A 144,179-nucleotide genomic window follows, 5' to 3' on the forward strand; every position below is an offset into this window, starting at 1 on the left:
GGGATCCCTGACCATTAGGTCCAGTCGTGGCCGACTCTGGGGTTGTGGCGCTCATCTCGCTTTATTGGCCAAGGGAGCCGGCATACAGCTTCCGGATCATGTGGCCAGAATGATTAAGCCGCTTCTGGCGAACCAGAGCAGCACACGGAAATGCAGTTTACCTTCCCGCCGGAGTGGTACCTATTGATCTACTTGCACTTTGACGTGCTTTCGAACTGCTAGGTTGGCAGGAGCAGGGACCGAGCAACGGGAGCTCACCCCGTCACGGGGATTCGAAGCACCGACCTTCTGATCAGCAAGTCTTAGGCTCTGTGGTTTAACCCACAGCGCCACCCGTGTCCATCGTCAACTTCTTACACCCCAACATTTACACCACTATCCTGACTCTGAAGCCAAGATTTAGGTCACTACTGGAGAATGAATGGCCCTCCAGACTCCAACTCCCATCAGCCCCAGAGATCATGGCCAATAGTGAGGAACGCTGGGAGTTGTGGAGGGCCACAGATCCTTTATTCATGATTTAGGTTTTTTGTGGTCACTGGGAATCTCTGAGCTAGTGCCAAACATGCTACATTTCAGTAAGTCAGCAGTGATCATTTTCCCATGATGATATTTAGGTAGTGAGGCACACAAAAATATATTAATTCTTTTCCTTGTAGAATAATGGATGAAAATCAGGGCAGTATAGCAGACACATATTCAAGCTCTTCCCTTGGATAGTTGAAAATTAATCTAAATTAAGGGACGTTGTTCTCAGAAATGACACGTTCTGCTTCCTCCAGTAATGACCATGTTGTGGAATGAGCTACAATAGCTCGGATATGCTCATGGGAAGAATTCAATTGAGTGACCCTATAATGATCCAAGACAGCACAAACACAATTAAGAGAACCATAGCATTCATTAATGAATGAGAGCATTAGGAAAAGAGGAAGCTGGAGCTCTGTTAATGAATGCTCATGCCATTTAGGAGCTGAAGCTTCAGAGAGTTACTTAACTTGTGTGTTTTGATGCTAGCAAGTGATGTTCTTTGTGGGAATCAGGCATTTATATTGGACACTCTTTTAAAAGTCCCCAAATTCTAATTTCATAGGAGCTAGTATTGCATCATGTAGGGTATGCAGAGCTGTAAACATAATCCTAATAAAAATACAGCTTGCTTTTATGTTCTTAAGCCATTTAAAATTGCCAAAAATGATAAAAGCCCCTCAAATGCATATTTTTATTACAATTGTGCTCACAGACCCTCATGCCATGTATGATACAATGTGATAGCTCTGGTATATTGAGCTAGTAGAATGGGTTATTGCCATCATGCCTTCTTTGTGAGCTTCCTGGAGTCATTTGATTGGCCGTTGTTGGAAAAAAATTCCTGGAGAAGATGGACCTTTGGGTTCATCAAGCAGGACTCGTTCTTGATGAAGCAGGCCAACAAGATGGTGAACCTTGTGTTGTGGGCTATCATATAAATCTCAATGAAAGGGAGGATTCCATTCTTTGTTGTTGTTTAGTCGTATCCGACTCTTCATGACCCCATGGACCAGAGCACGCCAGGCACTCCTGTCTTCCACTGCTTCCCACAGTTTGGTCAAACTCACGTTAGTAGCTTCGAGAACACTGTCCACCCAGCTCGTCCTCTGTCGACCCCTTCTCCTTGTGCCCTCCATCTTTCCCAACATCAGGGTCTTTTTCAGGGAGTCTTCTCTTCTCATGAGGTGGCCAAAGTACTGGCGCCTCAGCTTCAGGATCTGTCGTTCCAGGGAGCACTCAGGGCTGATTTCTTTCACAATGGATAGGTTTGATCTTCTTGCAGTCCATGGGACTCTCAAGAGTCTCCTCCAACACCGTAATTCAAAAGCATCAATTCTTCGGCGATCCATTCCATTCTTAGACATCCTTAATAAAACAACTGGGGGTGACAGGCATGAAATGCATTCCACCCTATAACTGGTGCTCTCAAAGGTTAGCATTTCACTGGATTCAACCTCTTGGGGTTTTTTTTTCTGGGGGAGGATTGTAAACATAAAGCAGTTTAACATAAACCTTTTGAACAATAAATACATAAATAGACTTGCAAAGTTTCTGTATAGTTCACCAAGAACAAGCAAGTCGGAACAGTTGTTCTCAAGTTACAGAACAAAAATTAATAACCACTGGTGATGCCAATTATTTGGAAACGGAAAACATCAATATGAACAACACCCAGGTATCTTATCTAATCTTCCACCTCTCTTTATTTTACTGGCATATTGGGTTCTTTGATCCTGCAAAGAACCCTTAACAACAACACTTGCTGAGTCCCCCCCCCCCCATCTCTACAGGTGGCAAGGCACTGATTAGTTCAGAGGCGATTCTTCATTCCTTCCTTAAATTACAAATCACATCTCACACTGTTGATGCATTCGTTTCCATAAATAAATGGACCTTACTGACTCACAGATGAATGCCTTCATCTGTTCCTCATGCCAGCCTGCTGACAGAACAGATTTATTTGGTACTCCGACACATCATAATTATCCTTTCTAAAAGCGACAACGTTCCTATGGCAACGTTTGCATTTTAGTATTTAAGATCTCACGAACATTCCAAAGTGAGAATATGTGTAAGGAAGAGTACCGGGGGAAAGGAAAATTCTGAGCTGTCACTTAGGAAGGAGGTGGCAGCATAAAAAGCCAGGTGCACTTGTCTATAATGTGAGATGTCCCGGCATATCTGGAGGAACACAACGTATTTCTGGTATGCACTTGCAGGAGAGTGTTTATCAGTTTGTTTTTAATATGTTGGAAGTGATCTGATAAAATGTTATGAGAGCCTAACACTGAGACAAGGCATAGATTCCAATGGGAACCAGATAAGGCTGCACAGGAAGTACCTTCAAGGAATGTACACCTAGAATTAAGAACCTAAAGAAATACCCCACACTGACATTTTGGCCTCAAGTACCGATTTCAAAACTGCCCAGGATTTTTTTGTTTCTTAGAATGCAATGCTGGGTACAAGGCTTCTATTAGCCAGATTAAGATGCTTTGAAGCAGAGTGTTGGTGATTTTTATTAATTTCTTACCTGCCCTTCAGCAGGCTACAACAATTTTAAAAGACAATTTTAAAATCAATTAAAACAAATAATCTGGTGCAGTGCTTGGACTAAGTCCGTTGTCCCCAAAACCTGCTGCATTAAACTTGTTAGCACCTTGTGTGGCGCTGGCCCCCTCCATCCTCTTTCTGCTCAAAGGCAGCACACTGAATTCAAAACATGTGGAGCCCAAAAAGTTCTGCACAAATTACTGTCTCTGTTATCAGCAGCCAATAATTACACTGATCACAGCTTGATATTGCAGCAGTAAACCAACATGTCCCAGGAAGGAAGGAAGCAACTGCCCTTAAGTAGGGAACAATCTTGATCATCCCCCCCCCCCTTTTCATGTGTTCCTTCTCAGCTCGCTGCATACATCTGATAACAGCACGTTGTTGACTTAAGAAAGCTCACTACAGTGTGGACCACTTAGGACTCTAAGATACCAGAATATGTTTGCCTTCTGAGTACTTTTTAGTTAACTGAGAGGCTATACAGTGGTGCCTCGCAAGACGAAAAGAATCCGTTCTGTGATTCTCTTCGTCTAGCGGTTTTTTCGTCTTGCGAAGCAAGCCCATTGACGGATTAGCGGATTAGCTGATAAGCGGCTTAGCGACTTAGAAAAAGGGGGGGGAGGGGAAAAAACCAGCAGGAACTCACAAGACATTGTCGTCTTGCGAAGCAAGCCCATAGGAAATTTGTTTTGCGAAGCACCTCCAAAACGGAAAACTCTTTCGTCTAGCGAGTTTTCCGTCTTGCGAGGCATTCGTCTTGCGGGGCACCACTGTAGTACATATCCGCCATACCATGGCCAGTGCACTGCTGACATGTGGCTCCTGGAAGGTTGCCTGAGAGGGAATATGGTTCTCAGGTCAAAAAAATATTCCCCATCTCTGAGAAAAACAATGCACATTAAAGTACACACCAGAAGAGCCAGACTAGCAGAGAATTTGTTTATTTTATTTGAAATAGTACATAGAGAAGACAACATTACTTCTAGACATTTGAGAGAGAGAAAATGTAGATTTAGAGTTTTATCAACAATGATCTTGGAGTGATAAGTAAAACCTACAAATTATTTGCTGGAATGCATTCAGCACAAGAAGATCAGCTTCTACAACCAAAGAACATAGAAGAATACAAGATGTTCTGAATCCAACAAGCGAAATTCCAAGCATTTAACTGCAAATAATCAAAAGAATCTTACATTTATAGATTAGTTTTCTTCTGAGAGAGATTGATTTTGTCACCGAGACTGAGAGCCATTCCCTGCAAAAGAGATGAGAGATTAATGGGTACATGTCTAAATTAATTATTAACATGCAAAAGAAACAATTTTCTCTCTATTTATATATCCAACCAGAAATAGCTGTCATTTACAGTTCAAAGCAGTGTTTCTAAGGTTAGGTCTGTTTTCTAATAGAATGCTGACATAGCTATATCGCAGGCAACCCTTGATACAGAGGGAAACCTAAATCAGCATTGGCTACTTCAATCTTTCAACAAATTAAACACTGCCAGGACAGCAGCAGCGAGTGTCATAATTAAAGGAGGAATGTGTTACATGGAGAAGCTATACTGGAGGAGAGGGCAAAAGGGGTCTCAAAGGCAAGTTTAGTGGAGAAATACAGTGGTGCCCCGCAAGACGAATGCCTCGCAAGACGAAAAACTCGCTAGACGAAAGAGTTTTCCGTTTTTTTAGTCGTTCTGCAAGACGAATTTCCCTATGGGCTTGCTTTGCAAGACGAAAGGTCTTGCAAGTTTGTTTCCTTTTTCTTAAAGCCGCTAAGCCGTTAATAGCTGCTAAGCCGTTAATAGCCGCTAAGCGCCGCTAAGCCGCTAATAGCCGTGCTTCGCAAGACGAAAAAACCGCAAGACGAAGAGACTCGCGGAACGGATTAATTTCGTCTTGTGAGGCACCACTGTACCCAGTAATGATTCAATTCCTATATTTTGATTGAGAGCAAATACCCACATTTCCATTCCCTTTCAGTAAGGACCATATTATTCAGCAGATTCCCTCCTATATGTCAGGCATTATAACATCATGAAGAGTGAGATGGGCAGAGCTTTGTGATATTGATACAATATTCTATTCTGCTCCTGAAGTGAGAAGGGAAGACAGCCCTTGGCTCTGGAAAAGAGGTTTCCTATCCCATTCTGGCTCGTATTTTGCATACTACAAAAAATTATTGTGGTGGTCATTTTCATCAAGCAGTGTGGGCAGATAGCTTTCCATCACTGCTTTTAATACCACTGTATGCATTAAGGCAGAGATGGGGAAACCGTGTTCCCCAGGAAGACGTGGTCCTTGGAAAAGGAAGAGAGCTTGGTGGAAGAGCATCTGCTTTGAATGCAGAAAACCTCAGTACTGAAGCATCTCCAAGCGGGGCTCAGAGAGACTCCTGCCTCAATCCCTGGGGAGCCACTGCCAATACTGAGCCTAAGTAGAAGGCAGATTTCTATGTTGGACTACTGCTCCCATCGGCTCTGCCCATTGGCCATTCTGCCTGGAACAGACAATGAATTGGTGTCCAGGACCATCTGGAGGGCTAGGGGTTCTCCATCCCTGCAACATGCATGTGAATCCTCCCGCAAACTGCTTTTATCTTTTTTTTCCTGGATTCCTTCCTCATTTTCACAACTCCCCAGCAGAAACCTCTTTTTTTCCCTTTTCTTTTTTTGAGGGGAGGTGGCAGTGGCATGGGGAACTGCAGCGAGGAAACTTTATTGCATAAGTGTCCTTCTGCTTGCCTAAGTTTTGGATGCAATCTTGAGCGTTTCATCTCATTCTGAGATTTCTTAGCAATAAGATGCTCAAACTCAAACTAACCCCCCACAGAACTAAATAGTATGTGCTGGAGGCAAGAAAGTGCCACTTCTGTCTCTGACACTGCTTCTTCCATACATAGTTGAGACATATAGGAACTTTTTTCTTTGGAAAATGCAGTTTCTATCAAAAATAGCTTCTGGTGCAGTGCAAGGAGCCATTGTTAGAAGTGGACTTTGTTGACATTCTAGTATGTCCATGAAGGGACTGGATACATACTAGAATGTCAGCCAAGTCTGGTGCTCCTTGCATTGCACTTCTGAGATCCGCCTCAGTTTCACGAGCACATTTTCCAGTAGACTGTGATGGTATTACAGGTCCAAGAATTTGTCACACACCTGGAAAAGCATCATTTACAACCAACTATTTCAGACACCTTCCTGCTAATTATAGAGATTTATGTCTCAAATGTTTACTTGGAAATTCATCTGTAACTCTATTCCAGGACACAGTTGCCCACTCTACCTAGATAGCCTAACACAGAAAGACATTAACCCAATTACCAATTAGATAATATTAATTTGTAAATTTCAAACTTGCAACATCAGTTTGGGAGTTGACTATTTGAGGAGACATATAAAATATAATTACCTGACTTTTTGCACGAATTCTTATGTGTCCGGTGACTGGAGCATCAGGCCCAAGATGAATGGGCTTTTCAATGCTGACATTTGCAAGGGCATCTTCTCCGAATATGGACCGTGCATACAGATTGGCTGCCATGAAGCCACAGTAACCAGAAAGTGCCTAGAAAGACAATATTTTATACACCTTTTACAAGGGCATTTTATTTCTTTTTTGAAATTAGCTCATCACTACACAGCGTCTTAAACTACATATTTACTCACAGGCGCACACACACACACCCTGCGCCCCATAAGGGATTCAAGGCAGATGGTGATTATTATAATAATTCAATAATAATAAATGCATGGACTCAATGCGGAGCTAAATTGCACTTAAAAAAAACCCTTCAGTTTCTAAACCCAAAAGACAAAGAGAATCATATAATCGCTTGGATCCTAAGTTGCTCTTCCATTTGTGCCAAATGTCCTTTCATTTGTAGCTCTTAGCAACATAACCCAAATGTCTCCCAAACCTCGGAAGAAAATTCTCCAGGGGGTGGGGGATTAGAGAGGGCTGCTGATGGAAAGGGAAAGCCCCACTCCATGAATGTAACCCGATTCACTCACAGAAGGGAAGTTAGGATCCAAGCCAATGTATCTGGGTAACAGAACAGATTTAAATTCAATGAAAGCGGGTTTATTTGTGATTTGAGATCAGAGTTATAATTTATTAGCAAAAGGTATTACCTTTTCTGGAGTAAGGCACTTCATATTAGTTGACTTTAATATATGTTGCAAATATTCATTCAGATCTATTATATTTGTATTCACAGTGACCTTGAAAAATAAAGAAATACAAGGACAATCATTGTACCAAGAACCTACAGAAGCTAAATTCACTCAAGGCTGATAAGATCTATGTGGAAGGCTGTTAATCTAACATGGAAACAGGGGCTGTTCTACCTCATAACAAGTTCAGAAGGATGAGATAATACACCCTATTCTATTTAATGTGACCAAACGAAACGAAACAGCACACATTTGCCGTATATCTGAAAGGGTCCTACACAACTCAAAAGCCTATATTTGAAACAAATTTCAGCCCAATAAAAAGTGTATTGCCATGGGAGGTGCACCTGAGCCAGAGTGGTAGTTTTTTCTGAAAGCAGTACAGTAGCTCAGATGCAAAGACCGGCATGCGGTGTTCTGCATGTATACTTGGGCTCTTACACTCCTGCAAATAGCTGCATATGTTCCCTAGAAAGCTGCTTCCAAGGGACAAAAACAAACAAAGCATATCTCCCACACCCACACCTGTATGGTTTCTTAATAATATTCTATTTTAAAATGTGGATAAATAAAGGGTAGTGAGAGCTCACTTTGTTTTCCCATTCAAATTCTGCCCACATTTGACGGAACTCAGCATCAGTACAAGTAGCAGGCTGGATGTAATCCATGATGTCAATATGGATGTCACTGAGGACAACACAGTTTCTGTCACTAGCTGCTCCAGAAACATCATACACTAAAAGAGAGAGAGATTAGGAGAATGGAGACCATTACATAACTTGCAACAGATTTAAAGGTTGAATGAAACTCATACTCCTTCCAATTCAGAATGGAGACATGTCTTTCAAAATAGCGTTTTCCTAAAGCTATGTTTGTAAAATAAATACAGTCACATTCTTATAAAATAGAATCAAAGCAACACACTTTTAAGACTTCTTAGTTACTGTATACTATCAAGATTTGTACTCAGTATTGCTCAGTAATTCTAAGCAAAGAATCAGTGCGGCTTTGAAAGGTAAGGTCCACCATCTTGATTCAAAATGGGGTTCAGCTGTATCCAAACATAAGACAAAAATATGTTCCTTGATCTCAGAAAACACCACGCAAAATTTGGTCACAGTATCTTAAAAAGTGTCCAAATGAATAGAGAAGAGACAGACAGACAAACAATATTCCAAAATATATAGCAGATCATATAGAATACTTACCGATATTACCAAAAATTATTCCATTCTCGGTGGAAGCGACTTTCACATTAGCCTTAATATTGGCAAAATCATGTGGAGCAAGTGTCAGAGGAGATGGTTTTTCCACAAGCTTCAGATCACCTGTTTAAAGAGGATACATAGAAGTTATCCAGGGGAAAAACTATTACCAGTAAAGCATTTTACATAATTGTTATATCTATAATTGTTTACCTAATGTAGCTAATTCTAGTGTGCAATTCTGCAAAGTATCACTGGTCTGGTTTACCACGAGCACATCCAATACAATATCATATTGGTTGACGTGAACATACGCCTCTGCATAGACTGGATCCGAGAATCCTGTCAACTGAGTCACCTGCCAAACATAAACAGAGAGTTAGGCTGCAATCCTATCCTCACTTAAATGGGAGGAAGCCCTGTTGAAATTCAATGTGACTCACTTCTGATCAGAGAGGTATAGGATTGTGCGGTTAGCATCTTAACAAAAAGCTGGCATACATTATTGAAAATGAAGCATCACTACTGAAAACTGCATTATTCCCTTACACTATTCTCTTCCATTTAGGTCCATAAGGAGATTTAAGATCTTCCACATCCCAAACCATTTCCGATTATTAATACCAGAACACAGCTACCCTCTCTGGCATCCATATCTTTCTGTAAACTGTACACTTGGGAGATATGTTAAATAAGACACTCTAATGAACTAATGTCATTTCTGTGTTTTGCCCAGTAAAAACAACTTATCTTGTCTGTTTCATTCTCTTCAACCACAGCAAGGCCCCCTAGTTGCACAGATTTGTCTCAAGGCTTTCCTCTGCTTGTTTAAAAAGGCAGCAAGAATCCCTACAGGACTAACTGCTGTAAGAATGCAACTTACAAGACTTTCCAATACGTTTTCTAATATCACATGCCAATGTAAGGGTAACTGAAGCATTAACTGCCTAATTGGTTTGCTGCAGGGGAAAGTGACAAGAGTATGCCAGCACTGTGTCAATTGTAATTATGGGACTAATTCAGTGCTGCAGTTTGTTGTTTGTTCCACCAGGGCATGCATTTCAGCTGTGCCCTATTCTGAAGGTTCACCTGACAACCCCCCAAGGGTATACTGGGGGCTCTGTTGGCTGAAGTGGAAGCCTTTGTGCGGGCTTCCGATTATGGGAGTCAAAAGCTGAATCATGCCCATTTTTTAATAATTAAAAAACAACAACATGGAAAGTGAAAGGATTTCTTTTGCTTCAGTCCTAAGGACTGCCTGGGAAAACGGATATTTGACATCACCTTGTTGAGCTTGGATGCCAGTGGATCTGCAGCTTCTTTCCTTTGTGTGTTCCCCATAGCTGCTAGAAGACTCAGCTGAAACTGATCTTCCTTTGAGTTCATTTCATTTTTAGCAGTGAGTTGCATAAAGGAAATGGGATCATCTGGCTGAACTGTCACACTTCTCTTCTCAGACTCTTTCTGTGGTAAAGAGGAATAGGGATGAGTTGAGATATAACATACACCACAAGGAACAACTCTCTGTTACCTGGGCTTCTTGTCAAGAGTCAGAGGCCTACAAAACGTTACAGTTACACGGGCAATTTTGAGCTCTCACCTTCTGCGAGAGCTTCTCCTCTTCCAGCTTAGCAGACAACATGTGAGAAAGGGACTGCCTGCACTCCTTGTTGAAGATGTCATTCATTAGTGGGGAACATTCTGAGAGGACCTTCAGGCAGAGAGAAATCCGATCCACGTCATCATCCGTTATTGGTTTCTTGGGAAGAGATGACTTTCCCAAATGGAGGATAGTAGCCATGAGCAACATCGCCTCAGCTACAAAAGACTGACGGAGGGGAAAAGAGGAGAATATTAGGATGTGCATTTCCTTTTGAATTCCAGAAACTCAATACTCCCTCTTAAAAATAACATGCAAAACCCAATCAAAAATGAGGGAAACAGATTATATCTGAAGCTGATAGCAGCAATTTGTTAGCTTGAAACTAAGTAGTACACCTTCAGACAAAGCAAGCTGTAAAAGCAGTGAAGGTGCCTTGAGTGTAAAGAGACTGCCCAAAAGGTGTGATCTTCAAGTATCTAAGAGAGATGGCTGTCCTCTCACCAAGTTTCAGAGGCAGGAATCCCTTAAGCACAATTCAAAGAAATATAACGTACATTTTGCTTCTTTTTTTCTTGAACCAGCATCACATAACGTAACGCAATCTTGGTCAGAGTTGTGGCGAGGGAGGCTGCGACAAAGAAATCCCCATCCAGCAAAAACCCTCTCAGTGGAGGCCTACCAAAAAAAGAGAAAAGGGCAATCTGGAAATTTAGGGAAACAGCACCCAACATATTGCTTAGCCATGTGGCTTATATGACAGACTTCAGTTATTGTGGTGCCCTCAAGATGTTGGACTACAACTCCCAGCAGCCCCTACCAGCAAGGTCACTGATCAGGGGTGATGTGACTTTTAGTCCAAAACATCTGGCGGGCACCACACTGGTTGCACCTGATGTAACAGACTATCTATCATCGCACCCATAATAAACCTTCAAAATACACAAGTACACAGAAAAGGGGGGGGGATGGGGGGAGTGAGCCACACAGGTTGACTGATACATACTCATCTATTAAGTTACTAATTAATTTTATGAAATGATGCATTTTCAATTTTTTCCTTCCGTACAGAAGAGCAGAACGGCCAATAATGTTCCATGTTGGATAAAAATTCCGCCCCACATTACGGGCTGGGACTGTAAGTACTTGGTGGGCTGTTTTTTTTTGGGGGGGGGAGGGTGGTTATTTTTTTGTAAGCAGCTTTACCCAAGCTGCAAACAACTCTTTGCTTTGTGTCTATGCCCTGGGCCGCAGCAACAAGATTCTCCTCTCTAATGACTCAGCAGGGCTCACTGCCAACGTGCAGATATCCTGTCTGAACTCAGTGTCTCCTGCCAATGATGTGCTTTCCAACTCCTGGCTGCTTGCTAAGAGAGAGAAAAAATCTCCAAGGAATTTTGTATTGAGTTTTGTTTCTTAAAAACTTGAAACAATATACTCTGACCAAATGGCAGTAAAGGCACACTGCCCTCTTCTGTCCAATATTCACAGACAATAACTGCTGCAGTCTGTTCTAGTGTCATTACTGGAATGTTGAGACGATTAGAGATATTACAGTGACAGAAAGAATTGCATCAAACATTATATATCATTTGGATTCTTTGTGTTCTTGCCCTTTAAGGCGTCTTTAGACTGGCAACTGCGTTCTAATGACAGGTTATTGTTATTTTTATACGTATTTTCATATTTGGCAAGCCATTACGAGCAACTCCTTTCTGGAAGGGAGAAACAAGGTACAGTGGTGCCTCGCAAGACGAACGCCTCGCAAAACGAAAAACTCGCAAGACGAAAGAGTTTTCCGTTTTTGAGTCGTTCCGCAAGACGAATTTCCCTATGGGCTTGCTTCGCAAGAAGAAAGCCCATAGGGAAATCTCCGGGGACCTCTTTTAAAATGCCGGCGGGGGGCAAAAGTCTTTGCTCCCCCCCGCCTGCCTTCCCGGGACAGCGGAGAATTCTCCGCTGTCCCGGGCGATCTTAAAATGCTGGCGGGTGGCAGCGAAGCCTTCGCTGCCGCCCGCCAGCATTTTAAAATCGCCCCGGGACAGCGGAGGCTTCGCTGCCGCCCGCCAGCATTTTAAAATTGCCCCGGGACAGCGGGGGCTTTTAAAATGCTGGCGGTCAGCAGCAAAGCGCTCCTGTCCCCGGAGCTTGCGGGGCGGGGAGAAGGGCTTTTCTTCCCACCACCAGCCTTCAGAACAGCCTTCTGAAGGCTGGCGGTGGGAAGAAAAGCCCTTGCCCCCCCCCCCAGCCTTCAGAAGAGGTCGGGGGACAGACTGTCCCCGGACCTGGTCTGAAGGCGGTTTCCATAGGAACGCATTGATTGATTTTCAATGCATTCCTATGGGAAACCGTGCTTCGCAAGACGAAAAACTTGCAAGAAGAAAAAACTTGCGGAACGAATTAATTTCGTCTTGCGAGGCACCACTGTATACATTTTTGCATAAATAAAATGTATCATATTGGCAGACTTATGTAAACATTGATTTCTTTATTTTTAAAAATAGCTTTATATATATAAATATTTAAATCCCACTAGTGCTCTTGGTGCTGTTGCACCATCAAAGCACAAAAGTAGTGGGGATTTCCTTCAGTTCTCTCTCCCCGCAAAGTTCCTTGGACCCCATCTCCCATCTAAAAAAATTGGAAGTGGCAGCTGTGGAGTTAATGGGGAAATCAGGGGAAATCAGTTCCACACATCTTACGTGAGTGGACACCTCCTGCCAGATCTAAAGCCCTTGCACTCACACAAAAGCACCAGTTGTAAATCATCCACTACTAACAAAGGCAAAAGCCAAATCACCTGTCTTCTTCTTTTTTGGCAGGTCTGGAACTGCTAAGAGCACTCTGTGTAGCATATGTTCCCATTTCAGTGACCAGTTTTTGGGCTGGACCCACAGTAATTTCCTCCTCAGGCTTCATCTCACCAGCTTCTTTCTTGATTTCAGATTCTACTATTGGGATCTGAAAGATTAACAATGTGACTGATAAAAAAATTAACAGCATAAACTTCAGCCTGGAAGATGGGGCTATATTCTCTCAGATGCCCCAAAGAAAATAAACTTAACCAATCTCCTCCTGTACGCACCTCCATATATTAACTTCTCTCTTTCCATTAACGTACTCTCTGTTCCATTAACTATTAATGAAATGATGAATTATTTCAATACGATTAATCTTTGATTAATTTGTTCAGCAAAAACTACAAGTTGGTATTAGCATGGTATTGTTTTTCATTTGTACAGTACATCCTCAAGAAACCACCAAATGTAACCAATTTTAAAATCCTGTGGTTTTCAAAGGCTTATTTCCCCCCTGAAATGTATAAAAACAGAAAAACGTGTTTTGATTAACAATACAGACACCTACCTCTCCCAGTGATCTACGGACTTCTGTCATTACGCTCTGTATATCTTCCTTTGTGCTACAGTATTCTCCAAGGATCCAGAGGGCTCCGCGATAAATTCTATAAAGCACAAATAAAGAAATAAACCAGCCTTGCAATTTTATACAGATCATCAATTCAAACTGCACCCTCATACATTTCATGGGCACATCAGTCATTCCGGTTCAAAAGGATTAAGTAGCCTACAAAAATTATTAGTATTTGCTTAGCAGAGGCTCAGTTGTCTATTGATCTGCTTACCAGATATATGAACTGCCAAAGGTAAAGGAGACGAGTGGAAGAGCATCCTCCTCCATCCTTTACTCTTTCAGTTACCACTCTAGATTTACTTCCCAGTGGCAGAAAAATATTGCAGGAATAGTAAAACTCATGGGATATAAGCCACTGCCAACAAAGGCAAAAGTCTAATCACCTGTCTTTCGGGACACTATTGTGAATGCAAGGGCTTTTATCTGGCAGAAGGCATCCACTCATGGAGGAGGTAGGAAGGTGAGAGGAAGTGGGAAAACAAAAGACATGTGAATGGGCTGTCAGAAAGGCCAGGAAGATGAAATGTTGGCACAAAACTATATATATTTACTCACAATTAAGTTACACTGGTCTACTGAACACAATGAACGTGTGAGCAGGACTGCAGCACGAGTAGCCTTTTAATATCACTTCCCCTGCATGCTGAGAAAACACGTACTAAAACAATTAACTTAATGAGGTTTCTCTCCCAGCAACCCAAGCTGCTTTTGAAATTTGAGAGGCAGGATTACCAAGTATAGTCGTACCTTGGAAGTTGAACGGAATCCGTTCCGGAAGTCCGTTCGACTTCCAAAACTTTCAAAAACCAAATTGTGGATTCTGATTGGCTGCAGGATGCTCCTGCAGCCAATCAGAAACTGCAGAAGCCCTGTCGGATGTTCGGGTTCCAAAAGAACGTTCACAAACTGGAACAATCACTTCCAGGTTTGTAGCGTTCGGGAGCCAAAATGTCCAAGTTCCAGCAGTGTCGGGACTTCCGGGTTGGCGCGAACAGCTAATGGCGGATTCCCTCCGAGCTCCGGAGGGAATCGGCTCTGCTGGGGACGGGTCTTGCCGCGACGGCGACGCGGGGACCCTTAAAAACCTCAGGCGCGGATGCCTGAGGACCTGGTGACTCGGTGGGCACCTTAAGTGCCCTCCCCGACCCATGAAGAGCCTTTTTAAAGGCTGCGGAGAGGGTACGGAGAGTGGCGTGGTGCTGGGAGTAGACCGCTACCCCAGCGGAGCGGAGCCGTGTGCCATGGCTGAAGAGCGCTGACTTTCTTCCTCAAATTTGGACCCAAAAAAGAAGCAACCCGTGAGTAGATTGGAACCTGGACTTTAAAATATCGATCCGTAAATTTGGTACGACCGGGGGATGCGTTAAAGGGAAGTCCGCACCCCCCTCTCCTGCAGACGATTTAAAGCAACGGCAGGAAAACTAAGTTGGAGAACCTACCCTTTCGGGGTGAGTTTTAAAAAGACAGTAACTTCCACGATTGGATGAAAGAAGTGTGGAGCTGGAGTGTAAGAGTGGTGTTTTAGAACTTTTTCTTTTGCCGCTTGTAATCCCCCCTCCCGGGCCCGGGAGAGTCCTGTTTCTCAGCCTGTTGAAGAGGAAAGGAGTTTGACAGCTGTCAAAAGCTGTCAAACGGGTGACTTAAAGTGAAAGAGTTTGCTACCTAAGATCTCTCTGGACTAAAATCGATATAAATTAACCAAAGTGTTTGGATACAAAGAAATAAATCAAGAGGAAAAGGATTGTTGGGAAAAGGTTATTGTAACTAGATTCCCCCTAGGGGGAAGCCTGAGACATTACAATGGCTGTGGATGGAAACTTACTAGCTGAGCTAGAAAAAACATTCCATCTTGTGGGAATTCTACAAGAGCAGAGCCTTGCTATGAATAAACAACTTATGACCTTGACTGCTGGAACAAGCAGCTCTGCTGAAAGTATGGAGGACTTGAGTGAGAAAAAATCTGCAGCCGAATGGAAAGAGATAAAGCAAGAAGGAAATGAGACTAAACAAGTACAGGAGAAAGTACAGATGGAAGGTACAAATCAGAAGCCCAGACAAATGGATTATAAACAAGAAGACCCTTGGATTATGTGGAGTATAAATCTGCAAAAGATCCGCAAGCTGAAGGAGAAGGCCCCTGGAATACTGGGAACCCAAGAATTTAAAAGAAAGAAGAAATATGACTGGGGCCTTCATCTTTATTTTCATTCTGACTCTTATCTTCATCTCTATTCTGATTTGGAATATGAAGGGTTGGTGGAAATTTTGCAGCAGTTGGTCTCAAGTGCTTTTGTGGGAAGAAAATCTGGCCTGACTGGGATAGAACTCCTTCGAGATCCGAAGACCAACATGAAGGATTACCAACAAAACCGGCGGAGAGGAACTGAAAGAGATTTGAAGGCCTCGGATGTGAGGAATCCAGGCTAAGAACTGTTATTTTGGACCTGTATTTGGGAAGGGACGGAAACCGGGGATGGGAGGAGGGGAAAATAGAATTTTTAAAAAAACACTTATGATATTGGGGCTTAGTTAATATGTTTTATGTCTTATAAAAAATGGGAAATCGGTGGAAGAGACTTTCGAGTCCAACTTAGGAAAGAACTTAATTTTTTACAAAAGATGTAATATTAAAATGGTAAGAAGATAAAATAATAATTTGCTGATATAACTATGGGAAGTGGGATGCAGGAAGTGGGGTGGGGGGAAGTCAACGACCAAGGTTAAGAAAGTAAGATATTTGAAATTGTATGTGTTCTTGTCTTTGTCTTTTATGTGGGTGTTGTGTTGTTATAAAAATTTGAAAAACCAATAAAAATTTTATAAAAAAACAACAACAAAATGTCCAAGTTCCAGGGTGTTTGGGATCCAAGGTACGACCGCATCAGTAAGGTAAATTTTGAACAGATTTCCATCCGCACAGGCATTGCAGCTTCCCACATAGAATGGTACTCCCTGTCCATGGGGGCTCTTCTGGGGACTCTCCTGCCCCCCACTCCAAGCCACTGTTGGGAGGTATGGTGGAAGTAGGAGGAGAAAATCCCTGTTGTGCTAGCAGACTTCCTCACACAAGGCTTCTACTGATGCGGCTTGTTATGTGTCAGTCCCACCCAATAATTCATTTAGAAACAAATCACATGCTGCTGCAGATGTATGTAATGGAAACAGATTAATTTAATTGCCCAATCACTTCAGTTTTTTAAAGGCAACACAACTAAGTCTCGTGAGAGTAAGAACGCTGCCTTTTTGGCAGTGTAGCAAACATACGATTTATTTTCACATCTGTTCAGAGGCACACCAAAATTTGAAGGCAATAAAATGAATTAAGAATTTTAGCCAAAGTCATATGTGCCCACATCGGTTTCCTTAACTCACTTCTATTTTAACAACTTAGAGCAGGGGTCGGCAAGGTTTACCTCGCCTGGGCTGGTTCACTCCAGCGGAGATCCCTCCATGGGCTGGATCCCGAGCGCGCATGCCCACGATTTCCGGCATCAGCGTCTGTGCAGACGTGATTTTTGGCGCCACAGAAGCGAGTCCCCGTGCCGTGTTGGTTTAGCGCAGCGCATGGGGACTCGCCAAGCGGGCGGCTCGTGGGCCAGTTAAACGACCCCTCTGGGCTGCTTGTAGCCCATGGGCCTTAGGTTGCCAACCCTTGACTTAGAAGCACCTAAACCTTTAAATCCAGGTGGTGAGCAGTGTCTACTTGAGGCATATGTTAAACTTACTTGACAGATTTAATACAGTGGAACACTTCCAGCATCTTCTCCACAATAAGTAGTCTGAGATTATCAAAACGCTGGATGGCTTCACGCACAAACTCCAAGACATCAGCAGCTGCAGCTTCATTATAATCACTGAGGAACTCCATCAACTAGGATAAGAATGAACAAGTCACACAACTTGAAAGACATCAGCACCCCATTAGCCAAATCAAGAACTAGAAGTTAACAGGATTTGGATTGACTGTACATGTACAAGAGTGCTTTAGGCTCAACTATTTCTGTAAGACACAGCGCACGGAACAAGGTGGCAGTTAGGTACAATTTAACAGCTGCTTTGCATGCATAGAGGCCAATAGCTGCCCATATCATATGGAGTGATATTCAACAAATGAGTCCCTTCAGCAGAAGCCCTGTGCAAAGACGTCTGCTTGTGCAATGGGCTCCTGCTCCCCCCCCCAATTCCTCCCCACGCAACTGGCTCAGGGAACCCTTGGAACAACATGGTGGGAGAAAAGGGGGATAATTCCATCTGGCAAGCCATATTGCTTGCACTGACAGAACTATCAGAACAGCATTATATTGAATTCTTTCTAAAAACTTTAGTAAACTTTGGCCAGAAATCCTAGGGAACTCAGTGCTTTCTGACTCAATAAAGTTGTTCTGAAGCTTTTATAATTCAAAATAAAGATGACAATTTCTTGTTTAAACATCTACAATGTTGTCTTGTTACTTTCTGGCACTAATACAGTTTGTTCTTCCAACTACAATTCCACAAAAATAAGAACCTCTTCTCACATAACGAAATTATGAGAATTTATAATAAAGTGTGTGCTTTAACTAATAGAAAACAACAAACTGGGAACAAGAATAAACTTAAAAATGGGGGGAGAACCAATCAGGGCTACAAGAAAAGTAGCTGAGAAAGTAAGAGACTATTAAATATTAAACAATTATTGCAAGTTAAGTGTAACAAATTTTTAATTTTTTTTTTAAGTGTAACAAAATTTGTGGAACAGGAACAAAATGTTGAATGAGTTGCTTACCACAGGAATGACATTTGCAGCCATATCAGGGAACCGAACGCTACAAGAATGTAATGTCCGAACAAGCAACTGTCTGTATTTATCAGTATCTTCATGCTCTGTCACATTATTTGTTTTAATTACTTCTTTCTTCAAAACAATCACCAACTAGACAAAAGCAAACCACAAAACAACAATTACATTTTTTTAAAAAAGGTCAAAAGATTAAAGCTAAAGTATTGTGTAGTTACTCAAAAGTAAGCTAAGCTGAAATAAGAGAGACTTTACTCAAACATTAACAGGTATAGGATTCAGCTGTGGGGGGGAAGGAACATGTGTTTTACCTCTTCTACATTTCTGGAAGATACAAGATCGAGAGCCAACTGTAAGGTCTTCTTGCGCACTTCCAAGTCTGGTGTACTCAGAACTCTTAGTATGTCCATTACTAGATCCTGAAATAAAATACACTTTGTTTGTAAGAATGGGCTATTTCATTTCTGTGCAATGCACTGTTTATATTTATTCATATTTTACTTTATTTATTTAATCTCCATACCACCCTTCATCCAAGGACCACAGGGAGGATTAAGATATAAAAAAACAAAAAAATGCATAACACAGTTTTAATATACAACATACATTTGGTTGTATAGCTTTGAATTTGAGAAAACTATGCCTACCTGCAGTACTCTTTCATGGGCTGGGTGATCCTTGAGTTCAATCAAGCGGTCCAACACAATGAGCTTCACATTGTTGTCACTTTCTTTAATAATCAGGTCAATATAGCACTGAGCTGCTGCCTTCAGTTTAAAAAAAAATGAAAATGCTTAAAACATTCCAATTTGTGATATAGGAAAAGAAGTTGACAAACAAATTAAGTGCAAGAACACATGTTTTTCTAAATCAACAGGAAATGTTACAAACTAAGGAAAATGGGCAAGCCTGCACAACAATTCTGAGCACTTGAATTGATTTGCCTGTTTGACATTCTCTGGTAGTTTGCATGGATATTTGTGGCACTATATTTTCCATTAAATTTTAGGCATCAGGATGAAATATGGTGTACACATTCAGAAAACAATTGTATGTATATTTCAAGTGCAAAATGTGGCTCAATCTTTGCATCCATTTCTGGGGGGTGGGCAGGATACAAAATACAATGCTATACTATAAAGCAGTACCTTGGTGAGACACTCCTAAACTTTACCTGCTGTTCCAATTCACAAGGCTTAAAATTCCTTAGTACCAAATGTATACTGATGTCCAAGACACTTAAAAAATGTTTTGATGTGTCACAATACGCTGCAGTACCTTGATTGCTGTTGGTGCACTGGAAAGTGTAACTAATGTTCCTGCTGCTTCATATTTTACTGCAGGGCTCGACGATTGCAGTAAATTGTAGATACAACGAATAAACCGAGCTCTTTCTGATGGATTAGCATGGCAAACCTAGATTAGGAAATGAAAGATGCAGAAGCAATGTTCTCTTGCTGAAGGAGGAATGGATTATCTCTTTTAAACAACAACAACAACACCCTCAACTGCTTAGTTCTCTTGTTACTACACTGGTTGTCAAACACCAGAGAAAACCTGAACAAACATACTACCCATACAAACATTAGCAGTACCAAAATAAAGAATATCACTGATACAGAAGTCTTATTCAAACAACATTTGTTTCTAAAAATACACCAGTTTGAATCTGACAAACTACAATAACACTGATTTTGGAACATTGCTTTTTTGTCCTCTCCTCCTTGCTACAGCTTCCAAAAGTCGATTCTGTGAGTTGGGAGACCCTTGTATTCAGCCTGGGTGACTACAGATGGAAATGAGTTTTACCAGAAATCATAGAATCCTATTGTGTCAGTCAAGTGCCTTCTGATTGTACTTGCATCCAGCCTATCATCTTTCCATCTGATGATGTGGAATCTGGCACCCAAAACTGCAAAGGTTGTAAAGGTCTATTGTAGACCTACTGAAATGAATGGGCATGACTAACTTAGATTCAGTAGTTTCAATGGATCTACTCAGAGTAAAACCTAGCTGGATACAACTCTCAGTTATTAACACATTTGTTAGTCCTTAACTTCCATTTTCCCACCGTTTGCAACAAACGAGCTGAGGCTCATTTTATATTTTTTAGAAACAATTTCTTTCCCAATGAAAGCTGAAATTATTTCTTTTCTGTACCTTATAGATCAGTTCCACAATAACGAGTTGTAGAATATCACCAAATGTCTGGACTTGGTCAATACAGGTACTCAAGTAATCCAAAGCACGATCCTTCAGAAATAAACAAAATAATTTTCACATTTAAGTTTTGCCATTTCTCATTATAATCCAAGTAGTATGTATTCATTTTTACATTTTATATTATTTCAGTTTACCAGGGACACGCCAAATTACAGCATGTAATTTTATTTTTAGTTATATATTGCCATCTTTGTACTTGGATGACACTTTAATAAAATAATAGGCTCAAGAGGCTTACAATCTAGAAAAAGACAAAGGGGAGACAACAGAAGGAAATGGAGCTGGGCAGGCCTGGAAGATAATGCATATATTGAAGTTACACATACTTAGGCATACTGGGAGTAGGAGACAGTGCCAAAGGGATCACTGAAAACCTGTGTTTTGAAGAGGAATTTGAAGAAAAAGAGAGAGATGGCATCACAAAAGGCATTCTGGGAGATGTTTCCAAGCATAAGGGGAAGGAAGGAAGAAAGGGTGCAGTTGTTTGATGAAGCAGGAAACATTTAGACAGCTTGGGGTGATAGAGCTGGCTGAGTGAAGGCAAGGCAGGGATATGCCACTTAAATTAAAACACAAATTCAAAGTGTTGGTGCTGACCTTTAAAGCCCTAAACGGCCTTGGTCCAGTATACCTGAAGAAGCGCCTCCACCCCCATTGTTCTACCCAGACACTGAGGTCCATCACCAAGGGCCTTCTGGAGGTTTCCTCACTGCGAGAAGTGAGGTTACAGGGAACCAGGCAATGCCTTCTCGGTAGTGGCACCCACCCTATGGAACACCCTCCCATCAGATGTCAAAGAGAAAAACAACTACCAGACTTTTATAAGACATCTGAAGGCAGCCCTGTTTAGGGAAGCTTTTAATGTTTGAAAGACTATTGTGTTTTAATATTTTGTTGGAAGCCACCCAGAGTGACTGGGGAAACCCAGCCAGATGGAAAGGGTACAAATAAATTATTATTATTATTATTATTAATAATAATAATTCAAAACCAAGAAGGATGGGGGGACATTTATTTTTACCTGATCAGCATGAATAAGCATCATGAAGGCATTTCTTTTGCAACTTGCATCTTTCTCATTCACCAGAAAATCATGGATCAGTTCAGGGGCATCAGGTATAAGATGCTCAAAGTTTCTTTTAAAAGAACAGAGATAAAGATTACAAATGTAACGCTCAATAATGTAATTGGATTAATACGAAATGTAGATGTTGTAGCCTTTTGAAGAAAAGTTAAAAAACAATTGTTCGGCACTCAATCTTTATATTCAAAGAACAGCAAGGTACCCCAAAATGGGTAAAGTTCTTTCAATTCCTTCAATTATTTTATCTGATCCAATTCTTTCAATTCTTTTATCCAATGCCATTTTTGTAGGGTTACAATTATTTACCTTTCCTGTGAGCTTGTAAATATAGAAGACTACTAACAGGGTAAATCTGTAACATTGTAATTATAATTTGACTGCAATTCATGGGCTTTGCACCAAACTCCTAACAATCACGATGGTTTCAAACTTTTCCTTATGCACTGCTTGACAAACCAATTTGAAGAGTTTCAAAACTATAATCTGCTGCAAAGAAAAAAGCCACATAGAAAAGAGTTCCATGGATTGCAGTCTCAGTTTATTTAACAAGCTACGAAAAGTTGTGTTAAGTCTTATGATTTTATTTTAGCCTGGTTTACATTAGCTTGGACCAAAAAGTAAACTTAAAGTAAGTATTTCTGAAAATGAAGTTAAATGCTCCCTATTTCTCACAATGGCTCAATGCCATTTCTTAATTAATTTCAATGGTAGACTGGCTCACAAGCATCCAGCATAAAAAGCTATCAAAATTATGATCATTAACTGTTTTCACCAGAACCCAGTGTGCTATACCCCTAGCTCTGTGTGTACTTGTAAAGCGGCTTGTGGACAGATTGGAAGACAACTGTGCCATCCCGCTTGTGCAATGGACTTCCACTCATGCAAACATTACTTTCCCTTCCTCTCCTCCCTCCTGTGTTCCTCCAAAATCTGCTGAGAGCTACAGGGAGGAGGAGAGATCACACTGCATTCATTGGTGCAACACTAGATTTCATCCATTACGATAAGAGAAACAGGACTACGTTCCATACTTGATTTAATTTCAGCGCACACTAAACTGATAAAGTCCTTTCACAAGTAACACTCCCATGCAGCATGTGTGAACAGTTTAGTGAAGGCAAAATAAACCAAATCAAAAAGTATTTAGAAATATTTCTCTGCTAGAAGTAGCAACTGAATTGGGATGTAGAATCCACAATAATATAAAAACCACAACAGATACAAATTATGAATTCTTCAAGCATTTATTGAAATAAGATTTTAAGTCGGTGTTTTTAACAGGTGATGATCAAGCTTAATTTTATAATTTGAGCATTATATAATTACTAAATAGCTTTAATGCATTAAGAAGGGGGAAATATGAAGTGTTAAAATGATGAGCATCATTTTAGGTTGTCACCCCCCCCCCCCCGCCCAAAGATACAGCATAGCTATGTTCCTAGTCTGACAGCTGGGACTTTAGTAAATTTGCAAAATTTACCTGTAAATAGTGTAGATTGCAAGGACTGCATTCCTCCGCACATAGCTATGACGATGTTCCAGACATGCACGAATAGCTGGCATCAATGGTTCCAGTAATTCTGCTTCTTTAAGCTTGCAAAGGAAACGGAGAGTGGATCCTCTGATGAACTCGTTTGGATGTTGAAGATCCTGAAACATCAAAATCAAGATGATATATGTATTTGGAAACGAAGTACAATTGCATTCTGGTTTCCTTACATCAACTAAGTCTACTAAATCTGGACAAAATAAAAATCAACTAAATCTGGACAAAGGCAAAAATAATCCAAAACTGAAAGTCATTTTTACAATAAAACCACATCTTGGTCCAAAAGAACAAGACAAAAACATATTCTACTTACAAAGTAGGATATTTGGATATATGCTATAGCATTAGTATGGTTAATTACAAATTACGTTGATTACATATTACGATTCTATGCTACAAGTAGAATTAATAAAATATTAACCTTTCTGTAGGCATCACAAACAAGGATCATTTCTTGCAACAGTCTACCATCTGGAGTGGTCTTGGGAACAATCTCCCAAAATACTAAAAGCAGTTTTTTGATGGTGTGGTCCTGAAGTGGCAGCACAAACCGAATAATAGTCATCAAAAGTCCTGGCAGCTTTTCACCATTTAAAATCATTATGATTACTTTCTTCAAGGCCTCTGTCTTAGATTTCACATCTCCTTTTTCTGTTAGACAAAAGAAGCTGCGTAAGTTACATTAACCACAAACTATGATAGCAGAACATTTTTAAAATGTTGTTGCATTACATACTATCACTCTGAATTTCTTGTTCTTTATCCTGCTACTGCTACATTTTATTACATGATAATCACTATAGAGATTTCTACACTTTGGCATAGTAAACTGTAGCCTTTGCCAACCTGGTGCCCTCCATATGTAAGCCCTAGCCAGTATGACCCATGCTGGCTGGTGCTGACTGGAGCTAGGATCCAAAATACCTGGAAGGCAACAATTTGGTGACTCCAACCAAAAGAACACACAAGGAGAAGGGGAAGCATTTCTGGGTAGACACTATTGGGTTTACATGTGCCTCACATTACTGACAATTCAATTTAGGCAAAATTCTTACATACAACCACCACACAAAATAATGCTTGAAAAGTTCCCATATGGTGGCTCCTCTATGCAGTGGCTGTAATGCACTAGAGTTGCATGCTACAGAACACACATGCACTTACTCAGCAATGCCTGCACTTTTGCTGCACTCCCACTTTTTCAGTAGAGCTGCAACTGAGTGCAGAAGGAACTGAAATTTAACTTGTCATTCATCACTGTTTGCTCTGCAACATGCTTACTCCACTTCCCATGTTTTGCCCGTGAGACCATATGTATTTCCTCACACTAATGTGCGGTCTGTTAACCATTTTAGCTGCTACTATATGCTTAAATTAGTTTATTTCACTTTTTAAAGGCTGTTTTACAGCATTTAATGTTTAAAATATTTTCATTTCATTTTTTTCTTTCCCACCACTTCTCTGATTGCCACGGCAGCAGAACAGGCAATAGAATATTTGAAATAACTTCACATACAACTATAAAAGTATGGTCCAGAAAGCATAACATACCCAAGTCATTCTTTAAGCTCATTTCAGATGGTGGCTCCGAGTCCATTGGAACAATGATTAATGTATAGCACACATTTTCTGCAGCCGTCATTTTGTCTCTTTATCAAAGTTCTCTCAATGCAAGATTTTTAAAAAAGATGTCTCACAAACTCTGGAAAAGAATTCCAATAATGCAGTTAATTGATAACTATGCTTCTACTGTAGTCCATGCGTTGTCATAAAAAATCCCCAAATATCTTCAAGTCTGTATTTTGTCTACTGGACTGAGGGCTGCAGGACAATGTACTCTATTGAAAATAATGCAACAAATGTGCAAATATATGCAACCATATTTCAAGGGGAACAGTGCAGCCTTATATTCAGGCATAGGCAAACTCAGCCCTCCAGATGTTTTGGGATTACAACTCCCATCATCCCTGACCACTGGTCCTGTTAGCTAGGGATTATGGGAGTTGTAGTCTCAAAACATCTGGGGGGCCAAGTTTGCCTATGCCTGCTTGTATTTAACAACTCTCCTGCTGGCCACATTAATCCAGGAATGCCATACAGGTGAGGCTAGTAACTTTTGTGGGCTGATTTACAAATCTAGAATAACCTCATCTGAATGCTCACATGTACCAAAGCTGCAGTCTCATATGTCTGTTCAGCAGTAATACTGCCCCATTAGATTCAGAGGGATGTACTTCCAGGTGTGTATGAGATTGGAGCCAAAATGCAATAGAACATCTGAGTAGAAAGTGTTTTTTAAAAAAGCAGTAGCAATATACAGTATCCAGTTATCCAGTTCTCAATTGTTATTTAGACATTCCAGACGCTTAACTACATTATTACAAATCCTTCTAGTAAAGAATACATACACAATAACGTCCTAAGAAAACATAGCTGGCTGTATAGTCACTAAAATAAGTGGATACTGTATCATCAAAATAAAGCACAAAGTGCTTTATAAATTTCAGTGCTAGAATAAAATTCATGCTTAACCTTTGACGGGTTCATGCGCACTGAGATATTATTCATTGAGTCAAACTTTGGGAAAACAACCTTTTGACAAAGTCCCTCACTAAAAGCTCATAAATAAACTTAGCAGTCATGGAATTGGAGAAAAGGTACCCTTGCGGATGGGTAACTCCTTCAAAAATAAAAATAAAAATTCCTTCCTGTAGCACCTTAAAGACCAACTAAGTTAGTTCTTGGTATAAGCTTTCGTGTGCATGCACACTTCTTCAGATACTTCTTCAGATGGTATCTGAAGAAGTGTGCATGCACACGAAAGCTTATACCAAGAACTAACTTAGTTGGTCTTTAAGGTGCTACAGGAAGGATTTTTTTTTTTTTTGACTATGGCAGACCAACACGGCTACCTATCTGTTCCTTCAAAAATAGTAAGTGTAGGATAGGTACAGATTGTTCTCAAAATGAAATGCAGTATGAAAACACAAGGTTCTGTATTGTGATGTTTGTTCATAAACAATCTGGAGACCAGGGCTAGCAGGAAAAGTAGCCAAGTTTGCAGTTGACACCAAATGATTCCACATGGTGGTAGCTCAAACAAGTTTTGAGGTGTAGCAAAAGAACTTCTCCAAATGCAGTGAATGCATTTGCACAATATGGCAAATGAGATTTAGTGTAAATAGATTTAAGGTGATATACATTAGGAGGGGGGGAATCTAGATTCATATATACACCAATACAGCATATACTGATGGGAAGCAACCAGACAGGGGAGCATGAAATCATGGTGAACTGCTAATGAAAACATTGATTATGTGCACCACATCAGTAAGGGAGAATTCCATGCTAGGAATTATTAGGCAAGGAACTGATGACGAAGTGATCTGTGCAATAAATCCACAGTGTAGCCATCTCCAGAATACTGTGTTCAGTTCTGGTCATCCCCCAACCAACCCACTTGAAAAGTGGTCCTCACAGAGCTAGAAAAGGTGCAGAAAGGGGGAAACAAGGCTATCAGGGAATTTAAGCAATTTCCCTACAAGATTAGGTTTTAACTTAAAAACAAAAGAAATTAATAGGGTGGCATATGACAGAGACTTATAAGATTATGCAAGGCATAAAAAGAATGGAAACTTTTTTTTATTTTTACGCCTTTTCCTATAACAAAGACTCACTCAGTGAAATTGACTGCTAGTGGATTCAGAATTTTAAAAGGAAAGGACTTCTCAGAGTGACCAATTGGTGAAAAAACAAATGACTCCTTCAAGTGAAATCACTGGGTCAGATAATTAAAAACAAACACACAAACGTGTTATTGTAGAAAATTGTCCTCATATTTTAACCAAGAAACACAGACCCTCTTCTATGAAACTCACGACTCCATAAATGTACATGGATAGGTCAATCAGCAGTTCTCACCCATGGCCACCAAATGGAACCTCCATGTTCAAGGGCAGTGTGCCACTGAACACCAGCTCCTGGCAAAGCACAACAGGAGAGGGCTGGTGCCCTCATGTCCTGTTTGTAGAGGCACCTAGCTGGATACCAGGAGAAACAGGATGTTGGACTAGGGGCAGGTCCTTGATCTGAGCCAGGCATAGGCAAACTCAGCCCTCCAGATGTTTTGAGACTACAATCCCCATCATCCTTGACCACTGGCCTTGTAGGCTAGGGATGATGGGAGTTGTAGTCCCAAAACATCGGGAGGGCCGAGTTTGCCTATGCCTGACTGACCCTAGGAAGAAGGACGCCTCTGCACACCAGAGCCAACGAAACAGCTTTCGGGGCCAAGATTCTCGTTTTTCAAGTTGAAATCAAACTTTCAACTTCTCCCGTTCCCCCGGTTTTTTTTTAATCTCCGGACTAAGCTACCTGGCAAAGAACTGAAACCGGGTCGCCGCCCTCCGACCCAGCAGCAACGACGCGCCTCTCTTGCGCCCGTGTAATCCATGGGAAAATCCCACCGCCTCCTCCGCCCTGGGAAGGCAGAGCCAGACTCGCGACCTGAGGCTCCTGACCGATCCCCGAGTGACAAAGATCCCCTCTGCCTCCCCCCATCTTGGCTCGGCGACGACGCCCGCTCGGCATTAGGCCCAGTCGAGGGATTTGGCGCCCGAGCCTCCCGTGAGGGCGGGAGGCTGGAGACGGCAGGGAAGGTCCTTCTCCGCCTCACGGCGACGCTGAAGCCCCTCAGGAAACTCGGCGGGCCCCGACGCTCCGCGCCTCCCCGGCATCCCTTTCCGCGCTCGCTCGGGTGCCCCGCTGCTACTAACCTCCCGCGGCTCCGGGTCGCTTCCCCTCGTTCGCGGTTCCCGCTGCGCGGCCGCCGTCTCGTCGCTTCGGTAGCGGGCCGTAGCGGGTCCTCCCCGCCTTCCTGGCTCCTCCCGGCGCTGCCGCTGCCTCCTGCAGCTGACGTGGAAGCACTCGGCGCGCAGGGCCACATCGATAGTACGGCGGCCCGGACGGGACACGCCTCCTCCGCCGCTCGTCGAAACGCGCGTTCGCCGGAGGCGGGGAGCTGAAGCGCGGCCTCTTCCGCCTCACGCCGGGTCGCCGTGTCCGGGTTGGAGTCTAGCCTGCGAGGGCCGAGGCTGCTTTCCTATCCGCTGCTGGGAGCAGGACGTGGGCGGCGTCCGCCCCAGTGGCGGAGGGGCCGTTACACTGCGTGGCATTCAGTGGCCCCGCGATAGGGCTTTCGGGTTTCAGGCGCCCGTTTCCTTCTAAGCCATGGATGGGGAACTTCTGTACCAGGGGTCAAATGCAGCTCCTCTCCATCTCGGCCGTGGACCTCTTTCCCAGGCCGTGTACCAGTGCCGGATTTACGTATAAGCTAAACAAGCTATAACGTAGGGCCCCACTCTCTTGGGGGGCCCAAAAAAATTAAAGGGGGGGGGACTGGATGTACATTTCCAAAATATAAGATAAAAAACAAATAAAATAAAACCTACATACAGCAACAGTGGGTTGTGTTGTGTAGGCTCCTATTCGTTATGTGCAAATGGTTTTAGATACCTATTAGGTCCATAAATTACCATATAGCGTATATTCAACAGAAAAAAACAGCGGCAATTTCTTGTTGACAAAGGACAGCTGGACATCTAAAGGGCCCCATTACCTTCAGTAGCTTAGGGCCTCCTCACACCTAAATCCGGCCCTGCGTGTATCCTTCACCCCAAGGAACGCCCCTTATCAGTCTTTGCTCAGCCTTGCTTGTGGTAGCTGGAATGGGTCCCTGAACTCTGACTGTGCTTCTTGCTTGCCTGACAGGTTGTGTGAGGGTGTGGAAACTAGGCTAGGGTACAAAGGCAAAATTCACATCAGTTGCCCCATCCAACGCTGGCATACCGGCTCAGGGAAGGGGTGTTGCCTTTGAACTGAAAAGCATTTCTGACAATGGCCTTAGGTTGCAATCCTAAAACGCTTGCTAGCGTAAGCCACATTCAATTCAGGATTACTTCCAGAGACACGCATCTAGTATCCTATTCAAAACCTGTGCTTTTTATTTTTGTAGAATCATAGAATGGTTCATAAATTATCTAGAGTTAAGGGTGAGTAGTGTGGTGGTCAAGTTTCCTGATGATACTGTTCAGAGATGTTAAAGAGTTTGTGAAAAGCTCCAAAAAGTCCTCTCTGAACTGAGTGACTGGGCGGTAAATGAACAAGTGAAATTCAGTGTAAACAAATTTAAAGTGATGTGCGTCAAACACAATCTTAATTTCTTATATATGCTCATGGAGTCTGAACTGGTGGTGTCTGACAAGCAGTAAGACCTTGGAGTCAAAGCAAATAGCTCCATGAATAGCCCAGTGTGTGGCAGCTGTGAAGAAGGCAAATTCCATGCTAGGGATCATTAGGAAAGGATTTGACAAGGAACTGCCAATATCATAATGCAATTATTCAAATCTATGGTGTGACAGCATTTGGTATATATACTGTGTTTCAGGGGTTGGCAAAGTTTTTATGGCTTGGGCCGCTTCACCGTCCTGCAGATGCTGCAGTGGGCCAGAGTGCATGCACGCACACATGCGCAAACACTATTTCCAGCGCTCCTTCCGGCGCAGAGGAAGCATGCGCAGCTTCCCATTGGTTGCAGGAGCTTCCTGCAGCCAATGGAAAGCCAGCCAGTGTCGCGGAAGGCGGTCCCCACTCTGCTCCGTGTCAGTCGCATGGGAGCCAACCAAATGGGCAGTGGGGTCCCTGAGCAGGTGGTGGAGGTCCATGGGCTGGTTAAAAGACCCCTATGGGCCGCTTGTGGCGCATGGGTCCTAGGTTGCGAACCCTGGTTCTGATCACATCTCAAAGGTCAGAAAAGGGCAAGCGGGTGTTGCAACTCCTCTGAGGAAAGGTTGCAGTACTGAGGTGATTATGCATAGCATTATTATTATTTATTGATTTTATATACCGCCCTATACCTGCAAAAAGGGACGTGGGTGGCGCTGTGGGTTAAACCACAGAGCCTAGGGCTTGCCAATCAGAAGGTCGGCGGTTCGAATCCCCGCAACGGGTGAGCTCCCATTGCTCGGTCCCTGCTCCTGCCAACCTAGCAGTTTGAAAGCACGTCAAAGTGCAAGTAGATAAATAGGTACCGCTCCGGCGGGAAGGTAAACACCGTTTCCGTGCACTGCTCTGGTTCGCCAAAGCGGCTTAGTCATGCTGGCCACATGACCCGGAAGCTGTACGCCAGCTCCCTCGGCCAATAAAGCGAGATGAGCACCGCAACCCCAGAGTCGGTCACGACTGGACCTAATGGTCAGGGGTCCCTTTACCTTTACCTATACCTGCTGGTCTCGGGCATGTAGATAGAGGATAGAAAAAAGTCCTTCTCCGCCTCATAACACTAGAACTCAGGGCCATCCAATGAAACTGAATGTTAGACAATTCAGGACAGAGAAAAGAAAGTACTTCTTCACACAGTGCATAGTTGAACTATGGAACTTTCTCCCTCAAGAAGCAGTGATAATGATTTTGCTTTTCCTGATTTAATGAATTAAAAAATAAAAACCAGAGCGAGTTGTTTCAAGAAACAGGTTTATTTAATCAACGCCTTTATGACAGGAAAACAAGCTTTTTCATATAAAACAATATTCCATAGTTTCTAGAAAATGACATCTCAAGAGCAGTGGTCAGTTATTAATTCTTTGCTGCCAGTTTAGGATTTTTGGCAATACATTTTTGTAGACCAACTCACTAGAATGTATCACTACAATATGCATTTATCTCAGAGTTATGTTAACAGAATACAAATGCATGCTCTGGCATTCCTGTGTCTGAAGTGCATGCACAATGATTAGTGCTCCATTGGTTCTTCAGCCTTTTCTGCAGTTTCTTCAGCAGGTTGAGCAGTCTTGAAAAGGTAAAATAAAAATATTAAATATAATTAAAATTATGTCAGTTTTAATTGTCACTGGTAGCAAATTATAGAACAAAATCTTACAAATATATAAACCCCACCAATATTTAATTGTAGAGGCCAAGTCCATTCTGATTTTCAATATTCCACAATTCTGCACTAAATAATTGCATAGAATCAAAATCAAATTAGGCCACGATATATCTTTTTTAATCAAATCTTTGCAACTTTAATATAATTCCCATTTAGTTCCCAAGCCTGACAGCAGTCATACTATACATGCCTGCTTTAACTGTAATTTGTTCCTCTTATTTAAAAAATGGTTCTGAAGTTCCAATATAGATAAGAGTGTCCAACATAAAAAACCTTTTAGATAAACATGATTCGGTGACTGAAAAACCCAGTAACGGTTGTACCAAATAATTTCATACTGGAGCCTATTAAGTGTCCTCTCATTGTCCCCATTTACAGGACAACTTCCTTAAAAATACTTTGTGATATCCAGCTTATCTTTAGTGCCATGGCATCTGAAGGGGCTATTTTTGTTGATTCCCCCTCCTGCAGCCGTCAGAAAATGTATTCTAGAGAGTTAGAATCTGTTCAGAACAGATTTTGAGGGCTGCTGGAGTGGTAGATGGGGAGGAGAAATCAGCAAAAGTTATTGCCTTTCATTAGTAGATGTCTCCTGCAGGACCAATAAAATAATTACCTATTAACAATTACTAATATAATTAGGACAATTAAGACAGTTAAACGTTATCAAAGTATAGGAGTCTCATTTCTCCACAGGTTAAATATTGGACCAGGCTTGTTAATTTAAAATAATGCCTTTTTCTAGTGACGAAAGGACAAAGAGCAGATCTCAAGAGAACTACACTGGGGACAGCTTTCCACAGAAAGGGTTTCACAACCCCAAAAGGTCCTCTCTCCAATCACTACTCCTTCAAAGACAGGGAAACTAGAGAAATGCCTCAGCGGAAGATTGCAGAATGTGGACAGGTTCATTACAATTGAGGTGGGGTGGGGTGGATAGCCCCCAAAACCTTTGAGATTAAAGAAAATGGTAGTAGCAAAACCATAGCTTATAGAACACTAAAATCAGGCATTTTACAAAATGTTACTGTATAAGTAAATTCAATGTGTTGTATTAAATTTGCGTACCTTTCTCTGGGGTCTTTCTTCAAGTCCTTCTAGGAATGGTGCTACATCATCATCATCATAAATAGTGAACTCCATATCTTTACCAACAATCCCAATGGAAACATTCTGTTAAATGATAATTGTAAAACTAAGAAAGGCGCCACAGTCTTTCTGCAGCACAGATTATGTACATCTATTCAAAGGGAAGTCAGGAGGATTTAGACCATTCTTTCCCAACATTGTGCCTGTGCAGAAGTCTTTGTGTAGGGCTTCTGCTGATGAGGCTGGTTAGGTAAATCCTGCCCGTTAAAGCAAAATATTAGCCACCTCCATGATAGACACCAAGGAACACCTCCTGTTCATTTTAATCAGGCATCCCCATACTCAGCCCTCCAGCTGTTTTGGGGCTACAGTTCCCATCATCCCTGACCACTGGTCCTGTTAGCCAGGGATGATGGGAGTTGTTGTCCCAAAACAGCCGGAAGGCTGAGTTTGGGGATGCCTGATTTTAATCATGATGAGAAGCCAGCATAGGTGAAGCAAGGTGCACCTTAGCTGGCAAAGCATCTCACAATGTATTAATTGCTATGAAGGAGCAGTCCTGTACCCTTGTGGCCTCACAAATCAGTAAAATGACAGGATATGGAACACCACCTTGGAGTAGATACAAAAGTGGCAGGTACATACAGGACATTCCCCAATAAAGCCCTTGATCACATACGTATGTATTTGACTGGAATAGATCCAGAAAAACCTGCTCATCCAAGAATTCCTGCAGCAGCTCAAACATTGCCTTTATTACTTTGGCCCCAACCCCAGAATTTCACATAGGCCTGCTGTTATTCAAGCAATCCAGATAATCAGAACTAGTGTTATTATGCATACAAGTGTCTCCTTGCTAGTGCTGGTCAATATCCAATATTAGCCATATTCAGAGCTGATCCACTTGAATCACTGGCAAATGACTTACTTGGCTATCACCTGCTATTTATAAGTCGGTAAGCACATTTCTAGTGTTTGCACAAACATGTATAAAAGTGATGCATGCAAGTGCTGTTCAAATGTAGCTGAGTTGCTTAAGCTAATGATACAGTTCAGGAGTTCTGGGTGCACTGGTAAAAGGGTTATTTTGTATCTTTTTACCTGAATAATCTTCACTACGTACAACTCTTCAGTTGTGAATTTTGGCTTCCACTTACACAAATGATAGGATTCATCCCCCTTCTGTATTGTGCTTTGCTAGTGTTACTCACGCTCCAAAATCATAGAACAGACCACAAATTAAAAAAAAGTTTCCAGCACTTGCCTTAGTAGTCAGATCCTGTTCTGCAGGAAGAGTCTCTCTCAAGGCACGCAGACCATGCTTAACTAGCTCATTCAGATTACCTGTAAAATATGTTTTCAGTTATGACCAGTTCAGAAGCTCAGTACAGTCGTACCTCCACTTATGTATCCTTCTGGATATGCAATCTTCGGGATGCGAATGCAGCAAACCCGGAAGTATTTTTCTGGGTTTCGCCACATGTGCATGCGCAGAAGCGCTCTATGCACGCTGCGCACATGCAGTCCTTAAGTTGTGAATTCCTCAGGATGCGGCCGGACCTCCGGAACGAATCCCGTTCGCAACTGGAGGTACCACTGTATTTCTCCTGCAGGGAAGGGGAAGTTTCAAAGCAGTGTCTCCCATCCCATGCCTGTGATTACCAGTCAAAGTCTGCTCAGCAATAAACCAGGAACACAACATGTACATGAGAGAAAGGGGTAGAGCAATATGTGCAAAACATCATACAGTCAAACCTCGGTTGTCGAACTTAATCCATTCCAGAAGCCTGTTCGGCTTCCGAATTGTTCGACAACTGAGGGACGGCTTCTGATTGGCTGCAGGAGCTTCCTGCACTCAAGCAGAAGCCGCGTTGGACCTTCAGCTTCTGAAAAACGTTCAAAAACTGGAACACTTTCGGGTTTTCGGTGTTCAGGAGCCAAAACGTACAGTAACAGGCTTTCAGGAGCCAAGGTTTGACTGTACTACAAATCAGATAGAGGAGACCAAACACTTACAGTCAGCAAATTCAGTCATGTGTCGCTCCAAGTAAGTTCGAGCTGACTGGGACCTAGCTCCAATGGACATTGCTTTGCAGTCAAAATAATTTGCAGAAGGACAGGTCTGGAAGATATGGGGACCCATATCCTAGTAAAACAAAGGGACATTATTTATTTACCATGAAATAGCAGAAAGATATTTCCATTCTATTTTATTTCAAAAGAATGCAACATATAAAATCTGTAATTAACATATATGGGTACATATACAATTTTCAATTTTCAGGTTTCCTGACCAAAGGCCTAAAATAATATGGTGCTAATATTATACCATATGTTTCATGCCTTGCATATAGGATGAAATACAACTGATTCTCCTTGTATTGTTACTGCAGCAGTGGAGTCTTCTTATTCTTATTCTTAAATAAATTTGTATACCACCCTATACCTGCAGATCACAGGGTGGTTCACAACATAAAATTACAATACAGTCATACCTTGGAAGTCGAACGGAATCTGTTCCGGAAGTCTGTTCGACTTCCAAAACGTTCGCAAACCAAAGCATTCGGAAGCCCCGTCGGACGTTCAGGTTCCAAAGAACGTTCGCAAACCAGAACACTCACTTCCGGGTTTGTGGCGTTCGGGAGCCAAAACGTCCGAGTACCGAGGCGTTCGGGATCCAAAGTACAACTGTATAAAAAGCAGAAAAAACAAGAACAAAAGCAAACCAATAATCCTCCTTTCCACAACACAATTAAAAGGACATTGAATGTCAACCAGCCAAAGACCTGGTTAAAGAGAAATATTTTCACCTGGTGCCTAAAGGTATATAATGAAGGCACCAGGAAAACCACCCGGGGGAGAGCATTCCACAAGCAGTGAGATGGAGAAGTGGGTTTTGCCGATTCCCCCTCCTTCATCCCCCCAAAACCTATTCTGGAGGTTATGGCTTGTGACAGTATAGAATGGAGGCGGGGGAGTGGGGCAATCAGCAAAAATCACTTCCCCTTAGTGGACATCTCCACTAGATCAAAAGGTCTTGTGCTCACAGGAGGACAGCCCTTGGAGACAACCCACTGTTTACTGCCATGTTGCTAATATAGTATCATGCTTCTCCTAGCATAGAAAACTCTCATTATACTTTAGAATAATGTATCATCCAAGGAATATGTGATAGACAAGTATGAAAATCAGCCTTACATCATAGCCTGCAATGAGAAGTCCGACACCATATGGCCTTCTACCATACCGTTGTGTTGGTATCTGCGTTTCTTGGACAAGCTGAGGAATGTGTCTCAAACGGCATGCATATTTCAGTTATAAAAACATTTCTATCCCACTTTTCCACCCTCAAGGGGGCCCTAAGGCTTACAAATAGAGAGAATAGAAAGACAAGTAATGCTAAAAGCAGATAGCATTTAAAATAAAAGCTATTAAGACCATCAGCAACACACATTTCAATTAAACACAACCCACAAAACAGCTGAGCAGAGAAACCCCCCCACTAAACCAAATGCCTGTGAATACTCAACACAAATATTCAAGATATATGCACTTGATTTATTGTGGCAACTACACAAAAGTTATCACTTACTGCTCAAGTAACATGAACATGCAGAACATTCCGAGTTATACTCAAGGGTGTCACTCAGTGGATATTAAGACCTTTGATAGCAGAAGATAATAAATTTTCAGATATATTCTCCCTCCCTCATCTGCTCTGGAGGACCTCCCAATCCTCTAGAGCAGAATTTGGGGGTGATGGGTGGGCTGGAGCTGCAGAAAATTACTTCCCTCCCAGTTTTGGTGATAGAAGCCTTACCATCAGCTGAGTAACACTGTTGAATGCAACTCTTCAATTTTATCATTTGGCTTTTACCACTACCATCTGTGGCTGAAATTTTCCAGGGATCAGTGGATCCAGCACCTCCAATGACCTGAACTAGTTTAGTTCTTACACAAGTCACTACATTGATCAATACACTTACTGAAGTAGTAAGAACATTGGTCAAGAGCAGAGCATAATCTATGAGCGTCTCAAGATTACAATCACAAAAAAGGATACTGCTTCCAATCAGAGATACTAGTCGAGACACTGGAAGAGGTCTGTCAAATACAAATCTAGAATCCAGACACTCCTGGCGCATGAAATTGCTGCAGGATTCAAAGAAAGAAACAAAAATACATCAGTAGATTGCTTGTTATGTGCAGGTTTCATTCTAGGTGTAGCTCTGATCCTTGTTGTGATTAATGGAGTGTCCTGCAGTAGCCCCATCTAGAGGGCATCAGCTTAGGCAAGCTGTTCAGCTACAATTATATTGCTTGGGGGTCGCAGCAACAAGCAGTGCTCAAATCTCACCTCTCCAAGAAGTTACTGGACAGAGTATGTTTAGCCACTGTGTTTTATATGAGGTTTTAATGTTAGTTATGCTGCAAATCACTTTGGGACATTCTTCTCCATGTGAAAAGCAATGAATAATAAGAAATAGGGTTTATTCAGGCTGCAATCCTATATTCACTTACTTGGGAACAAACGCCACTGAACTCAATGGCACTTACGTCTGAGTAGACATGCACAACATTGCCTGGCAAGTCACTGTTCTGCCCATCTCAGCCCCTTCCCCTGCACCCTCACAATACTGGCTACCTCTTAGCTGAATCCCAGACAATTTGCTTTAATTCCAGTCAATGGTACCACTGGGGTTTACATGCAATTTTATGTACTCTTAAAAGGAGGCATATAAATATTTGAAATGCACTAAAATAGGTGTAATTTTATCTCTGTGCCCTAAATATGAAATAAACCAATTTGCAAAATTACCATAGAAGCCTTGCATCAGCAGTAAGCCCAGCAATTGAAATACCGATATGGTTGTCAACATATAAGATTTTTTTCTGATGAGCTGCCAGCTCAGACTGTGCCCTCTAAACACAGAAAAAATAGTTGTGAGTCACACAAACATTTTGACAATGACAAGTATGGTTATAGTAACAACTGAATGGAGAGTCTTTTATCCATCCCTTCTTATGAACACATGAAAATGCGGTACACTGCCAGATGATTGGTCCAGACCAGTGGTTCCCAATTGGTGGTCCATGGAACCCAGGTCTGCATAACCCACCCAGGGGGTCTGTTGCACCATTCACATAACAAAAATTACCATAGACATATCAAAATTTTCAAAAGTAGTGGGTCCATGGCTTGGCTTTTGAAAAATGGGGTCTGCTGTACTTCGGCAACTGGGAACCACTCTTCTAGGTAGCTCAGTATAAGCAACTCCCCATTTATGTGGGAGTTACATTGTGAGGCACAGCACATTTTAGTGAAATCGTGTATATTTGAAGCACGACAGAAAAAGTCTGCAAACAAACCATTCTGCCCCCGCCCCACTTTTGTGACGTTTTCGAGTCACTTCCAGGTTTGGTACATATCAGACACGCCTAAAACCATCGCTGCTTGTACTGTCTATCTGGCAGCAGCTCAGCAATGATTAATGGCGGGTAGTGTATTTAGAAAGGAAAAAGCACCATTATGTTCTATTATTTCCAGAGCATTTAGAATGCAGTACTTTACTTCATGGTAGTTAGGCTTACAATTGTATAATAAAGGAGTTCAGATATATTATAGAATCATAGCATTGTAGAGTTGGACAGGACCACAAGAGTCATCTAGTCCAACCCTCTGCAATGCAGAAATCTTTTCCCCAACGTAGGGCTCAAACCCACAACCATGAAATTAAGAGTCTCTTGCTCTACCAACTGAGCTCTACCAGCTACAAGGATGCTTGGCAGCAGTGGGATTCAAACCCACACTTCCAGAGATACTTGCCCTATACAATAGTCCCTCTTACCACTGACATAGTATTATAGTAGGAAAGAATTGCATGCATCCTCTTCTCATTTTAAAGGGGGGGAGGATTAACTCCAAGCTTTACCCTAATGTTTACCTTTAAAGCAACTAGGACAGCATGGTTCTTTGATTTTAGTCCAACAGTTGCAGAGCCTTGCTTCACAGCCTCCATTGCATATTCAATTTGATGAATTCGCCCCTAAAGAAGAAAACACAGGTTAAAATGTTCCTCTTTTAAAATGTGCTGACTCCAGAAGTACATTGATCATATTGCATACTGCAATAAGCAACCTTCTGGCACCACTGCAACTGGGAAGGTGAAAGAGACAGAGAGAGGAAAAAATACACACCAAGTTACAGTAACAAGGAACTTCTGAACTAACATAGTGAAGCGCTGCAGCTTGGCTTGCATGTGCATTCTCTCCCAGCACCACAACCTTCCCAGAAAGTCTTTTTACTTTGGGCTGCCAGATATATTTCATTCCGTATGCCTTTTATAATTCCATAATTTACCAGCCAATGGAATATAACAAATGTCTTTTTATGTTCAAGTGGAGTCAATGGCTTCACAAGACAGTGTTTGGAACATTGATACAATCATGTTCTGACCAAGCAACCCTAAATACTTTTCACACCAAGTAAAATATAAAGTACCTGAAGAATTACTATCCATTTGGCAAGCATCTCTGTAGTTCATTCACAAACAGCACATGCATACACACAAAACAGGAATTGGTGTAACTGTGTACACACTAGTTCTTACAACTTTCCCTTTAAAAAAAATATGATTGCACTTTCCCCAATGTCTAGGCAATCAATCAAACTCATATGGAAAACTGTTTACTAGCATATTCCTTTGGCTATTAAAGTTAGGTACAAATCACTGCAATGAGTTGAGAAAAATAATAAATAAAATAAATAATAATAATAATAATAATACCTGAGGGCTCCAAACGGTGACATCATTGTCATACTGGTTGCGAAACTAAAGTGCACAAAATAGAATCTATTAACATGAGTAGCATTATCAGCTACAAAGGTACATTATGCTTTAAAACATTTTAAAGTAAGACATAAGAACAGCCGTGTTGGTTCAGGCCAAAGGCCCATCTACTCTAGCATCCTGTTCCCACAGTGGCCAACCTGATACCTACGGGAAGCACACCTGAGTGCAACAGCACTCTGCCCACTTGTGATGCCCAGAAACTGTTCAAAGACATATTACCTATGGCAGTGAAGGTACAGCCAGTAGCCACAAAAATATACAGGCTGGGACAAATTTTACTTTCAAGAGAAGACTGAAGAAGGTTTGTTTGTTTAAATGTGGCACTTCACAATTATTAAGGTTTGCTAAGAAGCTCAGAATGCAAAGCTAGGCATAGGGAGGAAGGGAGAAATAAGGTAAGGTATGGGAAAGAAAGAGATTAGAATTACTCAAAGTTATTGCAAACAGTGCAGTAAGTAGCATGGGCACATGGCCTAATCATGTTATCATGGATTAGGGGTAAGAAATAACATTTTTAAGGTGAGGAGCTTTAAAGAAATGATCCGTGATTAGCAACCCAATACTGAACATGCTGCACAGAAACAAGTCCGACGTCTAACACTACAATCTTGCTTCCTTAAAATCAAGGTAAGTTTTACTTTTGATTACAGTAAGAGCAACATCATGCCTTTTTTGGCTGATCAAAGCATGAATCAACACACTACTAGACAATTGCAGAATAACAGCTTTCTACAGCATTAACTGCCCCACACTAGCCATGTTGAATCAAATGGTTTCACTTCTCTTTGAAGGACTGCATTCAGGGTCTACAAGACATTGAAGCACTTTGGCATTTTTAAACCAAATTCAAAACTCCTACTTGAATGAAATTTTAACAGAACACTTTTCTGCTATTTTAGTGGGGATCAAGAAAATTCTAAGATGTGTTCTAAACAAGAAATCTGCAAATTAAAATTTGATTATATGAAGGTGTGTGTGAGGGCTACATGAAGGCCTATATTTAATTCAAGAAGTTATGCTGAAGTACATGTCTCTTGCTCATAGAATACCCGGAAGAAGTAAAACTGGAGACTGGCACCACCGGGGCTCTAAAATATTTGATACAGCCACATACAAACCTGTTCAACTTTCACCCTGAGAAAAGTCCTCCCCCGCTACCCCGAAGTCATACAGAGGAGAACAATGGAGTCATGAAGCAGAATAAAATGCTGCATCATTGAGCAATGGTGAATGATTCGCTCTTTGTGCAAACTGGACATATGCTTCCTCTGGAGGTTATACAGAAAAACTGGACGGCAACCAGTTTCTGGTCAGACATTTTATCTTGCCTGACAAGCCTGCGAATTCGAAGGGATGAGAAAGGAGTTTCGCTTTCGGTTAAGGAGGAGAGAATTTGAGATTATTATCGGGTTGAGGTGTTGGGGCAGCCATAATAGTCCCTGCATCTTAGAGAAAGGTGGATTATCTTCTTTTATGGAAAAAAAATCTGAACAAACGGTGCGGGAGGGATTGATGCTAAGGCTGCCCCTTTCTTGCGGAAGGGGCTCGGAGGCGCGAAAAAGAAGATTTGGGAATGCAGGAAAGTTTGATTTAGGGAGAAGGCGGAGGGATCAGCCAAAGAGATGCGGAGGCAGCGCTGGGAGGCTTCAGGCTCCTGAAGGCGGCAGGAGAAGAGGCACAACCTGGGCCCAGACACAACCACCACTCCGATGTGCTGACTCACCCACTTACTCCGACGAGGGAGACGCATCCTCCCCGCGATCTCTCCCCGGGCTCCTTCTGGCTCTCCCTCCCTCTCTCCCTCCCGCCGGCCCCCGATCCCCACCCGTCTCACCATGTCGGCTGCTTCCCGAACACCACCACGAGCGGCTGCACCAGCAAGGGTGGCTTTGGGGAAAAAAGGAGATCGATAGCTCGGCGAGCGTCGAGTGCGGGCTTCGGGACTTCCTTCCGTCTCTGGCGAGGAATCGCAGCCGATCGCCAAACCCCCGATCCAAAGGCGGCTCGCCAGGACGGCTCCTCCCTCTGGAACAGCGGAAGGTCGGCGCGTGCGCACTGGACACTCGCCGCTTCGTACTGTGAGCTGCCCTGAGATCGTCAGACGAAGGGCGGTATACACATTTAATGAAATAATAATAATAATAATAATAATAATAATAATAATAATAATAATAATAATAATAATAATAATAGCGACCTGCCCCATCCTTTAGCTGTTGTTGTTTTTCCCCTTTTAAAATACTAACAATGCAATACTATGTGAGTCTCCTCAAAAGTAAGTCCCCTTGAATTTAATGAGATTTAGTAAACGTAAAGGGACCCCTGACCATTAGGTCCAGTCGTGACTGGCTCTGGGGTTGTGGCGCTCATCTCGCTTTATTGGCTGAGGGAGCCGGCGTATAGCTTCCGGGTCATGTGGCCAGCATGACTAAGCCGCTTCTGGCAAACCAGAGCAGCGCACAGAAACGCCGTTTACCTTTCCGCCGGAGCGGTACCTATTTATCTACTTGCACTTTGATGTGCTTTTGAACTGCTAGGTTGGCAGGAGCAGGGACCCAGCAATGGGAGCTCACCCCGTCGCGGGGATTCGAACCGCCGATCCTCTGATCGGCAAGTCCTAGGCTCTGTGGTTTAACCCACAGCGCCACCCGCGTCCCTTAATGAGATTTAGTCCCAGGTAAATTAGTGTGGGACTGCAACCTAGATTGACAGAACTGGGCGAGTTGGTGGGAATTGTAATCCAAAATGTCTGGAGGGCACCAGGTTGGTAAAGACTGGTATACATAAAAAGCTGTGGAATTGTAGAGGCAATCAGGTGGCACTCTTGGCAGCACAGAGAGTCCAGAGCAAGGCATTAGGCCAGGCATCCCCAAACATGGCCCTCCAGATGTTTTGGGACTACAACTCCCATCATCCCTAGATAACAGCACCAGTGGTCAGGGAGTTTGGGGGTACCTGCATTAGGCCAACCTTGCAGGAGGGCAAGTGGACTCCTTTAATGGGTGGGGCCAAAACAAATGAGATGGGGCAAGAAGTTCAAGTCAAAGCAATTTACAGAAGCTTAAGCAGCCCGGGAAAATATCAAGGCCTTTGCCTGGCACCGAAATTACATCAAGGTCACATACAGGGTATCATGCTTTAATTCTGCTGTATGCATCTAAGTTACCCCTTCTGTTGCTACACTGAAGTAGCTTCCCAGAAAGAAGTTGCACAGCATATTAATGGAGCTTAGGCATGCCTCATTCTAAGTTATATTCCAGTGTAGTGAATAAATCATGCTGTTGGCCTGTATTGATCATCTGTAAGGATTGATGATTGTTACATCCTGATTCACCAAAATTCACCCAACAACATTTTTACACCTGAAAACCAGGACATCAGGATTTTTCTACTACTACTATCTTACCAATAACAGTCTGAATCATATCTAATGAGAGAAAATATGGGCCCTGGGGTGACTGTGCACATCCCTCATTCCTACCTTCTGTCTGCGCACCCTTCTCAAGGTCTTCTTGTGAAGAAAGATACATGCATCTGTTATATCCTTCCTTTTTGCCGTAGCACATATTCACTCTTTTGGGGGTATGAGGAAGAATGGGCACATAATTCTTTTTTCTGTGCTCTCATGTTTGAAAGGGTAGGAGACCTGTTGAAAGAGGACAGGATTCCTGCCCTTTTAAATAGTCTGAGTAGAAAAGGGGATTTCAGTAAAGGTACCTTGTTATGCAAGTTACACTTGCTGAAATCCTCTCGTCTGCACAAGTATTAAAGATACAGAAGGCACCTGGCCATCCTACTTAAAGAGTCTTTAAAGAATAGTTACAGAATAGTAACAGATCCTAGTTGCCACAAGCTATGTCCCCAAGTATAAGCATTTTACATAGGTTTTGCTACATTTTTGGCTGTTGTGATCAAGAATATTATTAGCTCATTGCTATATTTGTTTTGTTTATTTATTAAATTCCCATACTTCCCTTCAGCCGAGGATCATCTGGCGGTTTACAATATATTTTGACTGCCAACGCAAAAGAAAAGTTCTGATATGGAAACTTAAAATTAATACAAATTTGTCTGGAGTCCCTTTTGCTATATGTGAGGCTTGTGTCTTTTTACCCTTGTAATTCCCTACTACACGACTAGATGGGAACTACTGCTTCAATTGCTATTTATTTAATCTATTATTTTCATTATGCCTTTGTATATGCACTCTCAGAGTTGGCAGCCTTGTTCAGCAAATAATCTTTTCTGTCTTTCATATCTTGTTTGCCAGTTGTGTTTACTCATCCATTTTTCTCTTTAGTTGTCAAGCAGCAACCACCCAAACTGCATCCTCTGTACCAAAAGCCATCTAAGGAAGCCCAGCAGATGGTCTAGCTGCTGTGAAACAAAGAGTTGCTTTCATTCTTAAATTTGTTTCCTCAGCTCTTTTCATTTGGTAACTCTGTAATAGAACATTTGACCTTTACAAAGATCAAAATGTAAATAATGTTCTTTTCATGTTGTTCTTTAGCAACCATTTAAAAAGTCAAATAACATTAAAGTCCTTTTTTACTTTTAAAATGTTATTGCTGCCAAGATCTCTCTCCCCCTCTGCCTTGGAGTCCTTCTGTGATTTATCACAATATGCATTAGACCTGAACAGGCTTGCCAGCATCAGGTGATCAGAACTATAAAGCCCAACCCTCTGTGGTTTAACTTGGAAATAAGTCCCAGTGAAATCAATTAATCTAGGCTGTAGCCTTGCAGCAGAAGGCCCACTGGGTTCAGTGATGCTTATATCTAGATATGTATAGGATTGCAACCTTTTTCAAGGGAAAAGGGAGTTAGGGGGCAATCCTATACATTCTTACCTTAAGCCTTCTTGAACTCAATGGGTCTTTCTGCTAGGTAAACAGGAATAGGACTGCACTGATGGAAGCAATAATATGCTTTTACTTTGTCTTAAACTCAGAAGAAAACAGGTTCAGATTCAAGACCCAGCAATAAAAACATGCATAGGATTGGACTAATTTACAAAAACAAACTTTGAAAAGGTTGTGGTTAAACTTACATAATGATAAAGTATGCACAGTATGTCACATTCAAAAAACCCAAATGATTTAATACATCTAGATTTTACTCTACAGTAAGTTGAAAACTTGCCATTGCATGAAATGTGAAAAGCCATTTCTTAGAACTTTATATTGTTTCCAAGAATATACTTATTACTGAAATACCAATAAGCATTTCTAAAACTACCTTATGGCTTCATTTCTGTGTTTTTTGTATAATTATGGTATTGGTTTTCACTTTGAAACATCTACCTATTATGAAAATTGAACTAATGCTCAGAAAAAGTGTTGCCGATTTTAATTGAGCAACCACCCTGCTGTGAAAAACCTCGCCTGATTTCTTCAGATCATGTTGCTGTGAAAGGAATGGGAGCAGAGCAGCTTTTCAGAGCTCATTTTGCAAATCTAGCTCAGATAGCTAGATAAAGGTCTTGTGCTTCAATTCTGCTTGTGGTTTCCCAGCAGCTTCTGGCTGGCCACTCTGAGAACAGGATGCTGGACTAGATGGGCCATTGGCTTCATTCAGCAGGCTCTTATGGAACTACATCCACAAAAGACTTTTTTAGCATGGAAGCATGCCTGGATCATGATCAATAATTCTGTTTTTCTTCCCAAGATATATATTTATGAGGCCCATCGATATTTCAGCTATGCTTCTACAGTGGCGTATGCATAGCTCAGTTCCTTGTAGCAGTTCTCTGAAACACATCAATGCACTTCAAATAAATGAAAATGGTAAGCAGAAATGTTTGTAGGATCCAAGCCAAGGTGTAGTGCAAATAGCAGAAGAGCATGGGCCATGAAAAAAACATTTTTACAAAGACTGCAGTAAAGTCAGTGTTTTTCTTATCAGCCTCGGGAATTTAAAACAAGGTGTATTGGATCAGAGCAAAGGGCTATCTAGTTCAGCATCCTGTTCTCAGATGCCTATGGGATGCACACAAGCATGGCATGAGTGCAACAGCCCTCTCCCCACTCTCATGTTGCCCAGCAAATATAATTGTGGACAAAATGTTAAGTATAGAAAATTTAATCATCCTAGCTTATCTGGCTACAGTTCTGAATTTTTGTATATCATCATCCACTAAAGAATGACATTTTAAAACACTGGAGAAGGCACCTGGGAGACTGTTTGGATGATGATTAAAATGTACAGAGGTACCCCGCAAGACGAATGCCTCGCAAGACGGAAAACCCGCAAGACGAAAGGGTTTTCTGTTTTGGAGGCGCTTCGCAAGACGAATTTCCCTATGGGCTTGCATCGCAAGACGAAAGCCCATAGGGAAATGCTGGCGGTCGGGAGCAAAGACTTTCGCCCACAGCCAGCCTTCAGAAGAGGACCTGTTCCGAAGGGGGGAGGGGGGGCGGGAACAGCTGCCCCATCCTCCCCACTTCGGAACGCTGTTCCGAAGGGGGGAGGGGGGCGGGAACAGCTGCCCCATCCGCCCCACTTCGGAAAGCTGTTCCGAAGGGGGGAGGGGGGGGCGGGAACAGCTGCCCCATCCGCCCTTCGGAACGGTGTTCCGAAGGGGGGAGGGGGGGCGGGAACAGCTGCCCCATCCGCCCTTCGGAACGGTGTTCCGAAGGGGGGAGGGGGGCGGGAACAGCTGCCCCATCCGCCCCACTTCGGAACGCTGTTCCGAAGGGGGGAGGGGGGGCGGGAACAGCTGCCCCATCCGCCCCACTTCGGAACGCTGTTCCGAAGGGGGGAGGGGGGGCGGGAACACTGCCCCATCCGCCCCACTTCGGAAAGCTGTTCCGAAGGGGGGAGGGGGGGCGGGAACAGCTGCCCCATCCGCCCTTCGGAACGGTGTTCCGAAGGGGGGAGGGGGGGCGGGAACAGCTGCCCCATCCGCCCTTCGGAACGGTGTTCCGAAGGGGGGAGGGGGGCGGGAACAGCTGCCCCATCCGCCCCCCTTCGGAACGGTGTTCCGAAGGGGGGAGGGGGGCGGGAACAGCTGCCCCATCCGCCCCACTTCGGAACGCTGTTCCGAAGGGGGGAGGGGGGCGGGAACAGCTGCCCCATCCGCCCCACTTCGGAACGGTGTTCCGAAGGGGGGAGGGGGGGCGGGAACAGCTGCCCCATCCGCCCCCCTTCGGAACGGTGTTCCGAAGGGGGGAGGGGGGGCGGGAACAGCTGCCCCATCCGCCCCACTTCGGAACGGTGTTCCGAAGGGGGGAGGGGGGGCGGGAACAGCTGCCCCATCCGCCCCCCTTCGGAACGCTGTTCCGAAGGGGGGAGGGGGGGCGGGAACAGCTGCCCCATCCGCCCCCCTTCGGAACGCTGTTCCGAAGGGGGGGGCGGGAACAGCTGCCCCATCCGCCCCACTTCGGAACGCTGTTCCGAAGGGGGGAGGGGGGCGGGAACAGCTGCCCCATCCGCCCCACTTCGGAACGCTGTTCCGAAGGGGGGAGGGGGGGCGGGAACACTGCCCCATCCGCCCCACTTCGGAAAGCTGTTCCGAAGTGGGGAGGGGGGGCGGGGACACCTGGCCCAGCCGCCCCACTTCGGAAAGCTGTTTCGAAGTGGGGCGGGGGGGGCGGGGACACCTGGCCCAGCCGCCCCACTTCGGAAAGCTGTTCCGAAGTTAGGCGGGGGGCGGGAACACCTTCTGAAGGCGGGCAGGGGGCGAAAGTCTTTGTCCCCCCTGCCTGCCTTCCCAGGGGCTTCTAAATCGCCCCGGACAGCGGAGAAGTCCTCCGCTGTCCGGGGCGATTTTAAAATGCCACCCGCCAGCATTTTAAGATCGCCCCGGACAGCGGAGAAGTCCTCCGCTGTCCCAGGGTTTTTTAAAATGCTGGGGGTGGGAAGAAAAGCCCTTGTCCCCCCCCCCAGCCTTCAGAAGAGGTCCGGGGACAGTCTGTCCCCGGACCTGGTCTGAAGGCGGTTTCCCTAGGAACGCATTAATTGATTTTCAATGCATTCCTATGGGAAACCGTGCATCGCAAGACGAAAAAACCGCAAGACGAAGAGACTTGCGGAACGAATTAATTTCGTCTTGCGAGGCACCACTGTATCTGCCATTGATAAGAAACAGCTATATGTATAAGATGATAGCTGTAGATGTATGAAGTCTGTGCTAATACTTAACTTCTGATTTACAATACAGGAAATGACTTTGGTATAATATACCCAGCCAAGTTATTGTATTTCATAATATTTTTTAGAGTGAATTTTAGTTTTGGGAGTCCTGTTGACATCGTTCACATTTATTTACAGTTTGCCAACCTACCGAATAATGCATTGGCTGCAACTGCTTTGTGTTATTTCAATTCAACATTATGTACAGCAAACATTTTCTTTGGCAGCGCCATCTTAGTCACCTCTGCTCCAAGACCATCTGCTTTGGAAGCAGAAATATGATCCTGCCTTGACAACAGGGAGACAGCTTCTGGCATCGAAACATCCTTCCTCTGCAACTGTTTTGACAGATTCCTGACTTCAGACAGTACATAATGCATGATGCCTACATTATCAGAGATTTCACTGGTGTAAAGACATTTCTGAAAACAGTGTATTTGATTTTTTTCTATGGTTCCATGTAGGCAATGGTAAAATGTCTACAACAGTCCTGTAGAACTTGAGACCCCTCAAGGCAACCAGACCCCACTAGTGGGGACTACTAGTGATTGACAGTTCTGCTGCATTTGTAGTCCCAGACCTGCAACAGAAATAGCTTTACAGTACTGAGCCTTCGGTAAGTCACCATTCATAGCTCATAGATGATATATGGTTTCATAGAATCAAATACCGGTAATTGTAGAGTTGGAAGTAGTGGTGCGGCGTGGCAGGGTGGGCTCACAGGGGCAGTTGCCCTGGGCGCAAAATTGTTAGGGATACAAAATTTTAACACCTGATGCTGCCTCAATACAACTGTGCGCTTCCGTTGATGGGCTTTGTTGAAAACGGCTTCTTCATGAGAACCAGGAAGTGACCTCTCCAGACAACGGAATGACTCTTCTTTTCTTATCTCTGCAACTGCAATCTCCTGGGTGATCAAATACCATTACACAGTTGAATGCACATGCATATTCAGTCAGTTTTATTGTCTTACTCTTTTTGTGAAACATTATAGTATATATATAGTATAGTATATAAAATAGTATATAAAAGTGGAGAAATAATAATAAATATAATGCAAACATTATTAAATTTTTACTTACATTTCAAGCCTATTCCACCCCCAGTGTTCAGGATGGGCTAAAACATATAGAAATAAATACATTAAGCTATTAAAAAGATGAAAAAATAGGCAATACAATATATCCATGATCTTTTTAGCAGTGGTCCATCAGTTGTGGAATCTTGTTACTTGGGAGGTGTTCATAGTCTTCTCACTGTTCTTTCTTCAACCTTAAGAACATTTTTTCCTGCCATGTATTGTAATGAAGATTGCACTGGTTCAATATATTAGTTCCTACTGTTTTTAACTATTGACTTGTTTTTAACAGTTTTTACTAGATTAAAGTTTTGAGAGAGTTCCTTTTAAAAGGTGGTTTTGTGTGTGTGTGTGTGTGTGTGTAAATAAAAGGTCACCTTGTAAAGAAGAGAAGAAGAGTTTGGATTTGATATCCCGCCTTTCACTCCCCTTCAGGAGTCTCAAAGCGGCTAACATTCTCCTTTCCCTTCCTCCCCCACAACAAACACTCTGTGAGGTGAGTGGGGCTGAGAGACTTCAGAGAAGTGTGACTGGCCCAAGGTCACCCAGCAGCTGCATGTGGAGGAGCGGAGACGCGAACCCGGTTCCCCAGATTATGTGACTACCGCTCTTAACCACTACACCACACTGGCTCTAAGAGTAAGAGTAATCCCCCTTGGGATTCATGCTATCTTCAGGCAAAGGCTAGAGATAAGGGGGGCGGGGTTTGCAGAGAATTCAGAGTAAGGTGAGAACCACTTGTCTGCTGGCTTCTGATACCTTCTGTATATACATAAAAGCTAATGGCCTGGAGGCACCACCATCTAAATTTCTCACCCAAAGTGAATATAGAGCTGGTGGAAGAAGTGGAGTTATCAAATGGAAAGCAGATAAGTATGAAATAGCCCCCCACACCATGTCAGCTATTTCCCAGGACTGCCAAAAGTCAATCCCAATGGAAAGTGTTTTTTTTCCTGAATGCTGCTCGAGACCGCCCACCCTAGCTGAGATTAAGCATTGAATGGTTATATAAATCAAAACTAACCTTTCCCAATAGTGGCCACTCAAAGATAGTCCAGGAGCAAGATATTCTGAGCTGCCTTTACAAATGGAAAGGGGGCCAGAGTGTCCTCTCTGGAATGGGCATTTGTAGGAGGGGTTCGAAAATTTTGTGCTTTCAAACAGTTATATTCTATGTGTTTCACCATGGCTGCCTGGGTACTAGGTGTACCAGGCAGTTTACATAAAGAGATTGGCACAGTGCCCTTCCTGAAACAGACACTTGTATGGCTGTTGATTCTGGAGACATTTTCAGCTGCATATCATGAGTGCCAGCTAGATGTGTGATTTAGGTGACCAAAGGATCAGGATTGTTTGCGTAAATGGGATAATGGCACAGCGTCCAGTCTCAAACTGACAGGTGAGTTTAGGAGAGAATTTCTTGCAGTATACTAAAGGTAAAGGGACCCCTGACCATTAGGTCCAGTCATGACCAACTCTGGGGTTGTGGCACTCATCTCGCTTTAATGGCCGAGGGAGCCGGCATACAGCTTCCGGGTCATGTGGCCAGCATGACTAAGCCGCTTCTGGCGAACCAGAGCAGCGCACGGAAACGCCGTTTACCTTCCCGCCGGAGCGGTACCTATTTATCTACTTGCACTTTGACATGCTTTCGAACTGCTAGGTTGGCAGGAGCAGGGACCGAGCAACGGGAGCTCACCCCGTCGCGGGGATTCGAACTGCCGACCTTCTGATCGGCAAGGCCTAGGCTCTGTGGTTTAACCCACAGCACCACCCGCGTCCCTTGCAGTATACTATGGACACCAAATAGAAGAGTTATGTCTATGCTTTGGCAGACCTTGGCTGCTAAAATTGCAGGAATTCTGGGTTGCTTTACACATGGGGTGTGTATCAACAGAATCAAATTTTAAGCATGGGCAGTTTGGGGGAAGAGTTATTTTGCAAACAGAGAAATATAGGCACTTTGTATGCACTGTTTCTGTACTTTAGGAATACTGTTGTTGAACTTCGTAAAAACCTAATTTTTTTTATGTATTTCAACTTTTAACACTGCTGTTAAATGGTACATAGGCTGTATTTTACAGCTACAGCATGAGAGAAGATGACTTGTGCTACTAAAATGTTTGTAGTTTGTATTTTATACACAAACGGGTGGAATTGCAGAATTTGTTGCTAAGTGGATATTGAGGGTGTTTTTGTTTTTAACATTGTCTCATTTTTGTCTTGGTGAGATGTTAGTGTAGCTGAGCTCCCTGGTAGGATCAATTTACCTGCAGAAGTGAAAATAACATCTTGTTCAAATTGGGAATATCATTAAGAGCATTAAGATAATGGTCTTTTGAGTCCCCATCTTTGGAACATGTTAGTTTATGTGCCTAGGGAAGGGAAGTAGTTGGGTGGAACAAGGAGCTGTCATCTCTGTGAGTACGGGCAGATATGGTTTGGGGAGAAACTATTCAGATCTTGTAAAAAGGGGTTGACCTTAGTATTCTTCTAGCTACTGGAGTTTACCTTAGTAGTATGGCGCCCTGTGCAAGGCCAAAATGTAACACCTGCCCCCTGCCAAGGCATATAAGGGACCTGCAGGTCTTTGGGAAGGAGTCGTGAGGCTCTGGCAGGTCATAGAGCCCTGACACCTCCTTCCCAAAGTTGGTCAAGTGCTAACTAGGCTTTGGGTAGGAGGCAAGAAGACTCTAGGAGCCCTCACACCTCCTTCCTAAAGTCCAGAGCTTTGGGAAGAAGGGAAGGCACCCTCTTGGCCCCTATGTGGAGTAACCAGTCACCCTGCCCTAAATCTGCCTCTGCTAGCTATTATAAAGCCATTACCCAGTGTCAGCTGATCCCCAGCTCACAGAAATGGAGTAGCCATGTTAGTTACTCGTTCTCTGACAGTGTTATTGATAAATACCGGGTTAGTCCTGAAGAAAACATTAATAAAGGACCAGCCTGGTATGACTTGCAGAGACCTGGGTGATTTACTTTTGACCCAGCTTTGCACCCAAGGGTACTCAATCCAGCATCAGCACAGATTGGAGAGAGGGTGGGTGTCACCATCATTCATATATCTTTCACTGTCCTCATCAGGAAGCCGATCCCCTTTGTAACAGCATTTGAGGGCTTGTTCTTGGCGCTGATCCTGAAAAACGGACTAATGCAAAATATGGCAGCCAAAGTGCTATTGAGGAGCAGTCTGAACACAAATTCCCATTCCAAAATGATTACACTGGTTAACAATTATTTTTCTAGGCCCAATTCAAGGAGCTTACATTTCTGCTTAAAGTCATGAATGGCCAGGGACCCCCAAACCTTAAAAAAACACCTCCTGACATACCAACTTGCCTAAGTCTTAAGCTGAATGGATAAGGCCCAGCTGGTGGTTCTTGTGCAGGGTGATTGCACAGTGCTGTGAAATGCATAGCACTAATTTCCTACAAGGGAAAGCGCAGAATCCATAAAATGGGAGGATAACATATGGAACGTATAAGGTGTATGCATCATTACAATTAAATGGAAATTATTTTTATGGCGAATGACCCCTAGACTTGTTGCATAGCCCTACCCATTCTTGAATCCTGATAATTTATTGGGCTTTAGATTAGACCTGAAGATGGAACGAAATGGTGAAAATGACCTTTTACCAGCTGTGTCTAAAATGCTGTTTTAATGAGGGGCCTAATCTAAAATCCATTTTAATCAATTACTTTTCATAGTAAGAACGTCTGTTTGTTCCACTGCCAACACTTTAAGAGACAAAAATATTAAGCTAATAAAAGTTGCATGTTAAAAAAGAAAGGTGAAACAGAGAAGCATCCAGTGTGAAGGTCTGAGACGAAAAGTGTTGCATCCCTGACATTTAAAGTGCAATTCTGTACTCATTTACCCTGGATCTATGCCCCACTGAACTCAGTGGGATGAACTGCACATGCCTATCCATTTCTACTCAGCACGGCCAGCCCAAATCTTTTTGGCATCTGAGATGAACCACAGAATGGTGCCCCCCCAGACCAGGAAAGAAGGGGTTTGAGTGAAGATCTACATCAGGAACCAAGGTGGAAAATCAAATCAACCCCACCAGTCAGTTGAAAGGGGAATCAAAGGCCGTCATGGGGCAGGGAGGGAGAAGGGTCCCACTCTGAACCATGCCAGGTGGCTGCAGATATACCAGGGGGCTTCAGAGGGCAGCCCCTGCCATTCCCTCCCGGGTCTGCTGCTCCCGTGGAACCTGCCACTCGAGGCGGGCGGTCGCCTCACTTTGCCTCATGCTGGCCCTGCTACTCAGAAGCAAGTCCTACGGAAATCAGCGGGGCTTACTCCCCAGTAAGCAGGGCGAGAACTGCAGCTTTACTGCCAATATGTTCTGAGTTCGTGCGCTGTTCGGCCTCCCGCCGCCCTCCACCTCCGACCGCTAGGATCCAACTGTCCTTGAGGGGGGGGGCGCGTGGCGGATTTTCTACTTCGTTGGTGCTTTCGTCGCCTACCTCCACGTGACTTCACGCGGCGGCGGCGGCGCAAAACTTCGTTCGCCACACCGGACCCTCCTGAAAGTCGTTATTTCTCAGAGCGTGGAAGCGTGCGCGAACGGACCGTTGCAGCCGTTGAGCTCTGGGAGGCGACCGCGAGTTCCCTCTGAGGGAGCGCAGCGAGCGAGGGAGAAAGAGATACTTTTACCTTTCCCTCTCTCTCTCTCTCCCTCCTCCCCCCTTTTACCCACCATGCTCCGAGTCCGGACTCTCAGCCTCTGCCGTCGCCGCCGTTTGGGCTCCGCTCGCCGCCTCGCTCCGCGTGCCTTTCTTTCGACGAAGATGAGCGAGGCAAAGCCCGCAGGGAAGAGAAGCTGACGGCCTTCCCGCTTTTCCCGCGCGACCACCATGAGGGAAGAGAAAGAAGCCTCCCCCTCCTGCTCCCCTCTCGCTCCTCACAGGCATAACAACAAACTTGCCAGCCCGCCTCCTCCTGCCCCGGCCGGCGCGGAGCCCAGCCTGAGGAACGGCTACGTGAAGGGCCACGCCACCCCGCTGCCGCAGAGCCCGCCGCTCGGCTCTGTCTCGCTGCTCCGGGCCGCTTGCCCTCGGGGCTCCCTCTCCGTGGGGCTGGGCGCCCTGGCTGCCGCTTCGGCGGCGCTGCTGCTCTCGTGCTGGCTCGCCTGGAGCGAGGGCGAAAGGAAGGCGGCGGCTCCGGGGGCGCTGCTGTTGCCGCTGGCGGGACTGGGCCAGTGCCTGGGCCCGCTCTTCACCCTCGCCTGCGCTTTCTTCTTCCTCACCTGCTACCTGGCCCGGGACGAGCCCGGCGGCCCCCGGTGGCTCCTGGCGCTGCCGCTGTGCTGCCAAGCGGGGGACTTGGCGGCGCTGCTCTTCCCCTGCCGAGAGGAGGCGGCTGAGCAGGGCGCCCCCGACCCCCCGACGGCCCAACTGCAGGTGCTGGCGGGCCGGCTGCTGGCCACGCTGAGCACCGTGGCCGGGCTGACCCTCGCGCAGCGCAGCCTCGGGCACCGCAGGAGATTCCTGCTGCTGGTTTTCTCCGCCCTCGTGTGGCTGCTGTCGCTCTCCAGCCTGGGCTCTCTGGCCCCGGCCCTTAGGCCCCTGCTGTCCGGCGCCGTCGGAGTGGCGGGGTGCCTGTTGGCGCTGCTGGGCGGACGGCGCTGCGCCTTCGCCTCCTGCTGCTGCTGCTCGCCCGGGCGGGAGCCCCAGCCGCACCACCAGCCCCAGCCGCCGCCGCCGCACGACCACCGCCAGTCTCCTTACCCCAAGTCGCCGAGCGGCGCAGCAGAGGAAAAAGTGCCCGTGATCCGACCCCGGAGGAGATCCAGCTGCGTGTCTTTGGGGGAGACGTCCACCAGTTACTATGGGAGCTGCAAAATGTTCAGGAGACCCTCGTTGCCTTGCATTTCCAGAGAACAGGTAAGCCTTCCTCCGGCAGGGAGGTGAAGGGTAACTTTTCTCTAACAGAAAACTTTGGCCTCACCAGGGACGCTGGAGAAAGAAGATCGCAGTTTGTTTGCTAGTCGCTCAGGCCACTATTTTGATGCTTTAGGTTTATCTTAAATCCGGGGTGAAACTGAACATTCCGATTTGGTCTGTACTTAGAACTCCAGTCTCCTGGTATAAACTTCCAGAGAGGGAGCTGCGGAAGGAAAAACAACAAGAGTTCTGTATGCCCTGATATTATTGGCTTTTGAGGTGCTACTTGACTATTTGTTGTGCTTCCTGATATTCTACCCCTTTTGAAAACTTGCATGCTCCATGCTCAGTTACATGGGAACATAAAATGAAACCTTATTAGGACTTTGTAACAGGACAGCAAAAATTGTGAAGTGATGTATTTTGGGTCAGTAACTTCTACAGAAAGAAAGACTTTTCAGTTGCAAAGTTAGTATGAATTTCCAAACTGAATTTCCACGCAACCATGGAGCTTTTGGAATTAGCCAGGTAGTGCCATGGAGAAGGATGGGGGAAAGTGTGAACATGCAAACAGAATTCTTTTGCCAATGAAGAGGATGTTTGTTCAGAGTTTTTCATGCAGCATTGCTTATTGTTTGATCCATTGAAATCCAGCAAACTGGGCAAGCTTCACGTACTAAAAAAACAAAGGAGCATTTTAACAGAATTTGAGAGGCAACCTGTTATGCTTTGATAACATAGAGGACTAATAACGGTTTCATATGGTGCCAAGAAACAAGGCTGAGGAAAGAATACTGCGAATCCTGTATCAACATTAGAGAATAGGGTTTCAATATGTTAAGCTAGTAACATTTGTTGTATGAAAAGCTGAAATTCAGCTCAGAAGTGAGACAAAGCATTTACTGGCTGTACTGTCATAGGAAACAACTGGCATATGTAGTGTGTATGTGTGATTGAATCAAGCCATCGTTGTCAGCAGGAATTGTGCTTGAAGGGATTTTTAGTGGGCACATTTTTTTCTATTCTTCTGTAATTTACCTTGTGCATAATACATTATCTTGCATCAGCAAAGTGAATACCCCAAATAGAAATAGTCAGATGCTGGAAAAACTTTAGAGTTGACAGCTAGTATGGGATTTCCTCCTAACTGGAAAAATTGACTATCACACAAAAATTGGCCAGTAACAAATTAAGAAAGCATCTGAGGAGTTTCTATTGAACTGGCTCCACCTTATGTTGCATCAAGAAACTTATTATCAATGTGTATCCTAAGGCTGCAATTCTATGCACAAATACAGTAGTGGAAGCCCTATTGAAATCAGTAGGACTGGTTTCTGAGTAAACATATACAATATATGGTTGGGCTGTCTAGTTCTCAGACACCAAGCTTTTCTATACTGAGGTTTTGTGTGAAGTGAAAAAGCATATGGATATGCTGGAACTTAGAAACGTACTGTATGGCTGCTTAGTTTGTTTTATTGTAATGTGATTGTATTTTTTGATTAAAATCTTAAGCTCTGTGTGTCTCCAGCAAGCTGTTCTTGAACACAGTCTAAGATTTACTGCTTGGTTTTCTAAAACTTTTTGTTCATATTTACTATGATAAAGGAAATTTACATTGCATTTTTATTTTAAATAAAGTAGAAATTAACTGAAAGTATCATCTTTGTTATAGAGCATAGGATTATTAGCAGGCCTTCAGAAATAGTTTTGTAGTCAGATGTTTGAAGTAGCCTACTAATAAATATAGTAAATAATGTAATAAATAATAGTATAAATAATAGTAAATGCCCTTTGTATATAGGGCTTTTTTAGCGTAAAACATTGCAAATAGAGGAACATGAATATTTTAATTCCCACACCTTTTTCTTTAGCTTTTTTCTTTAAACATTAAAAAGCCAATTCATATTGCTCAAAAGGAGTTAATAGGTGTTGTATATCAGTTAGTAACTCTTAATGTAGCCCATTACCTTAGTATTCAGATCATGGCCTTATTATGCCAGAAGTTTGTACTAAACTAATTTTATGTAGTTTTTTAAAGTACACTCCCTTCTTTCTGCAGGGAGATTCAAGCAAGTTTAAAAAATCCATTTAATAATACAGTATATTATATTATATGCATATGATCGATCTTAATGGTGCAAATATCTCTTCCTAGCTTTCTAGCCGAGACCATATAACACCAGTCCTGAGAGACCTGCATTGGCTCCGAGTACGTTTCTGAGCATAATTTAAAGTGTTGGTGCTGATCTTTAAAGCCCTAAACGGCCTCGGTCCTGTATACCACTCCCATCATTCAGCCTGGACACTGAGGTCCAGCACTGAGGGCCTTGTGTTTGTTCCCTCACTGCAAGAAGTGAGGTTACAGGGAATCAGGCATAGGGCCTTCTCAATAGTGGTGCCTGCCCTGTGGAATGCCTTCTCATCAGATGTCAAAGGAAATAAGCAACTATCTTACTTTTAAAAGAAATCTGAAGGCAGCTCTGTTTAGGGAAGTTTTTAATGTTTAATGCTGTATTGTGTTTTTAATATTTGGTTGGAAGCCACCTAGAGCAGCTGGGGAAACCCAGCCAGATGGGCGGGGTATAAATAATAAATTATTATTATTATACTTTTTAAAGCAGTACACTGTGTGTTTAATCCTGTACGTATCTGCACAGAATAAATCACATTAAGTTCATTGGGGCTTACTGTCAAATAAATGGGCAAGGAGCTGCTGTCTAAGAGTTAATTTATTTGAGCATTTAAATAATTTGTTTCATACGTATAGCAGTTGAATTTTCACTTTCAGAAAACACAAAACAAATCAAATTCTTTCATTGAGGGAGTGTGGTGGAAATGCAAGAAAGTCAGTCTGTCCCTCAGTATAATTTTAGATCTAGAAACTTACTTTAAAATTGCACAATTGGTACATTATTATGGTGTAATTCTGTGGTGCCAGTTCCAAAGCACAGATCAAACAAGATGGAAACAAACACATATTATATGCACGAATTTGGGCACGAATGTGCCCGTTAAATTATTTGTAAGTTTCTTGAACACTGGAAGTTTGCACTAAAAAGTATTTGTTTGCTGTATTAGACTACAGTGGAACCTTGGTTCTCATTCGACTCCCAAAACCGTTCGAAAACCAAGGCGCAGATTCCGATTGGCTGCAGGAGCTTCCTGCACTCAAGCGGAAGCCATGTTGCACGTTCGGCTTCTGAAAAACATTTGCAAACCGGAACACTTACCGTATTTTTCCATGTATAAGACGACCCTTATTTTTTTTGACCCAAAATTAAGAAATTAGGTTGTTTAGCTTTTTGGGAGGGTGAGGGAGGTCACTTCTGCCAGTCGCTCACCTGCTTGCCTGCCACTGCTGATCGCTTGCCACAGCCACTACTAATTGCACATCTGTCCGCAGCCACCAATTGTCTGCCCGCTTGCCACCACCAACAGCACACTCATCCACTTGTTGCAGCCGCCAATCACCTTCCCGCCTCGCCACAGCTGCCAATCATCTGCCCAGTTACCACAGCCACAGCCACCAATCACCAACCCAATCACTGCTGCCAATATCCTGCTTGCTGCTGCCATTAATCGCACGTCCCCCCTCTTCATTCACTATCCATGTATAAGATGACACCCAATTTTTGCCTATTTTTTTTAAGCAAAAAGCATCACTTTTACATGGAAAAATACAGTACTTCCGGGTTTGCGGCATTCAGGAGCTGATTTGTTCGACAACTAAGCCGTTCTGGAACCAAGGTATCACTGTAGATTCATGATGTACTGTGGTAAGAGCAACCATGTACATTTCCCTGATACAGAAATGGTGTAATGTTTGGATAGGAACCTGTATGGAAGAGGTGTGCAAGTTTCAGATGAGGAAATTACTTGTTTATCTCCCCAGTGCAAGTTCCTTTTTTAATGTCACACTAACCATGGCAAAACAGGAAGCACATCTCATTCATGAATTGTGCTTCTTCTCTCACATCAAAAGAACATGTAACATTTGTAATTTGCTGTAATTATTCCAGTCTCCCCTTCTTGGGGAAAGTTCTTGAGTGGGTGGTCACTGACCAGATCCAGGTGCTTCTGAAAGAAACTGATTTTCTAGATCCATTTCAATCAGGGTTTAGGCCCAGTTTTGGCACAGAAGCTGCTTTGGTCACCTTGTATGATGACTTCTGTTTGGGAAGAGACAGGGGAAACGTGTCCTTGTTAATTGTCCCCAATGTCTCAGCAGCTTTCCAAACCATTAACCATGGCATCATTCTGGAGTGGCTGTCTGAGTTAGAGGTGTTTGGCACTGGTTTGCAGTGGTCTGGTTCTACTTGGATTATCGTTTCCAGACGGTGATGCTTGGGGAGTGCTCTTCAGCCCTGTGGAGCCTTCAGTGTGGGGCTCATCAGGGCTCATTTTTATTTCCTGTGCTGTTTAATATCTACATGAAACCTCTGAGTGGGGTTATTCCGAGTTTTGGAGTATGTTGTGAGCAATATGCTGATGATACCCAGCTCTACTTCTCTTTTATATCTGGAGGTGTGGCAGTGGATGTGCTGGCCATTGTTTTGCCTCAGTAATGGATTGAGTGAGAGCCAACAAACTGAAGCTCAATCCAGATAAGACTGAGGCACTATTAGTGGGTGGTTCCCTAGAGCAGAGGGATGGGAGGTGGCTTGCTCTTGATGGGGTTACACTTCCTCTGAAGGAGCAGGTACATAGCTTGGAGGCACTTCTGGATTCTTCGCTTTCTCTTGAGGTGCAAGTGGCCTCGTTGGCAAGGAGTGTCTTCCATCAGCTTCAGCTTGGTGGGACCTCACTGTGCTGCTGTCTTGACAGGGATAGCCTAACTTCTGTCATCTATGCTCTGGTAACCTCTACATTAGATTACTGCAATGTATTTCAGCTGGTGCAGAATTCAGCGCCAGGTTGTTCCCTGGGGCAAGACTGTTTGAGCACATTGCACCAATCCTGGCTCAACTGCACTGGCTGCCAATTAGTTTTGGAGCCCAATTCAAAGTGCTAGTTTTGACCTATAAAGCCTTAAATGGCTCAGGACCACAATACCTGAAGGACCTCCTGAACTGACCTGGACCCTGCAATCATCACCTGAGGCCCTTCTTCGTGTGTCTCCTTGCAGTGCCTCCCTGTTTGTGGAATGCTCTCCCCAGGGAGGCTCGCCTGTGATCACTTCCATGTGATTTTCAGATGAAGGGCGCTATACAAATTTAATAAGTGATAAAATACACAATATCAACATGGTACTTGCTTGTAGCAAGAACCTCTCCTGATTTCCATGAGAGATGACATAACAATAAATTGTTCCCCTTCTTCCAGTGTAACCAGGAGGGGAAAAGACTAGCAGGTCATGGGAATTTTACCAATCAGGAGCCACTGAGGGTTAATGCTGTCAAACTCCCCATGGCTGCTAAGGGGCACCTAACATTTGTCAATACAGAAAAGTGGGGAAAGGGAGAGGCGTGAATTTGGAGATATTTTTGCATCCGGGCAGCACTTTTTCTTCTGAATTTATAGGCAAGGAAGGGATTATCTGCCTTGTCAACTTCTGTACAATGGAGATGGGATCCTTTTTAGGCAGACACAGTGGTTTCTTTATAAAGGGCAGGCTCTGAATATCTACATCTTATCCACAGTCTGGTTAGACATTGAGTTAAATCAATGCCACAATATTTCTGTTAAATAAACATTTATTGTAAGGAAATCAGAATAATACAATCTTTCAAGTATAAAAGGAAATAACCTGTTTCAAAAAAATGTTAATACCCGCCCCCCCTCGCTGGTATCTAGGATACAGAAGAGACAAGATACAAAATACTTTCTTAGTTCTAGTGTTTGTTTGAGTCTTTGTTCAAGCCTTTTTCATAACTTTCATACACCGTCAGACTCATGCAGCCTGGGCTGGCTATCCCTGGCTGGGAACAGTTTCAGCTACAGATGTAGTTCGGGTAAGCATTAGGAAGTGAGATTATTCTAGAAGAGAGTGAATTTAATTTCCCAGGAGATTTGTGTCCCACCCTTTAATAGGAAAATCATCCATCATTTACCAAGGTGTCCACACCCCTTTAGAAATATAGCTGATCAATATTGCAGAGGCAGGGCATGTGAAAGCTAATCAGGGCTAGAAAAGATATGAAAGGCAGTTCACGCACGTAAGCTTGGGGAAACCTCCACTTAGCAATGAAGTGCATTTCAGTTAAAGATTCTAGAGCAGGGCTGTCCAACTTTTCATACCAAGTAGGCTGCAAGTGTATTTCAGCATGGGCCTGCACGCTGCCTTGTCGTGCACTGTGCGGGGGGGGGGCAGGGGGGAGCGAGGCCAAAATTGGAATTCCCCCAAGCCCTCCTGTCATCCCAAAGCTGCACTGGTCTTTGTCATGACAGGCTCTGACAGGGTCCTAGAGCCCTCCCACCTACTTTCCAAAGCTGGGAAAGCACTAATTAGGCTTTAGGAAGTTGTTGGGAGGACTCTAGGACCCTGTCAGAGCCCTCACACCTCCTCAAAGCCCAGTGCCTAACTTTGGGAAGGCAGGCAAGGGCTGGAGGAGGCATCAAATGTTGCCAAGGGATGCCCAAAAAGGCCTCAAGGACCACAGAAGAGTTTATATTTTCCGTATTTTTCGCTCTATAGGACGCAATTTTCCCCCTCCAAAAATTAAGGGGAAATGTGTGTGTGTCCTATGGAGCGAATGCAGGCTCCTTGGCTTCAGCGATATCAACGTGAAGCCTCCGAAGCGCAGAGGGAGTGCTCCCTCCACGCTCCGGAGGCTACGCGTTGCTTTCGCTGAAGCCTGGAGAGCGAGAGGGGTCGGTGAGCACCGACCCCTCTCGCTCTCCAGGCTTCAGGGATAGCCGCCTGAAGCCTTTGGAGTGCAGCGGGAACTCGCGCTGTGCTCCAAAGGCTTTGCAGCCTTGTCGCCGCTCCCAGACCTGTTCTGGGGTCGGGGGAAGCTTGGGCTTCCCCCGCGCCCAGCCCCGCAAGCTCCGGGAGCCGGGGCAAGGTTTCTCGCAACCTTGCTGCTGCTCCCGGACCTGTTCTGGGGGCTTGGGCATCACCTTGCCGCTGCTCCCAGACCTGTTTTAGGGGCTGGGGTTGGGGGAAGCTCGGGCTCCCCCCGCCCCCAGCCCCGCAAGCTCCGGGAGCCGGGGCAAGGTTGCGCACAACCTTGCTGCCGCTCCTGGACCTGTTCTGGGGGCTGGGGTCAGGGGAAGCTCAGGCTTCCCCCGCCCCAGCCCCACGGCTAAAAGCAGAGCCAAGCCAGTGAGCCGGATCCATCCCACTCACTGTCTTGCCTTCTGCCAAAGCCGCGCGCAACCTCTCCAGCTGGGAGAGGTTGCGCGCGGCTAAAAACAAAGCCAAGACAGCAAGCGGGATGGATCCCGCTCGCTGTCTTGGCTTCTGTGCTCTTTGAGGCTGGAGGGGGGGTGTAATAAGATTTTTTCTTGATTCCCCCCCCCCTAAAAACTAGGTGTGCCTTATGGTCCGGTGTGCCTCATGGAGCAAAAAATACGGTAACTCCTCTCTGAAGACTGATTAACTTCCTTTAGTCAATGGATCCCTTTAGTCAATGGATTCCTTTAGTCAGACAGGGACAATATACATCTGGTTCATGGTAGCTTCACAAACTCTTGTTTGACTGGAGCCTGCATATGTAAGTATGTATTTATAAACATATACAGTGGTGCCTCGGTTTAAGAACAGTCCTGTTTACGGACGATTCGGTGTACGAACTCCGCAAAACCAGAAGTAGTGTCCCAGTTTGCAAACTTTACCTCAGTCTAAGAATGGAATCGCAATGGTGGAAAGGCACTGTTGGCGGGAGGCTTCATTAGGGAAAGCGCGCCTCAGTTTAAGAATGGATTCAATCTAAGAACGGACTTCAGGAATGGATTAAGTTCATAAACTGAGGTACTACTGTATATATATATATATATATATATATATATATATATATATATATATATATATGTATTTATAAACATATATATATATGTGTGTGTGTGTGCGCGCGCGCGCGCGCACGCTCATGGTCACCCAGTGAGCTTCATGGCAGAGTGCAGATTTGAACCCTGGTCTCCCAGGTCCTGGACTGATGCTAGTTACCACGATGTACAACAATTTGTTTAAGTATCTTGAACTTGAAATGCCAGCCTTTTGCTGTCTAAATAGAAGACACAGTTCATGTTAGTATCCTGTATTTATTGCTTGCTAAGAACTTAAAGTGCAATCCTAACCCTTTATCTTGCCATTGGAGGGAACGAGGATAAGGTAGAGGTAACTCTCCGTCAGAACTCCACCAGTGGGGATGGCTCTGCAGAACCCTTAGAACCTTCCCATTGCCACTTCCTCTCTTCCATTCTCTTCCAAAAAGGCCCTGACAGGATATTACAGCACAGGGCATGTGGCTTTGGTGCTGGTGGGTTCAAAGCCTTGCCGTTCCCCTGTAGCTGATACAAGTGGAGTGAGACAGTAGGGGTGGGAATAAAAGAAAATACCTCCATCTTCTGCCCTGGCTGGTGCAAGCAGCAGGATTTGGGACAATGTGGCTGCTCTTCTGCTTCCCTCTGCCCTCTTGCTCTCTAGCTAGGGCATATGTTTGCTTTGCCCCCCACCCCTCAAATTCCAGAAGATGAGTGGTGTTGCTCTGTTGTCAATAAAAAGGAATTGTGGCATTGTACAAGCTAACTGGATCATCGTGAAATTAACTGAACCTTTCTGAAAGGAGTCCTATATGTAACACTGCAACAGTATTTTACATTTTAAATAGTGTGTGGATTATGGCTTACTTAAAGCAGCATGTGCTATCCAATTTTTACAGTTTTCCTTTGAATTACTCCCATACTAAACTTTTCTTTCTCCATGCAGAAACAAATTAGTTTCCCATAAGCCAGAAATGTAGTAAAAAAATGCAGCGGAGGAGGAAGCTGCTCGTGTGCCTGGGGCAGCGTACCCGGGGGGGGGGGGCGCACTGCGAGGCCTCCAGAGTTTGCCTGCCTCCTCCAACTCAGCCGCCCTACAGATGGGGGGGGGGAGGCAGTGGGTGGACTCTTTGGGCAGTGTGGAACCTGCGTGTGCCCAAGCCCAGGAGAGATGCGTGGCTCTGGTGCGCTGCAGGCCCCATGGTGAGTGCCGCCCGGCATTTTGTCACCTCCCTCAGCGGTGACACTCGGGGCAAACTGCACCCACCACACACCCCTTCCTCCGCCCCTGCAGAAATGTTCTCAATTAATGTTTATATCTTTTACAATCAGCAAGGTGAAAACAGAATGCTGCTTTCTCCAATGACTCAGCATCATGCTAATGCTCTTTAGAAGTATGGCACTAACCCAAAGATTGAAAATTATTTATTTATTTACCGCATTTTTATCCCACTCTTTTGAAAAAATCTTCCTAGAGTGGCTGAAAAATGTCAGTGATAAGACAGTCGAGTCTCCTCAGATTCATAATCTAAAAGACATAACACAAAAGGAAAATAATTTGTCAGGGAGGTAGAAAAAGGCAAATTGAAACACTAATTCTTAGTTACAGTATTCTTTTAATGACCAGCTGGAATGGAAATATTCAAGGACAGAAGCCAAATGTTGTTGGTCTTTTAGTAGAGCAGATGGAGAGGCCTTGCAATCTTATCTCTCTCTTCTGTAGCCTGATGGAATGGCTACTGTAGATGACAGTTGAGGGAAGAGCCTGATGGAGCTTGTCTTGCAAGCCTCCAATAAGCATTTTGTTGGCCACTGTGAGAACAGTATGGTGGACTAGATAGGGATTTGGTCTGAACCAACAGGACTCTTCTGTTTGAATTCTTTGCCCATTCCATAGAATAGCTAATAGTTTGGGTTTTTCTCACTCCCATTAGGGCACATTTGAGCTAGAGAAAAAGTGGGTACAGTGCATCCTGCGATATCCCTACTTCAATATTGAATCTTGGATTGCATCCTTACTGTAGCAGCCGTTGCTATAAAGGCCCATATGCACTACTGCTGTCTGAAAGAATGGTGGTCTGAAAATTGCCTATGTCATTTTGGTTTGTAGAGCTATCCTGTACAAAAAGCTATTCTTTTTCAACCCAAGGTCCACATTCCCACATGGGGAGCCTTCCACAGCCCACATGCAAGCGATATGTAGGGGACAAGAGGCAAAAATAGGTGAATAAATGAATGTAACTCTTTCCTCCATACCGTAGATTGTATTGTAGCATTGCAACCGTTATAGGTTTCTACACTGTCCCACCCATACGATTATTTAATCCTCTATCCAGGCAAGCAAAAGACATTATTACAGTCAAGGACACCTTTCAGTCAAGCAGAAGCACTCAGGGAAAGCACGGAGCAAGAGTAGGGTGGCCTGGGGCAAAAAAGTCTAATGCTAAAAGAAAAAATTTGGTTGGGCAGAAGTGGGACATTCTCAGTTTAAGAGTGGCTAATGCAAAAATGGCCAATTCTAGGCTATTCTAGGCTGCATCAGCAGAAGTATAGTGTCCAGATCAAGGGAAGTAATAGTACCACTCTATTCTGCCTTGGAAAGACCACACCTGAAATACTGTGTCCAATTCTGGGCACCACAGTTTGGGAAGGAAGCAACTTGGAAGCAACAGAGCACACCGTCTCCACCAAGGTGGAGACAGGGGACTCCCCTGAGAAGAGGCTAGTTCACCAACACAGGAGCCAGATATATGGAGAAACGTGACTCAAAGAAGTAGGAGGCCCAGGGTTCGCTCTGATTGTTTAGAAATACACAGTCGCTTTGAGGTCCTCTCCCCTATCATGGAAGACGAAGAGCAGACTCCATTTGAGGATCTCTCCCTCATTACAGTCGATCAGGTATATGAAGACGAGCAGCAAAGTCAGTCCTCAGGGAATGTGCAGGTGACATTGGAACGGACAGCTCACAGAAGAACCCCGACCAGACCTAAGAGGAGGCGTGTAGTGGTGATAGGGGATTCCCTACTGAGGGGAACAGAAGCAGTGATCTGTGGGCCTGACAAGATGTCTCGGAAAGTGTGCTGTCTCCCCGGGGCTAAGATCCAAGATGTAACTGAACGACTGCAAGGAATCATAAAACCCACGGACAAATACCCCTTCCTCTTGGTTCATGTGGGAACCAATGACACTGCAAGCAATAGCCTCCAGAAGATCAAAAGAGACTACGAGGCTCTGGGCAGGAAATTGAAGCAATTAAATGCACAAATTTTCATCTCATCTGTCCTCCCAGTTGAATGACGTGGCCCAGGGAGAGAGGGAAAAATAGTGGAAGTGAACAGCTGGCTTCGCAAATGGTGTAAACAGGAACGGTTTGGATTCTTAGATCACGGACTGCAGTTTCTTGAAGATGGACTTTTGGCAAGCGATGGGCTGCACCTCACAACGGTTGGGAGGAATGTTTTTGTCAAAAATCTCAGAAACCTCATCAGGAGAGCTTTAAACTGACTAATGTGGGGGAGGGAGACAGTGCTCCTGAAGGTAGGAGTCTATCAATTGATGAAGATGATCATCCAAATGTCATAGACCAAATGGAGCAAACAGCACGCAGACCTAGTGGTGGGAGGAAAAAAATCCTTAAATAAGAGACACGGGGGAATGATTAATGGACTTCAGTGTCTGTACACTAATGCGCAAAGCATGGGAAATAAACAAAATGATCTTGAGCTCTTGGTACAGCAAACTAAATATGACATAACAGGCATCACTGAAACCTGGTGGGATAAGTCCCACGATTGGAATGTAATAATGGAGGGATACAATCTATTTCAGAGAAACAGACCAAACAAGAAATGAGGAGGAGTGGCGGTATATGTCAGGGATGTGTATACCTGTGAAGAGATCCAAGATTTAGAACCTGAAAGCCAAAGTGAGAGCATTTGGGTCAAAATTAAGGGAGAGAAGAATAACAGTGACCTCATTGTGGGAGTTTACTATAGATCTCCAACCCAAACGGAGGACATAGATGATGCCTTCCTGGAACAGATGGCCAAGCATGCAAAAGGAAGGGAGATAGTAGTAATGGGGGACTTCAATTACCCGGATATTTGTTGGATGTCAAACTCAGCCAAGAGCATAAGGTCAAACAGATTCCTCACTGGCCTTGCAGACAACTTCATTGTCCAGAAAGTGGGAGAAGCAACAAGAGGAACAGCCATTTTAGATCTGGTCCTAACCAATGTTGATGGCCTGGTTAGTGGGGTAGAAGTGGAAGGATCATTAGGCGCGAGTGATCATGCTCTTCTGAAGTTTACTATACAGCGGAAAGGAGCAGCCAAGCATACTAGGACTCAATTTCTTGACTTTAAGAAAGCCGACTTCATAAAACTTAGGGAAGTGCTGGGTGAGATCCCATGGACAGTAGTACTAAAAGGAAAGGGAGTTCATGATGGCTGGGAGTTTGTTAAGAGGGAGATAGTAAAAGCACAACTTCAGGCAATACCAATGAGACGGAAACATGGAAGGTGCCTAAAGAAGCCAGGGTGGCTATCTAAAGAACTTTTAACTGAGTTAAGGTTAAAAAAGGATGTGTACAAAAAATGGAAAAGGGGGGAACCACCAAAGAGGAATTCAAACAAATAGCCAGCATGTGTAGACACAAAGTCAGAAAAGCTAAAGCACAGAATGAACTCAGGCTTGCTAGAGAGGTTAAAAACAACAAAAAAGGCTTTTATGGGTATGTTCGTAGCAAAAGGAAGAACAAAGAAACAGTGGGGTCACTCAGAGGAGAAGATGGTGAAATGCAAACAGGGGACACAGAAAGGGCTGAACTCCTCAATGCCTTCTTTGCCTCAGTCTTCTCCGATAAAGAAAACAATGCCCGACCTGAAGAATTTGGAGCAAATGATTCAGCAGAGGAAACACAGCCTAGAATAACTAAGGAGATAGTACAAGAATACTTGGCTAGTCTAGATGTATTCAAGTCTCCAGGGCCAGATGAACTGCATCCAAGAGTATTAAAAGAACTGGCAGATGTGATCTCAGAACCACTGGCAGTCATCTTTGAGAATTCCTGGAGAACAGGCGAAGTCCCGGCAGACTGGAGGAGGGCAAATGTTGTCCCTATTTTCAAAAAGGGGAAAAGAGAGGACCTAAATAATTACCGCCCAGTCAGTCTGACATCAATACCAGGGAAGATTCTGGAGCAGATCATTAAGCAAACAGTCTGTGAGCACCTAGAAAGGAATGCTGTGATCACCAATAGTCAGCATGGATTTCTGAAAAATAAGTCATGTCAGACTAACCTGATCTCGTTTTTTGACAGAATTACAAGCCTGGTAGATGAAGGGAACGCAGTGGATGTAGCCTACCTTGATTTCAGCAAGGCATTTGACAAGGTGCCCCATGATATTCTTGTAAAGAAGCTGGTAAAATGCAGTCTTGACTATGCTACCACTCAGTGGATTTGTAACTGGCAGACTGATCGAACCCAAAGGGTGCTCATCAATGGTTCCTCTTCATCCTGGAGAAGAGTGACTAGTGGGGTGCCACAGGGTTCTGTCTTGGGCCCGGTCTTATTCAACATCTTTATCAACGACTTGGATGATGGACTCAAGGGCATCCTGATCAAATTTGCAGATGACACCAAACTGGGAGGGGTGGCTAACACCCCAGAGGACAGGATCACACTTCAAAACGACCTTGACAGATTAGAGAACTGGGCCAAAACAAACAAGATGAATTTTAACAGGGAGAAATGTAAAGTATTGCACTTGGGCAAAAAAAATGAGAGGCACAAATACAAGATGGGTGACACCTGGCTTGAGAGCAGTACATGTGAAAAGGATCTAGGAGTCTTGGTTGACCACAAACTTGACATGAGCCAGTGTGACGCGGCAGCTAAAAAAGCCAATGCAATTCTGGGCTGCATCAATAGGAGTATAGCATCTAGATCAAGGGAAGTAATAGTGCCACTGTATTCTGCTCTGGTCAGACCTCACCTGGAGTACTGTGTCCAGTTCTGGGCACCACAGTTCAAGAAGGACACTGACAAACTGGAACGTGTCCAGAGGAGGGCAACCAAAATGGTCAAAGGCCTGGAAATGATGCCTTATGAGGAACGGCTAAGGGAGCTGGGCATGTTTAGCCTGGAGAAGAGGAGGTTAAGGGGTGATATGATAGCCATGTTCAAATATATAAAAGGATGTCACATATAGGAGGGAGAAAGGTTGTTTTCTGCTGCTCCAGAGAAGCGGACACGGAGCAATGGATCCAAACTACAAGAAAGAAGATTCCACCTAAACATTAGGAAGAACTTCCTGACAGTAAGAGCTGTTCGACAGTTGCTGCCAAGGAGTGTGGTGGAGTCTCCTACTTTGGAGGTCTTTAAGCAGAGGCTTGACAACCATATGTCAGGAGTGCTCTGATGGTGTTTCCTGCTTGGCAGGGGGTTGGACTCGATGGCCCTTGTGGTCTTTTCCAACTCTATGATTCTAAGGATGTTGAAAAACTGGAACGTGTGCAGAAGAGGGCAACCAAGATGACCAAGGATCTGGAAACCAAGTATTATGAGGATCAGTTGAAGGAAATGGGTATGTTTAGCTTGGAAAAGAGGAGACTGAGAGGAGATATGATAGCCATTTACAAATTTCTCAAGGGCTGTCACATGGAAGAGAGAATATATTCTCCAAGTGTATCAGGACATGCACATATGTGAAAAGCAGGTAGCAGGTTTATGCTTACTCTGATCAGTAAATTTTACAATCCTGTGAAACTGGATAGTGCTACAACTGAAATTGCTACTCTGCAGTGTCATATTGTATATTTTTCAAGCCCTGCTGCCTTACAACTCAGTTAGCAGTCATATATGTTTAACAAGTCTTACCTCTTGTAGATAGTGAGGTATGTATGTATGGGCTTGATTATTTTTTTTAACTTGCTTGCTCTCCAGTACCTTTGTTAGTCAGTTTTGATTTGCAAAACAGAAAGAACACACTTTTGTGAATGGTTGGCTTTCTGGTTACCTGGAGTCATTTCTTGCAGTCAAACTGTTTATTAATGACTTCAAATGGCATCAGCTGGGTATCACATATATATTTGATTTTTATGCTTATTTCCACTAAAATGTGACTCATTTTGTTATTTATTAAACTTAGATGTGCATGCAAGAGGTACTAGGTAAAGACTGAAAAGAGGAGGTTAGGGGTATGAGCCATTACAATGTGAGGGAAAGACCCCTCTTCTAGCAATAGCAATTATTTCCTTTAGAGGAAGTTTTATTTATAATTTAGAGCAAATTTGTAGTCACTGGTTTGTGTTAACTTTAAAATTATTTAATTTTCTTTGTCTCCCAGTAGATATTTCTTTTCCATATTTTCACACTTGTTCTTGTGGTTAGAGATGTCTTTTCAAATATATGCATAGTTTTGTTTAGTTATGTTTTGAAGAAAGGTTTTAATTTGATGTAATGAAAAAATAAATAGGAACATCAAAATACTGGTATGAAAGAATCTATGAGAACTTTTAAAATGATAGTCAGGGGTTAAATTCTGCATTTCAGTGTCTTTTGAGTAAAACAGGATGTAGTGACTTTACTGTCAGACTGCTGGTGTGAGTGCAAACAGATGAGGAAATGCTAGGGCTGGCACTCCAGTATGGGCTGTTGTCTAGGAAACTGTTTGCGTCATTCCACCCAGCAATTAGCTTACAGTGCTTTTATTTTTGATAGTGTAGTAAGCTGAACTTGACTGTAATAAAGAAAAGGCTGATGGTACTGTTGCAGTTCTGAAGATATAGCTTTTGTGGGAAATGGTAATAAAATAAATATTAAAACATAATAGAATTTTATATCCATTAATAATGAAAATTAAGTTATTAATTTATTAACGAAAAGGTTTTTTCTGATCTGTTTTTAGATCAATTATTAAGACTTTTTGTTGAAACCATAAAAAAATTAAAAAGCAGTTTAAAATACTATATTGAAAATATATATTGTTACTAGTTCTAATTTGCATATAGTTTGATACATTTTTCATGTTGAAATAAATTATACATTGCTATGGTATGAAAATGGGAAAGACCATATTTGCATTTTTATAATGCAAATTCATAGTCTGATGGTGCAATTACATATATCTTTATGCAAAATCCCACTGTGTAGCGAGGTGCTTACTGCCTAGTAAATGTGTCTAGGATTGCAGTCTTGACATAAATATCTACTTATTTGAACTTATAAGGTTGTATGTAGCATAAGTTTGAATTTGTCTGAACCACCCAGCTGTACTGTAGCATGTGGGCAAATGTTACAACTGAAAAACTAATCGTTTTTGCGTAGGTACAGAAGTAGTAAGTATAGAAACAAGACTTCTTTTTCCACCAGCACATCCTATGTTCAGAATGATGGAAGAAACTAAAGATGGCCTATCTAGGAAGCACTCTGCTTACATTGATAATGGAACTGATGGATCCAGATTCAAGGTCCCTGCTATAAAAGAGAACTTTGCCATAAGATGAGTCTGCTAGATCAGGCCAGTAGCCTATCTAGTCTGGCATCCTGTTCTCACAGTGACCAACCAGAAACCTGTAAGGAAACACAAGCTGGACCTGTGCACAAGAGCACACTGCTCTTTGGTTTCCAGCATCTGGTATTTAGAAGCATTACTGTGCTGACTGTGGAGACAGAGCATAGCTATCATGGCTAGTTGCCATTGATACCCTTTTCCTCCAATCCTCTTTTAAAGCCATCTCAGTTGGTGACATCAGTACCTCCTGTGGAAGCAAGTTTCATACTTTAACTGTGTGCTGTGTGAAGAAGTAGCCATAAGCCTCCACTATCTGTGGTGCACTTGTGCTACTTTGATGTATGTTTCCCAAGCTACTTAGGTTTCTTACCTTGCTGAATCAGTGTTGGTATAGGAGAGTTTCAACAGCTGGTTCTCTCTGGTGTGTTCCACTGAAGCTGGCTTGGCTAATTGCTACTGGGCTGATGTAGTAGTTACTTCACTCTACAGAACCTGTCTTTGTTGGAGGAAGAGTGTGTATATGTGGAAGTTGTTCAGACCCAGCACTATAACAAGTATTGCTGGTTTTTCAATAAATGGTAAATGAAGAGCTAAAAGAAAATGGCTGGTTTTGGTTGTTGTTGTTTTTTAAAAAAGACTTAGAAAATGGAGACCTAGTTCTTTGTATTATTAATATTTAAAAAGTTGCTGTGAAACATTTAAACACAGTTTAACTACTTAGGAAAAAGCTTTTAAAGTATTCATGTTTTTGTATTTTTTTTCACCAAACTGTAGCCAAATCTGACTCTTCTTTCATTTGTACAAATAGAAATTTTGCATTGAAAGTTTCTAAGAAACTGCTGGTGTCAGCTGGAGGTGTACCAGAAAGCTTGGGTGATTATCTGTGGAGACTGACTAGATCTGCTCCTGCAACTTGTCATGCTGAGTAGTGACACTTTCTACTTTTTTTTGGGGGGTGGGTGGATAATATTTGAGTATGTTTCTCTCTCAGTCTCCCATTGTTAAATGAAATAGAATTTTGGAAACAAACATTTTTTGCTAGTTCAACTTTATTTATTGATTTAAATTAAGCATTATTAAATCTCAAGAACGCACAGTAAATACACCAAATAACTAAGTGCATGCACATTGTAAATACCTATAATATACAAAAGCCTGTATAGTCAAAACCCATAGGGTTCAATGACGGGTAGGATTGCCAAAGTCATTTCCCCCAAAACCCTGCCCCCTTTCCATCCCTGATTGATTGATTGATTGATTGATTGATTGATTGCCATGTGTGTAAAGCTGAATGCACACAAGTTAAATGTGCACGGTTGCGGGCTTACTGTACTATAAACTGACAAAGAGGAATTTGAGATACTCTTTGAGTGGGCAATCGGAGACTTCCAGATCTCATCCTCCCCCTTCAAAGACATTGACCAAAAAATGTGTCTTGATCCGCTGCGGAAAAGCATTGAAAGATGTGCCAGATGCTCCTCGAAAGGGAGAACCTTCCACAACTTGGGGCCACCACAGAGAAAGCCTTCTCCCGCATTACCGCTCTTTGATCTTTACATGGTGCTGCTGCTTTTTTGTGATGAAACCATGTTCTGTCTTTATAATGATACTGAAAAGGCCACTTCCTTTACTACAGAAACACTTCTGCAGTTGTATGGAATTTTAAAACATGCTTGTCACATTAAAAAAAAGAAGAATCTTAGACAAATACCAAAACTGTTATGAGTGAAACCAGGAAAGAAATACCATACATTATAACTTGACATCTGAAAAAACTTGCTGTCTTTCAAACACTATCTTTCCTTGCTTTCAGTTGCGTTTTCAGTAGGCTTAGTGAGCTAATTTCGATAGGTTTTAATCATTATGAAGCCACATCATTCAGTAAATGGCTAGCTACTACAGATCTGGTTTCAGTTCACCTCTTGTTCCAGATAGCCTTTTGAAATGCGAAACTTCATTCTTTACATGGTCCTGTGATTTGTCTAGAGCTGATTAATGTCACCTGATCAAGCAAATGAGTCCGGTAAATGCTTAGACGCTGTTTTTTTTTAGTAGAGCTGTTAGGGTTATGTAAAGAAATTCAGAAATCTAATTAATCTGGAAAGAGACAAAAGTATTACAAGTTTCACATTTGGCTAATGTATGACATTAGGAAAGAATGTAGTGCTTTTAAAAAAAATTTACCCATTATAAATCTTTGTAACATGAGCATTTCAGACAAAGCTTCTGTCTCAATAGATTTCTTCATCTTCATGGAGTCATGGGACTGTATCCTAAGGATTCTAATTGTGAGCCAACCAGCATTTGACCATCATCCTGATTTCGACTCTCTGTTGTTAAAACATGGGCTTCATTTATGAAATTGTAGCTCATCTCTGATGTCATTGTAAAAGATTTCTTCAGTTGCTTTACTTTTTTTCCAACACATGACATTTCATGTTTGTTTGTTTGTTTGTTTGTTTGTTTTAAAAAATGTACCAGCGGTTATAATATTTTAATTGAAATACATACTTCCTTACATTGCAATTCTGCACATATATACTCAGAAATTAGAACCTTTAAATTCAGTGGGACTTACTTCCAGGTATAGAATTGCAACCTTAGAGGTTCATAGACTAGCAGCCTTAAATTGACTGCTGTTTGTCATTCTATATTTTTCTGTGTTTCCCAGCTCTCTTTTCCTTTTTTCTGCCACCCTCCTATTTCTGTACCATTCCATAAATTCCCTTCTCATCACCACCAATATTGTTATTCCACATTTTTATTGGAACCAGTTATGAAATTTACAGAAGGGTCTGGTTGAAATTAAATCTTTTTCCACCCAGATTTTTTTTACATTATTGCAAAGCAATTTCTCAGGAGGTTGGGAAAGGAAGAATTTATTTGTGCTTTATAATGTGTGTGAATCAATCTGTCCGCTGACAGTTATGTTTTCATCTGTGGGTATTTGTAATTTTACATTCAGTACCTTTTCCTTCAATATATGGGTCAGAGAATCATAGAATTGTCCACTTTAAATATGAAAATAGTTTTCACGCTTGGTGAGATAGTGACAGAAAATTACTGTGGTTTTAAGATTGTTATTTAGAGGGCAAGCAATGGGAGAAATGCCTCCAGCACACAGCTGTGGAGACTGCTTGAAATTTTCAATTCCAGGGGAAATTAACATGTTTGATTTTTTTCTGTATTGGTGGACTACTAGTCAATGCCACTTGGAGTAAGTGATGCAGGCTTTGACACATGGAGTAAGTGATGCAGGCTCCCAAGTGTTGTGGTTTTAACATTCAGAGCCCTATCATCCATAGATAATTTATCGGTAGCCATTAGCTGCAGTAGCTAAATGGAACCTCCAGGTTCAGAAAAATGCTGCCTCTAAATATCAATTGTTGGGTGTAGCGGAAAGGGCTACTGTTTTGTGTCTTGCTTGTAGGCTTTCTGGCCCTGTTAGAAACAAGATGCTGGACTTGATAGACCTGTGGTGTGATTCATTGGGGTTCTTGTGATGTCCCATAAAGCAAAGTGTTTAGATGAACAGCTGGAGGAGACTTTTGAGAGTCCCATGGACTGCAAGACGATCAAACCTATCCATTCTTAAGGAAATCAGCCCTGAGTGCTCACTGGAAGGACAGATCCTGAAGCTGAGGCTCCAATACTTTGGCCACCTCATGAGAAGAGAAGACTCCCTGGAAAAGACCCTGATGTTGGGAAAGATGGAGGGCACAAGGAGAAGGGGACAACAGAGGATGGTTGGACAGTGTTCTCGAAGCTACTAACATGAGTTTGACCAAGCTGCGGGAGGCAGTGGAAGACAGGAGTGCCTGGCGTGCTCTGGTCCATAGGGTCACGAAGAGTCGGACACGACTAAACAACAACAAAAAATGTCTAGAAAATATCTACGTTTAAGTTCATAGGTATACAAGGTATTGAATCTATGCATGACTTTCTTTTCTAACAAAGCAAATGGAACAAAATACACCCCACCAAAAAAGTGGCTATTTTATAAATCTATCTTTTGAAATTATTAAACATTGTCAAATCCAGGGCATTTTTTCTGGTAGACCTTTCCCGAATGCAGTACAGGCATCTCTGCCAAGCCACTTCTTCTTCCCTATTCTGAGGCTTACTTTAAAAAAAAGTGGAGGAAGGAAGGAACAGCATCCTGTACACTCAGGATACTATTGTTAACCAGCAAGGTGGACCTTGTGGTGGGTGTCCCAGGGAGGAGCTTTTCTAAATTGAGGGTGGGGTTCCTAAAGTAGTGTGTGCGATTGATTGAGAGAGGTATGCATGTGTGATTTGTGTAAGAGAAGGAGAGGTGTATTTGTGGTATGTGTGTAATGGAGGGAGGGTGATATCTATACAGTGGTACCTCGCAAGACGAATGCCTCGCAAGACGAAAAACGCGCAAGACGAAAGAGTTTTCCATTTTTTGAGTAGTTCCGCAAGACGAATTTTCCTATGGGCTTGCTTCGCAAGACGAAACGTCTTGCGAGTTCTTGCGGGTTTGTTTCCTTTTTCTTAAAGCCACTAAGCCGTTAATAGCCGCTAATAGCCACTAAGCTGCTAATAGCCGTGCTTTGCAAGACGAAGAGACTCGCGGAACGGATTAATTTCGTCTTGCGAGGCACCACTGTATGTTGTGTCTGTGCATGTTAGAGAACAGGAAGTATGTATGCTTTCTAAGTTTCTAATTTTATTTAATTATTTAATCAATTTTCTTGAGACTCCCCTTCAGCTGCTATTTTTATAAGTGTTATTTCTAGAAGAACAGTCTTTTTATCTGTCTCCAGTTCATTTTTGTTTACAGAGTCTCTTCAGATAGTGTCATAATATCTAGAGCCTGTCTGGAGCCCCAGACCTAAAATGTTTGCATAATTTAGGTATTGTTGGGTGATTTATTAATGCTTTTTTTGGGTATACCGTTGTATATGAGCCAGACTGGCTTCTTTCCCAGACTGCACCATTGGCATCTCTTTTGCTTAGATGACCTGTTTCTGTTAAAAATTTAAAAAATCTGTAAACATAAACATTGCTACTGTTTCAGCAATGCTTTTAAAAAAGAATTTTAATCTGCGTTTCATTAATGGTAGTGACAGAATCACTTAGCATACACTTCATTTAGAACCCTTTCAGGAGCTATAATCAGTTTGTATGCTTTCCTGCTTCTGAGCACTAGGAGGCAGCCATTTCTGTTAGAAATTCCAAAATCATTACTGAAGCAGTATCTTCTTTATTAGGCCAACCAAAATGTTACAAAATGGAATGTAAGCTTTTGAGTTCCCAGAACTCTTTATCAAGCTAGACGGTAAAATGTGCAGAGGGAAGGAGGCCATCCATCCTTGCCTACAACTGGTAGATGGAATGTGGGAGGAGTTAGCAGATGTTCAAGTGACCCTCTTTCACCTGTTTAGCAAGTTTCTGATTGCAAACAAGCCTCCAGAGAAGGAGAAAAACACAAAGGCTGATCCTTCATTTCTGCAAATATAAAGGTTTTCCTTACAGTCCCCCCTCCCCAATTTCCCTGTCTACACAATGCATGAAGGTATTACCGTTTCTAAAATCCATCATAGACACATTTGAGCTTATTTCCTCTATCTCAGGGTAACTATCTGAAAACAATGCTACTTCTTTGCTATTGATTCCCATCCTTTTGTTTCTAGAACAAATGGAAACAGTGTTCCAGTTCATAGAATACGGTACCAGTTTACCAGCCAGTCTTACTTACAATAGGTCAGACAATTAAAATAATTTTAGCCAGTTTCTGGAATCGCCCAACATATAGTTTGGCTTTGCAGAAATGGCAGGACAACTGTCAGACCCAACACTCGACCTTTTTCCTTTGCAACTATGCATGGTATAAAAGCTAGAGAAGGAAATATTTCATAGTAGCTTAAAAGCTTTGTGTCTTTAAAAGGTAGAAATTCTTCATAAAATATGGGTAACAATACAACAATCTTCTTGTTGCCTCTCTTCTTCTCAAAAGTATGTTGAAAAAGATTTCTGATTTCAAGTTGCTATGGCGTTAGTATCTTTGTTTAGTTAATTTTGTGCTCAGTTGCTATGGAAATATTTATTTACTGAGTTAGTGCCTAACCAGTGTCAAACAGATGCTGCTAGCAAGTACAAATCATGTTTTAATCAATAAAATACCCAAACTATTCCTAGTCTTGAAGATGGAAAAAATAATGTAGCAAAATACTTTTGTGTTTTTCATAGCATATACTTTTTACATTAAAATGCTAGCTTATTTGATCTGCTAATAACAATCAGGTTATTATTAGGGTTCCACATGTTAATGTTACAAACTCATGCTTATCTTGCAGGTGTTGCCTTATTTGTGAAAAAATGTATATGATCCATCTGTTATTTTACTAGATACATTCACCATAACTGCATGTCTCTGGTTTTAGTACCTATTTTCAAACATATTTAAGTCAGCTATACCACATTTTAGATGACATTTTTACTCTAATTTAGAATGTGATTTATCTCAGTGGAGCAAATGCTGATCAAATCTTCAGTTGAGTATTTCAGTTGAGTAACCATGATGATTCAATTCATGGGAGATCCGAACCATTTCCAAATATTTAGTTGTATGTAGACAGCAGCCTTGAGGAATTATAGTTATTGGGTAACACATCTAAACTACATGTCACCTTTGAGTAGGGATGAACTGAGCAGCCTAATTCTGTCACACTTCATTCTTGTAAATACTCAATGGTACCTTAATTGTATTGTATGCATTTTGATTGTACTGCTAACATAAAATATGCTTTCAGTGCATTAATCCAAAAATAGGCATTTTATGCGTATATTTTATGTAAAATAAAAATCTATGTGTGCACAAAAACTGTGTTAAAATTTAGAAAAGTGTTTCATCCAACTGGGAGTTACATTCCAATCTTCAAGGAAACTTGGGAGCATCTGATTGGGTTGTGTTGTTGTTGTTTAGTCGTTTAGTCGTGTCTGACTCTTCGTGACCCCATGGACCAGAGCACGCCAGGAACTCCTGTCTTCCACTGCCTTCTGCAGTTTGGTCAAACTCATGCTGGTAGCTTTGAGATTTATGTGTGCACCAGAAAAAAAGTGAAAAGTATAAAAAAAGTGGAATGTGAAAAGTAGAAAAAGCAAATTCTTCCCCCATCCCTCATTTTGAGTACATAGAATACATAGAACAGTTTTAATGTTTTTGCCTCTCTTCCCTGTCACATGTCTCCTCATACATAACTACTTGTATATACTATATCTTTTTTTAAAAGACCCTCTTTAACATTCATAATACATATCCTATACCTGTGAAATTCAGAAGAGAATAAAAATTAAATTAGGAACAAATGACTACTAATTGGTGTGCTAAGAGGTCAGGGAGAACAAAATAGGGAAATGGTGGTACACGTGTGGCGTTGTGGTCTAAACCACTGAGCCCTGGGCTTGCCGATCAAAAGGTCAGCAGTTTGAATCCCTGTGACCAGGTGAGCTCCCATTGCTCGGTTCCAGCTCCTGCCAACCTAGCAGTTCGAAAGCACGCCAAAAAGTGCAAGTAGATTAATAGGTACCGCTCCAGCGGGAAGGTAAACAGCGCTTTCGTGTGCTGCTCTGGTGTTGGTGTTCTGTTGCTTAGCCATGCTGGCCACATGACCCAGAAAAGCTATCTGCAGAGCAGAGAAACGCCGGCTCCCTCGGCCTGTAAAGCGAGATGAGTGCCACAAACCCAGAGTCGTTCACGACTGGACTTAACTGTCAGGGGTCCCTTTACTTTTTCCTTGACTGCTAGAGAGAGGCATTCCAGGACCTAAGAGTGAGCAATTTATCTACCTCTTGGGCAGATCTCCAGAGATGCCACCACACCTGGGACAGAGCTCTGCTCTCTGCCCAGCTCAGCCTCCTTTGCAATAGCACATAAGAAGTAGGCATTTAGGCTTATTTTTTAGTTTAAAGAAGTTTATAATGTAATTGTTATTGTCCCTTTTATCTCCCAGACCATTTTGTTTTCTTAAATTGTGACCCTGTTGAGGAAAGAGGGCAGGATTCAACTAACAAGTTCTGTCAGTGCAAGCCCTGTGCAAGCTTTTGCATTTGTGCAAACAGGGTTTGCCTCCCAGTGTCCCCTCCCCCCAAGAAATTGGCTATGGCAGAGTCCCCATTATTTGTGGTTGCTGCTAGCCTTCCCCCTTCCCCAAGTAATCTAGCACACATGGAAGACCTGACAGAGGGTTGAGGTCTTATCTCTGACATTTCACTGATCTAGAGTGCTACAACTTCACACTTGTACCAAGTGCCTTTGATAATGAAGTTCACTGATGTCAGAGAGATGATCTCAAATGGGTTGTAGCATCCTCCAGCAATGGAAGGCAAAATCACTGGTCAACATAAAGTTAAACTGGCTCTCCATAACACTCTTTCCACCCTTTCTCCTTAGGGAAAAAGGTTCCAAAGTCAGCTTGATGGCTTAAAGTCTGTATTTCATTAATCTATGCATGTTTGCATTTTACTCTGCCTATTAGTATTTCAGCTCACTCAGTTAGGTCAGCAGCAGCCTCGGCATTTTTTCTTTAAATGTTCTTCTGCAAGACTTTTGCAGGGCTGCCACATGAAGCGGATTGGATCTTAATGCCTCTGGTACGGATTCCAACAAACAATAATGGTGACAAGGGACCTTGCTTTTATTTATTTATTTATTAGAATTATATACCACCCTTCATCAAAATATCTCAGGGCTTTGTTCCCATGTAATCTTCATTGGCATGGAGTCCATATTATTAATTTGTATGAAGGAGGTAGAAGGAGCAAAAGTTTTGCTGAATGGCATGCAGCATTGCTAGACCTATTTGTATCTTGCTCAGTATCTATAACCAAAAAAAATAAAATGCTTCCCATACAGTCAAAGGCAGTCTCTTGGACTTGCTGATCAGAAGGCCGGTGGTTCGAATCCACACAATGGGGTGAGCTCCTGTTGCTCTGTCCCAGCTCCTGCCTACCTAGCAATTCAAAAGCACACCAGTGCAAGTAAATGAATAGGTACCGCTGTGGCGGGAAGGTAAACGACATTTCCATGTGCTCTGGTTTCCGTCATGGTGTTCCATTGCGCCAGAAGTGGTTTAGTCATAAGAGCCAGTGTGGTGTAGTGGTTAAGAACGGTAGACTCGTAATCTGGTGAACTGGGTTCGCGTCTCCGCTCCTCCACATGCAGCTGCTGGGTGACCTTGGGCCAATCACACTTCTCTGAAGTCTCTCAGCCCCACTCACCTCACAGAGTGTTTGTTGTGGGGGAGGAAGGAAAAGGAGAATGTCAGCCTCTTTGAGATTCTTTCGGGTAGTTATAAAGCAGGATATCAAATCCAAACTCTTCTCTTCTTCATGCTGGCCACATGACCCGGAAAGCTGTCTGTGGACAATGGCCGGCTCCCTTGGCCTGAAAGCGAGATGAGCACCGCAACCCCATAGTCGCCTTTGACTGGACTTAACCGTCTAGGGCAGGGGTCTGCAACCTTTAAGACAAAAAGAGCCACTTGGACCCGTTTCCGAAGGGAAAAAACATGGGAGCCGCAAAACCATTGCAACATTTAAAGCATGCACGCCGCTGCCCTCCGATCTGACAGCAGGCGGGAAGGTGACGTCGGGACGGTGCGTGACTAACGCACGCACCGCCCCCATGCGACGTCACAGCCAGTACAGCGCCCGCCACAGTGGGGAGTGTCGGGGCGCACAATGCGCCTCCTCCCCTTGCTAGCATCCGCCCCGGAGCTGCAGCAAAGGTGTAAAAGAGCCACATGCGGCTCCGGAGCCGCGGGTTGCTGACCCCTGGTCTAGGGGGGTCCTTTACAAATTTTACAATAGTGAATGATACTCAGTACTGTGCATTGAATTTGCAATTTGCCTCTGCTGCTCTGCATTAAAAAATGCTTCTCTTAAGATTTTAGATTTGAGTGCCACCTTGTGGAATGTTGTAAAATGTTAAAAGAATATTTCTGAACACATCTTTGAGCCTTACTAATTGAAACTCATCCAACATAACAGGACTAGACAGTGCTCTGGGCACCTCTCAAGATTCATCTGCTGTAACAGTGGAGTCAGGGTCCCAGTGGATGCAAGCAATTTGATCCTCAAAAAGCTTTGCAAACAAGTCACAGGGAGCTACCATCTGTTCTGTCATCTCCTTCAGGCCAGACTATAAAAGGTTCCACAATACCTGGAAAGGCTCTGTTGGACAACTCAAATGAGAATGCATTGGAGGCAGCAAAGTATGCTTTATTTGCTGCCTTCACTGCCACTAGGTAGGCACGATGATGAGCCTTCACCAGTGTTCAGTTACATTCAACTAGAGTTTCCCTTCATTTGATTTTGAGCTGTCTCTCAACTTGTCTAGGCTAAATCATAGTGGAATGTCTTGTACCTTGAAGTGAGATATATTCTCTTCACCTGACTAGTGATTATTAGCACTAAATATTTTTTAAAAATCCAAGTGTACCAGTGTTGACATTTTTGTCAACAATTTATACTGTAATTTTTAATATAGTCTGGAATTTTAAGTAATTAAGTATTATATGAAATCAAATAATCCATGTAGCAGAAGTTTGAAAGGAGCTGTGTAGGTCGATTTAGGTAGTTTTCCTTTATCTGGTTTGAGGAAGACATTCTGGACTGTTTCCTTCAGTATGGGCAAATAGATGAGGGAACTTTATGAGCACAGTGCTTGGATTCTCTTCCCAGGGCTGCCAGATGCAGGGGATTTCCCTCCCTCATGCAGCAGCTGCCTCTTGCTAAATTGGAGCCTGTATCTTTTGATGGGTTAGAGGTATCTTAATTATAGCTATAATTTGTATTCTAATACTTGAAAGCTTGGTTTGACACATTAAATAGGGAAACTCACAAGAAGAGGAATAATAATAATACTGCTACTACCACATAATTAAGTTTCAATAACTGTGCTAAGCAAACTTAAGTGCATTACGTACAGTTCCTTTTTCACTTGGTTATGCTTATTGGAGTGTAACTACAGCAACTGAATGCTATACTGTTAATCTAGTCATTTAGATAGATAGTAACAATTGTTCTATTTGCAAAATATTTATTGTTTGTTTATAACTTCCAGTTTTGTTGTCTTACAGATGATCCTTTGGGACTGGGACTTAAAGCATTGGTATAAACCTCATTATCAGGTCAGTATATCTAAATATAACCAGTATATGATATTGCACAATCAAGTCTTTGGGTAGCATACCTCCACCCTCCCTTCCCCCTCATGTGTTCCAATTAATTAATAACTTCCTGGATTGAGCAAGCCATAGTTTACTGCTCCATCCAAACCAAGAAACTGGCGTGGTGATGCTCTAAACAATGATTTTACACTGACTTTCAAAAGTTTCACATTGGTTCTTAGGTGTAGCTGGAGCCTCTAAACTGAACTGCTATAGTTCCTGCACTTTCTCTGGCAAGGCTGCTTGAACTGCATCTCTGAATTTGCCCTGCATTCTCATTTTATCTGCTATGTGATTTATTTATGTCATCTCTTCCAGGCACTCATCCTCATAAAACTCTCATCTCTTTCTTCTGTTATTATTCTTCTAAGTACATTGACCGTTACTGTCTCTATCTCTTCCAGAATGTGCAGACATTTCTGGCAATCCAGAAAATGTGTTGGTCCTTCCCTTTTTCACCTAGGCCTAGCATCCAGCCTCAAAGATCTAAGTGGTTAGAGATTGGAAGCTGGCAGTTGCACTTGGCATCCATTAGCTATCTCTTCTAGAGGTTACCAGAACATAGACAACAGAAGCAAGGCTGTTCCAGTCCAGATAAGCCTGCAGCTAGGTGTGCAGCTGATGGAAGGTACTCCATGCCACTGAGGCCACTCAAGCCTCAAGAGAGAATAATGGATACAGAAGTACCCCTAAGCTTTGTTCTTGCTCCTTCAGAGAATGTGTAAACCCATCCAGAGCAGACATTAATCTGGGATGGGAGAAGTTATAATCTTCCCTAGGATTACCAGGTGCAAAAGAGAACAGGCTTCCTACATCTCTAATTGCTGAGCAGGATTTTAGCAGGTGCAGCTTTTCATGAATGCAGCATAGATTTGCATTCAAATAAAAAGAGGAGGAGAGTTCTTTTGTCATATACTTGCCCAAGCAATAAGCAGGTAAGCTATATTTTAAGGAGGTGCAGAAGATCCATGCCAAAAAGACAGTAGTTTTGACTCAGAAATCAAAGTCTCTCTTCTAACTTGGCAGTAGAGTAGAGTTTCTGCAAATTGTACTAAAGGCCCCTGACACAGGACTTGGCTGTATGTTGTAGGAAACTTGGCTATGAAATAGATGTGATGACATAAACTGATTTAGAAATGGTTATTCGTATATGATATATAGCCAGATAAGTCTGGGCTTGCCAGGGCAGGTCTGGGTTTGTCCTAGCCTATTTATATTCATTGTCTGGTGTGAGATGGTAATGCTCTCTTGCCTCTCACAACATTTGATGCAGGTGGGCTTTTCATCTGTCCAATAGAGATATTACATTTAACTCACAAGGAATTAATGTACTAGGAATAAAATACGTTAAGTTATAGGAGGTATTACACTCCTCTCACCCAGGACCACATCTCTGATCCAATAAATTGTCTCCAACCCCGTGTGTGTATGTGTATGTGTTGGGAGATCCACTCACATATCTGGTGTGTCATTTTACTTTCCCCCCGCTTCGAACACAACGATGGGAGTGAATATTTATAGACTGTAGGCCCAGAATAAGGTAAACTTACTTGTTAATTAGTCCCTAATTCCAGGGTTTGGCTGCAACCTTTGATCCTGATCAGAGACCTGAAGAACAGTTGAAATAAGAACTGTCATTCCACTCTCATAAGGCAGGGCATTAAGGTGATGTACGTAGGCCAGCTGTTTCAGAAAAATAATTATGTAATATTTAAAATGTTTAAAGAGGCAGAACTAGTACTGTACTAAAATTTAAAAGAAAAATCAGTCTGTATCTTTCGTTTTCCCCAGAAGCAAACGTCAAGGCAATCATTAGTTTGTAGTTTCAGGATCATGTAGGGATGCACATAGGCAGGCCTACAATGGGCATAATCGTACATTAGAAAAAGGGAATATTGAGTCCTATCTGCATCTTCTCCATCCAGGAGAACATAATGAACAACAAAAGGACTATAGAGAGTTGGAGAGCCTTAGACCAGGCTAGCAAATAACCATCTGGGAGCCTGGGGTGAATGAAAATTCCCTCTGGGCAACCAGCCAGACAACTCATTTTTGTGAACAGTCACCTTCTTAGAAGGGAGAGAGAGGATCCCAATATACATCCTTCAGAGTAGAACTTTACTTAAAATAATTTCATTTCCCCCCCAGATATAGAGCATGAGGCTGATTCTTCCTCCCTCCCTGGAATAGGAGGAAGGGCAACCCAGAACAAATGTTGAAATTCCCTCTTCTTGCTCTTCTTGCATCCATCTGTCTCAAGGGACAGTGGAGTGCGCCTCTGGGGGTGAAGTAAAACCTCTGAGTTAACAGCACCAAAGTGATCTCCTTTGGGCACAAGCCTGGGCAGTGTGTATGGAGGTCCTGGGCTGCTCAGACAAAAAGGCCTTGTTGATATGGTCCAAAGGAAAGCAGAGCAAGACATTTGGAAATAGTTTGGCTGCAGGAATTGCTGGAATGGGGTGTACAATGTGCCACCCAACTGTCTTAGGGACTCTGAATTTGGGCAGGGTTTACTCCTTAGCCATTTCTTCCAAAGGTGTCCCACAAGGCAGCAGAGGTTTAGGATCAGAGTTTTCCTATTCCTAAATGGGCTTTCTTCCCATGTTGACGGGTCTCATCTGCCCCTCTCTTCCTCTACAGCGCATGCAGAAACTGCCTTTGTGACCATTGGACCCACTATTGGTCTTGTCCACTCAATCTGCCAGAGCCTGTCTTTGCATGTAGGGGAAGTCCCTATCTCACTGAGGGTTTGAGAACCATCATCTCCTCTCACCTGGTTTAGCTGCCAGTCAAAGCCATTTCCCGGGGTGTGGCTGCTTTTGCATTCTGACAGGTTTTAGGAGCCACAAGTGAGAGCTAAGTGCAGTGGGGGACCAAAGGTGGACAAACTATCCCAGAAGGAATAATGTGTCCCCCACCAGAGGTACTACCCCTCCCCTAATACCTGATGCACCCCAATTCCCTCTTTTACACAAAAGAGGAGCCCTGCCTAATGTTGTCTCTGGCTACCCTAGCTATTTGTGGCTTTCCTCTCTCTATTCTGGAAAGGAGATGATTTGTGCTCTGCTATCTTGAAGGTTGGCTGGATTTGAGTGTGTTTTTCTGACTTTATTCTAGCCTCCTGTGGTGTGGATTAGGTTGAAGAAGAGATGAGAAAGAATGCAAATCAAACTAGCCACTCTGTGCTTGCTATACTAGCTGTTTCCTCCCTGTATTCTGTCCCTCTAACCAACTCAGTCATAGCATTTAGAAAGGTTGAGCCTTCGCCTCCAGAAAGTGAAACCGCTATGTACTCTGCCTTCTGCACAGAGCCTGGCTTTAAAATGGCTCTTTTTGAAAGGCTACGTGGTGGGGCTGCCTCTCTTCTTCCCCTTTCTTTTTCAGAAATAGGGAGGAAACACTTCTGTATTCTGCACTTCTGAAAGCTGTACTCTAGGCTTGATGGACTTTCTAAAGACAGTTGTGCTTGGCTTGCCTTCTCCTGTTCTTTCTCTTTCACTCTCCCTCTGTAATGTAGTTTTGCAATTTTGCACCAGAGATACACTATGGAAGCATCAGGCTTGGGCTCTTTCTTCCTCCTAGACATAAAGGCTCAGTTTGAAAAGGTGAAAGAGAGACTCCAAGTAGAACTGCATAGGTAGTTCAGTGCTAGAGGTAGTACCCCCTGTCACAGACTGGTTGGACACAGAGGAATGGTGGGAAGAACCAGCTGGTAAGCCCCCAAGGAGTCTGGGGTCTGGTGATTTCCTTTAGCACAGTACCCAAGTATCATTGTCATGGACTGGTTGGATGCAGAGAAATGATGGGGGGAACCACCCAGGGAAGAAAGCTCAGAGTTTGGGGATTGGTGTCGGGACAATGATGAGTGATCAGAGGGAGAAGAGGGATAAGCCTGGGAAGAGGAGTGTTGGAAGCTGAAAAGGTAATAGTGAGCAGAGGGAGTCTGTGGCAGAGAGCAGTCCAGAATCAGAGGTAGAAGCTGAAGCAGGAGAGGAGGGAGGCCAAGAGGCAGAGTGGCTGGTGAAGAGGCACAGGTGTCTCCCTCTCCTGCTGAGACAAGCTCTCCTTCCCACTGCTCTCCCAAGAACCAGGAGAGGCACGAAGAGGGCGGAGGAGAAGTTAGCCTTACACAGGCACAGTCTCAGAGGGAGGTGTAAAACTCTGCTGCTTATTACAATGCAATTTTAAAAAGAAATAGTAAGATTTTCCTGCATGGTGAGTAGCAGTGCATATAGCTTATTGGGGTTAGGGAAGTATCATGTTTTCCCAGGTATAACATATTGTACTTTGCTCAGAAAATATGGTATTATTTCAGCAAAGAACAGCAGGAGATTTGTTAACTCTTTTAAGTAATAAGCCTGCATATATAGCATGGAAACTGCAGGAAATTCACCGTTTCTTCAATCTATGTGTGGAGAAAGGAATAAATGGCACAATTTGAAATTATTTTTCTGCTAAATTGTAAATAAATGACCTTACATCAAATGGTCTGTATTAATTAATTTAATATTACAGAATACTTAGATGAGCATTATTTGTGGATATCTATGTATCTAAAAATTCATTCAGTTTAATGTGCATCTTACTGAAATCCACATGTCAATTTCTTTTAATATTTTGATAAATTGACCTTACAATAACAAAAGCCTTTTGTTGTTGATAGCTAACAGCACGTTTCTCTGTTCTAGAATTCTTGCAGTGGAACCGGAGTTGATTTTTCTGTACTAAATGAGACTCGCAACATGATGACTGACCTTCTGAATGATCCAGTCCTTCCTCCACATGTGATTTCTTCCCTCCGAAACATCAATAGCTTGATAAGCGCTTTTGCAGGCTCATGCAGGCCAAAGGCTAACATGTTTAGCCCCTTTCCGGGCTTTTATCCCTGTCCAGAAATGGAAGACTCATCTGAAAGAGGGGACCGTAAACTGCATAAGGTCAATATATATATATATATATATATATAGATATATAGCAGAATACCTCTAAGTGCAATTTCCCCTATATGGTAATTTTCCTATTATTCTAGTGTGAATTATAGTTAATTCTATCCAAACTGACAAATTTCTATTCCTTTTAGATGGGTTACAAAAAAATTAATTTATTGAGACACTGAACAATATTATGTATCCTTCCAGCTCAGCCAATCAGTGTCAGAGGCTTCACTACCAAAAGTTCATTATACTATAGAATTATTATTATTATTATTATTATTATTGTGAACCGTTTCTTTAGGTACAAATGGTACAAAAGAGCTAGACACTTAACCAGGATTCAGCTGTTATTTTTCTATATAGCTGTTTAAAGTTAAATCAGTTCAGCCAGTTATAATATAGCTTAATACACTTAATTTAAACTGAGCAATACTTATATTTAGTAAAAGTGTATATTACCACGGAAGTGTGGAAGAGAGCTGTTTTATCAGAAAAATACAAACTTTATCAACTTGTTCAACAGGGGCTAAACAGCCGAAATAGCTTACCAACACCACAGTTAAGGCGGAGTTCAGGAACTTTGGTTTCACTGCCCATGGAACCATCTTCTAGGTGGGAACGCAATAATGGCAAAAGATTACATCATGAGTATAATTCTTCAAGGTAAATATTTTATCATTATAGAATTCACAGTATTATGAGGTATTTCTTAAGTGCTGAAATTAAAAGTTGAGTTGGGATCGGAAGAAGGACAGACAAGATGTTTTTCAGATAAAATATTTTGAATTGAATAAATTTTGCGTAAGTGCTGCAATCAAATGTTTAAAACTAATAAAGCATGCTTGTACAGCTTCGTTCATCCAGGGTATTTGAAGTATGGCACTTGGATATGCAGTTAATATTTGATGACAACCACTAATTCTGAACTTCAGGTTCTAAAGGAAATTACGATGAAAGATAAATCGTAACATTCTGTATAGTCACCATTTATGAGATAGTGAAAGAAGATCCACCCATCCATCTCTCTTGGGCTGAAACATAGGAAAGTAATATAACAGGAGTGGCTGACAATAACACGCTGCTCTACTTTTGTTTTGCTCTTGTAAGTCTTATGGTGCAGTAGGTGAACTATGTTTATTAATCATCACAGATTTATTGGTTTTCTGCTTGTTTGGTATTGTAGTTAGTAACTAGATCAGTTTGTACACTTTTTTTCAAATATTACAGCAGATAGTAATTTGTTCTTAACCTTGCGAACCAAATATACTGTATAGGAGAAGTTCTTTTCTTTGCACTGGCAAAGAAAGTAGGAGGTTTGGAGCACTGTAGTGCTTGATAACAGTCTTCCGCCTCCTAAAAAGCTAAAAATGCACTACTTTTCTGAGGTATCATATAGTTAAAGATTAAAGACTGTTCTACTGACCTTGTTTGGTATCTCATCCCAGTCTCAAGACAAAGAGAACATTCAGAATCTAAACTCTTAAGTAGCTACGTTTATAATTTGTGCAGCTTGCCTATGACTCTAGCTATGGCCAGCTGTAGCAGATAGGCTATATTCCCCAACGCTGCTGCTTACATTTGTGCAAAATGTAACCATTTATAGTACAGTCAAACCTTGGATCCCAAACGCCTCCGTTTTGGAATGCTTTGGCTCCCGAACACCGAAAACCCGGAAGTAAATGCTCCAGTTTTCGAATGTTTTTCAGAAGCTGAACATCCGACGCGGTTTCCACTTGAGTGCAGGAAGCTCCTGCAACCAATCGGAAGCCAAACCTCATTTTGGAAGCCGAAAGGGCTTCCGGAACGGATTTTGTTCGACAACTGAGGTTTGACTGTAGCTATACGATGGGACAACTGCTGTTTCAGAGATGTTAGTCCTAGAAGAGAGTTTGGGAAATGATGGCAGATTCAAGGACTCAACAGATTCAGGAAAGAAGAAACAAGCCTGGCTACTGCAAGTAAGTAGGCAGCAGTAGGAGATCATAGCTACATGCACTCCAGCTCCATTACTCTACTCTGTTAGAAAGACAGCTGCCTGAAAGACTTTTCGTAGAGAAATGCTGTATTCCCACTGTTTTGTCCTTGGGAGAGAAGATGTTGAAATGCTGAGGGACTGTGCCATGTTTGTCCTACCAGTTAGGACAGATTTTTGACAGATCTTAGGAAGAAATTAAAGCTGTCATTTATTTCTGGGGTTTTTCTTCTCCATTGCTAGAACCTGATGTTGTCCCTAGAACATAAGATGTTCTAGTCTCCAAGGCCCATTTGTTCATTTTAGGGCGCATGTCCCTCAGTGTCATACTCTGCATATTATATAGTGACAGTAATAAAAAAAATTAAACCAGTTTTAAATCTTCCAGTTACATAAGAGACAGCATATGACTCATTATAAACAAGTAATGGATAGTATAAATATTTTTTATCCTAAGTAAACTTAGACCATCACACTTCACAGCAAGATTTTTCACAACATGTTACCTTTTTTATCATTTTACAGGTTGATGATCAGGGGGCTAACCAGTAGATCTAGTTAAGATACAGATACCATAAAAAATATGTTGGCAGGCCTGCTCAGTGGTTTAAGCTTTTTAAAGAAGAACCAATAATTTCTATGATCATTCTGTATTATTTTTATGGTTTTTTGTTTTGTTTTGTTTTTTGCTTTTTGCACTTACAAATTTTGTTCTACACCACCCTGGTATTTTATATGGGGGATGGTATGTAAATATTTTTTATAAATAAAAAAAATTAAGGGAAGGAAATTGCTGTTTGAGGTTTATGCAAAATGTTTTTAAAAATTGCTTTCTCTACCCAGAAAATAAAATAGCAGGCTCTGAATGCTTCCTGGATTAGACATTATTAAATATTAAATATTGTGCTGTGTATGTATCTTCAAGCTTTCAAACAGCAGATGGCATGCTTTAGCAACATAAGTGTCAGTTTATAGTCAGTTATCAAAGGTGAAAAGTACTGAGCATAGAACTTAAAAGAGTATTTCCTTAATGCCATGTAGCATTACATTTGAATAAAGCACCAATAACATTGATCAAGATCTTGCTAAATATGCAATGGAATGACCTATTCACAAGATTTTTCAACCAAAAGAACAATTTAGACTGTAGTTCTAAACCCTGGTTGCCACTGGAGGGGCTTGATGGAGTGCCACAGCCAGCGCCACATCCACAGCAGCACTGCTAGCATTGCCCAGGGAGGAAGGTGCAGGGTTGAAACAGGAGGGAAAAAATAGCCTTTTACTGGATTAGGCCTGTTGCCATCATGTAGGTAGCAGGGCTGACTCAGGATCCAGTAGATCCTGTGCCAGCCCTGTCCCCAAAGTGTTCCATCTTGGTGGTTTCCACTGAGTACTCTCCATGACATTTCTGCTCCATCTAAACTCCTTCCAAAACAGTAGATCAGGTGTTTGGACTGTTCTGCCCATTTCTTTTCTGAAAGAGTGCTACTGCCGATTAAAAGAATCTTCTTTAGCAGGAGAAAGCTGATACAAATACGTTAATGTCATATTTCACATTTTTCTGGAATGACCTGCTAAAAGTGGCATTAAGTTCTGGTGTTGCTCATGTTAAATTCTTTAGATAAAATTTTATTCTAGTTGGAGCATCCTGTGAGCAGAGTATGACTCCTGGTAACTCTGGAGAGCTGGATGACAATTCAGGTTTATGTTATTGCCATCTTTAGATACTTGGCAATCTTTCTGTTCAAAATTTTAACTATGTTTTTAAAGAAGACTTATGCAAGTTAAGATTACTAATTTTTTGAAGGCTTCCTCCTAATTTTAAGTGCTCTTTATTATAGCTGTTGATTATGTACTTGCATCTAGAGATTCTTGTGCACAGGGTGCATTTAACTCGTAATTTTGCTTTGATTGCTTACATTTTAATTAGAAGATTAAAATATGTGTACCTACCTTTTATTGAGTATCATAATACTTTTTTCTGTTTTGAATTAGCCAAGGATCTTATCCAAATGGGCCTTTCAACATGAACCTGTTGACAATACCAAAACAAAGATCATCTTCAGTGACCCTGACTCATAATACAGGCTCCAGACGAGCTGGTAGGATAAAAGCGTATTACTACTTTATAATTATTTATATTTTATGATAGATAATTTGTGGAAGTGTCTCTGGAGCAATATGATTTTTAAAAAATAACAGCACTATATATCTCACATAAGATTTTGTTAAGATTTTCATAAGCATTCTATCATTAAGCATCTATCTACTTGCTTGTTCATATTTGATATTGCATGTTTTACAAATGAATTGGAGACACTGGATATCATCATCTATACTAATAGCAAACTCATAATATTATAAACCACCTTGTGATCCTCGGATGAAGAGTGGTATAGAAATTCAATAAATAAATATCATTAGATAAAATTATCCACGTGTCCATTCTTGTGTAGCCAAAATGTCACTGCTCATGAACAAGAGGGAGGTATCAGCATGCTTGGTAAAACCCCAAGGTTTGCAGAAGTATGCAAAAAACAACAACCTGTGAATGGGAAAACAGCCCCCACAATAGCAAAGTTAGGAATTAGCAGTCAACATGGAATGCTGATTGTGTTGGGAAGGTGAGAGGGCAGAACATTGGATGAGAGGGGGGAGTGGAATGGAGTACTAGAGAAAAGGGCATGGCCGATTGGCTGGAACTCTGAACAAGAAGACTTCACACTGCAACATTTTGTTGAAGGTCTCACTTGTATAATATCTGTCCTGCATATTACAAATAATGACAGTTATCCAGAAAACTATGTTACCAAGTGCATACCAGGCTGGAGTAGGGTTGACCCACATTGTGTAGCAAGCAACTACAAATCTATATAGCAGCCAAGGTTGAAATGCTGCTTACCGTTCTGGTTACCACACCTCGAAAATTATATTGTAGAGCTGGAAAAGGTGCAGAAAACTGCAATCAAAATTATCAAGGAACTGGAGCAATCCATCTAAGAAAAAAGGTTGCAGTGTTTGTGCATTTTTAGTTTAGCAAAAAGGCAAGTAAGAGAAGACATGATAGAGGTGTATAAATTATGCCTGGTGTAAGTTTTCTTTCTTACTGTGCTAGAACCAGAGGTTATTGAATGAATGTCGGAAGATGCAGTGCAGACTAAATACATGCTATTTTACACAGTGCGCAATTCAGCTACAAACTTTTTTACCGCAAGATGTGATGACCACCAGCTTGGACAGCTTTAAAGGTGAATTACGGTAATCTGATTCATGGAGGATAAGGCTTTGAATCCCAGTTGCTGGTGATTAGAAGTAGGAAACGTATCCTGCATTTGTGCTTCTCATAGACATCTGCTTCACCCCTATAAGAGTTTTTTGATTAAGCAATAGCCAATGGAGAGATTCTGCAGCATATTACTTCCAGTGTATGTGTGATTCTGTTAGCTGCAAGAGCTATGAGATAAGATACATTTTCATTTTTGACAGTCATCTTTTATTTTCTGGAAAATTTAAGGCACTCTTCTTAAATATGCATAAGTTGCACTTTAAGATATATTTATGACTTCCAACATTTTATCCCTCTGTTTCCTTTAGGAACTTCTCCAAATCTAAGTCCTGTGGCCTCATCAAGTAATGGATTTCTGTCAAGTGTGTACCACCGGTCACCTGTAGAATTTCCTGATACTGCTGATTTCCTTACTAAGTCAACTGTTAATATGCATAAATCTGTGGGATGCACAGTTAGTCCTTCAGATTATCAGCAACAACTTAGAACATCTTCACATTATACATGTAGTAGGTAATGCTCTCTTTTTATTTAATCAGTGATTCATGTGTGTGAATACCAACATCAGAATAAAATTTCTTATCATAGTCTGTCTTGGATATTTCTTTGGTAGAAGACTGAGAAGGGTCATTATTTCCTAATTGCTTCTTAAGTACTCTTTTATCTCAATACTTGAGTTGTGCTCTCACCACTCTCAATATTTTGCATTTTTGGGCTGTTTTTCCTCCTGCTTAAATAATCATTCCACCATGATGATCTATATATTAGCAGCCAGCTGTAAGAGAAAAGATTGCATGACTGCTATTTATGAAACTTCCTGTTTTGTAGACATTTGTACCTACATCTGTGAATCTTTGTGGGACACTGACACTTGAAGAAAAAAATAGTAGAAAAGAGTCTTGGACCTCTGTAGTAAACCTGCGCCCCCAGCCGCCCCTCCCTCACCTGTCTTTGCTCCCCAGCCAGAACAGGTTTCTTGAGCAGGCTGGCTGACGAGGTTACATTTACAGAAACTCCGGCCGAAGTAACACCAGTAGGGCTGCCACCACTCCCTTTTGTTCCGGGGAACCCAGAGCCACAACCCAGGGAGAAGGCTGTGTCCCGTTAGGCTGGCTATTCCCCCCCTCCACAAGCTGCATCCACAGACTTGCAGACAGAAATCCCACGGTAAAGCGCAACCAAGTGTAAGGCTAGGAGTTAGCTATTCCCTCCGAAAAGGCACAGATACCAAACAGGTTCTTCTTTAAAAATTTATTTTAAAAGAATAACAGAAAACATGTTGAAATAACAGGCACTTCTTATGGAACTTACAGATACAAAAATAAAAACGTTGCATAGTCTAACTGACTTACATACTCACAAGAACAAACCCAAATAGGATAGTCTAAGTCCTTTCAAGCATCCACGTATTGAAGGCTTTTGTAGATCTCCATTTCAAAAGACGAAACGAGGGCTATTAGGTGGAACATCACAGCCGGGCATCTTTGCGGATTGCAGTGAGCAATGGCAGAGAGCAACTTCTCTAACAATTCCCTGATCTTTTATTCCCAATTCGCCCTTGGCGTCGTAACTTTCAAGCCAATCATAAGTCCTAATTAATATTTAAACTCACCAATGACCGGCTTGCTAGTCAATCAATCTACCCTTTAGCAGCTGGGTCAATTTAGCGTCTGAATCCAAATCAAAGAATTTCCTCCCTTCTGTGGAAATTATGCAGATCCCCATTCCCAAGCACTTCAAGGACAGATAACATCGTTGGGGGGGGGGATGTTCACACCCTGAGACCCAGGTGTCAAGCCTTTCATTAAATCAAGGCTTCCTTTATCCCAATAAACCTTTCTCGCCAAGGAGCCAGCTAGTCTAGAGTTTAAAGAAACACCACTCCTTTCCCAAAGTCCTTGTGGCTGATAAGTTCCCACAAGGCCTCACTCTTTTTACTTGACCAAGGAATGATTTCTAAATAGTACCCACTTTACTACAACCTCTAAGCCTTCTTCTTGGATACAGCTAAAATTGCATGATTGTGAACACTGTATAAAAGCTGCTTCGATGATATTCTATCAGTGGTTTAATGAATGTTTCTTAAGACTTAAGAAAAGTATTCAAAAATAGTTAATAGAAATTAGAAATAACTGTTTTATTTTTCTTAAGTTGTGGACGACAGATATTCAAGTCTGTTGCAGCCTCGTTATCTGAATCTGCTACAGAACATCAGAGTCAAAAATCAGGTGGGATTATGAATTACAACTATATAGTCTTTGTTTAACCCCCCCCATGAACTTGTAATAAGAGTAAATATTTCAGATCTGTTGAAATAGTGAACTTGACTTCAATCAGATATGAAAATCGTGTGCAAATATTCTTACCTGTTTGGCCACAACTTTAGCCATACTTAAAAAAATACAGCTATACATGTCTGAAGTAAGACAACTATTTTATGTAGTTCTTCGAAGCATTTTTATCTTGCTCTTTAGCCAAAAGAAGTTCCCAGAGCAACTTTCAAATGTCATTATTTTCACATTTCTGGAATGACAAAGTAAATGATTATATTTTTCCTTTTGATTTATTCATGGTATTACAGAGTTTTTGTTATGTTGTCCCTCTCCCATTTTCATTTGTCATATCCTTTTTTTCTTTTTATTTCACTTGTTTTCTTGTATCAGAAGCAAGGATGTTTGACGTGTAATGGTGTTTGCTATATATTGTTATGATATAATTAATAATTTTTTTTTTTAAAGAATGGCAATCCAAGTGCTTGTAGGATGCTTACAATCTAAAAGCATGAAACTAAGGGGAGTGGCATTGGGAAGGATGAAGAGAAAAGCAAACTTAGCTATAGAATATTTGTATTGAAAAGCTGGCATGGAAGTATTCCAAGGAGTGCAGGAGCCTAAAGTTGCCGGTCTTTCAGCAGAGCACATAGAGCGGCTCTCTCGCTCTCTCCTATAGGCTAATGGAATAGCTACTATAACTGGGAGTTCAGGGAGGAACTGATGAACCTGGTCTTTGAACTGTGGTTGAGACTTAATAAGAGCAATTAAAAAAATTCATTTGATCCCATCTATGAGCTGCTTCCCATAAAAAATTCAAATAAAGCATTATGAATTTTTGTTGTTAAATTTACTTACGTTAAACTCACTGTATTATTTACATTTCTTAAGGTGAAGATGCAAATAATTCTATTTCAAAAGACTCTGCTCACCTTATAGAGAAAAAGCAGGATGATACTGAAAATCACAGTCATCAAATGGATCAAACTAATGTAAGCATATCATTGCAGCAATACTGTAGTGATGCAATTCATGTTTTTAATAGAGACGTACTATTTTATTGCAACATGCTATATTTAATTTGTTTTATAACATCAATGCTTCACATACAATATTCTGAACAGGTCTAGATTTAACTTTCAAAATGTGAAAACTCCGTAAAAACATGGGTTAAGATAAATATAGGATTCAGAACATAAAGTAGCTTTTTATTTTCTACATTCCAATACCCAACATGTGGAGATATGACTTCTCCAAGTGATCACCAGGCACAACCAAAATCATGGTTGAGACCTGCTGTTTTTATTATAATTCTTGGTTTGTTTTAAACATATTTTATGCAGCAATAAAACTGCTAATCAGGGTCCAGTATGGTTTCACATTGGATGGGGGACTGCATGTTGAGTTTCCTGGACTGTAAGGGGTTGGACTAGATTACCCGTGTGGTCCCTTTCAACTCTACAATTCTATGATTATGTATAGTGTTAATTCTACCAGTGTTTAATTATAATTTAATGATTGATTTTTCTATGTTTTAAGTATTCTTGTTTTCATATGTAAGCTGACTTGAGTCCCATTAGGGGGGGTAGGGGGGTATAAAATCTTCTTCTTCTTCTTCTTCTTCTTCTTCTTCTTCTTCTTCTTCTTCCTCTTCCTCTTCCTCTTCCTCTTCCTCTTCCTCTTCCTCTTCCTCTCCTCCTCCTCATATCATCAACAATTATTGTTAGATCTCTGAGCTCTTCCAAACTCTACACATATTATATCATTTATGCCCCGTATGGGCACTTTTCTACAGCAATAGTATATTATCTGCTTATGTTTTGTTGATGGAGCAAATACTTCTTTTTTGGCCCTTCTCCACAGTTCTGCTCCAGCAGAAACCCAGGATGGTGACAGGAAGACAGCTGTGTTCATGAGGTTCCTATTGGGCCTGCTGTGGTACAGCCCCCCCTTTCTAACCTGTGCCCATTAGGGAGGATTGTGTGTAGCAAGTGAAAAGGGAAGACTTAGCTCCACATCCATCTCACCTTCCAGTTTAAGCAGAGGCGAGTGGAAATAGAGATACACTCATACCAGAAGTCAACATGATAAAGAAGTACAATTTCCTTTTAAGTATATGATAGCTATCTTCCCATAAAGTCATTAATGATGTTGTTTTACACAAATATCAGTATCTGCAAAGAAGTACTAGTTCTTGTAACGTATTAGTCTTTGCCCTAGCATTGCTAACATAGGCAAAGATCACTGTTGGACAGTTAGTCTCATTTGGCAGTGGTGTTTGCATCATGGATGAGCATGAGAGTATAGAAAAGGAAACGAGAGAAGCCAAATAAAAATATAAAGTACTAGATCCACAGGTTCTTGAACAGCCAAGAGTAGATGTTAGCTGCCAAATAGTACTCAAGAGTTACTACAGTATTGTGCTGTGCTAAAGTCTCCTCAAAGCCCAGTTTGGCAGTCAGAATAGCTGCTTGAATGAATGGGGCAGACTAGCGAATATTTTAGGGATTCTGCTGGGAAAGTAAGGCTAACAGAGTTTTATGCATTATGATAGTAGAGCAATTCCTGAAATTATTTTAGATACCACAGATTTGGCTCATGTTCATTATTCTGATGTGACTTTAAATGTTTTTTTGAGCCAGAGATCTTGGGCAGTTGCTCCTGCACAGCAAGTAATCATTCTGTGGTTTTAAAAAACCCAGTGCTTCAGATTACATAAATTTGTCCCAGAGTATCAGGAGGCAACCACCTTGCTGAATCTAGGCCGGTTTGGATTTGGTCAGTGCCTGGATGGTTGTTCATATGGGCACCACGTGTATGCTCCCTTGGATGATGGAAGATAGGTAGGATATACATGTTGCTAAATAAATCCTATTTTGTAAACACTATCTAACCTAGTTTGATCAAGTTTAGCAATGTCCAATCATATGCAAAGTGATTACATTAACTAGCCTCAGAAGATTGTGGACTTATTTAAATATAAAACTAAATGCATATAATAAATCAGTATTTTTATATGTTATACTTTTCTTATACAGATGGAGACAGCTCCTTCATTAGAACTGATTCTAACAGAAGACCATGATTCATTAATGGAGAAGATGAACAACTGGAATTTCCAGATATTTGATCTTGTTGAAAAAATGGGAGACAAATCTGGAAGAATCCTTAGTCAGGTTGGTTGTTCCTAGATATATGTCATTTGTTACACATGAACACCTTCTAGGCTGTGTGTGTGCTATTATAGAATTATGCTATTTTTCTAAGCTTACATGTGGATAAATGTTAAATGTAGGAAATGTTGTTTTGCATTTAGAGAACTTTGGAATATCCCAAAGTGGGGAGGGAGGATGTGGTGCCATAAGAGTATGTGTGCCCCCCATCCCCACCCCAAGCTGTCCTTTATTTTGCTCAACCTGTCCTGTATTTTAAAAGGTAGTGACCCTACTTGTAAGTCTTGATTAAAAAGGAAAGTAGAGAGCATTCTGGAACTGTGTATAGTAAACATTCAGCTTCCTATACTTGTGAAGATTGTTTGTTTGTCACCTTTTCCAAAAAATTACATCACAGCAACATACAAAAACAAAGATTAAAAAATAGGTGTAAAACAATAATAAAACCCCCACTAAAATATGCAGAGAATTAAATTCCATAGGCCTGGGCAAATAAAGATGTTTTTGCCTAGCAACTAAAAACAGACACTGAAGGTGTCAGGCATGCCTCTCTGGGGAAAGCATTCCAAAACTGGGGTGCCACCACTGAGAAGGCCCATTCTCATGTTGTGTCCCTGCCCCCCACTTTCCTCAGAGATGGAACATCGGAGGGCCTTGGGTGAAGAATGCAGGGTGTGGGTTGGTTCACCTGGAGTCAGACAATCTTTGAGGTAGTGCCAGAATTGGTGCTATTTGTTCAGACCATCTTACTCAAGTCAGCAAAATTCTGTGCCACCAGCAGTTTTCCAAGCTGTCTTCAAAGGCAGCTGCACCTATAATGCATTGTAGTACTCTAATCTAGAGGTTACCAGAGCATAGATAACAGATGTTAGGCTAGCCCGTCCAGATAGGGGCATAGCTAGGCCCTCAGCTCAAGCTGATCGAAAGCACACTGCATCACTCAAACTTTTACCAACGATGTAGTGGATGCAGAATGACACAAGGGGATGGCAGAGCAAACAGATTCATCTCTGCTGTTCTCCCCTGACCATATACTTACTAGTCACAGTTCTGGTTAGCAGTGAACTTTATTAATGTTCATGTAGATGTTGTGCCATACTGTAGTCAGGAACTTAGAAAATGGAGTTGGAGTTGCCAGAGGAGATTCAACGCAATGTTTAAAATATAAATAGTTGCATGTAAGCCTAATAAATAGCACACATTCTTGTGAATTATACACAGAATTCTTTTAGAGAGCAGGAATTAGATGGTTTTTACTAATTAATAACTAAACCTCTTTGGTTAGGAAACCTCAATAATTGGTTAGTAGTAAAATTGCATTAGGTTTTAACTTAAGATATCCATAGCTTGATCTGCTTGTGTAAGGTGAACCACTGATCTTTTCCCTATACCACATCCCATATTCTAGAGAGGCTCTTCACTCTCAGGAGCAGTTTTTGGAGGACAGAGTGAGTGAGAAAGCCTGTTCTGCTAGTGCTTCTGCTTTTTGGATGCAGACCTAACAGCTTTATCCACTTCGTTGTTTATTTATATAAGCCATCCTAACATTCTTAGTATTCAATATATTTGATCCTAATTTTTAATTACTAATTAAAAAAAAGTCTAGTTTTGTTTTAAAAGACAAAATGTAAAACCTAAAAAAAGGAAGCATAAATAATTGTACATTAACTTTCCTTACAATAAAAATAATTATATTCTGTGTTCAGGTTGCATTCACATTGTTTCAAGACACTGGTTTATTTGAAATTTTCAAAATTCCAACTCGGCAATTCATGAACTACTTTCAGGCACTAGAAAATGGTTATCGAGACATTCCCTGTAAGTAATACCTTACAACATTAGGATTATTATTTTTTTCTTTAAGCCACACTGCGTAGTTTATCATGTTAGTCCTATTTTCAAATATCTGATGCTGCAATGTAATGCTATGATAATGATGGCTGGGTTTCTTTTATTAATGTTTTTCATATGTTATGGAAGAATAACAATAAATAGATTTAAATTGCTAATAATGTGATAACAAAAATGGATAAAATGAACTGTATGCATGTAAATCATTTGCTAGCTTCGTAAATACAAGGAGATAATAATCAGTCTTGTAGAAAGTTTAATGCTGAAACTTTTAAATAACTTGGACTGTCTTTTAATTTTTATTCTTTATTCTTTCTCACATACACCAGCAGTATTCAAACCCATCTAAATAAGTTCCCCCCTCCCACAGTGTTAGAAACTAAGATAAAGCTAGGAGCTAAATGGCACCTTATGGACGCAGCAATGGAATGTTTAGGCACGCTTTTTTATAACAAGAATACAAAGCTGAAAATGAATAAACTGCAGCTAAAATATTATGTTCATTTTTCACATGGTCTAGACTTTCCCCTGCCCACGCCCTTAATATTCTTAAGAGGGTCTCTTCTATAGTCTTCAGAGAGTAGCAGGAAGTGGGGAGGCAGAAAAAGGTCCTCCTTTCCTTCCACTCTGCAGTTTGAATCGGAAATCTTAGGCACAGTACTGTGCCCAGAGCTCAAAAACTGCTCACCCTAATGAAATTCCCTGTCGCAAATGTGCCTAGAACAAAGGGAGTTTCAAACACTGTCCTCCCATTCAAGGAATTTTAGGAATTTTAGTTTTCTTGGTGGTAGAATGCTAGGGGATTTCTGACAGAATTATCAACAGCCACCTAAAGCATTCACATATCTATTTCTCTTATTGCAGACAAACTTTAATTTTGAAACAACTCCTACCTTCTTCTTTAACCCTTCCTTTACTCTACCATGCCATTATGCTTGTCTGCAACATTGTTGAAATATTCTTGAAAAACTTGTGTGGAAGATACTTTGAGAAATAGCTCAAATAGCTTATACACCCCATGCTGAGCTTTTTTTGGTACATAATTGTGGGGTTTGAGTACCTTTAGAACGTTGACACATCTGTCACTCCCCTCCCCTCTGTACTGTCATTAGCGGGTAGGGGACCTTTCTGGCCAGTAGGCCAGATCCTTATCTCCCCTGGGGGAGGGTGCATGGGGCCATCAATCTGTCAATCATCTGGTGATTTGAAGTCCCAGTTGCTTCAAATGGGGTGGGGGGTGGGGAGGATGTCTGAAAGCCCTATGTAAAAGGAAGAAATCCTGTGTGCAGGCAATGCTGTCAAAGGGCCAGATTTTTTACCCCACCAGTAAGGAAGTGTATGAACTTTCAGAGAACAGCTGGATGTGAATTACAAGAAAGCTAAAGTCATAGTGCTTTCAAGAAACTATAGGGCCCATAGATGCTATATGGATAATCAGTTGATCGAACAAGTTAAAAGTCTTTAAATACCTTGGCCTTATTTTTCAGTCAACAGGGTCATGGGGAGCACATCAGAAATATGCAAAGGAAAAAGCATCTCAGAGTGCCAAGATTCTGACACGCTTTTTCCATACGAAAGGTGGCAATCGCATACCATCAACACTTAAAATGTTTAAAGCTAAATCCCTAGCACAGTTATTATATGGGGCTCAGATTTGCACAGGCGATCGCCTTTAATCTACAGAAGCTGTTAACTCTAAATTCCTAAGGCATTTTTTTCCTGTTCCATCCTGTGTTCCAAGTGCTTCACTGCTAGCAGGTTACAGATGGTATGTTTAGTTTATATTATGATAACATTTGGATTTAATTAAAAAAATATTATTTTAGATCACAATCGAATACATGCAACAGATGTTCTTCACGCTGTTTGGTATCTTACAACAAGACCAATTCCTGGATTTCAGCAACTATATAGTGATTCTATAACTGGAGCAGACATTGGTATGTGACTTTGTTTGGTCTTCCACAGAGACCCCCCCCCCATAATATAAAATGAATATATTTGAAGTGGAGGAAATGTCTCCTATTTTTTTCTCTTATTACTTGTATATTTCATGGTTGAAAGATAGAACTAACAGTCTATGTCATTTACAAGCACTGTGTGTCTGGTTTTAGGATAATTGATTGAATAATTGCTGACATGCTTTGCTTCCTAGCCAAGGAAACCGTTTCACTTAGATCTCTTATCCAGAATGAGACCTATATCTTCCTGCAGTGGTCAGCATGTTTCTAGCAACTAAAATACATTAGGCTAATATTTCTTTATTTAATTAAGAAATGAAACATCTCAGACTAAAAATACCTAAGGCTAAACTATTTAACTTAATTAGAGCTTTTCCTAATTATTCCAATGTAAAAAGAAATAGTCCTGAACATTCAAGGTCTTACTTTAATTAATATATACTCATCTTAAAATGTTAAGTTTAACCCAGTATGACTTAAAGGAAATTGTTTAGCCTTAGTTTTACACAATAGAGATAAGAGATAGTGATAGTAAGGCAATATTTTTTTAAAATTATGTGTTCTTTATATAATAAAAGCATCATAATATCTTGGGGGGGGGGACTTGAATCGCATGTGTGTCTTAGAAGGAAGTATGTATTTCTGATGCATCGCAATTACACGGGATCATTCAGATGCAAGAAATACAGCTTGAATCTTCATTGTACCTGCTTGAAATTTGTACAGGTTTCACTAACATTGAACAGAAAGTGAACAGTCATTCTTTTTGTGCAGTGGAATTGAGAAGTATTTTATTTATTAATATCATTAATGTAGTACAGCACAAACCAAACTGATAAAGCAGAAGAAAACCAGGGTTGGGGAACCACCAAATCTAAAGTTCTGCTGGGCTTCTACCATGAGGTGGAAGGTGGGGAACAGATTCTATTTTCCTTTTCCTTTCAAGGAGGGTGTGTTTGCTTTTTCCATATTGTTTTTAAATATCTCTTGCTACCAAAAAAAGTGCCTTACCAGCTAAATATAGAAGTGATAGTGCATTCAGTGTGGGGAAAAGCAGGCTCAAACCTTCCTGAAGCCTGACTCTCTCTTCTGCTACCCATGCACACACATATATAAACAGAGAAAATGATTTTTGGAAATAACATTTTTAAAAAATTGTTCCGAGAAATACCATTTCATTTTTGGAAATGTACGCCTGAAGTTAAGATAGTTAATAGTGAATGATATGCGTGAATTAGGCATTTGCCACACCCTGCTTATATCCTCATCTGATTTTGTTCACTAGGCGTTTTAACACATTTTAAATGACAACTGTACAATACAATTTTTGTTGACATATATAAATATTCATTACAATTTGTCCTCTTTAAATATGATTTCTCTGACTGTTGAGTGGTAGACTTCACTTCAAAATCCAGAAATACGTAACACGTGATTTCTTTCTCTTGAAGAATAGTCATTACCAACTTTCTGGTTTTTTTACTTTTTAAAGATTATATTTTTAAATTTAAACTCAACACAGTGAAATCTGTTCATTGATGGGTTTAACATAAATATTTATGAAGATGATATCGCTGAATATTCTTAAAATGTAAGTTCATGTCTGTTTTTTCCCCAGATACAGAAGATGATATTTCAGCTGACCGAGTTGCCTTTATTACCTCCAGGAGTTGTGCTATGGTTGATGAAAATTATGGATGCTTAGCCTCAAATATTCCAGCCTTAGAATTAATGGCTCTTTATATTGCAGCAGCTATGCATGATTATGATCATCCTGGCCGTACAAATGCTTTTCTGGTAGCTACAAATGCTCCTCAGGTAGGATGTTTTGTCTTCTGGAAAGTTTCTGGTATTCAGTTCAATTCCTGAAATTTAGCAGACACATGCATTAATATTTGCTGACTTTTAAATGTGTTTGATATATGGGTACTGTGCTAAAGGAAATCATGCAAAATCATATATTCCCAAACACATCAGAACAAACAAGATTAATAGTAATACACATATACCTCATCAGTGTTCCAAGTATATAGTCTTACTTCACTTTTATATCAAGATTTTAAAACATAGCTGGATGTAATAGCAAAAAAGTTAAACATTGTAATAGGAAATTCCATTCTGAATAGCCAAGTAGGCTTCATAAATGAAAATTGTATTCAAACATAAGAAAAGTTATACAGTGGTACCTCGGGTTAAGTACTTCATTCGTTCTGGAGGTTTGTACTTAACCTGAAACTGTTCTAAAACTGAAGCACCACTTTAGCTAATGGGGCCTCCTGCTGCTTCCGTGCCGCCGGAGCACGATTTCTGTTCTCATCCTGAAGCAAAGTTCTTAACCTGAAGCACTATTTCTGGGTTAGCGGAGTCTGTAACTTGAAGCGTATGTAACCTGAGGCGTATGTAACCCGAAGTACCAATGTAAATGTAATACATAACATAAATAAAACTGATAAACCTTAAAATATAGTTTTACTCAAGAAAGCTTTTGATTGCCTGGAATGGGATTTTCCCCAATGGGCACTAGGACACTACCAAGTGTGTAATATTGTTCCTCCTGTTGCTTGAGGCAGGAAACCTCATCATATCAGCTTTTGGAAATACCCGGCTAGGATTTGATTTTGTAATACTTGATTAAATATAATTGATTTATAGGGCCATCCTTTGGTTATTTGGTTTGACTGTTTAAATATTTTAAAAACATTTGGAGGAAATGTCACAACCACAGTTCTTCCCAATATTTTCAGGTACAACAACCTGCCAGCGGATTAATTGTAAAACATGGACCTTCTTGTACATTATCTTTGCTCTGTATTATCTCTGGAGTCAGAAATTTTATTTGGTCTATACATTTTTGTGAAATGTCAATCTTTAAAGGATGTGTATTAATTTTGCAGGCTGTGCTGTACAACGACAGATCAGTTCTGGAAAATCATCATGCTGCCTCTGCATGGAGCCTCTTCTTATCTCTGCCAGAATATAACTTTTTGCCTAATCTTGATCATGTACAATTCAAGCGATTGCGATTTTTAGTGATTGAAGCAATTCTTGCTACAGATCTTAAGAAACATTTTGATTTTCTTGCTGAATTTAATGCCAAGGTTTGTAGCCCAAGTTTATGCCTGCATGCAGGCTATATACCATAATGATTAAAACTTAGCTTTACGTATTTAGTTACCGTGTTTTTTCATGTATAGGGTTTTTTTTAATAAAAAAAAAGGTTTAAAATTGGGGCTCGTCTTATACACAGGTAGTGCTGGGGGGATGTTTTCTTAATTTGGAGTCCCCCCAAATCTTATACATGGGGGTGTCTTATACACAGAAAAATGCAGTAATTTTTTTTAACCACTGAGTCAAAAAAATCTTTTTAAGTGATGTACAGAATTATAATAATTATCAACAATATGCAGATAAGCTTAACAGAATTTACATTTGCATGCATTTGCTGAAATAATTTTTTTTAGCAAGCATGCAGTACTATAACAATAGTATATGTAGGCCAGAAATTCCAAAACATGGATGCCGTACTGAAATATTAACTCCTCATAGATATGGAACAAACATTATATGGCACTTGTAAAACTGCAGATCAAGCAGTCAGGTAGGTACATGAGGGAAGATTATTCTCCCAGGCAAGTGTGTCTACAACATCAGCCTAAAGCTGCTATTTTCCATACACTTAGTGGAGAGACCCATTGAACTGGGAGTCATGAATAGTATTGATTGTGCTGCACAATGTATAAAATAAATAATGCTCTTCCTTATATGATGAATGCCAAGTCCACTGAATCTAAGTCTGAAAGAAATAGACTGTGGACATTAGTAAACCAAAATACTAAAAACTGTTTTTTCTTCCAAACAGGCTAATGATGTAAACAGTCATGGTATAGAATGGAGTAATGAGAGTGACCGTTTATTAGTGTGTCAGATATGCATCAAGCTTGCAGATATCAATGGTCCAGCAAAAGTTAGAGATCTGCACTTGAAATGGACAGAGGGCATTGTCAATGAATTTTATGAGCAGGTAGGCCTGGGAAATCAGAATTTTTGAAAGATTTGTACAGTTTAAATAATTTTATTCATATGTTTTGGTTATCTCTATAGATATGTGCATATGAAAATGTGCTAATAATTCTATACTCTTTCAGTGAATTCCACAGACAGGTAGAGGAGTCACTAAATACTTGTCAAAAACAGTGGCTAGACCATGGTCTTTTCTAACCATATGGTGTTCCAACAAACCACAAGTAATCTCACAGATGAGCAAGCAAGCCATAGCTTGTTTCTCCAAAGCCCTTGTTTGTTTTCCAGCTGCTCTTGCCTTGTGCTTCTGTTACTTGATGAGCATCTGAGTTGGTGGCCAGTCAAATCATGGTTCAGCTAGGCTGTTGAGTTCAGACATAGTGCCAAACCAGAATGAAAACAAGACCTGGATCATAAGCCAATAAGCAGCATTGCTTTGTTTCCAACTCTGCTGTTTTGCTACTGCAACAGGATTCCACTTGTGCTCCTCTTCCCTGCAGCCCCACTTGTACCCTCAAAATGTCATCCAGGGGGTTGGGGAGGAAATTTGAGGGGAGAGGAAGGGGAAGTCATAGTGCATGAGTGGAATACTGTGTATGCAGTGTTGGATACTACCCCCTAGCTTCACATCATAGTTTGCTGCCAGAAAGCAAACTGTGGTTAGTCTGCTGGGTTGGGCTAGTCAGATATTCAAACAAATTGCACTTTGCCTAAACAAAACTTGACTTAGCATTAATATGTGGACTAGGCCACTATGTTTGGTGGGATGCTGGTGGTTTTAAGACAAAATACATTCCTGCTTTCCTCCTTTCCAAGCAGCTGCATCAGGCTGTTGGGAATTTTCTAGCACCTGAAGTTAATTGATGAGTTATCTTTGTTGAGAGAAAATGGACTGTGAACCCTTCTCACTTTCCTTGGTAATCTTTTTAATAATTGCTGCAAGTGCCTCCGTATAGCACCTGGAGAATACCATGTTCTTCCACTTGGTCATAACTGATCACCTGTCAAACAACAAACAAGGGGCACCCAGTGGTTGTTATCACTCAGGACATTGTTTAAATGGTTTAATTATACAAAAATATCTGCACAGTGTATCTTTCATAAAAGTTCTGGAAAACTTCTATCACAGCTTTATCCCAGATTAACTGTTGGTTCCTAGATAATTTTCTTAATTTAAGTTAATAAGTGTGTGTATAAAACTGTTTTAAGTGTCCTTTTGAACTAAGTAATTGGATTTACTACTCATCCAACTAGGGGCTATCGGCAGTGTTTGAAACTCCCATTGTTTTAGGTGCATTTTGCAACGGAATTTCATTAGGGAGAGCAGTTTCTGAGCTCTGGGTGCAGTACTCCACCTAAGATTTCAGATTAAAACTGCAGAATGGAAGGAAAGGAGGACCTTTTTCTGCCTCCACACTTCCACCTACTCTTTGAAAACTGGAGACCCTCTTAAGATTATTAGGGGGGTGGGCAGGGGAAGGACTAAACCATGTGGAAAATGAACATAATATTTTAGCTGCTGTTCATTCATTTTCAGCTTTGTATTGTTATAAAACAGCACGCCTAGACTTTCCATTGTTGGACCCATAACCGAGGTTTAAGGTGCCATTTAGCTCCTAGCTTTCATAGCTTAGCTTCTAACTATACTATGGCATAACTATAGCTTAGTAGGAAAAGTGCAACTGTATCCAGTTGTATCATCATGCAAAAGTCTGTTTTCATGACCAATGTTTACTGGCCATCAGCATATGGCAGCTGTAGATTGTAGCAATACTTATTTAAATATTGTATTTACATGCTGCGCATGGCACAAATCAGCTTTATATATTCCATGACTGCTGCCTAGAAAGTGTGATTACAGTGTAGTTTCATAAGGAAATATCTGCTGATAATGTGTTCTTTGTGATGCTCTATAAGACTAGAACAAATGTAACACAACTCCTTATTGAAATATTGGCTGTTCGTTTTTGTTTTATGTGTTCCAGTTACCAAACTTTGCACTGATACCCAATCTTTTCTAAGTGTTTGTATTTATGAATTTACAGGGAGATGAAGAGGCAAGTCTGGGATTACCCATTAGCCCTTTTATGGATAGACGTTCTCCTCAACTTGCAAAACTACAAGAATCTTTTATTACTCATATTGTTGGTCCTCTCTGTAACTCTTACGATGCAGCTGGCTTGCTTCCAGGCCAGTGGATTGATCAAAAAGATGATGATATGGAAAGCTCTGAAGATTATGATGAAGAAGAGTTGGACAGTGAAGAGGATGAGATGGAAGATTTAAGCACAAGTAAGTCTAAATACTTACTTAAAATACATACAGAATTTTAAATGGATTTGGATCTGGTTAATTTTTTACATTTGTTGGAAGCTGCCCAGAGTAGCTGATGGGAGGCATATAAATAAATTGTTGTTGTGTGATCCAGATATCATAGTAAAATATCACCATTACAAGTATCTATAAAGGGTAAAGTTCAAAGCTGCTTGAGTGAACTTTCCCCATCTTCTCTTCCTCCCTGAACACCAGCAATCTGTTTGACAGAGTCCCCTGACCCTCTGGAACATATCTTGGGGGTGCATGTAAGGCTGCAGGTGAGAGGGAAAGCCCCATTTCACCAGCAGAATTCCCTTGGATCTGTGCTGCTCATTAAACATTGCACCAAATTCCTTCATATTTCCATTTCCAATTAAAAGGTTCCATTACCCCCCCAGGTCCTTTCTTCCTGCCATCTCACAAAGCTCGTCTTTCATCATCATTCTGAGCACACAGACCATTCTCCTTTAACCTTTAAGCACATCCTGCTCCCTGTTTAATCAGCTAGAATGCCTGACAAAGGTGTATTCATAGCCATTCAGGTTGGTTCAGTATCACCACTTTCCTAAGCATAAGGAAAGTGTTTCATACTTGTTTAGCTCTCTTTTGAAAAGTGGCATTTCCCTCTTTTGCAGAACTACAGAGAAGAAAAAGCAGGCAGCGAATATTTTGTCAGCTGATACACCATTTGAATGAAAATCATAAAGTATGGAAGAAAGTAGTTGAAGAAGAAGAACTAAATAAATCAGAAGAGAGTAAACAGTCAGAGAATACATCCTTATGTCAAGCAGATGAAATTCAGGTTATTGAAGAAGCAGATGAAGAAGAGGAACGACATCAAGGAGCAGAAAAAACATTTTAAGAAGCCTTCAGAATGATGTACAGTACTGCTCCAGAAATAATGTATTATTTCATATAATGCTGACTTTAGACTGACACAGTGAACATAACTGTAAGAGAGATTTGAATACTGTGAAAGGACATATTTTCTCTTAACAGTATCCCACTTCTATGCACTTTTACCACATGGAATTTGAAAACTTTATTCAAAGGTTGACTATTGCATTCCATGATGCAAAGATCTCATGCCCAAGTTGGTGTTCAAATACCTTGTTTTGCTGTCTTGCTGAAAACAGCTTCTTAATATTAAAGTAGTTATACCATTTTTGAGGGGGGAAAATTAGCTGCCTTATTTTACAAAGTCACCAGAAGTATTTTGTTTATAGGACCTACCAGTAATTGGGCTGAATACCAATACATGTTTTGGAATTTGTATTTTATTTTTAATGTGGATTCAAAAATCACTGTTTCTTATATGTCAGTATGAATGTTACAGTTTACACCTGTTTGATTTGCAATTTTTTTATTAATTAAGTTTTCTTGGATTGATTTAACCATTAGATGACTGCAACCAGAATAGATTAATTCTGGATTTTGTGGTTAAAATTTAATCCCATGTGCATCAATTTGATGCTTTTTACTGTGGTGCACAACCTGCCATTTTATTTTATTTTGAAAATGTTCAGGTTTGCAGTGAATATCCAGGCTAGTTTGCTAAATAAACACCTGTTGCCTTGTTTTCATTGTTCTGTAATAGAACACAAAAGCTATCTCACTTTTGATAATGAAGGGACTGTATTCTTTTAGTCAATAATATTATAAATATGTTCCACTCTTACTCAGGATTCATGTTTAGAAACATGACACAACAGATTTTATATTTACAATATTGTGCTAATGCTAGGTGTTCATTTAAAAAAGAGAGAGTCTACTTTTTCTTTGTATGTAAACCTTTGAAGAATTAAAAGATGGTTTTCTATAAACAATTGTTGTTCTTCACTTTGCAAAATAACAAGCACACGGTAAATATTCCTGCTTGCAGTAACCACACATTAGATTAAAAAAATAATGAAAATACAATAGTAATTGAAGTCCAGTCACATGCCCAGGTTATCTGTTGTCTGCTCATTTTAGTTTCACTTTACATACAGCCCATATTGCATTGGGCAGTAAGTCCCTGAACTGTGTGCCTGATTAAAGCTCACTTAGCTTGTACTCTTTTTGGAAGAAACATTAACACTCTTCTGAAATGATGGGGAAGGACAGTAGCTCAGCCATAAAGCACATTCTTTTCTATACAAATGGTTCTAGCTTTGGCACTTTCACATAAAAAGGAGCAGGCGAAGCAGAGAGAAGTCTACCTGAGAACCAGGAGAGCTTTTGTCAGCCAGAGTACACAATACGAGATTAGATGTTACTTTGCCTGCTGTGTGTCTAGAAACAAACCATATAACATCTATCTCAACATAACTGGTTTTGCTTACAAGCAAATCTATGCAGAGTCAATTACTCAATTAGTTTAGGTCGCAATCCTTGCTGCCTGGATTGGAACAACCACCAGTGGGTGGATGGGCAGATTACAGGTCACTAAAAGCCTGGAGTTGGTACAGTGCCCAATCCCAGATTGGGCCTGAGTTCTGGGGCAGCTCAGCCTCTTCCATCAGGAAAAAAAACAATCTTTGTGGCTTTTTGCTGGCTGCTGCTGGTGGCAAGCCTGCCACTACCACATCTACCCCACCTGTTCAGCAGTTGGAAGTGGAATCCACATATCGGAGTGATGACAGCACTATGCGAGCAATGGCCGGAAGGGCTGCTCTGTCTAATCCAGCCCCACCCCGTGCAGCCCAGGGCAAGAGGGTGGGGCTTGCATTACTCTGCCAATCAACTAACTTTACTGTTGGCTGGGCAATAGCCCTATTTGAAATCTTAAATTTCATATCCAAACAAGATTCTGTGAACCACCCTGAGATCTAATGATGAAGGGCCGTATATTAATCTAATAAATAACAATAATTATGTTTACTAAAGTTCTGCATCTATTAAAAGTCACTAGCAAAACTCTCTAACATTAGTGGCCCTGCACATCCTTGCCTTAATTCTGTTAATCAGTTTCAAAATCAGAGCAAGACCCATTGCATTCTGCCCCCAAGTGTGAATATGTTTCTCTGCCTTCTCTAAGGGCAAGACCAACCTTGTTGTAATAATACCTTAACACCAACATAAACTTGCAGGTCTTTATATTGGAAGACAAAAATTGTCAGAACACTTAAGTGTAAGTGATAACTGAATTGCACTCTACATAGATTTTGCTCAGCCTTTCCAAACTATTGAAATATAATGCCAGCTCAGCCTCTAATAACAATTAATATAGCTCAACCTGCATTTATAATCATTTCTGTTTTTCAGAGCTGAGCTCAGTCAGAATGAAAGCCAGCTTTAGTGAATTCCTAGAGCACTGTGCTGGAAAAGGGCAGGTTTTAAAACAGTGCAAACTCCTCCAATAAAACAGATTAATGATCAAAAACTTTTTCTGTAGTCCTATTTAAAGTGTATGATATAAATAAAAAGGACATTTGGACTTGCTATCTAGGAGTATGGCAAGAGGGCTGTTAGTATCATTAGGATTTTTATCCTTTTCTTAAAAAGCAAAAAAGGAAAGAATCAGAAGGGTTAAAAAATATCAAGGGTGTGTGCTTGGAAAAAGAAATTGGAGGCTTTCATTAGTGTGTGAAAAAACCAGCCTTCATGCCACCTCTGGAGCTACAGAGGTGGGCAGACATGCCCTGGCAGTTGTGTGGCAATACCTGCCACCACCCAGCTCCAAAGGTGGATGGAAGATTGGGGATTGATAGCTGCATGGTCAAAGCCCCGGAAGAGCCTTGGGCATTCAGAGCCAAACTGGGAGCAGCCTTTCCTTGAAGATGCTCAGGGTGGTCTCAAGCATCCAGAAAACATAGGTTCCCTTTCAAGCAGCTCCACCCAACCTGGCATGCTTCCCACTGGCCCTTTCTTCTGTTAACATAGTGGGACCTGCTTCTGAGATTGAATAGGTTTGTCCCGCACAATTAAAAAAGCTTTTGATAAATTAGAATGTTAGATATTACAGCTGTGAACTGGATCTGTCTGAGTCTTGGACATCAAACCACATTTGGTTCAATCTGGGAGTTGGTCAGATCAGGTTGCGGCAGCCCCAGGGTGGATTGGGTCCACCCAGAGTGATCTGGGACTGTCGCAAGGGCAGTGGTGGTCTGGCAACGAGGGAAGAGGAAGAGACCAGCATTTCCTGCCACTGACCACTTCTAATTAGGGTTTAAACCCCTGATTAAACGGTTGGTGGGAAGGAGAAGGACACATGATTGTGCAGGCCTCAAATAGGTTTGAAGTGTGAATCTGGGTCAGGTTGGCTCTGGATCACCTTGGATCAGATCAGAGCAACTCTGAGCGCTGGATCAGGTGCCACTCAGGAAGATGGGCCATTATTAAACACCCTTAAACATGTCTAATAACATATTTCTCAAAAACAGAAACGTTATAAACTACCAGGTTCAGATCGTGACGTCACAGTATTTAGCAAGACACTTTCAGATTTTAGTCACTTTTCATCCCACAGATACCTTTCTTTAATAAATGCTGATGGCCTTTTTAACTTTACGATTCACTGAATGATGCTAACATTACTTTGATATATAAGACTACTTTGTGCTGACTGATCTCTCTTCTGAAGCAGGTTTCTAATATTATTGCTGCCTCACTTGCTAAAAGATTAATTAGAATAATAACCAAATATGTACACCATACTCAAGCAGATTTTATATCTGGACATTTGTTATAAGGAGGGCTTTTAATATAATCAATACATGTAGTCAAAATGCGGGTAACACCTCTGGATGTTCCTTAGTGCTGAAAAGCTTCTGAACATCGCAGATGGAAAATTTTATTTTATTTATTATTTTATTACTTTATTTCATACCATGGTTCCTCCTGAGCCCTAGGAGCGTGTTGGCAGTGAGAAGAGGGTGATATATGCAGCACAAGAGACCTGCACTGCTACCAGTGGGTCTTACTCTCCTGTAGTTGCTGCTGAGGCACATTAACGCAATAACTTATTAAAAGTGGCCCAGCGCTCCTCCGTTCAACCTGCACCTTTGTGGTTTAGTAGCAGCAGGCCACACTTTCTCAGACCTCAGAAGAGTACGCTGGTTACTCACAGCTCCAATCCTAAACTCCCAGTAGCCCAAATGCCAACCATTTCGGCACATGGGGATTCTAAAACCCTGAGGCTGGCAAACAGTCAAATTATTCAGAATAAAGATAGGAGAAAAGCTGGCAGAGGTCCAAACAGAATACAAAAATAAAACCGAACCCTGTAGCTCTAAAACCGAAATTACCGTAGCCTATTCTCTACACTCCTCCTTCACATTTACTCACAAAGAATCGGCAAGGCTGGGCAACTTCACAGAAGATCCCATCTTGGAACACTGGTGCTGGAAAAGGAACTGGATTCCCTGCTCTTGGAAGGGGAACAAGTTGCAAGAAGCTTGCTGTTGTTGGCACCTGTCAGCTCAGCTTTTTAAAGGCTCTTTCCCTGCTTATTATAAGAGATGGGGATGTGTGGTGTTTGCCCTCCTAGGTGGGTCATAAGGAAAGGGTTAAATGAGTGTGACGTGATTGGCCAGTGGGAACCCAAGGGGAGGAGTTAGAGTTGGAGTTGTTGGGAAGTCAGCTGGGAGTTGGAGAAGGAAGAGGGAGGATAAGTCTGTGGGTTGGTCTAATTTTGATGTGAGAGAGTGAGAGAAACTGTTAGGAGGAGTCAGATAGACAGTTGGGATAATCAGTTAGAAGTTATTAGGAAGGTATAGGCCGGTAAAGAAACTAAGATTAAGAAACTGACAAGAAAAATTACCTGAAACCGTAACCTTGTTAATGCTTATAAAATAAACTTGCTTATTTGATTTAATGTTAACAACTGTCTGGATTCCGTGTGTACCTGAGAGAAACGGGTTGGTGGCAGCGGGGAAGCAATCACAGTGGTGGCACAGGGATCAATAGACCGTCAAACGTCTGGGGACCCTGTGTGATCGCCACAGGGAGCCTTGGTTCTTTTTCATCACATTCCTCAGGTAGGCCCTTTAAGTGACCTCTTTGCAGAAGCAGCTTGGCAGGTGGCAGATGCCAAGTTGACCTGGGGAAATGGCGGGCTGCCAGAGGGCACCAGAAAATGGGAATGAGGACTCTGAAGGGGAGGAGGAGTCTGTGCATAAGAGGCTGCTTGAGGAAGTCTCCTTCCTTTCCCCCAGATGTGCTGAGACTTGACGAGGCAGGAAACCCTTCTCAGACAGTGGAGGATGAGGAAGAATTAGAGGCCAAGCCCTCTTGTGACAGAGCAGACCTCCTCTGAGGAGAAGGTGCATCCATCAATCTCTTCCATGGAGACCCAAGGTATCAAGAGAAGGGAGATTTGTTCCCTTTGAAGAAGGGCCTGCCTCAGGCTGTGAATGATCACAGGGATAGTGATAGGGAATCTCCTACACTACTCCATGCCTCTGAATACCCTTTGTTTAAAGAACAGTACCGTTGGTCTTTAAGTCCTGCTTGCAGGTTTCCCATAGGCCCCTGGGTGCCCATTGCCAGAAACAGAATACTGCATTAGACAGGCCTTCAGTCTGATCCAGCAGGGGTCTCCTTATGTTCTTACTTTAGATTTCGTTTTATTTTGAAAGTCATTTTCTTTTAAATCTGTATTGAAGTTATTTGTTTGCTAGTTAAAAACAACAACAACCATGAATGAGTTAATGATTAGAAGCCCCCCAAAACACATAGAACCTGTCCCAATTCTGGTTGTATCTTGTGAAAGGATCATTTCTAAAATATGCCACAGTGTATGCAAGGTTTAGGAATACCACTGAAGCAGGCACTGGGTTTTGTTATTGCAAAGTAAGTAACCCCCATCTCTTGCCACAGAGCACAAGGGCATCAATTGAATCCCACCTGATTACACATTTAGATAATTTGCTTTCTAAAATGACATTGAAATTTATATTGTTTTGAACTTCAAGTTTTGGAATTTCATTGTCTTTTCCAAAAATTTATTTCTGCTGTAGCTGCAAGATGTTCACAAAACGGTGGTATGTAGATAGAAGAGCGCTTGCAGAATGAGCAGTGTTTTTGAAGCTCACCATTGAAAATGTGTGCTCCTAACTTCCTCAGCACAGTGATGCCACTCAATTGTGCTTTGAGACAGTAGTAATGTTGGCTGCTGCTCACTGCTGTACACCCACATTCATTCCTAAGTGTTCGCTTCCAGACCTGTTTAAATATGGTAGCGTTGTAGGGTGTACTGGTTGCTACATGTGCAACCATTTCTGATGATCTGCTAGCAAAATACAGTGTTTGTTCCTGGAATTTCCCCCCTACCATCTAGAAAAATTACAGGGCATAAAAAATGAAAAATGAAAATGAGAGTCATTTCCCCTATTACTGTGCTTTGTTAATAGAGCACATAAGAAATAATATTTCAAATTCAGGTATTTCTCAGGCAAGTTTTTACTCTGCCTAACCTTTCTCAAGGGGAAAAAACCACCATGAGGGAAGAATCTTTAACTTATGCAGGAATAAATACAAGAACCATTGAGCCCAATAAGCTTTAAAAAACAAAAACAAAAAACCACCAGTTCCACAGCCCAGTATATAATGTTTTAGACGGTCCCCCTACCACTCACCTTGTGATTTCCCTGTGTTCTAGGGATTCAGCCAAGAGACAGAATGACTCAGACATTTGACTCATCCCCGCTGATCAGCACTATCCTCAGAATCACTTGCTGTGCTAGATGAGATCAGGAAGAACATTTACTTTGCTTCATTATCATAAAAAAACAAGGTGGATCCCAAGGTATGTCTTGCAGTTGATGAATCCGTGTGCATTGTACCAAAATCTTCGACTAGAATCACCAGGCTCCTTTGTCTTTTATTTTGTGGGCTGGAGAAGCACGTGCTTCAGTTTGAAGGAAACAGAACTTCGTCCATCGAGCGATCAGCCAAGGTTCCCCAGATTGCTCCAAACTTAAAAGAAAAGTGATGATGTGCACATAGCTGGCTATTTAAGGGATAATCAAGTAACTGGAAACACACAACACTTGCTCTTTTAATTTACATGCGTAGCACTCAAATATGCGGCCCACCTAAAACTTCCCACCCAGTAATATTTTTTCACACACCCTGTTCCAAATACCTGCACAATTATTTTGAAGTATTGATTTATTTCCCCTCTTATCTCTTACATCATTTTTGTTTGTTTGTTATTTTGATTTTGATTTTTGTATTTTTAGATTGTAAACTGCCCTGTGATCTTCGGATGAAGGGCGGAATAGAAATTAATTAAATAATAATAATAATAATAATAATAATAATAATAATAATAATAATAATAATAATAAGGCTATCGAAGCTATAAAAAGCCACTTAGCATAGCCATCTAAATTAGAAAACTCAGGTAAAGAAGAAAAATAAAGATGAACAGCAAAAGCTAAAATACAAAACCAGTAAAGAGCATCCAAATCATTCAGCATTCTATATTTAAAATACAAACTTTGTTTTCATCACTCTCCCGAAGGCTAGCAGGAGAGGATCTCAGTGAGCTTTTCTGGACAGGAAATACCACAACAAGAGTGCTACCATTGAAAAGGCCCTGCTTCTCTGGCCATTCTTCAGTGGCTCAAGGTACCAAGAGTACCACCTGGTATTACTCCTAAGAACACTTGCAGTTCCAATGTAGAAATCCAGGGGGGAAAGCTTTGGATTCAATCAGAAGTTGTGTTATAAAGGATTTTATAAAGGGCCTTTTTGCCCTTTGGAACACCCTCCCATCAGATGTCAAGGAAATAAACAACTACCTGACTTTTAGAAAACATATGAAGGCAGCCCTGTTGAGGGAAGTTTTTTATGTTTGATGGCACAGAGTGTTTTAATTTGTTGGAAGGTAGTCAGATGGGCGGCATATACATTTTTTAATACTATTATTATTATTATAGATTACTTCTTGTCAAGTAGGATCTGCTTTTTTCATACTCCTGTAGTATCCATAAAGATCCTGTAGTAATGCCATAAAGCTAGTTTCGGAGTAGTGCATTTTTAACATCAACGGAGCCTGGTTTCTCAAAACCCTTTACTTGATGTCAGGAGGAAAATTGGGCTGTGAAAGAGAAAAATGACACTCATGTTCAGACTTCAGTTCTTTCAGTGAACATAACATCTTGGGGGATAGCTCAAGTTGGAAGAGCATGAGACTCAATCTCAGGGTTGAGTTTTTGAGCCCCACATTGGGTTAAAAATTCCTGCATTGCAGGAGGTTGAACTAGATGGCGCTCATGGTCCCTTCCAACTCTACAATTCTGTGGTTCTATATGTATTATGGGTAATCAAAGCCAACCAAGAGAAGCTGGACTAGTTACTGGAGGTGGGGCTTAAATCAAAACCCTTTGTTTTTGTTTGGGAAAAATATTGACACCAATGGTCTTCCCAATTTCCATCGCCATTTGTTATATGGATGGCCACTCTTGTCACTTCTTGTAGCCACGTTACAGTTCTACAGATTCTGGTAATGCCTTCCTGTTTGTTTGTAAATCTTCTTTACTCCAGTTTGAATAGGTTGCTGATCTGAAATATTGACAGTATGAAATAAAAATTACCTTGCTCTCTTATGACTCATTGTTAGGTACAGGGTAGGTAAATGACTAACGTGACTCACACCAAAGTACTGCAGAGGCATAATCCGTCTTGCTGAAGTGAATAAAGCTTGCACAGCTTTGAGCATAAGCAATTCAGTGTGAAATCTCACTATGCATCCCTGTTGGTGGCACAACTACTGTTCTTTTTAACTTCTTGGGGTGGGGAGAGGACACAGAATCATAGTGTTAGAAGGGGCCTCAAAGGTCATCTGGTCCTACCAGCTGCCAATGCAGAAAATATGACCTTGAGAGGTGGCCATCCAGCCAGGTCCTCAGGCTGACAATACCAATGAATAAAACAAGGCACCAAAAACACAGTGAGACACTATTTTATTTTTAATTTAACAAAAAAATTGTCAGCTTTTCTAGCTGAGTGTGTCACATTTTGGTCTGAAGTTGTAAAGCTTATCAAATGCCAAAAAATTAACAAGTGTCTAAATTTGAGCCTTCCTTCGAGTGTGAGGTCCTGAACCAAATGACTGTCCTGATACACACACACACACCACCCAATTGGCCCTGCTTAAAAACCTCTAATGGAGGAGACCCCAAAACTGTGTGAAGCCGTCTATTTGACTTTTGAATAGCTTGGCCCATCAGGTAATCATAATGTAAGAAGACCTTTCTTTTTTAATGTCAGTATTATTGTAGGTGCATTCTTAACCACAATTATTATTGAACATGGCACGGCAAGTGGGAAGGATGGGGAGGGTGACATCTCTTGGATGCAATGAACAGTTAATTGTGTTACATACACATGGTCAATTCTTCAGTCCTACTTTAAGGAGTCAACATTTTTTTCTGGTAGAAAGCCAGTAGTCAGCTATTATATATTGTCCTTACTGAGTCATGTGGGGATAAACATTTAACTTTATTTATAGCAACATGTGAAATTGTGAACATGGTGACTTGCTTTCCATTACCTTTCATAAATGATCGTGTCGAGTGTGTGAAGGGGGGCAGTTATATCTAAGAGGCTCTTTGCGTTGGTCATGAGAATAGTTATCTGAACATTAATGTTTGTTCTATTAATGCGATCCATTATTTTAATGGGTCCAACTTGCTCAGGGGAAAGTGCTGGCACGGTAAAGCTATTGCGTGGAAGCTAGCCAAAATGTTTCTTCTTGTCACAAGGCCTGCCTTTTAAAAGCTGAGTCTGTGCTACAGAAATCCAGAAGCCACTGCTTCTGAAATTCTGCTTACAAAACGAGGGGAAATACCAAGGGAAAGGATAGCATAATGCCCCCCTCGGTTCTTACCTTTTGCCACCAGATTCTTCATAGGAATTAATGGACTCATCGGTTGTTTCCTCTCACAGTGCTTATGTAGCTGAGCAGCTCAACCTGTTCTAGCCCCCAGTCCATTTCACCTTTTTGTAGAGGCTTCTTGTTTATCCAGGACAGGAGCCTGGTTTTTTCAAATCCCGACTGAACATAATAAAAAGCTTTCATGTTGTGTTTTGGAGGAAATAGTGTAGTAAGGAACATTCCAAGTTCTTGTGCCCTCTCTCTGCTATGGCTGCCTTCCAAGAAGCTGTTAAGTTGGACATATGGCATCTTTCAGATATGTTTAATAGTTATTGTTCTGAATGAACTAGACCTGGAGGCTTTTGCGGAAGCAAGGACATTTTGCAGATTAATAGAGACGTATACATAAAAATGTCTGCTGCTTCTGTTCTTTCTCTTCTCAGTGAGGGGGTGGAGGGTGGGGTGGGGTTAAGCATGAACATGTACTCTGTTTAACAGTGGAATCTCTCTCCGTTTCCCTCTCCTTGGAGGCTCTGCAGGCTGCAAGTGACTTTAAAAAATAAATCCTGTGTCTGTGCTACCCAGCTGCTTAAAATAACAAATATAATAAGCAAAGCAAAAAGTTACCATACTGACTAATGGCCAGGCCAATCTACAAATAAATATTTATTTAGAATATACTTTAAAAAACCTTTAAAAAAACACTTAAGGAGGTCTAAGCTGTGTACAATAAAATTGTAGGTAACTCACAGCTAAAATCCACAATATAATTTTTAAAAAATGCCACAAAACCATCAAGAGATAAAATATGTAAAAAAAACAACCTGTATAAAAACAAATATAGGTAATTGAATAATTGCTGTGTTGTTTTGCCAAAACAAAGCTTTCAGCAGGCCTGTAAGAACACAGGTGCTGCCACATTAACTGAACAGCTCCCCACAAGTGAGGGAAGGACCTCAGGTAGCATTTGCAAAAGTGTAAATAAGCATGTATGTGGCAAGACACCCTTCAGTAAATTGGACCTGCAAAGTATTTACAAGTTTTTAAAAAAGAAGAGGAAAGAATCCTATTATAAGTGTGGACAACTTGATACAGTAGTTCAAAAGGCATCGTTTTAGGCTGTACCAACAGCATCTGTAATCACGTATAATATCTTAAACTGTACAACTACGAAAGTAGGTCAGCATTATTTTCTTCACGGCTGTAGGAACAAGCTTCTTGTTAGTTTACTCTCTCAGCCATGACTACACCACACCCACTCTCAACTAAAGCACTTATATAATACAACACTTCATTTCTATTGCCTCAGTAATCTTTTCAACAGCCATGTAAAAGGCAGAGCAAGCATTATTTGCCCTATATTGGAAGGTGAAATACAAATAAAAGTGTAATGGATAGGGTAGTGGTTCATTTAGGGCCAAACTAGTTACCTCCATGTTGACTAAATGGATGTTCACCTGTTACAATGGGTTACACTTAAAAGGGCATGTGGGGAATGCAGTGAATGTCCGCTTCCTCATCTCGCATTCTGTTGCTTTGGTGTGTGTTTTTCCCTTCCATCCTGTGTCTGCTACTAAAAGGCTGCCTTCAAGGGTCTCCTTCCCTGCATGCCTTTAGTGCAGTGGTGTCCAAACTTTTTTCAAAGAGGGCCAGATTTGATGAAGTGAAGGGCTGTGAGGGCCGACCAAAGGGCTGAGTTTTTGAGGGGTTTTTTTTTAGGATTTTACCCCAGGAAATAAACTGCCACAGGGGCCAGATTAAGCCGACCGGCGGGCTAGAAACTTACATTCTGTAATGCATCAGTGCTCTAGGCGCCACTAGGTAGCGTAGGTAAAGTTGCCTTAAGGCTTTTGCCAGAGCTTCAGAATGGAGTGACTCACACAGGTTGCACTTTCTTAGGGTTTTGTGTACATGCATCTTCTCCACTGTCCTCCTTTGAGCCAACAAGAATTCCAGACTCATGGAATACTCTGTGCTCTGGACGACTGTTGTGTGGCCTTATGTACAAGTTGGAGGGCAAGTACTAATGAGATGGTGGAGTGAAAAAGTGGCTTGAAAGCCTTTTTTTAAAAAAAGAAATTGGGTGAGCTTGATGTACAGAAGTTTTTGCTAGGCTATAACTGCTCCCACAGGGAAAATTATAGTTTTTCTCCCTCTTTCACTAGAACTTGTGGACACCCAGTGAAGATAACTGTTGGAAGATTTAAGACAGTCAAACTATGGAACTTGCTCCCTCCGGAGGCAGTGATGACCATCAACTTGGATGGCGTCAAAAGAGGATTGACAAATTCATGGAGGAGGGGGCTGTCAATGGCTACTACCTCTGCAATTGGAGGCAGCAATGCTTCTGAACAGCAGTTACTGGAAGCCATGGGAGGAGAGAGGTCTCTTGCGTCATCTCCCTGGTTTCCCACAGGCATCTGGTTGGCCACTGTGTGAACAGGATGCCGGACTAGATGAGCCATTGGCCTGATCCAGCAGGCCATTCTTACACTCTTATCCCATTCACCACACATGAGAATATGGTGGAGCACCTTCTACTCATTCTCCATCACCTGCCCTCAAAAACCATCTCTCTCAATATCCTTCTACACCATTGAAGGATTTTTAAGATGGACACCAGGCATTTAAAAAAAAAAACAACACAATGCAGGGAATGATTTGGGCATTTGAGTCAGGAAAGCGTGGAACAGAAACATTACTTCTCATGATATTTCCATGCCTCTGGCCCCAAGGCCTCACACTTTGAACTGTTGGCACTAGGTGTGTCTTCAGTAGCGCCTTTCTGCACAAATAAGGTATGGATGGGGTTGCAGAGTCATGCCTAATTTTGGCTTAAGGTTGGGAGTCCAACCACTAGGAAAATGCAGATGAAATTGTTGAAGTAATGAGGTGAAAAATAAAAACATTTCCATTCTGGCCAACTGTTCGCCTAAACAGTGCCTTCGCCCTGAAGGGAAAAAAGAAAGAAAGGAAAATAGTATTTTAAAAGGAAATAGCTGTGGGTTTTTTGTCGTTTATCAAAAAGTACAGGTGCCATTATGATAAGAAAGTACTGCATCTCTTAAAAATCAAATCCTATTCTGGTAAGCCATTAATTAACCCATTCTAAAATTAAGGCAGCGAAAGAGGGACAACTTAGAATTTGGAAAAACATGGTTCTCAAGTTACTTTACTACCAATCTGTTAAAAACCTGATGGCATTTAATTCTTTTGAACATATGATTTTCATAAACCAGTTCTGCATAAACTACATATAAGCCCAAGTATGAGGAAACTAATGGCTGATGTCCAAACATTCCAGAGAGCAGTTTTTTCCTGTTAAGAACACACTGTCCTACCAGCACAGTGCAAGATTCACATGTTATTTCCCTCTCAGATAAGCAGGATAGTGAAATCTTTAGAGCCTGATAAGGCTGCTGTTGCCAAGATTCCACTAGCCTATACCATTTTTAAAAATCTTTCTAAACTGGAAGTGGGTTGTTTCATGTACAGTAATCAGACAAGAACTGTTACGACACTCAGTTAAGTCTGAGTCTAAGCTCACGATTTCGCTGCCTTCGTTTCATTACAACCTTTGTATTAAAACAGTTGGTTTAGTTGATGATTAACAACTGAAGTTTAAAATGAATTAGTTTATGAAGTCAAAGCCTTTGGAATATTTGGTTGGTAGATATAGCATGCTAACCATTTTGCGTCTAGTCACAAACTTGTTGCTTCTAGATTTTTGGTTAAGTACGTACACTTACCTAGTGAAAATGGAATGAATGCTTCTTTCTTGACAAATTGTCCAGAGCTGTCCAAAAACCTCTCAGGACAAAACATTTCAGGGTTACTCCAGTACTTTTCATCAAAGTGTACAGAGTAGAGATTTGTAATGACTGTAGTGCCTTGAGGGATAGAATAGCCACGTACAACTGTATCCTTAGAAGTCGCATGGAAAATACCTAGTGGAGCTACGTTACAGAATCTTAAAATTTCATGCAGTACTGCCTCAGTGTATGGCATTTTACACTTTTCTTCTAGGCAAGGTGTTTTGTTCGGCCCAATAATTAAATCGATTTCTTTATGAACTTGCCCTGTTGGAGAAAAAGCTTTTAGTTTATTGAGTAACTGTTTGGCAAAAATAAGTAGACACATTCATTCTACATTTAACTATGAAACCTTTAAATATATTTGTAGACCCACTGATTTTGTGTACATTAGCCACATCCACTAGTCATGGAGAATCCTGGAAATTGTAGTTTGTTAAGGGTGCTGTGAACTGTAGGTCTGTGAGGGGTAACTACAATTTTCAGGATTCTTTGGGGGGAAATCATGACTGTTGAAGTGGTATAAGCATACTTTATGGTGTCAGGTGTGACCTTTGAACCAAATACAGTCGTACCTTGGATCCTGAATGCCCTGGAACTCGGATGTTTTTGCTCCCGAACATCACAAATGTGATTATTCCAGTTTTGGAACGTTCTTTTGGAACCTGAATGTCTGACAGGGCTTTCGTGGCTTCTGATTGGCTTTGGTTTTTGAATGTTTTGGAAGTCGAACAGATTTCTGGAACGGATTCCGTTTGACTTCCAAGGTACGACTGTACTCCAATACAGTCAGCTGAATAGATGATGCAGCATTGTTTTGTCAGTTTCCCTCCCCTACTTTCCCTGTTAAAATCTACTCTGGAGTCTTGCGGAATACTCTAGAATAGCATGGAGTCAGTAACTGGGAAGGATAAGTTGGGAAATAGGCCCCTTTTCCACCAGCAGACAGATCCTGAACAAACTCTGCTCAAAGGATATAACTTCCAGTGGGACCAAACTCTAGTTTCAACCTAATGTATTCAGATTGGGTAAAGATTTAACAAGTGCTGTTAATACCCTGCTTGGAATGCACATTCTTAATCATAAAAACAAAACACATCACAGCATATGGCATAACTTACCTTGAATATTAGGATAAAGAGCCATGAACAACACTGCCCATCTTAGAACATTTGTTGTAGTTTCTGTTCCAGCAATTATTATTTCTCCAGCAGAGAAAATTAAGTTTTCTGTTGTAAATGTAGACTCGGGGTCATTTTTATTTTTGTCCATCTCATCAAAATATGCATCTATAAAATGCCTTGGTGACTGAGGTTTCCTATTTTGTGAGAAACGCTCAATAAGGTGGAGTAGAAAAGTATAGACTTCAGATGCATTTTTAAAGAGTTGCTGATGCTTTCCAAAGGGCAAGGCACCGATCCATGGAAAAGCATTGTACAAAAATGCAGAAGAACTAGCTGCTAGTTCAATGTTTTCACTAAATATGTCCATCATATGCTGAAATTCAGTGTCTTCATATGTAAACCGTTCTCCAAAAAGAATCAAGTTAGTAATATTTGAAACTGCATTTGTTATCAAGTATTTCAGATCAAAAGGCTTGCCCTTATAGGTATCAATGGCCTCAAGGAAAATGACTGATTCTTCTGATATTTTGCTTTCGAAGGACTTTTGACCATATCCAAAAATACGGAAGCTTGTTACAGCCAGCTTGCGATGCTCTGTCCAACCTCTGCCATAACTTGAGTTCAATAAACCTGAAAGATACGAGCGTCAATATGCTTAACCCAGGATCTTACTTCCTCTTTCATCCATATGATCTTTTTATGATCTGCAGCTACACACACAGTTACACACATGTACAAACAAAAACGGTATCCTAAATTCATCACAGTGAATTAGTTTTACTGTTATCTTTCTAGAGTTAATGACTTCAGAATTATGTCCTATGTTTTAAGTGCATGCAACATTATACCTACGCAAAATGCAACCTGTTTATAGCACTTTGGGAACTGCATGCGTAAAAATGTTCTTTTTAATGCCAATTTCCACTTCCCTGAAGTTTCAAGGTAGCCTTTTCCTAAGCCAGTTTCCTTGTAAAGTGTATACTGGTGATTTATGTAATAGATGCTTATTTTCAAATACAAAAGGACAAGTGGGGGGGGGGAGAGGCTTATTTACAGATGCTTATTTACAAATACAAAAAGTCAAGTGGGGCGGGGGGAAGGCAGGCACCAACACAGGTAGTGCTAGGCAAAGATATAAAGATCAACCAACTATTTCTGTACATCCATGATTTTGTGGGGGGGGGGGAGAAGAGTGTTTCTTAACAGCAAACCAGGAACCTTCTCACCTGTCCCACAAGGTAAACAGCTTTTGAAACAGAGTGTGAAGTAGACAAGCAGCTTGAGTTAGAGTGACAAAACTTGTTTAAATACATTTTTAATTTAGATTATGCTTGAGGAACTGAATTGCTGTAAAATTACAGAAGACAGATAAATAGATTTACATGCAATTTTTAAAATCTTCCAAACCCTTTTTTTAAAAAAAATTTTAATTTATATATATTTTTTATTAATAGGGTTGGCTAAAACTTATGTATCCCTTAGAGTGCAGTTAGAACTTGATGCAGGACTAGTGATTAAGTTGCCTGCTAGCTGGATAGCTCAGTTGGTTAGAGTGCGGTGCTAACAATGCCAAGGTTGCAGGTTCGATTCTCATAAGAGACAGCTGCATATTCCTGCATTGCAGGGGTTTGGAGTAGATGATCCTCAGGGTCCCTTCCAACTCTGATTGTAAATAAGGTTTTACAAGGACACATTAATTCTCCAATGCTCTCATGCCCAAAAGAAACGAAAGCACTTAGTAATTTGGGGTGCTTTTCATTTTAGTGTCCAAGATATATTTCATTTTTACCTTTTAAAGGGTATGTTTTCAGCTCTTAACACTGTCTACAGCACTGAACATGTACAAGCAATGATTTCCAAACACAACTGCCGTAACTGCATGCTACCACATTTGTCATCAGAGTACAGTGGTACCTCTAGTTGCGGACTTAATCCATTTCAGGGTGCCATTTGCACCCCGAAAAGTCCACAACTAAAGCGCCTCTTCCGTGCATGTGCGATTGAGTGTTTCTGCGCATTATGCGAAGTGCGCAGATCATTTCTGTGCATGTGGCGAACCCGGAAGTAAACACTTCCAGGTTTGCCACGTTCGTAAGCTGAAAGTCCATAACAAGAGCGAAACACAACTAGAGGTACCACTGTATTACTTAGCTATGTATCTTGATCTCCCAATCTGGTTTGCAGAGTACACTAAACGTGCAAATACATGTAAACAAAGTGTCATAAGCTAATAAGCAGTCTTAGGAAGATACAATTCTAAGTGGAGGAGTGTCATGGAAGAGAACACTTCCTATTGGTTTTTCTGCTCAATGTCACCTGTGTTTTCCCACATGGGGTTCTGGATGCCAATTTACTAGGGTGCCACACAAATTTGAGCCCACCCATTTTGATATTACTAGCTTAAGTCAACTGCAAGTCACTGTTGCATAAACATTAGAGAATAGGTTTTTAATTCATGAAAGGCATTTATAAAAGGTATTAAATGCAATTCAGCAGTATCTTTTAAAGAACATTTAAGGAATGTACAAATGAAAAATGAAAGAAAAAACAACCCATGAGATTATCAATGTGTTCCAAATTCTGCAAGCAGTGAGTAGGGGCAGGAAGGGACAAGTCTAGGGCACAAGTTGAGCACTTTTATAAAGTCCAGTCAATTTAAATGAAACAGTTTAGCATATTCTTACATTTTTTCCATGTTTTCTACTAGATTGTGGCAGATTTAGCTTTCTGTTATACTGCTGCGGGGGGGGGGGCATGTCTTTGTTCTGTGAACTGCCCTGAAACCTCCGGGTATAGGGCAGTATTCAATAAATATTAATAATAAAAACAGGTGCTGAACCACTGTAGTAAGGGTTCCTAACCAATGGCAACCTGCTAGTTCTACAATGGATCTCTCACAACGATAAAAGCAAAGGCAGCAAAGCTACAGTTAAAAAGGAATTGTGCATTAAACATACCTTCGTGAAATACACAAATACCAAAATGTTGCAGCGCTTCCTATGTGTGCATTAACCTTGGCACACGAATGAATGGGCGTTACTCAAGTGCCTCAGGCCACCCCCTTGACTCTTCCAGTTGTTCCTCCCCACATTTGATTGTCATGAGTAGTACTGTGTAAGAGAAAGGGACTGCAGGAGGGTTATTGTTGCTGCCTCCATTGCACTCTTGCTGTAATGTTTACTGAAAGAACCTATGAGGTGGGTAGAGTTGGGGCCGGGGACGGGCTTCAAGGGATGGAATGATCAGAAATATAGCCTGCCTAAGTATGAAGCCATCTTATTCTTCCTGGCTAAAGGACAACATTTCCAACAGTGCACATCAACAGCCAGCTTCAAGTTTGATTTCCCAATGTTGCCCTTTGGACAGAGCTTGAGGAATTTTGCAGACCAAGTCAGAAAGTACATACAAATGAAAAATGCTCTCAGGGTTGTTTCTTTAAAGTTAGTAAGAAGACCGAATTGCAGGCACCTTTTTAAAAAGCATATACCCAATACACTAATAAGTCTCTATTAAAACAACAACAACAACAACAACAACAACAACAACAACAACAACAACACAACCACCACCACGTACCTCCCATTTTTGTCAGCTTCTTGAACAAAGGAAGAGATGGCCTGTCTGCAAAAATCTCACTCTGCTGAACAAGGCATTCTTTTACTGCATCATAGCCATTCAGGACAATAGTTGATATCCCTCCAAGATCAAGGCTAAATACCTTTAAAAAAAAATTACATGTCACTTTCAAGAATTGGGGTGGGGGGTGGGCAGAGAGAGAAATACTAGTTTCTTTTTCTTTAGAAATGTTCGTTTGGTCCATGGGCAGCACAACAGGTATGCTTCTAACACCACATGATGCTCACAAATATGCTACATGTGCTATGCAGAAAGATTACAGTTGCATAACAATATCGCAGTTTGCCTTCATTCACAGATGGTTATATGTCAAAATACATCTCTGGAACTATCATACAACATCAATAATATATCTTTCCAGTCCAACATGTTGGCTAGGCTTACTGTCAGACACATGAGCTTCCTACATATTGCTTCACTTTGCAGGAGGAATATTGTCTGCATCATTCTTAAAGTGAATGCATTACCTGTCACAAGAGATAAACATAAATTGGCAATATGTTTCTGTGGCAGCAGGAATGACACGTCACGAACAAAGTGTCCCTGAGCAGAAGATGAAAAAAACTCTGCAGTAAGAGGCATGCTTCTGTTAAGATTACGCAACAGGTGCCTCACTATCTTTAGAAGACATCCAAACTAGAAAACAGTTGTTTAATTTAAGCTATACAGTGGTACCTCTGCTTACAAACTTAATTCGTTCTAGAGGTCTGTTCTTAAGCCGAAACTGCTCGTAACATGAGGCGTGCTTCTGCTAATGGTGCTTCCCGCTGCTGCCACGCGATTACCGCTCACATCCAAGGGCAAAGTTCGCAACAAGGGGCATCTACTTCCGGGTTAGCGGAGCTCGTAACCAGCAGCGTTCGCAAGGAGGACAGTACGTAACACAAGGTTCCACTGTAGTGAGCGAGCAAGGGTCTGAAACCACATTTTTATCCAGACTTCCTTTCACCAACCAGAGTTTAAAGCTGTTTTGTAAATAAGTTCAGAAATTACTAGCATGCACACCTAGTCCACGTTTCCATACTAGCTACTTTAAACAAAATTCTTCTACAAGCAGGGAGGACAGGTTGATCCTTGCTCCTTCCTCCATTGCTAGCAGTAGACTGGGCATAGGCAAACTCGGCCCTCCCGATGTTTTGGGCCTACAAGTCCCACAATCCCTAGCTAACAGGACCAGTGGTCAGGGATGATGGGAATTGTAGTCCCAAAACATCTGGAGGGCTGAGTTTGCCTATGCCTGCAGTAGACTATTGGAGGAGGCATGGAGAAATCTGTCCTGCCTCTGCCAGACTTAGAATCATAAAATCACAGATCTAGAGTAAGAAGGGACCACCAGGGTCATCTAGTCCAACCTGCTGCAGTGCAGGAATCTTTTGTCCAACGTGAGGCTCAAACCCATGACCCTGAGATTAAGAGTGAGCCAAACCTCTTGCTTGCATGGAATTCCTGCTCACTTAAGGTTACCAGGCAAGTTGTTGTTTTTTTATCATATTTATTAAAGTTTCCAATAATATAGAAATATAACAGAAAAGAAAAGATAGAATATATTTAAAGCCTTACATTCGTTACCTTCTTTCTAGGACTCCCTCCTCCCCCTCCCGACTATATTCCCCTTTCATTAATTTGGTTCCACAAGCTCTCACTCCCAGTTTAAAACTTAATATGTTTAACCCATTAACCAATTTAAATTATACAATCTTACCATCATCCCTCATCGTTAACAGAAAAAGAAAAAAATATTTTCCCCCAAGATCCACCCCAATTTCCTTCCACGAATTCCCTTTTTTAAACATGTCAAATCAAAATACCATAATATACAAAAGTTATATAAAGAAATAGAAGATAAAAAATATAAGAAGGTTCAAAAAGATGGTTACATAGCCTTTGGATTCCAAAACTCCCCCCTCCCTTCCCCGGTTTGAATTCCCCATGCCCATCAGTCTATATGTTGTCAGCCTGGAGGTCTCAAGTCCATGGCCAGATTTTTTCCCATTCCACCTTGCCGGTTTTCTTTTAATTTATTTATTTTAGTGATGTTTAACTTCAAAAATCCAGTCTAATAGAGGCCTTTAATTTCCTTGGTCTTTGCTGCTCCTCCCATTGTTCTTTCCGTGTCGTAGTTAGTCCTTTGTTCTTTTTATTCCTTACTTTCTCAGGTTTCTTGTCTTGTTCAGCTGCTAAAACGTTCTTATTCCGAGATCTGGTATCTCTACAGAGGTTTGTTGTTCAGGAACAAAAACTTACGTCCAGTCCCTTCCTTTCTTCAATAGAAAATTCTATTGTCTCCTTTTAATGTAAACACCTCTGTAGACAAAATACTATTTCAGTTTTGCAGCTTTCCCAGAAGATAAGTCCTGTGCGAATCCCAGAGTGATTTTCCACGTACGACCACTTGTAATGTCCCGAAACCCCTCTAGGGGGATTGTAGTAACTTTGTATCCTCTAATCCAAAAGTCAAATTGTTGTTCCTTATTTTCCGACAGTTTATATCCATATTGTGTCAAATTGTAACAGAATTAGCCAGCAAAATCCTTGTAACAAAGTCCTCTTTATATTCTCCAGCTTTGACAGCTACTTTGACAGCTGTCAAAGTCTCCGTCTCTCTTCGCCAGGCTCTACGAATCGCCCCGGTTCCCAGGGGGGGTTGCATTTTCCCTCTCACCCTCCACTCTTCTCCTCCAGCACAGTTCTTGTAATTTCCCATCGTGGAATTAATGATTTTTATCAGCAATAAACTTCTCTTTCGATCTTGGTTACCCAGTCCTTGTTTTCGAATGTTTACAATCGGGGGGGGGGGGACTGACTTCCTTTTTAGATCGCCCCCGCTCGTGCCGAATCCGAAAAAAAATTCTTTTTTTCTCCTTTTGTACCCGGTTTCCCAATTACTCACGGGTTGTTGTTGATAGTCCGAATTTCCAATGGAAGAAGTCAGCGCTCTCCGTCGAATGGCATGCGGCTGCGCTCGGCAGGGGAAGCAGTGGACTCAAAGCACCACGCCACTCCCCGGCACCCGATCCGAAGCCTTTAAAAAGGCTCCTTCACGAGTCGGGAGGGCGCTAGCGGTGCCAGCCGAGTCCCCATGTCCACGGGCTCCGTGCCCATGGTTTTTAAGGGTCCCCGCGTCGCCGGCGCGGTAGGACCCAGCCCCTGCTGAGCAGACTCCCTCCGGAGCTCGGAGGGAGTCCGCCATTCGGCGATGGCGCCAACCCGGAAGTCAGGTTACCAGGCAAGTTGTTAAATACTTGGCTGGTCCAGACAAGCCACATTTAAGACGCCACAGGGAACTGTGGTTAGTTCTGTGGTATGTGAAGGAGAAGGCTTATGCAGGCTTATTCACATAGTGGGAAACCATGGTTTAATTGTATACCATACAAGAAAGTATATTTTATCATTTTTCTGTACTGATCAAATAGCTGAATATGGAATCATTATTTTTGCAGTTAATAAAAAATTGCATAAAGCTTAAAATTCTGATTTCGGTTTCCAGTTTTTGTCAGCAAATGTTCCTTTTCATAAGCTAAAGGAAAGTGTTTCTATTTGTGACTCATTATGATTGATATGATCACTAAACAAACAAACAAACAAACAACTAAGGGAAACTTTTAAGGAGAAATGTCCTAGTGGTCACTCCTTTTCTTGTTCCTATGAGTAATGATATTTTTTCACAAGAAACTCAAGGCACTGCGACTGTCCTCTTTGCATCCCTGCAGTAGAAAACATCCTGTATTCCAAAGAGTATTAAAAAAACATGTCCTTTCTTTACAGCAATTGGCAACAAGCCTGTAGGATAGTAAACTGTCAACATTCCAACTGAGTTTATGCTTCTAGCAGCTGTTGATACATTTTGATTTGTTGTAAATGTTTTTAATCAAGATTTTCTAGCTGTCCCGGAGAGAATTTTTAAAGACGAAAAGGTGGGAGGTTATTGGTTGTCTCCAAAGCAGCATCAGTGGAGTTTTCCAACCTCTGAAGCTGATTTTGAGGGCATGCAGGGTGTTGCCAGGAAAAGGAGGAGAAAGTTCCATTCATGGAGCAGGAGTGTTGGGTGCTATTCTGTATATAGACCAGCATGTCATCACTATGCAGCAGCAGACAACTAAAGTAACAACTTTGCCATTTCTTGTGAAAGTATATTTAACTCTGAGTTGTGGCTGTGCTGGTACTCCGCTCGATAAATAAGAAAGGCAAACTGGCTTAAGTCCCCTAACATCAGGAACGTATGTTAAGAGTCCTCATTGGCTGCAGCTTCATGGTGTATGTTGGCGATGTGCTTAGTAATCTGGATGGCGTGCAGGATAAGGCTTAAATTGAGAGTGCCCCAAGTTCAGTGTTACCCCGCAAAGGGAAGACATGTTCATTTTACTGATGACTTCCTTCCCCTATTCTATAACAGTTTTTTAAAACTTGCCACATTCTCTTAGAAATTTAAATAAGAAAGCCCTCTAACTCACATCTCAAACCTAAGCAGTTTTGAGGTGGAGTTAGTTTGGTACTATAGTCCAACATGTAAAATAGAAACAAAGATTCCTGTGGCATCTTAAATATCTAGCAGAGTTGAGACACAAAGTGCAGCCCACTTTGACAAGGGTCACAGGGTAAAGCAAGTTTCTCTTTTTTTAATGTTGAACTTGGAGCTGTATTAACAGACAGTATTAGCAACATACTGCACTGGTATGCTTGGTTGACAACTTAGGCAACTTTCTGAAAAAAGCAGGTGCACACCTTTACAAAATGGTATTTAATAATAACTATGATGCAACCAAGTCTCACAATTGTACTGCAAACTTTATATATTTTAAGAATTCTGTGCCAAACACAACAAGACTCAATACAAAATGGCAAATAATAAACCACATCCTGTTACTGCAGTTCAAATATGCAACAGCCAAAACATAAAGTGACTTTAAAATAAAGTCCCGTTGATTTCAGCGATACTTAATCCCAAGTACCGGTAACTAAGCTTAGAATAGCCTCCTAAACCTCCTGACATAAAAACTGGTCACTGTAACGAAGCCTTTATGACTTCCTCACTTACAAGGTGAGTCTTATATAATTCTTTTGTTTGTAAAGTGCTTTCCTAACTGAGGTCTGCCTCCAACAACTCTTGCAAGTTGGCCACTAGGCTAACAGTGAAATCCTCAGAAATAAGCTTTAGGTTTAACAGGATTTACTCCTAGGTTAAGTGGGTGTAGAACTGCAGTCTCTTTCCCGAGAGGAAGCTCATTTAACTGAATGGGGCTCAACTTCTAGCAACAGAACAACGAGCACATTAGCAAAGCTAAGCAGGGTCCGGTATGGTTTCAAATGAGATGGGACCGGGGTTGAGATCCCTGCATTGCAGGGGGTTGGACTAGATCTCAGCCATGAGATTACATGCCCCTTCCAACTCTAGAGTAGACAGGGATACGATTGTCTTGCAAGGGCAGGAAAGAACAGCCTTGGGCAGAGAGGAAGCGAAACTTGAACCCAGATCTGAAAGTGAGGTTGTGGAAAGAGTTCAGATCGGGGCTTATTCACGTGAATAGGAAAAGCCTCGTCTTACAACTTAACGGAGGGGTCTTGGAAGTGGCAAATGTCTAAGAGTTAGATCGAGGGGCGCTTGGTCTCCCCAGGGCCAGCTCCTCCTCGGGACCCCCAACCCCCCGCCCGCGGGGCTGCAGTACCTGCCCGTAGAGCTGGCTCTGCCTCTTCATGTAGACGTGCGGCTGCTCCGAGGCCAGCGAGTGGATGTTGCCGATGAGAGGCAGCCCCGGCGGGCCGGGCGGGAAGCCCACCGGCCGCCTCTGCTTCAGCAGCTGCCTCACCACCAGCGGCAGCAACAGCAGCACGAGGACGCCGGCGCCCACAGCCGCCGCACCGGCCGAGCCCACTCCCGGGACCCCGGACCACATTTCCCGCTCCTGCCGGCCCCAGCCAGCCAGTCGCCGGCTCTGCTCTCGCGCTCCCTTTCTCCTCTTCCTCCAAACACGCAGAAACAACAACATCCCTCGGCCCGCTTGCCGCGTCTTCTTATAGGACGCCGGCGGCGCTCGTCAGGCGAAGCCGAGCCTGATTGGTTGAGCCGCCTCGCGCTCTTCCCCCCCCCCCGGCCCCTCTTGTTCTGGAGTTGCGCCTGGGGACAGTTCGCGAGTGGGATGCTGGGGGGGGGGGGGTCGGGAGTTCCCACGGGAGCAGCTGCAACTCCATTTCCCGCCGCGGCTTCCCCACCCACCCCGTCAAGACGCGCGTTTATCTCCCCACACAAGCTTGCTTCATCATAAGCAGCGGCTCTTCCTTGCATAACAGGCAGCAATTGCTGCAAACTGATTTGAATAGGGGCGGGGAAGGCTCACCTGATAGCAAATTCAGGTCAGGGGCAGCAGCGGGGGGGGGGGCATTCGGAAAGAGGCAGGGATTTCCCCGTTTCTGAAAGCCTGAGAATTCCCGGCAAAACCCCTTCCTTTCAGCGCTAAGCTCTTTCCGCTGGCTGCCCCATCCTCAGAGCAAAGGTTAAAAGAACAACTCATTTCTATACTCTTTTTAAAAAAATAATTTTGTAGCATTTCCAGTTGTCAAACCTGAAACTCCTTGTTCTTGCAGTTTTCAGTGTGTGTGTGTGTGTGTGTGTGTGTGTGTGTGTACTTGATGCCACAACAAAGCTGTGGTACACATGGCTGTCACATGGAGAGCATTTTAATTTACTTCATGGAAGCTGTAGATAGGTAGCCGTGTTGGTCTGCCATAGTCAAAATAAAAAAATTCCTTCCAGTAGCACCTTAAAGACCAACTAAGTTAGTTCTTGGTATGTATCTGAAGAAGTGTGCATGCACACGAAAGCTCATACCAAGAACTAACTTAGTTGGTCTTTTAAGGTGCTACTTCATGAAAGCTGTTCCTGAAGGAAGAACTGTGAGGGGAGAGACTCCATCAGGCAAGGCCTCCTTCCACCTGCCTTGCTCCACCCTCTAGTCTCTGCTTCTCCGTTTGTGTTGTATTATTTTATGTACTGTGGCTTGCTGTTGTTTTACTGATTATAGTTTAGAAATTATTTATTGTATCTGCTGTTTAACTTTTATATGTTATTATTATTATTTAATACTATTGTAATGATTGTTGAATGTTACTTTTTTGATACAGGTTACCTATTTTAAAGTTATGTTTTATTATCACATTTTTGTATTGCATTAGATTGTTGTAAGATGTACAGTTTTTGTTTCTTCAGCTTGTAAACCGCCTTCAGCATTGTAAGATAGAAAGATGGTATACAAATTAAAAATGATGATGATGATAAGCAGTTCCCAGTATGTGGTGAGTTATTTGCAAGTAGTGGCTTACCACATGAATTATGGTTGCTACTTCCTTGTGGTAGAATAGACACCAAGACCAGTTGGTATGAAAAGGGCTGTTTCACATATAAATGTACTTCTTCAGTTTACTGTAGGCTTGATCATAAACAACAGAATGTGTGAACAGACCCCCAACGAAGAACATTGGCTTGGATCTGAAGATAAATGAAGGTTCCTCTGCTTGATTTTGAGCGATCCCCTGATCCCCTGCAACTTCCTGTGGCCAACAGAAGGCTGTCCAGCTTCTGACTGAATGTTTGCAGATAGAGAGAGCCCTTCCATTGTACAACTGCTCTTCCTGTCAACAAGCATCTCCTTAGGTTGACTCATCAATCTAACCTCCTGTAACTTAAGCTCATTAGATCTAGCCCTGCCCTCCATAACTGAACAATAATTGAACACATTTCATATATAAAGTTTTCATATTTTGTTATAAAAAAATTAAATTTGTCACAAGGGATGATCAAAACTAATCTTAACTGTTTATAATGGTTTTAATAATTACATGTGGTTAATTTTGATTTTCGGATAACTAAATAAATGTGAAAATCATCTTTGAATGTGTGAGATTTCATGCTATAATAATGATTTTAAGCTGCGTTCTGTAGGCAGTGGTGAATCTCCTCCCACCCATCTTGCACTTGGTGTTCAGACATCACTTGCACCACTCTAGTTACACTGTGAACTGCCCTGAGGATCAGAGATTATGTCTTTCGCCTAAGTGACAGATCTTCGGGTCTTTGAGGAGTGCTGTCATGTTCCTCCCTCCAGTCTTCTCTAGCCTAAACACACACAATTCCTACAACCTCCTCATAGGAATTATGATCCACATCTCCAATTATCTTTGGTGTCTTTTGAACTCATTCCAATTTGTCTACCCAGAATTGGAGATTGTACTGATGACGTCTGACTAGTGCAACATAAAGTGGAACTATTGTTTCCTGCAGCTTGGAAGCCTTTATTGCTACAACCTAAAATAATATCTTCTTCCTCTTCCTCTTCCTCACAGCCACATCACACTTCTTTCGCTCATGTTCGGCTTGCTTTTGTTTTGTTTTCACGTGTACTATTGCCAAGCCAGGGCCGGCCTGCTCATGAGGCAAGGTGAGGCAACCGCCTTAGGTAGCAGACTCTGGAGAGCTGTGATGGGTGGCATGTCTGTGCCTGCCACCCCCCACTGTGTGCTGCTGCAAGAGAGAGGTGGGTGATGGAAAAGGCGCTCAAGAGAATTGGTTCACAGCCAGCAAGTTTTTCTCTCTCAGGGAGAGGTACATTCAGAGACGAGAGAGGAATGAAGATCAGGATCAGAAACAAGCAAGGAGTGAAGATCAGCATTGAGGGGAAATAAGGGGAGAGAAAAGATCAGCATTGGGATGCGGGGGTGAGGAGCCCCGGCTGTATTTTTAAAAGCACCCTTCACAAGCTACAGTTGGGAGAATGCCAATTTTTTATTTGCCTCAGGTGCCAATATCTGGGGCCGGCCCTCCATCCTATACCTATGCATTTTATTTTTAGTCCTAAATGCAGAACTTTGGCGTTTCTGCTGAATTTATTTTATTGGCAGCCCAGTTTCCCATGCTCTTCAGGTAATTTTGAATACAATTCCTGTCTTCTAAGGCATTTACTATCCCTCCCAGTTTTGCATCACCAACAAATTTAATAAGGATTCCTTCCACCCCTTCATCAAAGTTATTGATACAAAAGGTTGAAGAGTACTGGTCCTCGGACAGAGCCTTGCAGCATCTCACTCCTTACCTTGTTCCAGTTTGATGAGCACTCTTTGTGTACAGTTTTCTAACCATTTATGAATCCACCAGGTGATATTATCATTAGCATGCACTTAACCAGTTTGCTAATCAAAATATTTTGGAAAAGTTTGTCAAAAGCTTTGCTGACTTCAAGATAAATTCCACCAGAGCATTCCTACCACCACCACCACCCAGGTTTGTTTTTGATTTTTTTATAAATCAATTAAGTACCAAACTAAAGGAATTATGAAAAAAAATTCAAGTGCCTTGAAAATGAGGCAAAATCAATCAATCAATTAAAATGCCTCTTTTATAGTGAAAGAAAATGTTCAGGAAACTGTAGGACAGCTTTCAGCACAGTACTAGTTAGTTTAGAACAGCCATAACAAAATATTACATAAATCTGCAATTAAAAAAATAAACTTTAGAGAAACTTCTTTTCCTTTTCCCTTTAAGGAAAAACATGTTGAATAAGCATGCTAATTTTTCATTTGGAGTATGAGACTCTGTTTCATAAGACTTTCAGTAGATGAGGTGCCAAGAAGATTTTATCTGGAAGATTAATCATAAGTCATGTTGATACTATCAGAAATACTTACTATTATCTTAATTAAAATGTTTTGGTGGCAAGAACTTTTTGCTGCAACATGGCAATCCCCTTGGAAATTTCTGAACGGTACATGCAAAAATCTTGGAATCAGTTTTTGTCATACTTTCTTTTTATTACTTTTTAACCTTTTTGTTATTATTATTTATGTATATTATTTTTGAGACCTGTGCTTTTTAACTTGTTCAAAACTGATCTGGAGTTAGGGGTGGGCAGTGAGGTCCCAAGTTTCCTGATGGGACCAATTTTTTCAGGGTCATTAAAAAAAAGGACCTCTCCAAATGGGTAGTAAATGAATGGGTAGTAAAATGGGAAATGCAATTCAATGCAAGCAAATGTAAAGTAATGTATATTGGAGCAAAATTTCCCCATATACAAACACACACACACACACACACACACACACAGAGAGAGAGAGAGAGAGAGAGAGAGAGAGATGCATGCTATCTTCCATAGCACAGCCTTCTCCAGCTGGTGTACAAAAGATAGGGGATATGGGGATCTAAATCTATCTTGGCGATAATTGAGCCTCATGTTCAAAGCAGGAACATTCTGCTTCCAAATCATTTATAGTGCAGTCCACTTACAATGCTTCCACTCCAGATTCTGTAATTTGAAAGACTATGTAATTTGAACAGCTTTCATGTATGGTTTAGACTGGCTTGACCGTCTGTTCACCAAATCATGTCACGTCTGCATGACAGGCAGGGTATACTACTGAATTTAAGGACAGCCTCCATTTAACATCTTATTAAATTTGTGTGCCCACACAAACCTACAAACACAAGTTCCTTTTATATGCTTTGAAAATAACTGATGGAAAAAGGTTGTTTTCTGCTGCTCCAGAGAAGCGGACACGGAGCAATGGATCCAATCTACAAGAAAGAAGATTCCACCTAAACATTAGGAAGAACTTCCTGACAGTAAGAGCTGTTCGACAGTGGAATTTGCTGCCAAGGAGTGTGGTGGAGTCTCCTTCTTTGGAGGTCTTTAAGCAGAGGCTTGACAACCATATGTCAGGAGTGCTCTGATGGTGTTTCCTGCTTGGCAGGGGGTTGGATTCGATGGCCCTTGTGGTCTCTTCCAACTCTATGATTCTATGAGTCTATGATATTTCCATGGTAGTGTGAAGCAATTGAGATGGTTCAAACGAGGGAACATCCTCCTCCATCTGCAAATAAATCTAAATGAGACATTATGAAAGCATCTATGAATTCATGGGTGTATCATGAGATGCTTATCTAAATTTATGTTAGGAAAGTTAGCACATTTTCAGTGAGGTCATAAATTTCTACGGAAGAAATACAGATATGGTGTTCAATACAGGAACAAACAGTGCCAGGGAACTGATTGTGGTGCTGGATCCCATTACCTCCTTCTACCATTTTACAAGGGACGTGGGTGGCGCTGTGGTCTAAACCGCAGAGCCCAGGGCTTGCCGATCAGTCCGTGACTGGACCTAATGGTCAGGGCGTACCTTTACCTTTACCTTTTTACCATTTTACATCGCAGCATAAAAGAAGAAACATTGTTGGACCTTTTTGGCCTTTTCCCCCACCATGGGTCAACTTGTGGGACAATTCACTTGTCAGTCACTTGGTGTCAGCATGACCTTAGATCAGGCACCCCCAAACTCAGCCCTCCAGCTGTTTTGGGACTACAATTCCCATCACCCCTGACCACTGGTCCTGTTAGCTAGGGATGATGGGAGTTGTAGTCCCAAAACAGCTGGAGGGCTGAGTTTGGGGATGCCTGCATTAGATGGTTGACAGGTTGTCTCACCCACCTGTTGAAGTCCATTGCACAGCACTTCCCAATGCACTGATTGGCTAGAGTCTTGTGCTGTCATGAGCCCACCCCCCTCCTTCCAGGGGAGCAATTTTTTCAAATCCTTTAAATCTGTGTGAGTTTTATATTAAGTAAATAAAGAGCTAAATGTACATTAAATGAGATGATCTTTCAAGGAGGGTTTACTTTTTGAATGGAACAATTCTATACTCTACCTTCTACTGGTGGGAAGGTATTTCAACACAACACCAGGAAAATGGCTACTGTTTCCTATACAGTGGTACCTCGGGTTACATACGCTTCAGGTTACATACACTTCAGGTTACAGACTCTGCTAACCCAGAAATATTACCTCAGGTTAAGAACTTTGCTTCAGGATGAGAACAGAAATCGTGCAGCAGTGGCACAGTGGCAGCAGGAGGCCCCATTAGCTAAAGTGGTACCTCAGGTTAAGAACAGTTTCAGGTTAAGAACGGACCTCCGGAACGAATTAAGTACTTAACCCAAGGTACCACTGTATGTGCTCAGGTCAAGAGGGGAGAAATAGAAAAAAACCCCTCATTAAAATGACAGAAACAGCAGAAGCACAGCCTGTGGCAATCAATCATGGACTGTGTTGACAACACTGTCCACATGCCCATGGAGGAAATGTTGGGCAAAGTGAAGAATAAAAATGTAGGAAATTAAATAGCTGTTGGTAGGTTTAAGGCATTTATGGCACAGTGACAGCTTAGGCAACATTGTACAAGAAGCAGGAGAAGTTCCAGTTTGGTGTAGTGGTTAGAGTGTTGGATGGTGGTCTAGGAGCCTAGGAGGGTTCAAATCCCCAGTCAGCCATGAAAGTCACTGGGTGATCCTGGGCCATTCATAGCCTTTTAGCCTTACTTACCTCACAGGGTTGTTGTGAGTATAAAATAGGAAGGGGGGAACTATGTATACAAAGCTGAGCTGCTTGGAGGAAATGCAGGATAGAACTGTAATAACAAATAAAGGGACAACTAGATAACTGGGCCATATCTCAGCTGATTTCAGGGTGATTTATGTGAGGCAGATAGAACACAACTTTAGGGTTTAGCCACAGTGATAGAGGACGGAAAGAGGATTCAACAAATATTGCTCACCAAAATTGCTCATCTTAAATTTCTCAACTACTAAAGGGAAAATAACCACCCCTTTACAAGCAAAACAAAAAAAGAAAGGGAAATGATCCTGTAAGCTGAGTCAGTTCAGCCAACCATGTTGCTTAATTTTACTGTGTCGTAATAAATCGTTATTATATTTATAATTACATTTTCCAGACTGAAGAAGATTCTGGGGAAGCTTGTTCACTACTTCGTGACAGTGTTCTGGTCCTAATAAAATGCACTTTGCTTTTTTTACTGTTGGATTTATTCTTATGGACAAGCATGCCTACCTGTATTTATCTACATTTATGGCTAAATTACTGTGTTTACAGTTACTGCGCTTAGAGACAGAATAAGTCATTGCTTAACAGATATAATATAGTCAACACATTTTTTCCAGAAATGCTTTTTTAAAAAATTCTTGTAAACACAAATCCACCTGGCACTTCCACCTGCTCTAGGAATTCTCATATAAGTGGTGAAGTCAGGAAACAAAGATGGATGCAGAAAATGAGGTGGGTAGAGGCAGCTCCAGGTAAGTCCAACGGAATAGCAGAAGGGATCATAGTGACTGAGGGGGAGGAGACAGAACAAACTTCTCACTTCTCCCATCTGAATTCCCTGGCTTGTTACCTTGATGATACTTCTAGATCAGAAAGAACTCTCCTCTCCTTACCTGGACTTTTGTGGGTAGATCATCAATCTAACTCATTGTCAACAAATCATGACTCGGAGCAAAAGGTTGTCACATTAGTGATGAGATGGGTTAAACTGTACACCTGAATAACCCTAGGGCCTTTGGGTCAGAGGCATGCCTTGAGATGTAGTCCATATGTAAACTCTTCCATCAGGTCAACCTATGGTCCTGTTGGAACTCAAATTCCCATCCACACCAGCCAGCATGGCCAATGGAAAGGAATAATGGGAGTTTTAATCCAGCAATTTCTGGGTTGCTGATCTCAACAGACTAAGGGCAGATCCACATGATCCCCCACCCCAAGGATCTTGGGAACTGTGGTTTCCAACTCACAGAACCACAGTTCACAGAGCCCTTAACAAACTACAGTTACCAGGTTTATTTGGGATAAGGCATGCACTTTAAATATGCATTAGATATGCTTTAAATTTGTGGAGTAGATTGCCCTAACTGATGTCATCAGAGTTGGCCCAAAACATTTGTTGGCTGCGGCTGAGCAGGAAATTGGGATTAACCCAGAGCATTCGCATGCTCCTTGACTCATTTTGATTGCAAAGCAGCCAGTTGCTATAAAAGACAGCTGGCTTCTTTAACTCTTTCAGTTTTTAGGGAAAAAAGTGTTGGCTGAAGGAACAGTTCACTTGTCCCAGAGGTATTAAGCTAGAATGAGCCCACAGTGGCACTAATTTTCTTAATGGCAGTGAATCATGGGGGAATTCATTTTTTGGTGAGACATTCTGAACCAAGTTTTGAAAGACTCCAAACCCTGTTTATTTCAATATATTTTATAAGTCTTGTCTAAATTTGTTTTTGTAGTTCAGCAACATCTGGAGGAGGGCCACATACATGTCCAGCTGGCCATGTCCTCCCTGCAAGTTTAAAAGAAAAAGGGGAAAGGAAAGATGCTGTGGCAAGCAGGGCCTGTTTGCAGCTGCTTCCATCATATCCCGCTGGCTGGGTGGTCCCTTGGGCTGTCCTGTGAGGCCCTAGACCTCAGCCCCCAGGTCCACCACTTGCTGAACAACTAGCCACACTACCAAGGGGATCTGTAACATCCCCATCCCATTAAACCACTAGGCATTGCTGCTCCTTTCTGAGGACTGGTCACCCTCGCAAGGATCCAGCAGTTCTCAACCATTGTGGCTCAAGAGCATCTTGGTTTGAGGAGTATCCCACAGATTCTTTCAATAGCAAGCACACAAGTTGTTCTTCCCCCAATTCCCCCACCCTCCTTCCTTAAAGTGTGTGTGTGTGTGTGTGTGTGAAAATTCCTGCATTGCAGGCGGTTGGACTAGATGACCCTGGGGAATTCCTTCCAGTTCTACGATTCTGTGAAAAGGGCACCTAACTCTTCCTACGAGATTGCTTTAACGTTTCTTTCAGACCCAGCAATCCTGTGTCCCCCCCTCCCCAAGACAACTGCAACTCCTTACTACTGCTTTGACCCTGTGCACGTCAGAGATTTAGGGGGTTGTCTCTGGACCCCTTCACCTTCCAACCACTCCCTGAGATCAAATTTGACGCTCCTTTGGACATTTTAGGTGGAATTCTAAACAGCAGCTTTACCCACGTCGGGGCTGTCGATCCGGTGCCTGAAAATCAAATACATTATAGGAAATCAGGCAGATCCTGGATTGGTCAGCATCCGACTACTTTCTGCTTGCTCTGAGCTTCGTCCGGGGATATTGAATCCCGTGTCTAAACAGAGGGTGTTTGTTGATTCAGACGAGACGGATGAATGAATGAATGAATGAATGGAAGAAGAAATAAACCCCCTCTAAGAGAGGAAAGGGATATACGTGAGTTAAAGTTTCCTGTGATTCTGCTGTGCCTGCAGCCCTCAGACCTTCAACGTGGGAACTGCCAGACGATTGCACACAGCAGCACAACGGTCCATTCAGCATAGTTTTCTCTACACGGACAAGCAGCAGCGTTTCAGGCGAGGAGTGTCTTTTGGCTGCCGCTATGGGCTGAACCTGGGACCTTCCGCATGCCAAGGAGATGCTGTGCCACTGAGCTGCGATCCTTCACCATATTTACTTTGCCAGTTTAGGCTGCAGTCCTAGCCCCACACGCCTGGGGAGCAGTGGCGTAGTGTGGGTTGTCAGCACCCGGGGCAAGGCAAGTAATTTGCGCCCCCTAACCCATGGATTTTAGCACTCGGGCAGAGAGCTGCGAGTGCGAGCACGCCCCCCCCATGTTGCGCCCGGTGCGGCCGGCCCCCCCTGCACCCCCCACGCTACGCCACTGCTGGGGAGTAATCCCGCACTGGATTCAACAGGACACGCTTCTGAGTAAACAGCGCTAGGGTTGCGCTGTGACGTAAGAGATCAAAGGACCGAATTCCTTTGGCCAGAAACAGCCAGGCAAGTTTGCATATTGAAGCTGAGCACATGAAATGGTAGGAAGTATTAACCTGCTGGGTTTCTGTTTGTCAATCAAGTTTTAAAGGCACCGGAGCCCCCGAAATTGGGGGCTCTCATATAGAGCTTTTAAAATATTTTCTGTTTACATTTTGCTAACTGGAGACTTCGGTTTTATTAGTCTTTCCAGGCGGACCCCACAGGTGCCAAATGTTTGTTTCCTTCCTATTTCCAAATCCAACGAATTGGGAAACGCGCGTGTTTGCTCAGAGGTAGACCTCACTGCTCAATGAGACTTCTCTCAAAAAAGCGTGCCTCAAGTGGTTGCCTATATCAGTGTTTCCCAAACGTTTTTGGGCAACGGCACACCTGTGTACTAAAAAAAAATCTCGCGGCACACCACCATTAAAGCCCCGCCCCGTGACGTCAGCGCGCAGCGTCACGCCGGGAGGGACGCACAAAAGTGAACGTTTTTTCCCTCGGCAGCTCCTCTCAGCTGCGCTCAATCCGCCTCGGAGCGCAGGAGCGATGCCTCTCTCTGGCTCTCCCTCCGCGCAGGCTGAGGGAGGGAGGGAGGGGCGCGTGTGACCCGTCTCTGCTGGGAGACCAAACCCAGCGAGACAGAGTCGCGCGGAGGCGCCCAGGCAGCGCTGCCAGCTGCGAGGAGGAGCGCCAGGCAGCAGCAGGAGGCGCGGCCTTTCCTCGCCGCCCCCGCCCCGCCTCTCGCCGCCCGACTCGCCCGCCTCCCTCCAGGCATCTCGCGGCACACCAGCCGGTGTCTCACGGCACACTCATGTGCCGGGGAACACCGGTTGGGAAACACTGGCCTATATAATGGGCAGCGCGATCCTATGTGCATTTGTTCAGAAGTTGCTAATACTGCACAGTAATCGGTTCAGCAGGACTTAACTCCCAAGAAATTGTACTCGCAGCCTTCGACGATCCTCGTATCCAATGTGACTACTCAGGAGTAAATACGGGGCGCCCTCTTCTTTATTCTAACGGCTGGACACCTAGCAATTTCCGCTAGAAACCGCTTCACTAATTCGTTCCCAAGCAGAGGACTGAGCGCCTACTCGGTGCCATACATTGCAGAGAAGGAAATGCTCAGGACCATAACGTTACAGGTGTGATGTTTCATCCTTCCCACCCCCAATCTGGTCTTGCTCTAAACCTAAAAGCATTCTTTTCTTTTAAAATAAAAATAAAAATATATCCATTGGAATTTCTCTTTGCTTCTTCACGGCTGGTTTCGTATCCACCGCCGGTGAGCAAATTAACAGGAGAATAGGATCCGCTCTCCTGTTAAGAGTGGCACTCGCTTTGGAAACACGTCTGAATAGCGGCGGAGCGGGGAACAGGGGCTCAGCCCTTCGCTTTATCCAGGAGGAGGGCATTTCCACATCCTCTTTGGCAGGGCTGTGGCGGCCACAGATTTTGTCGCGCTCGCCATTTGCCTTTCCCCATCCATCCCTTGGCCCCCAGGAGGGGAGAGCGCTCTGGGGTCCGGCACACGGCTTTCCCATGGGCATCCAGCTTGGCCACTGGGAGACCAGGATGCATTACTCGATGGGCCGCTGGCCGGATCCAGCATTACTCTT

At 42.0% G+C, this 144,179-nt stretch overlaps 4 protein-coding genes across 4 annotated transcripts; 1 reads left to right on the forward strand and 3 right to left on the reverse strand.

The window, feature by feature from the left end:
* Positions 1 to 4,012: 4,012 nt before the first annotated feature.
* COPB1 (COPI coat complex subunit beta 1) lies at positions 4,013 to 27,950 on the reverse strand. The gene is made up of 22 exons (XM_081171798.1): positions 27,904 to 27,950; positions 24,680 to 24,830; positions 23,550 to 23,779; positions 23,060 to 23,229; positions 21,517 to 21,631; positions 20,433 to 20,525; positions 19,551 to 19,688; positions 18,920 to 19,039; positions 18,584 to 18,691; positions 18,261 to 18,407; positions 17,221 to 17,366; positions 13,430 to 13,526; positions 12,864 to 13,024; positions 10,621 to 10,741; positions 10,064 to 10,291; positions 9,748 to 9,927; positions 8,677 to 8,821; positions 8,467 to 8,586; positions 7,849 to 7,994; positions 7,217 to 7,306; positions 6,495 to 6,650; positions 4,013 to 4,342 (listed from the first exon to the last, which is right to left on the reverse strand). The coding sequence occupies exons 2-22, from the start codon at positions 24,768 to 24,770 to the stop codon at positions 4,283 to 4,285; spliced, it is 2,862 nt and encodes a 953-aa protein (XP_081027924.1). The 5' UTR covers positions 24,771 to 24,830; positions 27,904 to 27,950; the 3' UTR covers positions 4,013 to 4,282.
* Positions 27,951 to 30,641: 2,691 nt separating this feature from the next.
* On the reverse strand, positions 30,642 to 41,237 carry PSMA1 (proteasome 20S subunit alpha 1). The gene is made up of 10 exons (XM_081183787.1): positions 40,851 to 41,237; positions 38,951 to 38,995; positions 38,108 to 38,209; positions 36,982 to 37,085; positions 36,226 to 36,314; positions 35,361 to 35,431; positions 34,179 to 34,308; positions 33,427 to 33,506; positions 32,142 to 32,246; positions 30,642 to 30,974 (listed from the first exon to the last, which is right to left on the reverse strand). Exons 1-10 carry the CDS (start codon positions 41,220 to 41,222, stop codon positions 30,918 to 30,920), a joined length of 1,155 nt encoding a protein of 384 aa, XP_081039913.1. The 5' UTR covers positions 41,223 to 41,237; the 3' UTR covers positions 30,642 to 30,917.
* Positions 41,238 to 52,850: 11,613 nt separating this feature from the next.
* On the forward strand, positions 52,851 to 109,364 carry PDE3B (phosphodiesterase 3B). The gene is made up of 16 exons (XM_081166732.1): positions 52,851 to 54,124; positions 81,675 to 81,725; positions 86,453 to 86,701; positions 87,222 to 87,361; positions 90,666 to 90,772; positions 92,265 to 92,469; positions 94,108 to 94,184; positions 95,118 to 95,218; positions 97,265 to 97,402; positions 99,106 to 99,217; positions 101,077 to 101,190; positions 102,830 to 103,029; positions 104,106 to 104,309; positions 105,071 to 105,232; positions 107,277 to 107,523; positions 108,183 to 109,364. Exons 1-16 carry the CDS (start codon positions 53,096 to 53,098, stop codon positions 108,407 to 108,409), a joined length of 3,363 nt encoding a protein of 1,120 aa, XP_081022858.1. The 5' UTR covers positions 52,851 to 53,095; the 3' UTR covers positions 108,410 to 109,364.
* Positions 109,365 to 120,940: 11,576 nt separating this feature from the next.
* On the reverse strand, positions 120,941 to 132,872 carry CYP2R1 (cytochrome P450 family 2 subfamily R member 1). The gene is made up of 5 exons (XM_081198014.1): positions 132,590 to 132,872; positions 126,867 to 127,008; positions 123,288 to 123,920; positions 122,104 to 122,433; positions 120,941 to 121,304 (listed from the first exon to the last, which is right to left on the reverse strand). The coding sequence occupies exons 1-5, from the start codon at positions 132,815 to 132,817 to the stop codon at positions 121,126 to 121,128; spliced, it is 1,512 nt and encodes a 503-aa protein (XP_081054140.1). The 5' UTR covers positions 132,818 to 132,872; the 3' UTR covers positions 120,941 to 121,125.
* Positions 132,873 to 144,179: the final 11,307 nt, after the last annotated feature.

The sequence above is a fragment of the Podarcis bocagei genome (genome assembly GCF_964188305.1).
Source record: "Podarcis bocagei genome assembly, chromosome: 1".
Taxonomy (NCBI): Eukaryota; Metazoa; Chordata; class Lepidosauria; order Squamata; family Lacertidae; genus Podarcis; species Podarcis bocagei.

Excerpts from the sequence above, each read along its gene's own strand:
- COPB1 (XM_081171798.1), bottom strand. The coding sequence starts at position 24,770 with ATGACGGCTGCAGAAAATGTGTGCTATACATTAATCATTGTTCCAATG. Across the intron at positions 23,780-24,679 it reads GAGCTTAAAGAATGACTTGG|AAAAAGGAGATGTGAAATCT; the intron begins GTATGTTATGCT and ends TTTGTCTAACAG. Across the intron at positions 18,692-18,919 it reads CCCATGAAAGAGTACTGCAG|GATCTAGTAATGGACATACT; the intron begins GTAGGCATAGTT and ends ATTTTATTTCAG.
- PSMA1 (XM_081183787.1), bottom strand. The coding sequence starts at position 41,222 with ATGGGGCAGGTCGCTATTATTATTATTATTATTATTATTATTATTATT. Across the intron at positions 38,996-40,850 it reads TTCGGGAAGCAGCCGACATG|TTTCGCAACCAGTATGACAA; the intron begins GTGAGACGGGTG and ends TGTGCACTTTAG. Across the intron at positions 37,086-38,107 it reads CTGTCCTAGTTGCTTTAAAG|AGGGCACAGTCTGAGCTGGC; the intron begins GTAAACATTAGG and ends TTCTGTGTTTAG.
- PDE3B (XM_081166732.1), top strand. The coding sequence starts at position 53,096 with ATGAGGGAAGAGAAAGAAGCCTCCCCCTCCTGCTCCCCTCTCGCTCCT. Across the intron at positions 54,125-81,674 it reads CTTGCATTTCCAGAGAACAG|ATGATCCTTTGGGACTGGGA; the intron begins GTAAGCCTTCCT and ends GTTGTCTTACAG. Across the intron at positions 92,470-94,107 it reads TCACATTATACATGTAGTAG|TTGTGGACGACAGATATTCA; the intron begins GTAATGCTCTCT and ends ATTTTTCTTAAG.
- CYP2R1 (XM_081198014.1), bottom strand. The coding sequence starts at position 132,817 with ATGTGGTCCGGGGTCCCGGGAGTGGGCTCGGCCGGTGCGGCGGCTGTG. Across the intron at positions 127,009-132,589 it reads AGAGCCAGCTCTACGGGCAG|GTATTTAGCCTTGATCTTGG; the intron begins GTACTGCAGCCC and ends TTTTTTTTAAAG. Across the intron at positions 123,921-126,866 it reads GAAGCTGACAAAAATGGGAG|GTTTATTGAACTCAAGTTAT; the intron begins GTACGTGGTGGT and ends CGTATCTTTCAG.